At 40.0% G+C, this 144,179-nt stretch overlaps 4 protein-coding genes across 5 annotated transcripts; 3 read left to right on the top strand and 1 right to left on the bottom strand.

Annotated features, from left to right (window-relative positions):
* The first annotated feature begins 1,801 nt into the window (after positions 1–1,801).
* CXCR4 (C-X-C motif chemokine receptor 4) lies at positions 1,802–4,981 on the top strand. The gene is made up of 2 exons (XM_086615794.1): positions 1,802–1,897; positions 3,619–4,981. The coding sequence occupies exons 1-2, from the start codon at positions 1,859–1,861 to the stop codon at positions 4,678–4,680; spliced, it is 1,101 nt and encodes a 366-aa protein (XP_086471920.1). The 5' UTR covers positions 1,802–1,858; the 3' UTR covers positions 4,681–4,981.
* A 45,075-nt stretch (positions 4,982–50,056) lies between these two features.
* Positions 50,057–92,226, top strand: DARS1 (aspartyl-tRNA synthetase 1). The gene is given in 17 exon segments (XM_086615549.1): positions 50,057–50,128; positions 51,480–51,537; positions 57,650–57,742; positions 61,750–61,852; positions 70,562–70,664; positions 71,890–71,970; positions 72,436–72,495; positions 80,545–80,656; positions 82,882–83,000; positions 83,002–83,017; positions 84,196–84,343; positions 85,147–85,293; positions 86,337–86,379; positions 87,054–87,134; positions 87,630–87,741; positions 88,692–88,763; positions 90,494–92,226. Coding segments are annotated over 17 exon segments (1,512 nt in total). The 3' UTR covers positions 90,586–92,226.
* Positions 92,227–95,487: 3,261 nt separating this feature from the next.
* MCM6 (minichromosome maintenance complex component 6) lies at positions 95,488–109,732 on the top strand. The gene is made up of 17 exons (XM_086615733.1): positions 95,488–95,597; positions 96,345–96,491; positions 97,067–97,177; positions 97,674–97,923; positions 99,076–99,241; positions 99,327–99,472; positions 100,360–100,510; positions 101,164–101,305; positions 102,013–102,154; positions 102,293–102,400; positions 102,986–103,141; positions 104,207–104,335; positions 105,462–105,623; positions 106,899–107,034; positions 107,270–107,437; positions 108,765–108,904; positions 109,521–109,732. Exons 1-17 carry the CDS (start codon positions 95,488–95,490, stop codon positions 109,632–109,634), a joined length of 2,478 nt encoding a protein of 825 aa, XP_086471859.1. The 3' UTR covers positions 109,635–109,732.
* A 10,040-nt stretch (positions 109,733–119,772) lies between these two features.
* Positions 119,773–135,136, bottom strand: UBXN4 (UBX domain protein 4). 2 transcript variants are annotated; one of them, XM_086615679.1, is made up of 13 exons: positions 135,050–135,136; positions 129,306–129,408; positions 128,428–128,456; positions 127,479–127,597; positions 126,738–126,906; positions 126,178–126,280; positions 124,562–124,616; positions 124,253–124,417; positions 123,344–123,471; positions 122,200–122,302; positions 121,719–121,850; positions 121,172–121,380; positions 119,773–120,439 (listed from the first exon to the last, which is right to left on the bottom strand). In XM_086615679.1, the coding sequence occupies exons 1-13, from the start codon at positions 135,129–135,131 to the stop codon at positions 120,301–120,303; spliced, it is 1,536 nt and encodes a 511-aa protein (XP_086471805.1). In that variant the 5' UTR covers positions 135,132–135,136; the 3' UTR covers positions 119,773–120,300. The 2 variants fall into 2 exon arrangements, with proteins under 2 accessions (XP_086471805.1, XP_086471806.1); XM_086615680.1 differs by having other exon boundaries at positions 126,744–126,906.
* Between the last annotated feature and the right edge of the window lie 9,043 nt (positions 135,137–144,179).

Here is a 144,179-nt window from a genome sequence, read left to right as displayed (position 1 = left end):
AAGATTTTTTATTTCTATTGAATTCTAGCATGGTATCCTTCTCAAATTTTTCCAGATATAAAGTCAAAGTGGATATTGCATTTTCTGAAGGCTGCTAATTCCTGAGTTAGCTTTTAATGCAACTTGTATGTGATATTCCAGAATATGCTAATGAAATATGAATTACTATCAAATTACCATGTAGTTAAATTATGTAATCACATTATAGGTCATACCTTACTTACCATGTTTTTAACAAAAAGAAAGATAATCAGTGTTATTAATCATAACCAAACTCATACTGTAGTGCACAAGAAGAAGTTCTAGAGCTTCTAAGGGAAGAGTAAGAGAGTGACTCTTGTCAAATACCTGGAAATAACCTTTGCATCTCAAACTGGTGGCTAACTCAGAGCATGTAAACTGGTAATGGGGCACTTAGAACAAAAGTTTTGTCGAACCTTCATTTTATTCATCTCTCAAGGCTACCAGGGTAATTTGAGCCTATTGTTATCACACAAAAAATGCCCTTCTCCCTTCTTCGTTCCACTCCAAATTCCAACTGTAAAGAGTCAATCTATATAACTGAATCAATTATTCCCAATACAGGTACTCACTATGATGTGAGTTGCAAAATTGGGGGGAGACAACGACACACTATTCTAATCAAAATCTTTTCTGAAAATTGGTTTACCTGCATGAGTATCAACAGTACTCAGACTCCACAGACAACTGTAAAGGAAATCCATGATTCTGTTTCATTTTTCTTTATATATGGGTTGGTTTTCCCTTGCAAATCTATTTTATGTTTGCTGGTTTTATCCTATATATAAAATTTCAGGTTTGGTTTGTGTTTTTTTAGATTACCCAACTACTGGAAACAGATTACTAGAGATATTCACCCTTCATGTTTAAAAAAACCCTAATTTATCAAGCTTGAGATTAAGGAGAAAGACAAGCAGCATTCTTGGTATTAGTGGGCAAATAAAGAACTCACTGTTTGCTGTTTTTAGATGACAAGACACTGAGCATGTAAATCCATGTTTTTTAATGAAGTTGGCAGCACCATCATTTTAACAATGTTTTATTTTCTTCTTGATTTCTATTGTTTCCTTAACAGATTTCTTGTAACGTTCCAAAGCTTTTTGGAGAAATTAACCATCATCATATCTGGGACATGCTGACGAAGCACCTGCAGCTCCTCATCAGACTTCTCACCCAAAACCACAGGTGCCAGAGGAGTTCAGCAGGCAACCTGCAGCCCACTCACCTTGCAGCCCCTGAAAGGTCTGCAGAACCTCTCATCCCTCAGTGAGGACCATCTCCTTACTTCCTGCCTGTCCCAGTACACTCTCTCCTCAGCAGGGATGAGACACAACTCTGAGGACTGAGTTGACTGTATTTTGAAGGGTATGCAGGACCTCTCCTTTTCCTGCTTCGTCAAGATTCCTGGACCAGTGACTTCACCCGGAGCTCGCCTGGGGTACCCATGGCAACATGGGGCCCGACAACACACTTCAAAGAATCTTCTTGAGGGGAAATTCAAAAACCTGCTTGTGTGAACACATCAATCAGAGGGTGGCGAATGCCCCGGTGAGGAGCAACGCCCCCGCGGGCACCCGGGGCAAGTGCACTTCCCATGCCCGGCGCTGGAGACAAAGAGCGCTTCGAGGCGGCCGCCCGGAGCCCGGGGCGCGGTGACACCCGCCGGGGCGGAGCCAGACGCGGGCTGCCCCCGGGGGCGGGGGGGGTGGGGGCAGCAGGGGAACTTATAAGAGTCTCGTCCGGCCCGAGGAACCGGGGCGTGTGTTTGGTGCAGCTGCGGTGACGGCGCTCGGGGCGGCGCGGCAGCGGCGGCAATTCGAGAGCCCAGAACCGTTCCATGGCTCAGAGCATGGACAGCAGCCTCGACAGCCTGGGTGTAAGTGCCGGGAGCCGAGCCGGCCGGCGGGGCCGCGGCCATCCCCGCGGCGCGGGGCGGTGCTGGCCGCTTGCTCGACGCCGCTGCTCCGCGGTATAGCGGGGCGACAGCCCTCGCTCCCCGCCGCGATCGCCCATGTGCGCGCTGTTTGCAAACAAAGGTGCCCTCGGCGGAGAGGGCGAGCGGCGGCGGGCGGGGGTCGCCCCGAGCCGCGCGGGGAGCCGGGCCGGGGGCAAGGCGGGCGGCGGGGAACCGGGCGCCGGGCCGCCTCCTGCTCCCCAGCCCGCGGAACTGCGAGGGTCTGTGGGGCGCAGACGGGCAGGGCTCAGCCCTGGCCTTTTGCCGCTGCTGGCATCTGGCTGCAGCGCTTCGGACCTTGCTGCAGCCGCCGCTGGGCTCCCGCTTCTTCCCTCGGGCTCTGCTGCTTGGCCGTCACTTGCAGTGACATGTGGCGCCTTTGTGGGCTGGAAAACGGCGGTAGAGGAGTTAGAGCCACGGGAATGCTGAGGGGAGAGACAAGCGAGGAAGTTTGGAGTGCTCTGACTTCAGGGAATGGCACTCCGCGGGGCCGGGAGCGGTGGCAGCGCTCTGCCATCCCCCCCGGCCGATCCGCGGCGGCGTCCCGATCTTCCGGAGCCCGCTCTTGTGTCACGGGGTTTTGAGAGCAGTTAGGACCAAAGCGGAGATCTCTGGCAAGTTCCGACTTGAATCCGCGGTTAATGCCCGCGTAGAGCTGGTGCGTCCGTGCGTGAAGCGCTGCGGGATCCCCGGGGCGCGTCCTGCGCGGAGGTCAGGGGTTCGTGGTGTACAGGGCGTGAAAGCTAAAATCTGAAAACCTGAGGAATTGGACATAGCCAGGTGGCACTCGCCCGCCTGCGTTGCTTTTCTGCGCGGTCGCCAAAACCGTTGGTGGTTTCCTGATGTGCTTTCATGCCCTCACCAGAATTTCGCTTCCTTTTTCCACTGCTGTACTCGGTTCACCCGTCTGGCTGCAGCCCAGCCCCGCCGGCTTCACCCGCTGCCCCGCAGCCGCACAGGGTGGGGAACAAAGGGAGGGGAACATGATGACCCTCCATGGGGTTTGAGTTCCCCTGCTTAAGGTCACCTCTTCTTTTCTTTTCTTTTCTTTATGGGCTTTTTTTTTTTTTTTTTCCTTGTCTCTGTGTGTGGAGCTGTCATTGCTTCTCAGCAGGGAATTCTTGCTATTATTTATCCTTTATTACATCAGCCAAGGATACCTTCTCTATTTCTCCTTGACCCCATCCCCTTAATGAGAAGGGACTTTGGAGCAGCAGAATTACTGTCTTGAGTGTAATTTTTTTTACAGCTCTCTGTTGTAAGAGTGAAGTGTCATGGGTAATGCACTGTGCAGACTAACCTCTTGCATCCAGCGTTTCTGTGCTCTTCCATTTGTAGCATGTGTCTGATCTGAGCACTGAAGTGTCCAGAACCAACAATATTTCTGGGAGTAGCCATTATCTTTCTTTTCCTTTTCATCCCATCCTTAGTTACAAGATCTTACTCCCTAAAGAGAGCTGTAGTTTTTTAACTAGTTCTCATTTGCTGTATGTTTTATATATGTATTTCAAAATTTTATTTTTCCATCTGGTTTTCAAAAAGTTTGTCTGTTCTGTTCAGGCAGCTCTTAATGTGTTGTCATATAGGATGAGCTTTTGCAGAGGAGCTAACATCTAATGTCTGTCTTTATTTATTTATTCTAGCTGTCCTCCGGGTTGATAATTGAATTTGCTGATAATGGCACGGAGGAGATCGGTTCAGGTGACTATGGAGACTACGGAGAGCCATGCTTTCAGCACGAGAATGCCGATTTCAACCGGATCTTCTTGCCGACAATCTACTCCATCATCTTCCTCACAGGGATAATCGGCAATGGATTGGTTATTGTTGTGATGGGCTACCAGAAGAAACAAAGAAGCATGACTGATAAATACAGGCTGCACCTCTCTGTGGCTGACCTCCTTTTCGTCATCACCTTACCATTCTGGTCTGTGGATGCGGCCATAAGCTGGTACTTTGGGAATGTTCTGTGTAAGGCAGTTCATGTCATTTACACAGTCAACCTCTATAGCAGTGTCTTGATTTTGGCCTTTATAAGTTTAGATCGTTACCTGGCAATAGTCCATGCTACCAACAGCCAGCGACCACGAAAGCTGTTGGCTGAGAAGGTGGTGTACGTAGGCGTGTGGCTACCAGCTGTGCTTTTGACAGTGCCTGATATAATTTTTGCCAGTACTAGCGAAGTAGAAGGAAAGTATCTATGTGATCGTATGTACCCGCATGAAAACTGGCTGATTTCTTTCAGATTTCAGCATATCTTGGTAGGACTTGTCTTGCCTGGTCTAGTAATCCTGACGTGCTACTGTATTATAATATCTAAGCTGTCACATTCAAAAGGCCACCAGAAGCGCAAAGCGTTGAAGACAACAGTCATCCTTATCCTCGCCTTCTTTGCCTGCTGGCTGCCGTATTATATTGGCATCAGCATCGACATGTTCATCTTGCTGGGAGTCATCAGACATCGCTGCAGCTTGGAGACGATAGTGCATAAATGGATCTCCATTACCGAAGCCCTGGCATTCTTCCACTGCTGCCTGAATCCCATTCTGTATGCCTTCCTGGGTGCCAAATTCAAAACATCGGCACAAAATGCCTTGACGTCAGTTAGCAGAGGATCAAGCCTCAAGATTCTTTCAAAAAGCAAACGTGGGGGACATTCTTCTGTTTCTACGGAGTCCGAGTCTTCAAGTTTCCATTCCAGCTAACGCTGCTCCTTGCCATCATTTTATAAATAGACACTTTAAAGATGCGCAAGATTTCAGAAAACCAAGACTGACCATAATGTACAGATTTATTTACAGTTGGAATTTTATATTGTTTCTTTTAGTCTCTGTGAAGTTTAATTGACTTATTTATATAAAAAAACTTTCGTATTGATGACAAACTGTCTAGGCAGGTCCTGTGGACAAGTGGTTGGTTCACAAAAGTTTTAGTGCTTGTCTGTATGTATAGATATGTGAACTAAACACTTCTGGATTGTAGCAAGTGACTGTTAAAAGTTAGAAAATATCTTTCTGTTGTTTATATGTAAATGTTTTCAGTGTTGCTGTTAAATTCTTAAAAATGTTGGCGGGAGATTTTTACCTTACTACAAGATGTTTGGTTTACAATAGCTTAACTCTGCTGTAGAAATGGCACTTATAACCAAAGCCTCCTCTGTTATTGGTAGGGTTTTTTTCCCCATTCTCAGTTACTGATGGTTTGCAAAATTTTCTGTTCAAGGTAAATAAAAGTGTATGACAAAAAGTTATTTTGAGTGGTATTTTTATTTCTGGTTACATGTTTTTTTCAATGCTTTTATTTACAATTCTCAATGCACAATAATTTCTTCAAAAATTGCAGGGCTCTTGCATGAAAAGCAGGAAAATGAGTTTCAGTACATACTGATTATTCAGTTGACACCTGTGAGTTTTAAGTCCTTTGTGTTTTTTTTCACTAAAAACACATTTACTCCAGTTAACATTACTAAACCATCATTTTAAACAAAGAACTTCTGAGGGCAAAATATCTACAAATGAAAACTAATCTATTTAAGCAATAGCTAAAGTTACAACCTCTTAGGCGTCAAACTAAGAGTACTGCATGTGACTAACCTTTATGCCAGGAATATAAAATCAAGCCTACACTTCTGCCTTTTGCTGTTCTTCTAAATTTAGTTTCACACGTTAATAGTAGCCAAAATTAGTTGAATCAAAGCCATTTTGCTATTTGACATTGCATTTGGACTAGAAATAGTTATTTGTGTGTTTATCTCCTCTGTGGAAGATAAGTGTTTTTTCTCTATGGAGCTTTCCCTATCCTGTCTACATCCAGATTTTCTTAAAAATAATACATAATCTTCTTAACATTCTTTTTAAAAATCTAGAATGTGTACCAGTTCTTATTAAAAATATTTTTAGTAGGTTAAAAAAAAGTAAAAATTATTTTTTTATAGTATTCTAGACTATAAAATTTTCAATAATTAATGGTGAAATCTTATTTAGCTAAGTTAGCCAGATCTTCATGTTAATAGAGTGCATTCAAAAGTAATGAATACCCAAGAGGACAGAGGTATTGAGAATGTTTGTATGTTCCTACATTAAAAAAACAAACAACTGTTACTGATCTATAAATAATAAACAGTTTGGAAATAAATAAAAAAAAAAGCCAAAAAATAAACAATACCTACTAGTCACACAGAGCTGAAATAAGCAACACGGATATTTCAATGATATTGCCCAGAAAGAATGTGTTTTCACAAGCATGGCACCCTCGTCATTTTGTGGAGCATGTACCACTATGTTTAACTATGCATTAAATTGCGTGTTTTAGTTCAGATATTTTCATAAATACAAGAGCTTTCTGTTTTCAACTTCCCTCCTGCTCCCCAGTCAGGAGGCTGCAACCTTGGCTGCATCCTCCACACTTTTTCCCTTCTGATTCTATGTTGAGCAGTTTGCTGAATCAGCACAAAACTAACCTGGCAGAAAAAAAAAAACCACAACAACGTTTTCCAGCAATGTAGTGAATTGAATGAGCTCAATGAGGAATCCACTACAAAAGTGTGGGACCTTGTAACCTGGCGCCAGGCACAGGGAAATAAAAGAGATAAGGAAGAGGAAGCAACTAAACTCTTAGATCAGTCCAACTCTAAGTATAATCTTCACTCAACATAACACAAATTAACAATAGAAGATGCATCCTCGAGAAACAAAAGGTCTCACTTTCATCAAGTTGTTCCTCGTTAGCAGATTTGAGAAATGAGGAAAACGTGGTTTAGGAGCAAAACTTCTCAAATGGTTTGTTTTTGTTGCTCATTTGTGTGTTTTCTTAATTTAGTAAGGGTTTCCCTGTGAAGAATTTGTTGTTCTCAATGAGTCTGATTTCCACCCCTGCCCAATCAATCACTGTGATTTAATTGCACTTACAAAATACTTATTGGCTATAAACACACTGTTGCTTATTTGTTGAGGGAACGTTTAGAGCCCTCTAGCATTAACTTGGATTATTCCCATTACACTTCGCAGTCAGCCGTTACCTCAAGCAGAGAGTTAGCAGGAAAGAGGGTGCAAGATAGAATAAACTCAGCAGCCCACGTTACTGCCAAAGACCACTAAAAGGACACTTTAAACAAACAACAGAAAGCATTTGTGTAGCAAATAAATTAGCAAAATTAAAACATAACCCGTGCCCCAGAGGGATGAGACCTACGTTAGTTTTATAAAACTGCCATTGTTTTCAGTAGAATTAGTGAAACTGTGGCCAGAAGGACGTATTGAAAAGGAGTTGCAAGATCACTGGGCTTTTGCTCCAGCAAGAAAAATGAGTCAAAAGCCTCATGTGATTGTTTTTAAATAACTTTATATATCCATAAATATGAATATAACATATATTTGTACTGTATACAGAGCAAATATCTGAAAATTGAACTAAGTTGTCATGAGGAAACATTAAGAAATTATCAATCCAGTTCTGTCCTTATACCTCTGATTAAGTCAGAGCAAATCAAGCACATTTGTCTCAAAGCCACTGAGCTTTTCCAGATATACCATGTTGGTAAAAAATATGAATTTATTCCCCTTTAAAACAAAATCACCTTTAAGCTGATTTTTGTTCAGGCTCTGACCTTTCCGCAGCTTTGTGAATGAAAAGTAGTCCCAGTAAATACATTTCTCAAAGTGTAAACTCAGTGACAAAGCTGACTAGACCTAATTTTGTAATTTATACATTGACAATTCCACATACATCAAGAACTTTCCAAAGCATTTGAAGAGACTTTCCAAGTCTTTTTCTAAATTATTCTTCTCTAGTATACAGAATAATCATAATGACATTCTTCAAGACATACTCAGTGCATAGTCTCAGCATTTTCTCGATGTCATAAAATAATAGCTGTGCCCAAGTAATTTTAAATATGCAACTCCAGATACAGAACAGAAAACGAATGTGAGTACCCTTGAGTATTGGTTACAAACCAGTTAAAAATGTTACATGGTAATTTAAAAGACTTTAATGTGTTTACAAAGACGTTAAATACATTATAATGTATTTACAAATACTCTTTCCACAGAATTTGGGCACTTAAGTATTTTGCCATGGTTGCTACAATGTGCTAACAGCAATGCTGGACTAAAACACGGATATTCACCCAATACTATAATGCACACATTCTGAGTGCTTAAGATTAGTTAGAAATCCTTTGGGTCATGCAAGGCTAAACCAAGAACAGAACATGTACATGAACTTACTTTTGCTTTCCCTGAAAGGCTGTTGGCAAATAAAGTTAGAATACTTAAAGCACTGGGATGAAATTACAGCATAATCCATTATTTGTACAGTATATTTTTACTCTGTCTAATCAGGTTGAACAGAGTCCACGTTAGAGGAGCACATGGAAAGATGAGGGGTGGAATGAGGGTGTCAGAGCTAATGTATGCAGGCTAGAGAGGGCAGTGAGAGAGGTGGAGTTTCTTGGTTTTTCTTGCCTAGTCTTACGACACAATCACTATACAGAGAGTTCAACTTCTATGCATATACATAAATCAAAATAAAATCACCATGAAAATCAAAAGGAAGTGGCAGTAATAACATGGAGCCATTCATACAAATGAATGGTTTATCTTGCGATGGTTGAGCTCTAGTTGGACAATGTACAAAGTGACCACCTCTAGATGTTTGGTTAAAAAGGCCATTTTTTATATTGTTTGGGAAAGGAAACAGCATGACGAGGAAGTACTTCCTTGATCCAGGCATGCTTCCAAAACCCCCTAACAATGGAGTATTCTCATATTCTCATAGTGCTGAAACTTAGGAAACACTTAAGCAGATAGGGCACCAGGGTTTTTGCTCAAAGGATGCCACTCCCTCACTTTATGTTTTGAAAGAGCTATACAGACTCTTTCACAGGCATAAATCACGTGTCAATTGAAATCACATGAGCACTGGGATTACTTCTTATAAATAAAGCACAGATCTATCAAAATCTTTTCTCTTTATGCAACAAATTTTCTGTCACTGTTTTAAATTTCTTTTTTTAAAAATCTTAGATCTTTAATAGGATGAAGTTTAAAGATCATGTGTTTTAACATCAACTCTGTTACTATCTTCCCATCATACCCGTTCTAACAGGACATAGAATAAAACAATGCTATGCTTATTGTTTTGGAAAGCATATTTTAATACCAGTTCATTACAAGCATATTAGTGTTTGTTTATGCATATTTTTAATATAAATATATCTACATACATATACCAATGTAGATTATAAGCATCATTGTCAGTTGTCAATAAAAGTGATCCAGGCTCCAGGACAGCTGCTACTGACTTCAGAGGAGTCAGGATTCATTACAGATGTAGCAGGTATTGATTATAATTACTATTTTCTCAAAAGGACAGGCTGCTTCAGTGACAAACTCCTACTGAATTCAGAGAGAGCAGGGTACCTAAAGAATCATGCTTCCTAAAGTGTATATAACCTTATAGACCAAATCACTTATAAACAAAGATTATGAGTTCCTCTGATTTCAGCTGCAGTCAGAGATCTACCAGAAATTAAATCTTTCTGCAAGGAGCAGGTGGAATCGTTCTGCTGAGCATAATAGAAAGACATTTTCAGCAAAATCGTTTTCTGAAGGCAGCCAAGCTTTGCATGCCCAGCTATCAACAGTCTGACAGTCATTTTTCTTCAGTGGCATAGAATTTGAAAGAAATAGGTCAACATTTAAAATATCCTTATCTTTTGAAATTCACACCAGGAACAGATTCTCACCACGCAAACATGTCAAACTAAGTAGAAATGATGAGGGATTTTTTAAAGGGTTACATTGTGAAGAGCTCTTTGTCTTCTGTTTTGGTTTGGTTTAGGTTTGGGGTTTTTTTGCTGTTGATTCTGCCTTTTGTTTCTACTACCCTCTTCTCACAGCTTCTATTCTACTTGACTTTTCCTTTAAAAATATGCTTTTACAGAATTTTTAATGGCTCTGTTCTGTTAAGACTACACACAATATCCTGGGATGACTAAGAAAAAGTAAAGACAGACTACTGAAAGAAAAATACAGCCTTTGCAATAGTTTCTAAGTCTTCTTATGTGCATTTCCCTTCCAACATCTGTTGTTCTTTAGCCAAAAGATAAATTACTTCTATATCGTATGAAAAGTTTAAACTCAAAGGTTGGTTTTATTCTCAAGTTTCTTAAAATGCAAACGCAACACACATTTATTTACTTTCTTGGTTCCTATTCAGCACTCCATAACCAGGCAGATCTCCTTGGGAGGTCTGAATACGACAGGCTGAGGTGGCCCTCACCTGCTTGCCAGTGTCATCACTGATGCCAACACAGCTCCAAGAATATGGGCTGTTCATAAATTTGCTCTCACTACTGACGCGCTCTGCAAGGCTACAATAAGACCAGACAGCAATAATTATCACTGGTAATGCTCCTAATGTATCACCTTGCCAAAGGTTAGCATGTCACTCCTCAACAGACATAATACAAAATAAATCTGGAAAGTTTCAATAGAACATCTTTCCTTAACTCTCCTTTTGCACCTACTCAACTTTTTATTGGAGATCCCACTTGTCACCTTTCTTAGGTTACTCCTTTTCAATACTGCCCCCTCTTAGGCTAATATTTGCTTTCTTTTTCTTGGGGAAAATATCTAATCTTTGAAACATCTTTAAAAAACACTCATTCTGCCGACTCATCTACATGAGTTCACTGAAGAGAGAAATGTTGGTATGCTTGATACTAGAAAATGAAACTGAGACTTCAGTTTCCACAGATGAACTCTGTTTCTAAAATCTGTGGAAAGTAAGAGAAGAATTCTGGGTTTTCAGACATGTTTGAACGTGACAGCAGTAGAAGTGTCTTGTCAATATTAGGTTCTCTACAAGCCTGAAAGTTCTTACTCCTGCTCTTATACAAGTTTTAAGTGCACTGTTGGAACTCAGTACAGGAATGCGTTGGTAAGAGAAGCTAGAGTCTCTAAGATGAAAAAAAGGGAAGAAGGGATTATGGTACAAGGGAATGGTTTCATGTTAGATTTAACTTGACAGAAAAATAGATTTATCAAGTTCTTGCCCTCCTTTAACACTTAGTATTTACTACCTTCCTTTCCATGGCCTTTCAGGTCACGCCCCCCACCCTGTTTGATTCCTCCCTTTCTCCCCAACCCCATTGCGGTGATTCTTTAACAGTGCTATCCTGCATGGAACTGGGCACTAATAACGCACTGGCACAAGGAAACTGAGCTGATCTACTAATCAGCAGGACCAGAAAGAATAGTCTCACACCTCACAGTCTCCTTCCTTCTCTTCTTTACCCTTAACTATGCATACCCTTCAACCTCTGCTGCTCATGTGACTCCTTGGCAAGCCAGTTCAGCTCTTGAAGATTAGAGTTTCACAGGAGTTTGAAGCAATTTAACTTCCTCTGCTGGGAAGGTCTGCAGCCTCCTTCCCTCTCTTCCTCTTCTAATCCTTTCATTTGATATCTTCAATACTCTCTGATTCTTAGTCCTGTGGACCTCTCTCCTGCTGTGCATTATCTAATGAATCGGTCACACTTTCTTTTGAACAGACTTAATTGAATAAATAGATAGACAGTATCTATTTTTTTCTAATTTATTTTATACCTTTTTAATTAAAGTCAGTCAGCTCAGAAAGAGGGCTGACTACATCCAAGATAAAAAAAAGAAACAGTCAAGCACATGGCTCAGCAAAGAAAGAAAAGTTATAACACAGACTTTTTTGCGTTTTTTCTTTCAGCAGAAATGAGCTCTTAAATTGACTTCCTGTATTTGTGAAGTCCATCAGCCACAGAAAATGAACCAAAAAAATGAAGTTAATAGACTTCGGTCAGCATAGTGAACTGAATTGGCTCACTAAGAAGTCAAAAGCCAGAGTGATTGCAAGAGTGAAGGTGGAATCACACACCTGGGAGCTGTGGGGGACGAAAAGAAGTGGGACCCTGTCTTTTGGGAGTAGCAAGCCGTTAGACTGGTTTAGCTAGCTTGTAAAAATTTCCTTAAGTAAACAGTCAAACTGTTAAACAAACATAAACGAGTTCTCAAGTAGAGGGTAAGAGTTTGAAAAGGTATGGAGAGAATAGATGCCCCTATTTAAGGGAAGTGAGCCCTGCTTCCTCCATAACCAAAATATGATTACCTGTTGACTACATGACCATGGTCCCGCAGAGGAGTTTTCCCTGAAACAAGGCTCAAGAAAGAGGTCTTGAATAGCAGTATTTTAAACTAAGGAGATCTGTAATAGTGTGATCAATCATCTTCTTGACTATATTGCTAACCAGATTTAATGTTGCTATTCGTTAGGATACACTGTAAATCTACATTCTTATATATAGTCCACAGGGCTTTTCAAATGTGATGGTTTTTAAAAGCCGAATGGTTTTTAAAAGCCGAATCCTTGATAAGTAGAGAGCAGGTTTTCTCCTATCTAGCAGTCACTAAATTTAAAAAAGGGCTTCCTATTAAAAAAAAACCACAAACAAACCCCAAAGCACTTAGTTTAAGTATTATGCCATGACTGTCTCCTTCTTATAATTAACCTATCACCCAAGGAAAGAAGAAATTGCTGCTTGGTATGAAATCTGCTTAGGAAAAAACATTAGATTCTTGCCTCAAATGTAAACTTAGTTGCACTGAAGAAATGTAGCCCGCCCAGTTATGTTGAAGCCAGACTGAATATGCTCAGATTGTACAGTCTGAATGTGTGGAGCTATACGGCTCTTCTGATACACTGCAATGAAGTGGAGAGAGAGAATCTGGCAACTACACGATTATTCAGTGTAGTGTACACCAATCCAACAGTCTAACCATACTCCAGTCCAGAGAATAAACAGTCAACAGAGCCATGAATCCTTGAATCTACTCATTCTTGCTTCTTCCTACAAGCTAATATGGAGGGAGTATTAAGAAACTGCCCTCTCATCAAGCACTTTGTCGAGACTGTAATAAAAACTGTGACAGATGAAGGACACAAGATCCTTTGTCTGTGATATTTAAGAACCACTCTGCTACCCAGGTGTTTGAAAGAGATCCTGGTCATTCATTCACCAGTTTCAGTAATGGTTAAAAATCAGAACAAAAATTTTTGTACCTCTTCAGAATACTTTCAGTTTCTAAAGGTAATTCATTTTAAAATCCTCTGGTTTTAGTAGCACACACTTTACATGTACTCTTTCAAGTTGCTGGCCAAACTTGGGCCCTTATGCCCCCTCTAAACCGTGCCCTGCGAGGAAAATGAAGGTCCATCTACGTGAACTGGAACACGGTATTGAAATGGCTGAGGTTGCACTGGCCGAGCTGACAGTGGTAGGGTTCGGTGATATTAACCGAGTTCAGAAACCAATGCAGCCAGAGCAGCAGCTGCGATTACCTGTCCCTTTATCCAGCCTGACTGTCCTGGCCATTGGGCTATAGAATCAGCCTCTCTCAGACTCAGTGAATATTTATTTATGCAAAGTCAAACATTTCCAAAAGGACTCACAAGACAAGAGCACCCACCAAATACAATAGCGTGGCGATTAAGCACCTCCCAGGAGAGAAGGAGCTCTCTCAGACTGTAAGGAAACCCAAGCTTTTGCACCGATGTCCCCTGACAAGGGACATCATTGTTTCTGCCAGAGGGCTCCTCCTCCTGCTCTGCAATGTTTTGTATAGGATTAAGTATACGTTTAAACAAGCATCTATAGCAGTAAGCATCATCCTTTGAAAAAACCTGAGAACTGCTCTGTTTATGACTTCTGCTGGAGGTTAGGCAGATGTACTTTGTCATTTGGCACTATCAAGTCTGAAACGGTTCTGTACCTTAGCAGCAGTACTGGGTACTTAGGTACTCAGATTTGCTAGAAATTGACAAAAGCTTTTCAAGATTTGTGTTTCGATTTAAGTGTCCACATCAATTGTAGAAATGTAAATTTGTCTTGTACATCTAGCTGTCGGTAAGTGGAATCTGTAACGCTACAGAACTCTGTCTCACATTAACAAAATAGAGCTGTAGATGATACTCATACACCAGTAATTCAAGCTCTAGACCAGAAATAACACAGCTACAACATGGTTTCCTCCTTATTCTTTTCACAAACTCCATAAATGAATGGACATCTCATCCTAATGAGCTTTTCAGCCACTGAGGTACGCTTAATCCTGAATCAGCAAAACCTGATAATCACTCTCAGCTGCTTGAAATGGAATTATTTTTTGATGACTGGACTTAATCCAACCAAAGGTCAGTGGAAATAAAAAATGCTGTCAGCTCAGGACTTAATGATATATTCTTACCTCCGTAGACCTATAATTTCTTTAGATACCTAAGAGGTCATGTCAATCCTAATGTCTCCCAGTTTTATGAATGCAACCATAAGCCCCTTTTAAATCAGATTACAAATGATTATTATAACTTTAAATCAGGGGAAAGGCCCACCATTTTCTCTAATTGGAAAGACTAATTTAATTATAATTCTTCTCCTTCCAGACGCTTTGTGTTTGTTCCATTACATTACAATAGATAGTCAGGATTTATGGACAAGAAACAGTTAATAGTTTACAATTTGGAAAGAATGAGAAATTAGTTCCTATATGCTGGCATAGTCACACTTCACCCACACTTCTATTGTTCTTGAATTGCAGGTATCTTCATATACCATGCATGATATGGCTTTATTTCTAATTTAAAGTAGCTGAGAAGACTGCGTAACCGGATAGCTTACACTGTTCTAATATTTTTTAAAGATCTTCCTCCATCTAAAATAGGCAATTGATAAAACGATCAGAAGTAAAAAGCTAATAATTCAAAATTTACAAGTCGGTGGGCACAAAGTGGAAAATGGTTAATGGATTCAATATCCCAGTGTGATTTTGCACTAAATTAGCATAAATTGACATAGCCTCTACATAAGTCTTGTCAACAAACAAGACTTGCCTTATTGAAATTATTGTTGTATCTAAATTACTTCTGTTTGTCAAAAACAAGCAGCTTTCCAAATATTAAATAGACCAAATCTATATTCTGTGCAGCTTTGCTGAATCCAATGTTTAATTATTTATTAGGTATCAACTGTATAACATCTGTGTAAGAAGGCTGACATATGTTAGGACCTTTGACTTTGATATACAAAAACTGTCTGCTGAGTTAGGAATCTCTCTATAAATTAATTAGATAAACATGGATATAGCATGTATATTCTTCTAAGTCTTTGCTTCCCTAGAGAGGAGGATAATGCTTATACAAAGAACACAAGACTGAATGTATGAATGGATCCCTTTTGTCTTTGAATTAACAAGGCTACACTTTATGCCTTCTTAACTTTTTAGCGGATGGCTTTCACAGTTTAAGGATTTCACCGTCTAAAGGTTCATTCTTCTCACTTCTCTTAAGCTGTTTCTGAGACTCTGCCAATATTACAGAAAATTACATCAATATAACTATCTACATTTCGTTTCATTGGTATAAATTTCATAGGCAAGGACTCAAGTAAGAACATTCTTCTGGAAAGAGATATTGTTTGTCTTCTTCATTCATACACACAAGCACACAGGCATATACACACAAATCCAACAGACTATGCGTTGGGTCATAATCTTGTATTTTGATAGAATCATAGAATCATAGAATGGTTAGGGTTGGAAAGGACCTCAAAGATCATCTAGTTCCAAACCCCCTGCCATGGGCAGGGAAACCCTCCACTACAGCAGGTTGCCCAAAGCCTCATCCAACCTGGCCTTGAACACTTCCAGGGATGGGGCATCTACAACTTCTCTGGGCAACCTGTTCCAGTACCTCCCCACCCTCTGAGTGAAAAATTTCTTCCTTATATCTAATCGAAATCTGCCCTCTTTCAGTTTAAAGCCATTGCCCCTTGTCCTATCACTACACACCCTTGTAAAAAGTCCCTCTCCAGCTTTCCTGTAGGCCCCTTTTAAGTGCTGGAAGGCTGCAATAAGATCACCCCGGAGCCTTCTCTTCTCCAGGCTGAACAGCCCCAACTCTCTCAGCCTGTCTTCATAGCAGAGGTGTTCCAGCCCTCGGATCATCTTCATGGCCCTCCTCTGGACCCGCTCCAGCAGCTCCATGTCCTTCTTGTGTTGGGGACTCCATAGGAAAACTTCAATTTCATTTATCTCCATAGTTGTACTTGCAAGTTGGAACGCTTCTAAAACTTGCTTCTCCAGCTGCTTGTCATTTCACTATATAATAAAAAATCATTTTGCCTAACATTCCCTAGAAAAGCATAGCCTACTGCCTATACGAAGGTATTTCCTTTTCCTCAGCCAGATACGAAATGTAGTATTTTATCAAGATAAGGGAAGGGTCACAGTTGATCTTCTAGTGAAAGCGCAGAGCCTTCTCTCCACAAAATTATTTTTTTCTCTAGACATCCCTCAGTAGAGATCCAGTTTTGATTTATGATTTAAGTTACAACTTTGCAATAGAAAAGGAGTAGTTTATAGGCAGGTATGCAAGGTCATAAATTGTGCCCGTTCTCACTACTGAAAAGGTATACTCTTCTTCCAAATAAGACTACATATAGCAGTATATCCAAGGAACTAGCGAAGCAGACATGTGCCAAGTGCATCAAATAGCGCTCTTTGCCTGAGTAGGGCCCATAGTGACATGCATGCAAAAGAACTCTTGCTTTTTCAAAAAGCAATCCTGAATAAAAACTCTTCTCATTCAAGATAGAGGCCTTAAGGAACATCCTGCATGTTAACAAACATCTTCAGATAATGCCTAGTTTGATGCTCATTTCCTAGTTATTCACAGACTCTCTTAAATGGAGTTCTTTCACTTCTGTAGCGTAGCCTAAGGAAATCCTGCAGGGACAATGTGTGACTGAAATACACACAGGTTTCCCAAATGGTAGCAAGACCCATTGATGCTGCTTCAGATAGCACCAAGACAGCAAGTTATAATACAAGCTAAACAAGAAAGGATCTTGTTTGTATAGGACTGATTTGGGTTCAAGCTTTTTTCCTTTCAATTTGTAGTATATTACATAGAGTGTCCTTCAGTGAAGAAAATATTTAGCTACCAAACTACATTACCTTTCCTCAAGTATTTCAGTAGATAAAATTTTAAAACCATCTAGGCAATTGCTTACTCCCTAAACAAGCACTCCCATTTACTCTTCTTAGTAAAGTAGCCTGGAATCTCCTTGTAGATGCTGAAGGTCTGGTAGTAGAAACAGAAGCCTTAAATACTCTATTTCTAAAATTAGATACCATGGCAATGACACAGTTTTATTAATTAAGGTTGATTTATTGCTGTAGAAGATGCCTGGTTTGATCTTCCTGGAGCCTGTACAACCTGTACACATTTACAGAAAAAGTGCAGCACTGAGGACATTACAACTTTCCTGGGACTACCTCTGCAAACAAGGGAAAATCCTTAGGACGCCTAGATTAACCAGCTTTCCTGCTGAGGCTATCAACAGGGTATAACTGATTCCAGTATATGGCCATCTTTCAATTGTACAAATGATTTAGACTGTTATTTCAAGACAGTTAACACTTGGAGGACGGCTTCCAATTATTTCCAAGACACATTACTTTTCTCAAAGAGAAATAAGTCTTTATGCCATTACAAAATTTCTGAGCCAAACAATCTTCCTCCTCCTTCTTCTTAATTTCTATGGCATTATTTAGTGTCTTCTCCAGTCACAGTCTGGTTAAAACTGTTCCTAGTACTTTTTCTAGTCAGAGCATCCTTAATGAGTCTTTACACTATTGCTTTTCTTGTTTTCTTATTGCCTTTACTGCACAGTTTCCTCAACAAAGAGGGAACACAATATTTTTGCATTCACAGCAGGTATTATGCATCACACTACTACATATGTGTTAGTGGATATACCTGATTATCTGTCCTCCCCAGAAGATCATATTGATCAGCCAAGCAACTCCTAAAATATCCTAAAGTCTAGATTATTTTTCCCATTTTATTGTAAAACCCATTATTTCTCTGGTGAGATGCTTCAATTACATGGTTCTAGGAAAGCTGTATTTTGACTGAAAGAAAGACAGGAAGCAGAGCAAGCCTAATACGTACAATAAATAGACATAAAATATATTAAATTAAAAAAAAATAAATTAAAGGATTTATGACAGTAGCCACAAAGAATTGAAAAATAGTAGTCCATCCAATAAGTGATTTCAGGGGGTTTATATACAGGCAAATATGATTATAAATTCAGATATGATATATGATTTAGAAGTAAAGGCAAGGTATGGTGAAGATCATATGCATAAAATGGATCCTATTATAACTTTTTTCACTAATATAATTAATAATCAAGCTTTTTAGACAGAACAGAACAGTTCAACAAAAGTATCCCTTTTCAGCAATATTAAAAAAGAAAAGGCAGAACTAAGGTACAATGCATCTCTCTAGTAAATAACACCCGGTCATCCCAGTTACCATACCTTCACTCATCCTCTTAAACAGAAATGAAGAACACTAGACTAGAACTTTATTCAAACACCTGCTAAAATCAGTGGAGACTCTCACTGGACTGATACGCTTTGGATCAGGACACTAATGCAGAGTTTCTTGCAATCTGACTTTCTCCATTCTTTTCTACTGCCATCACAGCTACCTAAGTAATTCTGATTAATTTTGTGTCAGATGATAGTTCGGTCTTTTAAGAAGAGTCATTACAATGGGTCTTGTGTGGTTAACTGATGTGCTGAGCTAGAGTGATATATTGCAAAGTCAAGTATCAGGCTAGAAAGCTAAAACAATGAGTTACTCAGAAAACAGTTGGAATAAACCATGCTTGTTCTTTGCCTTTTTATACACAAAAATGCTTTTGAGCGCATTTGTTAAACATTAAAATGTATCCAACTATAAACTTGACTTCAAAATCTCACATCTCCAGTTATAAGCCAGCTGTATTTACAAAAAGCAACGCTCGTTTACCCATCAGGCACTTCTAAGCACATCTTCGGATGTTGTTGCTGTTGGTTTTTTATATAGTCGAGCTATTTGTCTTAAGCAAAAAAAGTGGCATCTGTATGTAATTTCCATGCTCACTTGGCACCACTACCTCCTTTTGATGACAGTCTGCACTGTTTCCCTTTCTTCTTCTAGTTACTCCAGCTGCAGGGCCCAGATGTCAAACTCAGGAATGTATTTTTTTCCCAGCAGTGATATCTGATTCTGCTGTTGGCACCTCTGCTGGTGGCTGTTCTGAAGCTGCCTGTGTGCAGCTTCGTAAGTTTAAACTGCAGACAGCGTTTATTCATTTATATGTGAAAACCTTTTCGGTTGCCTTAATTACGGGAACCGAATATTATATATTCATCAAATATACAAACATACAGATTCCATTATTTACTATACTGTAAATTCATGACAACTGTCGTGCTTCTGTAACCAGAGGGAGTTTACAGAACTAACTGGGAGGCAAGAAGAAAGCATCCAAAAGTGCTAATGAGACATCAAAAGTAGTTGTTTTGAATAACTGATTCAAACAAAGAAAAGGTAAATGTAAAGCAATCAAAGGCTTAATGACAAGAGCAAAGAGTAAGATAGAAAGGCAAATGTGAAAAAAGAAATGTATTAAAAAAGAATAAACATTAAAGAGGTGAGGAGAGAATAAAATAAGTTAGAATTGTCTAAAAACATTCTGCCATGTCTCTAAAAAGTGAATTTCCTTTAAAGAGAACCAAGGGAAAAACTTCTTTCCAATTAATATCTTTCTGTAATTTTCTCTTTTTCTTTCTCCTAGCTCCATGTTTTCCTCTTGGAAACCTTTTGCTGCAGTATTTGATTCTCCATCACATAGACAAAGTATTTGTCTCCAAGAGGCTCTGCTGTACTTACTCACACACAATGACTGGTCTGGAGTACTGAATGAGTCAAGCAGCTTGCATCCTCCCACACGCACCGGATAGCACCTGTGTGCTTACTCCGCTGCAGTCTACGTGACAAATTAATTTTCCTGTCTACAGATCCCTTAAAGAAAGCGCATTCCGCTCCCTCTCCATTAATTCTCTCATGTAATAAGCATAATTTTGAGACAGCTTCTATCTTACATAAATAAATATTACCAGTTGCTTTACATTGATGCACATATAGTCACAAGAACAACTTATGAAGACAAAAGAATGGCATATTAACAAACTGCTTAGCCAAGAAACTACGCAGTGTTAGGCTCAAAGAGCTAACTCGTGGGCTAAGCGAAGGGAGGGTAATGGCTGAATCCATTAATGAGATAAAGGAATGGTAAGTGGTGAGTAACTCCAGTCAGGTAGATAGACTGGAAAGTTCAGAGATAAGAAAACAATAATACCAAGCATCATTTGTATTATCTTGAGAGCCCACCTGATTTCTATCAATGTATCTGTTAGATGTTGAACACCGAAGTGATAAACTGCATGTAATTCACATTTTACAAACTAAAGAACTATGACCAAAAGTGTAAAAATTCAAATTAAAAGAGAAAATTAGCTTGAAATCCAGGAATATAAACTGTTTACCAGGATTCAGTCATTTAATGAATTAACAAATTATTTTGCTGTTCAGTCTAGCAAGATGCCAACACTGTGATTCCTATTCATCATTTACATATGTTTATCTGCACCACAGGTATGGGATGGATTTTATATGAGGAAAAAAAAACATATACAGGAGTCTACAGCACCTACATAGACAGACAGATAGACCAATCAGTTTTTGCAGTATGAAGAATATAAATAGATGGGAGAGTATACAATCAGGCTGACAAAAATACTAGGGGGCATCAGGTTCAAGACTAACACAAGGAGGTATTGCTTCATACTATATAGTTAATCTGTAGAACTAAAAGATGCTAAAAGTTTATAGGGATACAAGAAGTGGTATCACAAAATTAATGAAAGAAAATCCAGCATGGACAATTAAATGCAAAGAGGCTATATTTTGTTTAAGAAGTTCCTTCTCTGAAAACCACTGGAGGCTGGGACAGAATTTGGGGGAAATATCATTATATACTTACTGTATTCTTAAACTCTTTCCTGTACTCTGACGCTGGTCAGTGCCAAGATGACAAATCACTGATTCAGACAAACCTTCGGTCTGACCCAGTGAAGTTGTTCTTATGTTCAGTTTTTGGAATTTGGAAAGTCCTACCGAAATCAGCAGGATGTCTAGATTCTTATACACTACAGGCCAGAACACCCAGCATTTTGTAGGAACAATCAAGAGAAAAAGTAACTTACTAGAAGACAGAAAGGTATTGAAAGTGGATTGTGCAATATTGTAACTCCAGAAACAGAGAGCTTCATTAAGCCAGAGAGGTAGGTTTTTTTTTTTTTTTTTTCCAAATTTAGCAATGTAGAGACTGGGTTTATGAGTTCCGTGAGAAAGGATGAAGCAATTTCATGAGAAAGCACAGAAAGCAGGAAGACAGTTCTGCTTCAGATTTGGCACTAGATAGCTAATGAAGCTGAGACTGATGGCAGAACCGCATTCCTGCAGTGAGACTGGGGCATGATTGCTGTCCTCCTACTTTGGACAACAGGAGTCAGGTGTTTTTTCTTTATTTCCACTGTTTAGATTCAGCAACTGTGTCTCACTTTCAGCATCAATAATTTCAGCACCTGTAAAGTAAATGTCCAGATATGCACCCTCAACATCAACCATTTCTAAAAATATATTCTCAACTATTTAGGAACATGCAAAAGCCTCAATTACAACAGTTATCACAGCTGAGACTAAAACGTAGCTACGGACTGTGGGAGCACACAGTGTCCATAGCTAACAGTATAGGGATGACGACAGGCAAACTATTCAACAAGAAGGGGAACCTAGCATGAAAAGACTGATGTGAGAAGACAAATTCCAATATTTTGGTCCTGAAGGTGAAAACAAGGAACAACACTAAGAGTATTGGCAAGACCAGAGACACAGAGGCAGAAGACATTTTACCCCAGGAGATAATGTACAGCAGACTTCAGTCATGACAAGTAACGTTATATTTACTTCAAAAATATTTTACTTCAGCAGCATGAAAATTTCTGATGATATAGTTCTTCCTACAAACAAACATATGGAGATTAGGTGCTGTTTGGAGTTTATGATCAAAGGGTTAGAAACAATCAGTTACACTTGTAAGTGTGAAAACTGAAAATGTTGGCATACAAATGGAAAAAGGAAAGCATGTCTTCAATTAGCTATTTTGCATATAAAAGTCAAAACTATGACACCAATCACAAGTAAGATTAGAGATAACATACAAAGACAATGCATTTAGAAGGGCTAAGGACATTATGACATTCTTCCATTTACTACCATTTTTAATACAGCAAGATTTTATAGAAATGGGAGAAAGTAAAACAAGCTGGCCCATATATAAGCAAGCAAGCCAACTCATCTGTGAACTTGGCCTCAAGCACCTCTGCCCCTAGTAAGTGGAATTTGTTTCCCTCTACATCTGCTGTCCAACTACTTCTTCAAATTCTTTGTGCAAACACCAGGTGTTCAAAACAGTGGAGGCCTTTTTTGTCTCCATAATACCAGGAGAACATGCTTGACCTAATGATAGCTTTCTGCGCACACACGGGCACAAAAGCATAAACTGTACTCTCCATCCTTCAGTTCTTTCAGCTCCAACGTTTTAAAGGGGCTCCAAGAGATGACAATTTTTATCTGTTTAAATGAAAAGATGGCATTTGAATTCTACAGGAGGAAGCAGTCCCTCAGCTTTTCAAAACTACTTTCGGAAGAAACTCAGGCAAAATAATCTTTTGAATTAACTGGAAATAATTATCTATCTTGAACAAAGAAGGAATTTTGAGAGATTTTGCCAGGGTAAAAGGTTAAGTAGGAAGGCATAGAAGTAAAAGGCATAATTAACATTGTTGTTCTTAAAAAGAAGAAGTAGTCAACAAGTTGCAGCTCAAACAACTCTCTCAATGAAGGACGTAAATGCATTTTAGTTTCACATTGGGAATCCACAACCAGAATATTAGGAACTTTGGGATTGCAGGATGGAAGAACACAGACTATTCATCTTTAGTAAGATGCATGGCAGAAAAAGCTGGCTAGCTAACCAATTAATGCAGATGCCTCATATTTTTCAAATTCAGAAAATCATCCATAAATATGTGGACCAGAATCCTTGACTGAGACTGCGACCTGGCTAAACTCCATACTGAGAATACAGCCCTCTAGGAATATCTATGTCCATCAGATGGCCTTTATAACAGGTGAAGGGAGTCTAGGTCCTACCAGAGAAGAACCAGCATGTACTAAATCTAAGAGCAATTGGCATACAGATTTCAGGTGCAGGTAGAGATGATGCAAAAGCAAATCTGGAAATGAAGACAAGGTTTTCCATGCCTCCTCAACAAACTCAGGAAGAGAACAGCTTTGGCCAACCCTGACTTATTGTAATTACTTTGTTTGTATTGTGTTCTATCTTCCAGATGACTATTCAGGCAGAGCTGAAGACATAAAAAACTTTCCCCCTCAGCAGCGGGAATACGCGTAACAAGAACCCAGAAGACAGTCTGAGTCTGCCACAGAAAAAGTGGCTTTTCTTTTAGGTCCAAAGGGAAGGAGATCATTTTCAAGGTACCCACAAATCCTGGAAGAGGGCTCTCAGCATTGCTCCACAGCTCTCACTTGTAATTCATCAGACTTCAGAAGCGCACATTGTACAGTAATGTGTCTAGGATTCTTGAAAAGTAGAGAATAGTCAAGGCAACCTGATATCGAACAAGCCAGTTTCATTATCAGAACATTTACAGGCAGAGAAGAGGGGATCCCACGCTATTTTTGTACGTTGATGCAAAATGCGTCAGTGGTATGGTCTGTTGTTACTATTATAACCTCTGGTAAAAAGGAGAAAAGTATTACAAATTTCATAAACCTGTACGCAGACTGCTATCCTCAGGAGAGACCGTGTGTCATAGACTGTCCAAATGCCAGATCCAAGAGAAGTGTACACAACTGATGACCTAGAGAGGGACTGAAGATAACAGAACATTCTCTTGCTAACACTGTGTGGGTTTTTCCACTCCCTAACGAAAAATTTGACTCCTAGAGACTTTGTCTCATGTCCACTGGAGGTGCACAGTTCAAACACATATTTATATACTTGGAATGAAAACTTTAAAGGGAAGGGAATGATTCCTAAAGCTAAGTATGTCTTCTGTGACATGACCAAACAAGCCTCCACCTTTTGAAGGACAGATCCTGACATTTGGAATTGATTCCAGGCACATAAAATCTGATACAAATAAAATCAAGATGGGTTGTCACATATACATCATGGTCTGCACTTCAGAGGGGACTGTTACATATTGACCATGAGTCTTAAAGAGTTAAGAAATGTAAAATAGACTGTGGAGTTCGTAAAAGATTTCACCTGCCAGCTACCAAGATAAGGATAGAAAATAACAGTATGAGCAACTGCCACCGCAAGAACCTTTGATATTGGCCCTCAAGGTAAAAGAAAAATTGAACTACACAATCCTGTCCAAACAGTGACACTGGGCTGCAACAAAGTGAAGACATTTCCTATGAAATGGATTAGATCGTGGAAATAAATTAAGATCAAGAGAGAAAAGTGAGTTTGCCCTTTGAAATAATGGTATTATTACCACCATCATCATCTCGAGCTTGAACTTGACAATAAAAGCATTTAACCAAAGTCTGAAATTGCTCCCTAGCCAATTTTTTTCTTTTGATACTAGCAAACAAATATTGTAAAGCTCCTTTTGTCTTATGTAAAAAATAAGACAATCTGCAGCTCCTAGATTATATAAGCAGCTACTTTATTTGGAAGGTCTATAGCAACAGCTGTAGAGCATACAGGTTCAAGTAAATATAGTGGAAAAGTGGGCTGTATTTTAAGTGCCTTACATGAGACAGTGAAAGAAGCCACAACATTTCAGGATCAGACTATAAATGTATCCTTTCAAAATTTCATAAAGGTATTTTTTAGAATTTGAACTGTCATAGGTTTGTCCTAAAAAAAGCTGTTTTGCATGGAAAACTCTGAGTGAGTAGAGCAAAATGGAGAAGATCGAAAATGAAGCATTTTAGCACAAAGCTACAATTTAAAAAAATTGAAATAACCGGAAGTGCCTAAAAGGGAAACATCACTATCACAGCAAACAGAATAAGGACAAAAAAAAACCCCACCAGTATTACTGTTTTTATCTTTACTTTTTTATTATGCTCTTGGAAAAGATTACCCAAGCACTTTTTCTGCTGACAGTCAAGCAAGATATAATTAGACATAGTCAAGTAAATTTGAAATGTGAAAATACAATGAGATTTTCTTCCTCTTTCAGCAACTTCTTCCAGCCAATTGAATACCCACGCTGAGGAAGGAATACTACATGTTGTTAATACGCACAGATTTCAGGTCTGAGCGTCTATTTCAGTCACTAATTTTAAACTGTGAAGAGGCTTACATTTCTCTAACTCCAAAACTGGACTCATAACGCCATGTAATTCATAACATGTTATTTGATTTTTTGAAGTAGATAGTAAAAGGAATAATTTTAAATAAAAGCAGAACCAATAAGCTGATAATTTGTTTTACACAGCTTTCAAATTAATCAGTATACTAGCATTCTACAGAATGGAAACACAAAATTATTATATAAGTAATCATTGGCTGGTCAGTATCCAGCAAATGAAGGAATATTCTTTATTATCAGTATTCAGAATTGAAGTCTTCTTGCAACATCTTTGTGACCATGGCCTTTTGCCAATGTTAGAGAAACAGTTCTTGTTGTTTCACAGCATCTTTAGGACACTATGACCTAGCGATGAGTTGCCCTTGGCAAAATATACAATGGATAGAGAATTAAGAAAAATGAGTGCTTCTTAGCTTGAGAGAAATCTTAGTGAACATGACACAATTTATAGTTTTAGCTAAATTAGCAGGTCAAATATAACAAGCTAAAAACATTATGGAAACCACAAACTGATTTATGTTCCCTAAGATTTTGTCTAAAGCCTGTTCTCTAGCTGAGACTAACTCATGTTTTCTAGACTTTTTTGGCAATGAAAACAATGTCTGTATGTTATCTGGCAGATGTCTGCTGGAAACAGAGACAAAAACAATGTGATAGAAGTAACCATGCCAGATGTCCAGAGCAAGCAATTATTCAAAGTAAAATTAATTGATAGGAGGTCCAGATCTTAAGGCACGGGTTACCCTTAGCCACTTACACCCTAGCAGTACTGACATGGGCGAGACTAGCGTCTTTTTACAATTTAAAAAGTAAAACCTACTAATGTAGGTCATTAGCTTTCCTCCCATAACATGTCTTTTACAGCAATCACTCAAAAGGTTGCTATTATTCAGTGGCAGCTGACCAAAAAACATTTCTGCACAGAAATTTTCAGATTTTTCCTCAAAAGGTCAAACTCTTCTATATAAGGAAAATAACTTTATATTCAAAATCCAATATTATATATGTAAGATAGTGTAGAGAAAGAAATTAATCTTTCTTTACTGAAAACGCAGTGTTTAGGACTGCCAATTGGTTTAGTGCTTAGTTTCTTGATGAGATCAAACGGAAATACAGGAAATTCCATCTAACCATAAGAAAATCTCATATTTCACTGTGGAAGTGGTAACAAAATGGAACAGCCTACACAGGGAAGTTGTGGAGGCTCCATCCTCGGAGATATTCAAAATCCAAATGGACACATCGCTGGGGAACCTGCTTCAGTTGACCCTGTTTTGAGCAGAGACTTTGTACTAGACAATCTCCAGAGGCCCCTTCCAGCGTCAACCATTCTGTGATTCTGTGAATGTGGAAAATACCACTGTTCAGGAGTTTTCTTTACTTTCCATTTATTATCAGTTCTTTTTCAACAGCACTGAATGTCTAAGTGTCACCTCCATGTCTCGTTTGAAATTGTCTTGATTTCCAAAGTTTTCTGTTTACTAGTTATGAAGCCATGCCGTAATTTTGATCTTACTATCCTCTAATCTGATTTACTTATACTCTCACTATCCTACTATTTCTTGCTTTCCCTCCTTAAGTTTCCAGAGCACAGAAGTATTCTAATTTATAATGTCTTTAATCTGGAATGCTCCCTTCCCTTTCAAATTGCTAAGATATTTTTTTTTTCACCTATCTTTTTGTAAAACTTTGCTGCATATTTTATCATAAGCACTTCTCTATGTTCTCCTTTAAAAAACGCAGTTGTTTACAGAAGTGTATGTTTCACTGTTTAGAATCACAGACGATTACTTTAGTGTATTTTATACCTTTTATAAAACTGCTATTGTTAAGGAACTGGTAGTTCATGTATCACCTGATCCAAAAGAATCCAATCTGTTCAGAAGAAATTATGCACACTAAAATCTTAGCTTTCCATCCTTGAATGTCTATTGTAAATCAAGTACATTCAGTATGCAATTTTATGAGTCAATTAAATATATGACCCTTTTATTTTCACAGAAACACTTTTCAAAGAAATGCTTAATGAATTAACACTACACAATTCTTACTGTCCTCACCTCCTGCTGATATTAGAAGTACTGAGCTACATAAGGAATTGTCCTTTCCAATTATCTACTTGCATATTTATGTATTAAACCTCTTTTGCAAGTACAGGTATGAGAAGAACACATAAATTTCTGGGTTTGCATATGCAAGTATGCTGTGTGCAAATGCTAGCATTCACAAACGATCGTAAGTGCCACTTTGACAACTAGATTAGGTATTTGGTTCTTTGTTATGATATATATAGGCAAATCAGACCAATATTTGTAATTCTATCAGTTTCATAATAAAAACGTTTGGTATTAGTATTGTGAGATACATAATTTCTTAGAAGTAGATTTTCAGTGGGATTTTTGCATTAACAAGTGAATGATGCTAATGGTAAGTCTTGTCCTCTGCTTCACAGCAGAGCTGTATTCCATTTAGGTAGGACACTTCACAAGCAAAAAGAGAAGCTTTGTAAACATCTACATTCATCATTACTAAAAATAAAATGTATACACTGACAAAGGCATTTAATAATTAACACTTGTTTGAGGATCGTATTGTTACAAGAAACGCTTCAGTAGGACTCCAACCATGTCATCTTTTGAAATTTTGGAAGATATCTTCCTTTGAAAGTATTTCAGACAAATTTGTTATGGAAGAAGAAGTATTGATAATACCAAACAACAAACTTTCTACAAAGTTCACATAACTGAGTCTTTAAAAAAATAGAGCATGTACCTTCCACATGATATGAGAGTCACTGAATTTTTTGGATGATGTTGTAAATGCAATCAAAGCATGTTTAGTTTCATTTTGGTTTATTAGAACTACAAAAGAAGAAGGAAGAAACAGCAATTTGCAAGGAGATGGAAAACAAGGCAATATAAATAGAAAAAATAGTTACACTTAATGAGATTTGTTTTCATTGGAACTACTGCTGGGTTTCGCTTTCAAACTACAGAGTTATCTACTTTCATTTGATTAGAGACAATGCTATGCAATCTGTCTGACTTGCTTTGATTCTCTCACCAAATAAAAGAGCAAGTGTGTCACACTTAAAGAGAGAAGATATTCAATTTAAGGAAATGAAAGAACAAAGAAAGAACCTAGTTACTTTAAATACAAACATGAAGACAATTACATTAAAGATAGTAAATCACAGTCTGGCAAGGATGCTGGTGGAGAAATTCTGTTCTGATACAAACCCACAAGGAATTACTAAAATTCACAGGATTACTTTGGAAGAATATAGTTGTGGTTTTGTTTATACTAAAAACTTTATTTCAATAGATTATTTTGTTTTTTTTTTTTTCCTTTTAGTAGTTGCTTCTAAACTTTCTCTTTATAGTAGTTTTCCATCATCATCCTTCAGTCTCCCAGTAACTAATGACTTTTCCATCTCTCCCTGTGCCACAGCAGTGCTTGCCACCTTTTTTCCTTCAAACTGTTTTAACATAATTAAGTAATTTAAATTATCAGAGCAATTATTCCCAAATGGAATACAGTTTGACATTTGTTGCTTCTCCTTCGTGTCTCTTTCTGTCTTGCATTCTCAAAAGCTTTTCGATTTCTCCTGCTGAAAACTGATATAATAAGATTTTGCCTTTTCCTAGAAGCTTTGCCTTGCGTGTACTTCTATACTCTCACATCATCATAGCTACAGCACTACTACTCACTATGGATGTGCTTGTACCATCCATATGTTGCATCTCGTTATTACACACTTACATGTGCATTCCTTCACCACCTAATTATTATCTATGTCTTAGAAAACCTTTCATGCCCAATTCAGAAGTCGTGCATACTACTTGTTATAAAATAATAACTGTATTTATATTTTAAGTATCTTAGTAAGCAATGACAAAACCTAAAGTACCCCTAGACAGTTAGCCAGAATGCAAAAACTATATTGACAGCATGTTCTCACTAGACTTCATGATTCAACACAACTGCTCATTCAGTTTAAAGAAGGAAGTCAACTCTCTATCTGAAAAGATTGCCAGGGTACACCATTAATCCTACCACAAATCTTAGATATGTACAGAAATAAAACTTCAGAACTCACTAAGGACTTCAGGGTTCAAAATACCAAACATTAATTACAATCGGTGTTTTCCCTGTGTGAAGACTACAAATAATGACTTAAAACTGTATCAAGTTATCAAGGGTTCAGCTTTGGAGGATAAATGTTCAGCTGTAGACTACAGAAGCAGAGTCTTCAGGAACAGTCTCTAGTAAACACTGGGCCCACAAATTTGGAACATATCTAATGGAATCTGATGGTAATTCCAGGCAACCTGCAACTAAGGATCTCTATCTCAAAGTATACCACTTCTAACTGGGATCGCATGGTATGTGGCACTGCTGTTGACTCTGCACTTTTTGCATATCTGAGTTCTCTCCCAGAAAGCATAGGAAGCACTGTGTGAGGTGGAATGGAGGGTAACTAGGAAAAAAAATTCTTTTTGCAAATGTATTATGTTTCTAGTAGCAATGATGCTGCAACTATGACAGTCTGTGCATACAAATTATTTAAGCTGTATCGGGATAGTTAATATTTTTACTAGACAAAAGAATATATTAGGTAGTTGCTTTACTTCAAGCCTCAATAAGAGCTTATACCCCAGAAAGTCCAGCTGTTATTTCACATAAGTCATTTGTCTAGTAAAAGATATTACTTCTTCATGCAAGCCTTGACTTTGCGTTCTTTTATTTGCTGTTTCCAATTGTTGTGAATTAACAGAGTTCACATGTTAAGAGTGCAGTTACTTTCAATGCACGAAAAGACAGGCTGTTGACTTAATCTTTTATTTCACTTTTGAATACATTATTTTGTACTGTACATTTTGCTTTGTTAATGCTTCTAATACTTGAATATTTCAAGCTCTTTCCTTCGCTAACAAAGTAAGCTACTGTCAGTGGTAACATGTTAATTCAAGTACAAGTTTTAATAGGATTCCCAGGCCCTAATAACCATTACTTCCTGCATTCATAATAAAAACAGTGTGAGATGGCTAGGTTCTCACATATCAAACAAAACTTCAGGACAGTCCAGTTAAACGGCTTGCCAACATTCAATTTGATATAGCACTAGCAATTTTCTAAGTCTTTCTCAATCATCCTGTTTAAGACATACCCCGTTAAATGCCCATCAGTACTACTAAAGTGTTTGATTTAAATCACTTGTTCCATGTTTTGAGATTACTTTGGTAAGCTTAAAACACGAGGTTGAATGAAGCAAAGTATTTTTTTAAACAGTTTGCCAAAAGTTAATGTGTTTCTTTACAACAACATATGGTATAGTCATTATTTAAAGGCAGGTTGTCGGCAGTGCACATCTTTCACTACAGGGATTGAAACTGGGGACCCATCTGCTCATATCTATTAAATTCTCAGTACGACTTCAAACTTTTGCTGAACTGATGACACTTTCAAATATGGTAGGATTTTTATAACATCAGTGAATAACAGGAACATGATTTCACTACAACCAAAATCGTCTTAAATTGTTGTCAGAGAAAAGAAAAAAGGGAATAAACAGCTACAGTACTGAATCACGTTAAACACAATGACAGAGCTGTGTAATACAGGCTCCATGTTCTAAAGCTTTCTCTTTTCCTTTAAACTAAGGAATGTGCAAATGGTAATCACACTAGCTCAACAGAAAAGCACTTTACAGCACACCCAAAAATGTGGAGGTGATCTCTTTTATTGGGGCAACTGAAAATATAAAGAAGTCTTTGAGAAATTTTATTTTGATTTGTTTTATCAGAGCTTGTGAGCAATAAAAAAGAAAATCAAAGGGTTGCCCCGTGTGGTGCCTCTTGGTAAAATAATCAGCTTTGAAGTTATTCTTTGGATAACACAAGACACTGGGTTAAGTAAGGGGCACCTCCTTAGGATTTACTCCCATTTGACATGGCACTGGCAAACATATGTAAATTTTATACCAAACTAAATGTGAAAACATGTCTTACACTAAACAACCCTATAAACATCATGATTGATCCCTAAATAACCACACGGCTGAGAAAAAGAGAGAGGAAAACATAGGAGAGTAAAATCAAGGAAAATCTAGGGGGAAAAAATTACAAAATGACAGAAAAACTGAATCATTGATCCATCAATATTCTTACATTCGCCACTCCCCAGCTATAGTAAAACATCGCAGTTCAACAAGTCATCAGCTATGACAACTTAGACAACAAAGGATCTGTACCTATATGTGGAATAAATGAAATAAGATTTGTACTTAATCTGATAGCCATCATATTTTGACAGTTAATTATGTTCACCTAAAGAAACACATCCCAATTCACGATAACTAAAATGCTAACCATGACTGAAAATCTGTTCATCTTTTACCTTGTATTTTTTCTGTTATTTCACTAATTTTATTATCTAACGTAAGGAAGAAAAAATTAAAAATAGAGAAGGAAACAGCAAGAAACAGAAACAAAGAGGAAAAAGGATAAACAGTAAAATGAGAAAAAATACAGAGCTCCCTACAGCAGCAGTACAGGATTACAAACATACAACCTCAGATTTTTCTACAGAATTTTTAAACTGAATATATTCTGCCTTACACCATAGCTTTTCATAGCAACTTGCAATAAAAACCTGCATATACTGGAACGGCATCTTGATAAAAGCTAAGGCCTTGCCTAAACCTGCTCATACAAATAAGATATATGTTTCAAGTAGAACAATTACTTCAAAAATTCAAAAAATCCAAGCCCTCTAGTATAGACATTCTTATTCCAGAATAAAACCATCCAACAGTGACAATAGCAAGAAAATCCTCGGAAACTGTTTTAATAGAGTTAATAGTTTGTCTTCTGTACGTATGAACCTTCTGAAAAAAAAGACCACAGCTCCTCCTACACTGTTCAGATGGCTCAGTGAACACTACATATTTTTGTTCATTTGAAGGCATAGAACATTTGCAAAAAGTGTGAGTTTTTGATGCTGGTATGGTCGTTATAGTTTCCTTCTGGTACTTCCATGCAACCTCATTATTGGAATTAGCAAACTATAGCTTTTCCTTGACATATGTTTATTATCACTTGATTCTATTTTCTCATCACAACATACTTACTGGCCAATTATACTAAATTAATTGAAAAATTCTATCTCTTGATAGCAAATACCAGAAGAAAAAAAATATACTGAAAATTATGATTTACACTTCTGATAATATTTTGCCACTCGAATATGGCACAGTAGTTCAAATACACTGTGGCTTTCCAGTAAAGTAACCTCAGACAAGACAGCAAGAAATTCCTCAAATTAATCTAGGTGATTTTTAAATGCTACGTAGGAATGATGTCGAAATGAAGGCAAGTGTAAGAAGGAGTCAATAAAGAAAAAAATCTAGGCGTCAAATCATATTTGTGGAATTTACAGAAACCTCATCAAAGTGAATAAGATTTGATCAAAGGCTTTTTTTTTTTGATGCCCAAGTGAAATTGAGTAAATGTGCTTGGAAATCTATGTCTGGACAAAACTAAATAGCTCAAAGTGAGTCTGTAAAAGTTAGACTAACAACAGTGCAGTCTTCAATTCAGTTACTCCAGCTGGCACTTCAGAACTTAAAACACATAACGGGGTGACCAGAGGAGGTTTGTAAAAGGTGGAGAACTTCAGAATTGAACATAGGCTTTCAGCTTCAAACGTTGTCTCTAGACACCAAAGAAAAAAACTACTGATTCTTAAAAATATACAGCAGTAAGTATTGCAACTAATCTACTGCAATAACTTTTCATTCATTTTCACAGTGGATGGGATTATCAAGCTGGTGCAGATCACCGAAGAATCATTTTGTACAATAAAGATCACATCACAGTAGTGAAAATTTTAGGATACTTTCAGTCCTCAGCCACAGACCCTTCATCTTTCGACAACATTCTCCTTGTTGAATGAAGATTTTCATGAAAACAGTATTTCAGAACTTCCTTCCTTTGTGAGCATATGTCCTCACCTTAACCTTATTTTAACATTGTTTTCTGTGTGGGCGTTTATTGTATTGTAGAGTATGGCAAATCTGATAAGAGAAAAGCAAAGACTGAGCCCAGTCTTATTGTATCAGAATGGCTGAAATAATCACATATCCTGGAAAACCTGGGAATTTCTGATCCTACTTTCAGGCATAGAATGGATACACAGTTTTTGATTACAGAAAATTCTCTTGCAGTCAAACACAAAGCTAAACTTCAGTTGTATTCTCTGATGAACAATCCACATGGCTCATTTCCTGGGCTTTGCGAGAAAAACTGTTTCTTGCACAACTCAGTGAACCGAGAATAATAGGAATGATATGCTTGATGACAGCAGCAACACAGAATCTAAAAAATACCCCAGAAGACTGCACTTTTCAATTGAAGTATGAATGTCATAGGGACAGCATATAGGATGTTTGATCCCAAAAGATTTGCTTCTTTCAGTGCCCTATAAGTTACAGCTGTAACTGTCATAGCCACCCATTACCTGGATAGTTAATTCTCCCCAAACGTTTTAACTTGTTTCTAAAAAGATCACAACAGTTATTAAAAGATAACAGAAAACCAGTAATTTACATTCGGGTTTCCAAAGGAAACAAAATTATTTTCTTTATCTACATTTTATTTTATTATAGACTCTTTTCATGCCTCATGATGCAAAAAAGCGTAATTGTCGGGGTTTGCTACCTTGTAGGGCAGAATTTTTCAGATATAATGGGAACGTCATTGCCAGTTCTTCGGGTACTTTTTGCAAAGAGTTTCCTGATCTCTGCTCTCACCAGAAAACATCAACCAATTATGTAAATGAGAAAAGAGCCATGCTGCTTCCACCTGAGTCTGTTAGTATCAGTCCTGAAATTCAGAAGTGGCTGGCTGCTGCAGAACAGTGGCCTTCACACAACAGGACAGTATGACAGCATATCTGAATTCTCGGCAGTATATTCAGTCTCCAATATCTCAACAGTCTCATGTACGATAATGACTGCCTAATTAATTTGAATATCTAAAGCACATTCACAATACTAGCTGGATTCCCATAGATACCTAGAGGAAAAACAAAGAAGATTGAACAACTTAGTGTGAGCAGAGGTCCTGGCAGCATGCTCCACAGAAATTGCTCACCATAGAAAAATAATTCAACTTCTAATAGATGCATGTGTCTGTAGGGACTTACAGCTCTTCTACAGTTCTTACAATGACCAATCATATTGACGTATATTTTCTTTAACCTTTATATTTAAAAAAATAATCCCACTATCAATAGATCACAGTTTGAAAGAGATTCCCTTTACAGGTAATCCTTTTCAAAATTATTCATAATATACTTTCCTGTGCTTCTGGTAACTGTCAAAAATTGGCTTCATCTCAGATAGAACATTGGTCTGATTTAATGCAGCATTTCCTGGTTGGATTTTTAACTAATTTCAGTATTTTCTCCAGGGCTTGAGTTTTCACTAAGGCGGCATACTGCAACAGCCTCCAGTGAAGGCTGTTTTCCCTGCTCATTTCCTGAATCTGATCTTGACTTCTGAGAGAATTAACTGTTTAGTTCTGTGACCTCCTAACTCTTAAAGTGGTCAAGACATCCATCTTCACAACTATTTACCTCTCAATTCTGTCAATAGAATTTAGCTGGAATCATTTGAAAGCTTGTTCCATAAGAGCACGGACTCCAAATTTCCAAACAGGTAATAACTGAAATTACTGATAAATACTTCTGCATGTAAAAAAGAATACTCCATGTCTGTAAATGAGGGGAAAAGGAGACTTGGATAACAAACAATAAATTTTAGCTCCTTTGGAAACAGCAAGGCTTCTAAGGACTCAACTCATTAATTTTCCCTGGGAGATATGCAATTGAAATTCAGTGACAGATAAACACTTGACTCCCTTAGGTTCTTTAAAATCCCAGATGAAGTGATATTTAACTAATTCCCACACTAATAGAAATTAGTCATTTGGCACAACGACGCAATCTAATTGTCGGTCACTATAATAGAGTCAGTCCCCAGTAAAGCATTTAATGACGTCATTACAGGAGCTTGCGTGTCCTGTCCCGCTGGGCTAACAGCAGCTGAGTTTACTGGCCCGAAAGCCCAGGCACCTGCAGCGTGATACAAGGGAAGTAGCTGCATTGGAAGGTGCCTCTTGTTCCCTGCAAGAAGGCTGGGTACGTGCACGCAGTGTTCCACAACCACTTTTTGCTTTTCAGAAGCATGCACATTCTACACATTAGGAGTAACGTATTCTTTGAGTGGGACCATCCTCACATGTTCTATAAAATCAGTGAAATCAGATCCCTCTCTGATACGTAAGAAATGAAAGTCGACATCTCTAGAGAGATTTACCCTTGAATGGCAATACTTTTTCTCCCCTTTCCTAGTTCGCCTTCCCTCTTTCACTCTTAGTGTCCTTGCTTTGCTGCCAGAAATTTCTAAAGCGGTGAGCTCACTCTCCCCCCGCCCTCCTTCCTTTATTCCTTTCTCTGCCTCCCTTTGCCCGCCGGTGGGTTTCCAAGGGCTCCCGCAGCCACTCAGGCGGACAGCATTCCGTTGCCAGGCAACTCCCTGAAAAGAAGCACATGGTGCTGCTGCACAGACAGAGCGTGCCCGTCTGCTCCAGCGATGCTGTGGCCTAATTTCTACCTCTGTTGTGTGGATACAAAAGGGAACATCTCCAGAGCAGAGGGTTAGGGAGTACGGAATTATCTGCACTTTTTGCTGTCTGTTTTTTCTCCGCTCTCCGATCGGGTGCATCCCCTTCCATCTCGGGGCCCCCAGAAGTCATGCATGTCTAATCCGCGTGCCTGCGTTTGGGACCGTTCGCTGGGCTTTGTAGAACACCGACAATTTTCTGTTGGCTTTTGGCTGAGTTAATAGCACTTATGGAGATCTGTTACGCTTTCCTGTAGCTTTCCCATAAGGGCAGTTTTGCATGTAAATTCTCAAGGCCATTCATCTTTTCCTACCTGACTCTTTATTGCCTGGGTGCTGTTTTTTTTTTTTAAAGGCCTCTTTAGGAATGCAAGCACAGCCTTTTTCATTTTGCCTCCTTTCACTGTGCTTTCCTGAGAACAAAGACCAGCAAACTAAGAAATTCCTCTGCTTTTTCCACAGCCTGAAGAAAGATCACTGCTTTATCTATGGATTTAGTTTTGGACTGCCTAATCTTCTCAATAGGCAGGCCCATACAGATTCAGATTTTGTGGTTTGAACTCAGCTCTGGAATCACAATCCTTCACTGCCTATGACAGACAGTATTATCATTAGGTAAAAAGCAGCAGTCAGAATAAGAAGCAAGTTTCCTTTTATTTATTGCTACCTTCTTTAAATTTATCATTAATATGTTTTTAATATGGAGGTTGCTTATGTTAGTTGCCTTTTGTTCGTTCTGGTACCAACTCAGCAGCTCACTTAACCCGCAAGCACACACAAGCCTCAGAGAGAAGCTGCACTGTATTCAGCCTGACAGAGCCTAATATTGCTCTGGTGCTCTGGGTATTCCACCCATCCTCCTCGCACTTCTGGACCAAGTCTGAAGTCCCAGTCCTAATATACAAATCCCTAATTTGGTTAGTGCGCATCTACTTTAAGGGCAGCCAAGAATCTTCATCCACTGATCCCTAGAGTCAGCGAAACATACAAATTTCTGCCAGCATAGCTACGTCAACACAAACCGTGAAAAACATATGACCTCCAGCTGACAGTGCTGTACCAGTAAATGCCCAGTTCAGTCTCGTTTATGCCACCAGGGCAGCACATTTGTCAGCTTAGATTGTGCCTTCAGAAATGTGCTGTAATTAAACAGGCAAAAAATGTAGTGGCATGGAAAAACATGGAAATCACAGACGCCCTGTAACAGGTAAGATCAGGGCCAGTGTCTGTGGACATATTACAAGAAAAGCCCTGCAAGACACAGAGATCCAACAGCTCTGTAGAAGAAAGGTCCCAGCCCAAATGTTCCAATTCTTCCTATGGAACAGTACTTAGGAAATTGCAGCCACTTTTTGTTCCAGCGTACTTTATGTGTAGAGTGCTGTGGATAAGATTCTGCCTATCTTTTCCCTGTCTTTTGCTTATCTCTTACATTAAGGATCAGAACCTGTGTGGTAGCCATAGTTCTGCAACACTAGATGCAAATGAAGTGGCAAAGTCTCATCCTTTTGGAGCAACAGGATATTTCAGTCCCTGAGAGTTTCATGTGCTAGGCAATCACCATACTATTTACAAAATGTTTTGAGACCTCCTGGAAAGAAAGGTGCTACATACAGGCAGAACAATAGTTAGTACTTCCATGAGTCACACATACACAACTTTCAGTATTACACAACTCCTCAAACATCCTTCCTCCCCAAACACATTCTGTATAAGACAAAATGTGGGGGAATTTTCTCCCTCAAACCCACAACTTAACAGTCCTAAATAAACAAGAAAATGTCTTAACATCACATTAAAAATTCACACTCCCCATTTGAAGTCAATCTAAAAGGGAAAATAAGGCCCTAGAACTGCTTACGGCCATGGCAAAGCTAATGAAAAAAAAAATTAGGTGATCCCTTGCCAAACAGGTAAAGAACTGAAGAATAACAACACAAGCCAATTCGCCATATGGATACCAACTTCTTGCGCACTGTCCAAAGGCAGTCTGTGTGTTTCTCTACGTATTTTTGGATCTTACATCGATTCAAGATGATACTACAGTTTGGCCCACAGCCAGAGAGTGGCAAGTGAAATAATGTTCCAGTACTTGCACTGTGAACACACAGCTGGCTTCAAAGGGAAATGGACTAATCCTACTTCATTTCCCTTCTTCAGTATGTGTTTAAAGAGCTTTGGTGCGCTGAAGGAAATCGACCAGAATTCATTAGTTCCCTTCTGATTCAGCTCATTGCTGTTGGAAAGGGAAACAAGTCAGGATTGCAGGATCCTATTCAATTTCCTTTTGAAGCAGACTTTAAGCGCATTCTGCTCTCAGTTGTACACACCCAGATCTTCACTAATGATGCATATATTTAAATGCAATACCTCTCCAAGCTGGCTAAAACATATAAAAACTATGGAAGGAAAGAAAGAAATATTAAATAATAATTTTTAAAAAAGATAATCGATTTGACTTTGTACCATTGAGAACTTTTGCCTGAGAAGATTCCCAAGAAACGAACTCAGAAAATCAAGAGGGGAACTTCTAGAAAGAGACACAGGAGAAAAGAGTGGAGAAAAAAACAACTGAGACTATGAAAAGATCACAATGAAGGAAAAAAGAAGAATAACTTTATAAATATATCATATATATTTTTTTGCTATTCAGTGGAAAATTACAGCAAACTAAAACACTGATCGTAATAGCTAAAGAAAATCCTAGGGATTATTTTAGTCTTGTTTGGAGGTGGTTTTGGAAATGGAGACATGAAGCTTAATCACTTCCTCCGGCCAGAATGTTTTTCTTCCCGTTCATAATCAGATCTCTCCATTCCTCTATTCAGAGCTCATGTCATATTTTTATGAGCCTTCTCAAGGTTACTGGAAGCAATAGGATTTCAAATTATTCCAGGCTATATCCTGTTCAGTTTAAGGCCGCTGCTTCTGAGACAATAAGCCAGAACCAACACTCTTCCAAAGCAACACCTAAGCAGAAAGTGGCTTGTGAAAAAGCAGAATAGAAGTAAACTCTAGGGTTCATGATGGTGCCATGGCTTCATTTGAATCAAATAAGCACAACATGTAAAAATCACTTTTTGTAACTGTAGCAAAGACAATGAAGTATTTTTGCTGTAATGAACTGTCTCTTAAGCTTCAACTGCGATACTTTGAATGGTGAACAGCCTTATAAATTTGGTTCCCCTACTAATTACAAATCCATGAGCTTGAAGCAGTGTATTGCACAGAAAAGGTATGCTGGCATTGGAATCAATGAAAAAGCCTTTAAAATAGCAACACTGCATCTGAGAAGAGATGGGTGATTCCAAAAACCTGAAGTATTAGAAGGTTTTATTGTCTGAAGTTGTAGAGGTGTCTGAGGAGTTCTATGCAATCATTTGGAAACTTGATTCCTTACCAGTTAGCTGCAGAAATATAGCACAGACACAATTTATATCCTGTGCTAATAGCTTCTCGGCACAGGAGAATGGACAACTGAAAGCGAGTAAAGGCTCAGTGATTCCGTAGAACATTGTACCACCTACAGAGCAAGTTAAAACGAGATTATTTTCCTTTGCTATTCTACGTCAATCTCAGTTTACAGCTTCAACTTTTATCACTAGACCATAATTTAAAATGTTATTCAACATACTCTAGAAAATGTTGTATAACATTCATAACTTATAAAGGGTGAAAGCTTCGTATAGAAGCGCTGGGATAGACACAGCAATAACATAGACGATCTGTTCTCTTGCATGTACGACTTATTTTCTCACTCCAAAGACAAAAGCTGAATGTCTCATCCCTCTTTAGTTGTAGTGAATGGATATTGTACAGGAAGAAATCAGTCACCACTTGTAGATAACATCACAAACAAATAAATACATGAAACAAAGGCATTTCACAGCTCAAACATTCAAAGTCAAAACTAGTTTATTAGGCATTTTTCTCATTTTTGTTGTTTAACGTACTTCAGTTTCGAAGTACAAGACAGTAGATGATACAAAGGCAATTCTAGCTCAACCAGTTCAGCGAGTATAACTAACTACATATTTTTAATCCTTTCTTGTTTGCTGCATTTGTCTCTCATTATTATTGTTTGCTACACTGCTTACACAAAAGGCTTTTCTTTTGTATTCCCTTTGCGAAATCTGCATTTTCCTTCTTCCTACCTGCTCAGTTTTGCTGTCTCTCATAAAGAACCATTTCCTTTTGTTCATGCTGTGTATGCATATGACTTAAACTTCACTTGATGTCACCTCAGAAATCAAACTTCCCTCCAATTTGAGATTAATTATTCTGGATAAAACTATATTCTACATGTATCCAAGCCCTTAACAGAGATGAGAATTTTGTTTCTTCTGTCAGAAACATTTCAGCTTGCATAACACATTTCAGCAAAACCTTCCCTTGATTCCTAATGTAAAGAGCCATAGGCTGCTTTTCTGAAAATAAAAGTGAAGTGCAGAATGAGAAATGTAGTTCAATAACCTAACCAACCATGGAGACAGAGTTACTATTTACAAATGAGTGTTTGTATGTAAGGAGAACTGGGCTCTTGAAGACATAACCGGAAAAGAAAACATCCTTTGATTTACATCAGAGATATCTCTGAGACTTCAAATGGGCAGCGAAATACTGAGGGAGAGAAATTAAATACTGTGGCAAGAGGTACAACACAGTGACGGAGGAACACCTGCCTCTACTGCCGTTCTTTGACAGATACCAAATGACCATGTTTTTCTGCAAGCAAGATTTAATACGCAGTGGAGATCGACACAGGCTGCCCAGTGGAGAAACGAAAGGGAAAGGAAAGCAATCAGAGAGCCAGGAAATATCAAGTCCTCCCACTATGCACTGCACATAGTGCAAACCCTTGTGCAGACCACTCTGGACAACAAAGGCACTGCACGTTGTTTGAGCACCTCATCCTTCTACTTATGCACAATTAGGAAAGGAGAGACAGGGATCATGGATGCCACATAACCCTACAGTGACCCTGGCAGTAGGTATTCTGAAAATACATGATGGTTACTTCAAATTACAGGCACAGATATACCACCTGCATTCATCAACTGTACCTCCTAGTCCCAACACCTGTTTTAGACATCACAAACTAAGAAGAGTTAGATTTGATATCTACAAACCTATTCTCACTAAAAGGTTTAATCTATGACTGGTCAATATTATCCCATCTCCTTGATTCTTCAAATATAAAATATCACAAACCACTAGCAATTCAACATTCCCTCTAAACAATACAGCCTCCTTAGCATGAGGGTCAGAATTTTGACATTACATTAAAACCCCACATATTTCTCAATTATTTGACAAATGCACTTGTTCTAGTAATTGTGCACAAACCAAGAAAAATGAGAGGGTCTCCTTTAGCAGAAAGCCCAGTAGCTAAACTCTATGTGAAAAAAGGATGTATTAAAATCTTTCTCTTTTGTTCAACCTTGGATTAAGCAGCTGTCTATTTGCCAGTGATTTAGGAAGACTACAAATAGAACCCAGCCTATTATTATGCATTAAAAAGTGAGTTTTCTGTATGAGAATGCCCTCACTTGCTTCACTGTACCAGTTCAAAATATGTGATCTGTAGCTACTGAGAAATGTGGAGAAATCAATCCACTACAACTATCAGAAAATGTTGTGTTTAACACTAACCGGTCCAGCTGGCTTCTTCGCTTTCCCAACAGCCTTCATAGCTTCCTTGAGTTGTTTTCTAAGGTCTTCCTTTGGCTAGTCATGTTTACAGCACTAGGACAGGAAGAAACAAAGCAATTGTAAAGCTTGTTAAGAAGTAGTTCATGTGCTATTAAAGGTGACCTTCCCACTTCCAGTTCTATTTGTTCTTTTTTCTCTCCAAAGTGGGTCAAATCTTTCAATTTAAAATCTGAGCACCCTTCAGCAGTCAGGTCTCTCAGAAAAGCACTCAGAGCTAAGTCCTGAGACTTCCTGACCTGAAAAGCTTAGAGCCACATTCTAAGAAAGTGACAAAGGATCACTCCACGGCAGGTTTATATCTACTGATACATTAGAATACAACGCAGCTCCGAGCAGTCTTCATACTGGATAAGGAAACTGTTAGTCACAGCAGTGCGGTAAGCATAGTGGTAGTCTCCAAATGCAGAAAACCCAAGATGCACATCTTCTCAGAATGATTCACACAACAGACAAACATGCCTTTGCAAACAGCTGCACAAGCTACTGCCCACTGGCTCTTTCTCAATTGTTCACCAAGCTACACTTCAGTGAAATCGCTAACCCTTTTCTATGCTGTTCATGAGAGCGTTTCCCATTGTGTTTCAAGGAAGGTCAGGCAGGTTAGATTAAATAAATGGCAGAACTTTGCTTACGTGGATGACTTTGTCTGAAATGGACAGGGGTGCATTTTAGGAGTAGTTCAGACTGAGGGTGAGGCTTCACATTGACCTTCATTTGGTGTAAATGCAGGGTACCACAGAAGCTAATCTTTAAGACAGTACTGTGGACAGCCAGTCTCTACTAGCTTATTGGACTATTGTCCCTGGCTTGCTGTCAGATATTCCTCAGGGAAAATTTGCAAATCCTCAGACTCTTCCTCCACATGATCTTCTCAATTTTTTTTTTTTCCATAACTTGATACTTCAAGTTAAAAAACCTTGCACCCAGTTCTTGAACAAAATGCTCAGCTTTGCTAACTCTTCCTCCTCAAGTAAGGCAGCTGAGGTTTTGGCTTTGTGCTAGTGTCTGTCTTAAGTAGATTACCAAAAAAAGGGCACCTCAGTCTTTATTTGCTGAATAACTACCACAAAAGCAAAACCACTGCAAACCTAGAAAACTGATACAGCAAACTGAAAGATGTACATTTAAAGTATATTCCACAAGGTGTAACTTATTATCTTTCATATCTTATTTTCCAGTTAAGATGGCTTCAAGTCTACAGATCATGGAATCTGGAATGTAACTGCAAAAATACAAAAAATTAACAAACAGACCTTGACGTTCACATAGTTAAATCGTATATAGTACCCAAGCAAAATTAACAGGAATGGCCTCAACAAATCAATCCAAAAAAGGGAGTAATCTATCAAGGTCTGAGAAACGAAATCTTCAGAAAAAAAAAACAACCAAACACCCTGTGTCAGGTAATATATTTAGTCATTCTGAATGAGGGACAGTTAAAACAAAAACCTGTTATCATGTCGATTTGCATTTTCATTTGTAAAAAGGAGATGGGATATGCCAGGTTAATCACCCTGTTTATCTGTTCCTCTGGTATGGGCTGTGAACCATACACTCATCATTTTATGTCTTAAAAAAACAGCAAAATGCAGAGAGGAACCCCTCCAGTAGGACAAAGAACTAAACTAGCAGTTCTGTATGCACTCCCAACAATCTTGAACACCATAAGATTTATAAATGCCTACAGGTTTTGCTCAGCAGACAAGAGGAGAGAGAAAGTACAGCGGTGAAAAGCAGCTGCAGTTTGCCCAGTGTGCAGGTCATACCGGTGTTCCCAGAACAGAACTAGGCTGTACGTATGCATATAATTTGATCATACTAGTAGCTCAGAGTTGAAAATCAGCATGACATTCTTCCTGCTCCCTCTAGAAGAAACTAACAAAACACATTTCTAGAACTGAGGATCACATCACGTAAAAACATGACATGTTAGGTTTGCAAATGAGGTGTTCAAAACGAAGGCCCAGATCTTACAGAGATGTGATAAACTTGGCACAGTATGTAATCCCACTACCTGAAAATTAGAGGAACTTGAATTTCTAGGTATTTAGACCATTCTGAAAATGTCACTTCAATTCTGTAGAAACTAAGTAACTTCTTGTTACTGTATAACCCAAAATGCTACATTTATAAATCTGTTCTGATCAAACTTCAGATTTATACTGTTTCTTACTGACATGTAGTAGCTATCCATAAAGAACCATCAATACCAGACATTTAAATGATAAAAGCATGTTTTCTCTTTTTTCCCCAGCATGAAAATGACCATCCTTCTTTTGTCCAAAACTCAGGAAAAATTCCTATAAACTGAGAACAAATATAAGCAAAGAAAAAACCTCCTCAAATGAAATGTTAGCAATTAAAAAAAATTTAGAAAAAAGAGTACAATCTTTGTAACAGAATTTGCTGAATGTCTTTTTCACAATCCCCTATCAACTAAAATTTGATTTTTGTTATGACAGTGAAGGCAAAGGCTGAAGTCATACCTAATTCAGATTGCACCACTCTAGTGAGATGGAATTATCTCTGTTTACAGAAGGAGAGGTTTGATCCTAACAGTGTTTGCCTGAAGCTCTCTGGGAGAGAAAAGCCTGAGCTGTAATGACAGAGTGTGCAGAATGACCCATATTACCTTTTGGCTAAGTACTGCTTTTAGAAAGCCTTAGTAGTTTATCATCACTATATGGTAATGACGACTTTTCTCAGACACAAAGAATGATGGTTTTTATCAATGGTTCATGCCAAATCCAAGTCCTTAAAAGAAATCAGCCCAAAGCAGGTGCACAGAGCTGTCAGACCTTGAAATTTGTTTTGAAACCAACCACCTGTTAGTGTAATTGTGTAGCTGTTTTTCCTGGCTTATGGGATTTTAGTTCAGCTGTTGTTCTCATGCTAACGCTTATTTCCTCTAGGAATCAGTCTGTCCGTTTACACGAACCTACAAATTTCTGTGTGACTGTCTTCACAGCCTGTTTCAGTGTATACATGCAGAATGTCTGGTGCAGCACCCTTAATCAATAACACACTTTGTTTACAAAATAGCTCATGATTGCTGTAGGAAAATGTCTGAAAAATAGTATTTAACATCCTCTGTGTCACATTTAATCATTTAGATGACTCGTCTCTGTTTCTTGTTTGTTTCAGACAGCAACAAAGAACATTTACTCTTAATGGATGACCTCAAAGATCAGATTTACTGTTGGTGCCTGACTCACGTTCTACTGATAAGAGAGCACTGTTCCTGCCACTGAAATAAAGTCTGAGTCAGGATTGCCATTGAAACCTTCTGTTTCTAAAAGTTCATAACTTCACCAGAAGTTGACTCTGGGTTAGAGGTTAAAGATACTCTCAGTTCACAGCAAAAATTTACTCGGAAAAAGCTGAAAGAACAAATCTGCCTATATGTGAGCTAAAAGTGTAAAAATTATCATCAGAAGGATGATGGCTTAAGATGCTTTTTGTAAAGGAGAAGTGGCGTGTAAGAAACAACAATGCGCTTGCACTTAAGGGGCCAGTCAGCACTGCAGTTCCTTTATTCTCCAGATTGCCGTTTTCAGCATCCTTTGGACATCAGCCACCCCAGAAAAAGAACTGGACACTTGGGTGAGAACAACAGCTGAGCTGTTCTTGAAGTGCCTCCTGCAAGCGTCAGTCCCAGCCATCCCGCAGCTCCACGCTGCCCTCCAGGGAGGGCCGTCAGCAAAGTTGCGACATTTCCCTCAGTTTACCTCTGTCAGGAAATAATTCCTCGTGAGTAAACACATAAAGCGAGTAAGAAAAATGCAGCTGACATAAACATGTAAATATTCATAAGATATTTCATGCCATAAACCCAGCAAAAGATAAATTATAAAGATTAAATATTCCATGTGTTCTTATTCATGCCCAGATAACTGCTATCCAAACGCCTTTCCCAAGCATCATCTAAAGGAAAGAATAAAGAATTTATGGGCGATAGTTCATAAATATATGCAGTACTGTATGTCCAACAGGCACAGATATTTCATTGTGTAAGACACGATTACTAGGTTTAGGCATGATATGAATTGAGAGTTGTTTGCAGCTATTTAAAATCATTTTGGGACACAATAAACTGTTGACAAGATATATCCTATTTAAATGTATTGCCCATCTCTGACCGTAGTGTGTGTTCTTTTGTGTTTATCAGAAGGAACACTTTTAAAATGTGCAGAGAAACTCAATTGTTATCATTGTCTTAACTTAAAAAGACTACACCTTTGTGTAGAGTTCTGTTAAAAGAAATCCTGCTGCTTATCATAGGCACGTACTTCCCCAAAGTTCCTGTTTTTTTAGAAGTTTTATTAATTGCAAACGTTGTTTACTAGAGGAAAACAGTGATTGAAGCTCTAAAACAAAGAGAATAGCTGTAACTTTAATCCTTTCAATAAGCCTTTGTTTCCCATTGACTAAAAACTTCCTAAAGGAAGTAGAGCTGCGAAAATCCAGGAAGGAATTAGATTTGCCAAATTCTGTTCCTACTTGGATTTAGATGCAAAGGCTTTGTTACTCATTGTACAAATGTTTGAGGAAAAAAAAAAAAAGAATGATCAATTACAGAAATGTATTTTTGCCAAGGTTGAAAATTATTAATAGAAGAGCTTTCCCTATCACAGAATGCACACTATGAACTTACATGACTTACAAAAAAAAAGAATATATTCATTTTTTATCTGCTGCTACATTTTTTTCAGTTGTGGATTTTTTTTCCTTTTTGTTACCTAAGGGGAACTTGGATACCAGCCTGACAATCATACGAGAATCTAGCTAAGTAAACAAATATGGAAAGGAAAAATCAAATGCAACCTCTTCCTTAAATTAAACATCCAAAATAAGAGAAATCTTCAAAATCTCTTTCCATGACAACAAGTAATTGCATGCTGGAAAGTGTGCTATTGTGGCAATAAAGCTGAATTCCCCAAAGACCTTTCAGAGACACTACCAATTTGGTTTGTATTTTTTCCACATGCTCCTTTTAACTCTGTACCACTTCATGCTCTTCAGGTTTTAACCAGCCAAACACGTAGCGACTAGGTAAATATCTTCTCGCTTACTCCATAGGCCCTTTTAATTTCTTATTCTAAAATAACTTCTCGGCAATTCCTATCTCCTTCCCACCAACACAGTGTACATTTTAACAGTTCATTTCTTGATAAATAGTACACTGGAAGACTAAAGAATATTGGAGCAAATATTTTTGTGAAGTGCTACAAAAGGTTAGATTATGGGAGGTGCTGACTACTTCCAACTTTTCGTGGTTTTGGGGAAGTATTGTCCAGAATATTGTGGCACCTGGCTCTTCAGTAAGAACAGCACCGTATTTTAACAAAGGCATGTCAAAGGTTTGGCCAAGCTTAGCTGGACCACTGAAATGGAAAGGCCACACTGCGAATTCCAGCAGTCAACAATGGAATGCTGTGGTTAACATCATCTGCAGCCTCTGCGCAATGCCAGCTCAAACTATCCGGTAGAGAGGCTTACTGGCAGGATCTTCAGCCTAAGCAGAAGCAAATGCCTCTGGATTCCTGCCGTATTTACAACTCTGCTATGGAAACATCCATATAACATTTGTAACATGAATATACATATGACCAAAGTTTGGAATAGCTTCAGTTTCGGATATTACAGGAGCTAACACCTAAGTTTCAAAGATGTATTGGATATCATTAGTCATAGTGACTTACAACTTGCTCCAAGATTTTCCTTCATGTTAATAACGTGGAGCACATCCTCTAAATCACTAAAAAGTGTTTTGATTAGATCAAATTATAACAGGGAAGGGGAAGGGGAAGGGGAAGGGGAAGGGGAAGGGGAAGGGGAAGGGGAAGGGAAGGGGAAGGGGAAGGGGAAGGGGAAGGGGAAGGGCAAGGGGAAGGGGAAGGGGAAGGGAATTTCTGCATTCTACTTTCGATCACAACGGTTGACAAGCCCCTCCCTCCCTTTAGGATGGAAAAGCCAGTTTTAATTTAAACTACAAACTGTTGACCAGGGCTCAGCTTGGCTTTGCAATTCACTATATGCCTGAGGGATAAATTATTTAGCATTAGCACATGGTATGTCATGTCTTGTTACTTAAGTGGAATATGGCTTCCATCCAGCTGTACTCCCGGGACCCCCCAATTGGCTGCTGGTGATGTCATTTTCATTTGGTAATCCTCAGGAAGGCCCAGGGGACAGCACTGGCCGCTCCGCCATTCCCCCAGCCCCTCCACCTCCCACCCGCGCCCAGCGACGCCTTCGCTCCTACTTATCACTCTAAGGTTCACTGCAGGTACTGCCCCAATTACGTGATTTTCAATAACAGTGCAATGAGACAGAAGGTGCAGCAGATGAGCTACATCATCTGCACACAGCATTTTGTTTTCTTAACAGAAGGTTTGCAATAAATTTGGTGAGATGGATATGGAAAAATAAATTTTCGCCACAGACCCAAATTAAACAGAGAGTTTTGAATGGTTTGTTTAACCAAATACGAAATAATTATTGTCAGTAATTCATCCTAAAATTAATCAGTTTTTCTGTTTTTAATGTATTGTAGAATTTTGTTTCCGTGCTGCAAAATAAAGGGATTCTGGACAAATTACCTGAGAGCATGAACTCTGGAAAATGCTTCTTCTGAAAGTTTGGCGATGGAATAATTAGCTACAGTGCCCTTTAAATGGCCATGTTTTGTTTTCAGTTAACACCCTCATTATATCAAAAGGGTTTTTCCTTCAGAACCAACTTCAGGTTATTTGCCCCAGAGGAAATATTCACTACGCTATTCGCTATTGGAATGCTCCCAGCATAAAAATAAGGGTTGTTTTAACTGAATTTCGCAGCAAAGTCAGGGAAACGTCAAGAATTACAGAGCACTCTGTCATACAGATGGTACTGTCTGCTCTGCGGTGATGAGGCACAAGATTTGCATCTGTCTGTCAGTTAAGGTTCAGCAGTGGCTCTGCTCGGCCTCGCGTTCTAAGTGACAGGTAACAGAAAAGACACAACTGACGCGCTGTAAGAAATCCACGTGTTTTGTTACTGTTACATTAGCATTTAAGTACGCTACGCGATACCGTACTTTGTTCCTTGTGGTGAGGAGGTATGAAAACTGACTGCGATTTGCTTTCTCTATTACTGGACCTTAATTTTTTGCAACAGCGTTTTTGCACGAGAAGAAAGGATTTTGTGAAAGCTATGCGGTCTTATGGTGAAGTGCATAATTCTCTGAGACAGAGGCAGAAGGGGAACTTTGCAAGGGGGTTCCCACGAGAAGACATGCTGAACCAACGCGGCACAACGTGCTCTAAAATAAACAACTGTAGGACAGGAAATGAAGAACTCTAATCGATACCGCAAGAGGGGTTAGTCAAATGTGAAAACTCAAACCTGCAATTTAAATCAGGGCCGCTAACTCCTTCTCCTCGTCCTGCACAAAACAAAAAACCTACGGCCACAGGATTCCACAGCTGCTTGTGACTTTGATTTATGCCATTTGAAAGCTGGCACCTGCAACGAGCCTCAGTACCGCAGCATTGATTTCAGCACCCAGCTGGAGGGAAACACCTGGATTCGCACTGGTGTGCGTTCTCCCTTAACTACCAGGCCTACTTTGGGCTTTAGCTACCGAATAATAAACAGCGGGATGAGCGGGGGGAGAGGCGACTGAACCGCTCTCAGGGCAAGCCCTGGCGAGCCAAGTTTGCGGGCGAGACACAACAAAAGCGCGCTCGGGTCCGGCTGCCGCGCTGAGCCGCGCACAGCAGCCACTCGCCCCGTAACGCGCCAGGCTGGGGAGCGGGGCGAGCGGGGACCGGGACCAGCCCCACCCGCTGCCCGGCCCTCGCAGCCGCGGGCCAGCCCGACGCACCTCCGCCGCGGCACGGCGGCTTTCGCCTCGGCGTCAGAGCAGGGCCGGAGGCGCCGAGCCTCATGGGGACGGTCGCGGTTTCGCGGAAACGACCGTTTCGGCTGAGGAGAGGAGGAGGAGACGGCGGCTGCGCGGAGGGAGGCGGCACCTCCCTCAGCGCTAAGGCGGGAGCCTCGCGCGGAGGGCGCCCCGCCCCGCGGCGCGAGCCCTCCGCAGGGCGCAGCCCCGAGGCGGCGGCGCCGCTCTCGCGATAGGCCGGGCGTCGCGCGTGGCAGGCCGCGGCGCTCTCGCGCTGCCGCCGCCGCTCTCGCGGGAGGTGGGCGCGCGGAAGCGGCGTGGCGCGCAGGGCCGGGCCGAGCCGAGCCGAGCCGTGCTGGGCTGTGAGGGGTCGCGCCCGCCGCAGCAGGATGCCGAGCGCCGCCAGCCGCGGCCAGGGCCAGGACCGCCGCCCGGAGAGCGAAGAGTCGTCGGCGGCCGATGTGGGTCTCCGCAGGGAGGAGGCGGGCGCGGCGCGGAGGCTGCCTGTCCCCAGAGGGGGAAGGGGGCAGGGTCCGGCCTAGCGAGGAGCCGGAGCCGCCCGAGGGGCCGGCGCTGAGGGGGCCGGCGCTGAGGGGGCCGGCGCTGAGGGGGCCGGCGCTGAGGGGGCCGGCGCTGAGGGGGCTGGCGCCGGCGTCCTCGGCGGGGTGGGGAGGCCAGGCCCGAGGTGGGGGGGTTGGCCGGGCCCGAGGGCAGAGCTGCCTTTCGCTCTCGCCCTGCCTGTCTACCTTCCCCTTCGCCCGGCCCGGTCAGTTCGTGGTTCTCCGAAGAGCTCCGCGCCTCTCCGGTCACACAGCGTCTCTCGGGCCCCACTGGGGTCCCACCTCCGCGTGTGCGGGTGGAGGAGGCCCTGCGTGAGCGATGAGGAACAGCGCAGCCCTGCCCGTGGCTGTGCCCTGTGCCCGTTGCAGGGCCCTGCAGAAACACCGGGGCTGCCGCTCCATAGCAGGCCACTTCTGCAGGAGCACCCGTGGTTCCTGCTGGCCTGGCCTGTGGGTCTGTCTCGTGTTTGAAGATCACAGATCAATGCTGAAAAATTGGAGGCTAGTATTTCTTCAAGAAGGGGGAAAAAAAAGTATTAATAACGAGCATCGGTTCATTTTGTTATAAAATCAATTTTGCTTGCTGTCGAAAGGCCAAAAATGCGTCAGCGCTAAGGAACTCTTGAGTATAGGTGGCTTCTGTAAAATTATGCATGGACTAGGATTCATCAAGAGCAGAGAAACAAAGACCCCCTAAATAAAGTAGTTGGAATGAACTTAAGTTCCTATATTGAATAGAATAAAATAAATAAACCAAGGCACTTTTATTTGGAAATGCGTGGATGTAGTTGGGAAACTAGAATTGTGATCTTTTTGATGAAAACACCCACCTCCTGTGTCTAACCTAACAGATTTTGTTAGTAGTTGGTCAAGCTTGCTTCGACTGTCCTAATGACGTGTGATCAGCTGGTTTTCTTAGTGTACCTGAATGCAGGAAGGAAATGCTCAGCAATAGATCTACTTCTGTAGGGCTCAAGTATTTTTTCTGGAGTAGGCTCTTCATAGAGGTATTCATACTAATGTCTGTGTAGCAGATAATGATCCCAATGTGTGTTTTCTGTTGTTTTTTTTTTTTTTTTGTACAGGGCACAATTATCTTCTCTCACTTGTGTATCTCTAAGAGTCTAAAACACAATTTCTTGACTTTCATATTATAGCTAATTATTTTGTATTACCTCAGTTAACTCTGTAATGATTCTTTTAGTCTCTTTGTGTATGCTTCTTTCATATATGTTTCTCACCTCCATTTTAGGATTATGCTAAAGAAAGATATGGAGTGTCATCAATGATACAGTCCCAAGAGAAACCAGGTCAGTTAAAAAATGAAAAAAGGTTTTTAAAAAGTGGAGAGTAAAAAAAAAAAAAAGGAAAAAAAGTTACATTTGATATCTTCAGCACTTGTTTGAGAAATCATATACTAAACCTTTTCATTCCAGTTCTGCTGCCATTCTTTCCCTTTATTTGAATACGTTTGGCACTTGTGAGGCTTCTTTTGGAGTACTCTGTCCAGTTTTGAGCTCTCCAGTGCAAGGAACACATTAATGTTTTGGAGCCAGTCCAATGGAGTGCTACCAGATTGCTGAGGGGACTGGAGCACAGGAGGGGCTGAGGGAGCTGGGCTTGCTCAGTCAGGAGAAGAGGAAGCTGTGGGGTGATCTCAATACTGTTAAAGCTACTTAATGGGAGGGTGTAGAGAAGACAAAGCCAGATTCTTGAACGTGTGTGGTAATTGGACATTATGTCATGGGCACAAGTGGGAACACAGGAAATTCTGCTTAGATAGACGGAAGAAAAATCATGAGTGTGGTTGGATATTGGAGCTGGGTCCAGAGAGGTTATGGAATCTCAATCTTTGCCCTTACGTGGACCATGCCCTACACAGTTTGTCTGGTTTTGTCTGTGCCCATCACTGCGGGCTTGCCTTTTTTTAGATTAAATTATAATTATTATTTACTGAGTCCTGGGATGTCAGTTCTTTTTTTTGGAGTAATTTCTGCTGTGGCTTGCTGCAACAGTGCTCTCTGAGTAGGATATCTGTGTTTATGTAGCCTTCATTACTCCTGCATATGAGCACCAAATCAATTAATAATATGTATTAATATTTATGGGTTTTATCATTATTCATACCACTGTGAATTCAGGAAATCCTAATTTTCTACTGATGGGGAGTTGGGATTCAGAAAGACTTGTCAGCTAGAGAACAACCTTCCAGACCAACATCCCAAGAAATATTAATCTTCATATTATTCAATGGATGAAACAGGAATGAGGGATGGTAATAGACTGCCTTTTTGTAACTTCTTCAAACCTAAATATAAGAAAGGAACTTCATCTGTGATTAGGTGATTTTTTTCTCCTCTGAATGGTTGTTTTGGTTGACCTCCCTTAGGAAGGGAAATGGAGAATGTAGGGAAGAGGAGTAGCCACAAAAGCAGTCAAAGGTTGAAACTAACTGAAGGGGAACACTATATCAAGAATGTAATGAGACAAGAAAATCACTAGAAACTGTATTAACAGTCATTATTGAATAAAATACATACTAGCTGTGAAAGAAAGAGAACTAAAGCTGAAATTACTTCGTAAACCAGCCCAACTGCTGGCTGCTGTGGTCTTCCTCTTCTTGATGCTGGGTCTTCTGCTGATCTGTTTCAGCACAGTAAAGATAAGTTATTTAGCTATCGTAGAGTGGAAGAAGTTGGCTAGGGGTGTGATGACTGCTGGAAGGGGCAGGAACACAGCCATCCGTAGTTATGTGTAACCACATAACTATCCATAAATTGGTGTGCAGTTGTGCAACCTAAAAGGTATAAAATTAAGAAAAAGGTAACTTCTCCAAGTTAGTATTGACTTGCCCTGTGGGATCTCCTCTCCCCGCACTCTTCTGCAATGGCATTTGGCTCATTCAGAGTTTCTGCAAGTTGTGTTTCCTCTGTGAGTTTCACGCCCCATAGCAAACAACTGCGTGGGAGACCCACGCTGGCAGATTGTGGTGGTGGATCAAATCCTGCTCTAATGGAGAAAGTGCCCTGTCAACTATCTCATATTGTTCAAAAGAAACACTCAAAAATACTGTGGAGAAGGAAAGCATGTTGAGAAGGAAATGACAAAAGCTACAGGAAATTATATGAAAAAGGTTGAGTGCTGTATTTAAATCTGTTGTCCCCTTGATCCTTGTTTAAATGAAAAAACTCTGAGCCAATGTATGGACAAGATTGAATAGGTTTTCCATTGGGCTTAAAATACAACCTGCAATGCTCCTGCTGTTCTGTTTTTTAGGCAATAGTTATCCAGAACACCAAAATTAGGTAACAGTTAAAACCAAAATTCCTATAATAAAGAAGTTCAAGATAGCCTAGTCTCTTCCTTGAAACTAATGCCTTCTTATTTAAAGATTCAGTAGTTGCTGCCAGGGAGAGCTCTTATCAAAGGACTCCTGAGATGGTGAATTCGTCATTCAGCATCAGGAGTAGATATATGCCTTTCCCCAAAGTATTCTACTTGCATTGAGTGTCTTGGAGGAACTTCTGCTTGGGGCAGGGGGTGGCGGGGAAGCACAAAAGCGGGCATTCCCATCTGTCTGTACTGTGTTAATTTTGTTTGTTTCTGGAGTCTGTGGGTACATGCCATTTCTAAGTCAGAATAATGAACTGGGGTATGACATGTGCAGATCCGCATACCGTCTGGTAACTGGAGCCAGCAGACAATACAGGTGGCAGGGACCTAGGTAGGAGCTCAGCTGGACATCTGCAGCGCTGTTGCTTTTAGGCTTGCTGAAGTAGCTGCACTGTCCTGAGGACACCAGATGGACACGGGAAGTTAAAAAGCTTAGAGTGATCCGAGCAAATTATTCTCCCTTTCCAAGGTCTAGGCTTACTGGCCTTTTGCTGTACTCGTAGGTTCTTGTTCCTCTGCAGGCAAATGAAAAGTCGTCTCACATGTTCACAAAGTGGTTACATAGATATTCCACCCTGCTTTACTGGTCTCACACACACCTGTGCCTCCATTCTTGGCCCACTTCGGTCTTCTGCTCATGTTGGCTGCCCTGGCCATCTGATGTTCTCACTTGCTGTTACATCATGTCTTTAAGTCCTTCCTGCCTGCTTGAGGCTGTGATTGCTGGTAAAACTCCAATTGCCATTCCCATTTCTCCCTTCAACCCCATTATTTTCCCCTCCCTGGAAGCTGCTTTCATCTTAATACTACTTTTGGCTTTCATTTTTTTTTGTTAAACTTACCTTCTTTTTTTCAAATTCATCCAACTTTTAAAGACGCTGGCACTTCACAGAGACAACAGAAATATTGATCATACTGTTCAAAACTCCATGATGCAAGATAAATGAACTTGGCAAACAGACTGATATGACAGGCAGGGAATGGGAATCTGGAGTGGAAAAGTGATTTTGACTTGTATAACCCACACAGCTTTTCAGAGTTTTATCCTCTCCTCCCATATTTAAAAGAGGTTAGAGGTGGGAGAAAAAGATAAGGATATTTAGTATGTTGAAAATAAGAGATGGTGCTATACATGAGGGACATGTAAAATTATAGAGTCAGTTTCCCCTTAAACATGCTTCAGAATGGCAGTGAAGGTGAGCTAGCATGAGTTGGGCCCCCCTTGAATTGGGGCTGGAAGTGTAATTGCAGACTTAGGGAGTGTTTTGGTCGAACTTCGTTTGAAGTCTTTGTTCCCTTGTCTTCACTGCAACTGTAGCACAGTTTAAAATATGTTTTATTTTTGCATTATTTAATTGTCTGTAAGTGTTTATGTGACAAGAACGCAGGAAAATGTAAGTATAGCTTGCATTTGTGAAAGAACAAGTAGGTGGTAGTCTGAAGAGTATGGTGGGAGGACCTTAAAGGTGAGAACAAGAAGCTTCATTTTTATCATGGGAGAGAGAGAAATGAGCTGAAAGGAATTCCGAGTGAAATGGTATATGAGAGTACAGAGGGAAGATTCGAGCTACCGGTATACTGGCTGGACAAGAGAAAATGAGCGACAAATGATTGCTTACACTAACAAGTGTAGACATTATTTTGACCTACTGGCATTTTAGAAGTGAGAGGGGAAAAAAAAGACAAGATTTGGGAACTGTTGAAGGAGGGAAACAAAGTGATATAACAGTTTCTACACCTGGCGCTTTTCAGTGGTGCCCAGTGTCAGGACTAGAGGCAACGGGCACCAAGAGAAACACAGGAGGTTCCCTCTGAGCATCAGGAAACACTTTTTTACTGTGAGGGTGATCGAGCACTGGCACAGGTTGCCCAAGGAGATGGCGGAGTGTCCCTCTGTGGAGATGTTAAAAAATCAGAATGCAGTCTTTGGACAACTGGCTTTAGGTGGCCCTGCCTGAGCACGAGGTTGAACCAGATGACCTCCGGAGGTCCCTTCCAACCTCAACCGTTCTAGGATTCTGGGATCTGCTGTTGGAAAATATCACTCTATGATGTCTCTTTTTGGATATTGTTTTTACCACCCTTTTTATGAAAGGTTAAATAGTTCTTAATAATTCATACCATATAAATTTTTTTGTGTTAAAGGTGCTTTGTTTAGTCTTGATGAAACATGAACCGTTATGTATCCAAAAGACTTTTAAAAATATTTCTCTATGCAGATGGTTCCTGAAACACTAAGGATCCATAAAAAGGGTTACACCTCATTCTGTCTTTATTCTTGTGCCTGGAAAATATTCTAACAATACAGTTTTAAGTTGACTGAGGTAATTTTAACTGAATATCAATCTCTTAGAAATAGTAAAGCTTATGGGTTGTGCTGGTTGCCTGTTTCTTATAGTACTGATAAAGTTTGAACATCAGAAGTTGCTGGCAAGTGATAACATCTTTATTCCCCTCTCTCCCTTTCCCAGTGCACGTGTGTGCGCACACACACAATTAATATATTTGAGTCAATTTCCTGTCACATTTCTCTATGCACTTTCATTCTGTTCTGGATTTGATGTGTGTCTCTGAAGAAAAGGCTACATTGCCCTAAGCATAAGCTAATAAACATTTTAAGCCCCCTAAAATTCCCAGTGCAGAATAATTGGCTTGCAGGGCAAGCTGTGACTGGTATTCAGAGACAGATGGAAGGAGTCCAGAGCAGCAGATGGTAACCTGGGGTCGGCAAACTTTGGAAAAGTTTTGGCGGGAAAGGTCTAGAGTGGTGCTGTCTTAGTAAATTTAATGTTATTTTGAAACAAAGCAGAAGTCTGTGATGGAAAACAGAGAGTGAATTTGCTTGTGTTATGTGTCATAGAATTATAGAATAGAGTCATAGAGTATCTTGGGTTGGAAGAGACCCATAAGGATCGGTATCTCCCTTGAAGATTTTTTTTAACCACATATGAAGCGTAAATGAGTAAGTGTAGCTGTTGGAACTGTTGAGGTTCTCTGCAATGCTATGTATATCCTCTAACTGGTTTGTAGATACTATAAGGAATAAATGTTTGAGACCATGCAAAAATACATTTGTCCAAAAATCTATGGAAAATCACAATTAAACAAGTACATTTCAAGGAATAGCGGCATGCAGCCAGCATGTTGGCAGTTTATAATCATTGTATGCAATTCTTAAAGTCCTAATTTATTTAAAAATGTTTTCCTTCATAATTTTTATATTTAACTCTGCTATCCAAAATCTGTCCTTTCCAAACCGTGCATTGTTATTGTTATTTAGCTTTCTTGGGTACATAGAATTTGAAGGGTTCTTTCTGATGAATGCTGGCTCATAGAGTGATAGTAGTGCTTGATCAAGTTGTCAAACAGATTCTCTCTTAAAATAAACTTGGCTGATTTTACACAGTAATACTTTTTTTGTTCCAAAATACTATTGTTTTTCTTTTAATTTCTAATGCACATTTATTTGTGGTTCCCTTCTCCTCTTTATTTTAAATAATTATTTTAGGATGATATTCACCCTGCTTACGTAGATACAGAGAATAGTCATGTCACCTCTGAGCCTTTTTTTCGGTATGTTCAACATACCAACTTTCACGTTGCACAGTGGAGCAGGACAGACATCCTTTAGCTAGTAGAAATCCAGACTAATGAGTGCACGTAGTACAGTGCACCACAGTTGAAGTCTTATCAAAAATAGTGTAGTCATGCTGGGTTCTGCCATCCGTGGACTACAGTAAGTCTTGCTTTTGTTTTAGTGCAGTTCGACCCTGCTGTAGAAGTCAAACAATAAGCTTGAACCATTTTAAAACTACTTGATCAAGTACAATTCACTGAGAAAGGAAATGGGATCTGGTGTGTTTTCAGTACATCCATTATGCTGTAGATAAAAAAAAATAATGTTTTGGATTTATTATAAATTTTAGCAATGATAGAAAATGTATTTAGAGTTTAAAGTGAAAAATGTTTTTCTTCAAAAAAAAACAAAACCATTTTAAAATGTGCTTTTTTTTTTTTTTTGTAATTCAGATAGAGTTTTGATTCGAATAAAAGACTTGACAGTGGAGAAGGCTGATGAAGTGGTTTGGGTGCGTGGCAGAATTCATACAAGCAGAGCTAAAGGTGAGATGCCTCCAGGGTTTTTATTTTTATTTCTTCATGTCGTTAATATAACCTGAATGTTTATTTTGGCTTCATGATCTGTTATGTCTTGCATAGAAGAAAACTTTGCCACTTGGTTACTACTCAGTGTTCACTTTGACTGTGTGTGGGTTTTTTTTCCCCACTTCTCTTTTCCCAAGAGGAGAAAAGGAAATTTTGTTTTCAGCTATGTGTAAATCGGATATTACTATTACATTATAGTAAAAGTGAATTTTGGTTTTATCATATTACTAAATAACGTGTGGACAATTGTAAATAATAGGAATTTAAAAATATTACAGTCATTCTGCTTTGAGTGTTAACAGTTGTGAGATAAAACAGTTACAAGCTTCTACTGTAAAATGTGCTTTTATTATAAATGTATCAGTTGTCAGATATGCAGCAGAATAAATATGGCCTATGAATATTTTCACTATACCTTTTCTTCAACAGGAATCAAAATCTGTGTTAAAATTTCAAAATTTTTGCTTTCAGTGACCATTACCTGATTATATCAATCTGAACTTAAAGAAAGAAACATTATCCTTCTTTAACAAGACAAAGGGAAGATCCTTTTATAGGTTCTCAGCAGTGTGGGCTGTCGTACTTGGCTGTCTGACAGCCATACTGCTTCCTTGGAAGCAGAAGTTCCCTCTGGAGATCAGTTTGCCATATGCAAACTTAAGTAGGCTTTGGCCTTTTCAGTTGACATCAGGTGCTGACAACTGTTGTACTGGTTTCAGTTATGTTTGGCAGCTCTGTAGTGAGATATAAATACCTTGTCTTCCCACGAGTTGAAAGAAAAGAGCAGAAAGAAATTACCTTCACAAATGAAACTCAACAGTAGTCTTAGAATTTGGAGTAATGCAGATTAGAGGCAAGAATCCAGTAGTGGATGCACATCGTGGTGCTATTCCTACCACTATGGAAAGCAAAGTCTTGCAGGAAACAGAGAAATCTTACACACAAGTAGTTTTAGTTTTTCTCAGAAGTTCAAATTTGGCTCCTAAATAACCAACGTGTCCTTTATTTAACCCTGTCTAGTTGTGACCAGTAAACCAAAAAAAACGAATATGAAAAACTGCAGAATCCAGCTGTCTTGAATAGCATGCCACTCATGAAGTCTGATGGAAATTAACTGAAGGATGTGTAAAGAATGGAGTGTTGGGAATTTCTGTGGGTTGTACTAAAATTAAAGTGCTTGGGGCCTTGTGGTTTTTATCGTAGATTGAATAAATGTTGTTTCTGGCCTTATTTTAAAGCCAGCCTAAGCTACTGATCACGTTTAGCCTTGAAAAACAGTTGGGAAATCATTCTGGGTTCTGCCATTCAGCTGGGACTTGAGCAGTGTGTTAGACTTGAACTTTTTTTTTGGTTTATGAATGCAAGGGTTTATAAAACATCAAAATAATGTGTCTGAAAACAAGAGTACCACAAAGAGCACATTAAATACTGGACCAAATTTTATAACAAACCATATAAAGTTTTCTCTTTGCTAGCAGGTGCCTGTAACTAGCAATGTATTAATTTATATGAGCAAACATTTTTTTATTCTTTATGCAATATCCTTATATTGTTTTCTCTCTTAAGGTCTTGTGTCATTTGGTGCTTCCATCCAAGAAAGGAAATGGATTCCTGTTTGGTCTTATGTGCTTACTTTTGACAGGATTCTCTGTGTAGTGTCTTCTCTTATTTGCTCAGTGACTAAAAGTTCCATGCATTAGACTTCATCAGACCTTTTTAACCAAATTTCTTTTGAAGCTTTAAATCTTTTTAGGCGTTCTTGTGGGACGCAGTATTGGTTTGTTTTATAGAACAAAATGAACTAGATTTGATTTTATCTTGTCTTTTTGATACTTTATTTTGCACGCCTTTGGCTCTTGTGGGAAAAGTTCTGTTTCCTCCTACCGTCTTTGTAACTGTGATATTTAAACTATTCCTATCAGTAAGGTTTATTTGATCATTTATCTTCTGTGTGATTAGAAATGGTTGTATTTTACAAAACATCCTCTTTCCTCATGGAAACAACTACTCTTACTCATGACGAAAGGATTTGAATCCTTTCATAATGCAGATACTGATCAGACTTACAGTGTTTGGGATTAAGTACAACTGCCAAACTTTTGCTTCTGATTAATATGATAGCAAGTCCTTCCATTTATTTCACTGTCTCCTTCTTAAATATTTATTAGTTGAGTGACATCATAGCTGTCTTCAACTGTGTATTTTTTGTTTGAACACCTAATACTTTGTTGCTGAAACTTTGATCGTATTTTGCTAGATTATTTGTGACTGAAATCATGGAGACAAATACTGTTTTGTAGGAAATACTGTATCAAACCACATTTTAAGTGAGAAATACTGAGATGTCAAAGATGTGAGATACACCTGACTTATCCAGAGAAACTCAGCATATTGTGTCCTATGGAAAAATTGTACGTTGTTGGTTGACTTGCTGGATCTGAAACACAGGCATGTATGCCACTGAAGGCTCCATTTAATTTCTGAAGCCTGTACTTTTCTAATTTAAATCTGTGGGTTACTGTTTGCCTGCAAGAAATACGTACAACCATACTATATGAGCTTCTTTACTTAGATATTGCAGCCTCCACAATACAGAAGTAGTTGTACTCTGCTTTCTGAAAATACGGAATTAATTTTGTTGCATTTCTGAAATTACAATCATAGGACAAGGTTAGTTATTTCCAATTATTATAATGTTAATGTTTAGTAATATTTTGTAATAGTTTTATATGTTTTGTTTCCATCTGATCGTGTGTCAAATGTTCTGCGTTTATCTTCTGATACTGTTTAAATTATCTGCAGCTATGTGTCAGGAATGGTGATCTACATAATTACAAATGAAAACTGCAACTGGCTTTTTAGTGTCAGTGTTCAAGTTAGATATATGTTGATTTTAATGTTTTACAGTCTTAAGTCAACAATAACTGGGAAATAGCTATCTATAACAAAGCTGTTGGCTTTTTCTTACTCTCACTATCTTAATGGAAACGTTATAATGTTACAAGTCAGAACTTGGGATTAAAATTATATTGATGCGTTTTATCAGATACTGGTACAACAATGAAGTATTTCTTGTTAATTCCTCTCTCTGAGTAAGAAGCATTTAAAAATCACCGTATTTCCTTAAGTCTAAGTTAAGGAGTAAATGATTATTAGAGATGTGAGGAGAAATAAAAAATTATTCTAACTGTGAGCTAAACAAATTAGAGCTTTGTTGACTTGGAAATACCCATTTTAAAAGTCAACAAAGTGCATTATGTTCGTTGTAAATTAGTATTAATTCCTATTAACTTCTTTTTCCCTAAGCTGTTAATGAATAAATTGTTCTTACAGGAATTTTTACTTGGGTCTTTCAGGTTCTTGTCATTCACCAGAATCAATACTCCTTTTGTTCCCCTTCATTCTGAATGTGTGGTGTATTATAGAACAAACATTGTTGGTTTGGTCCCTGTGGTGCAAAATCAAGCCTGTTTCTCTCAGAGCAGCTTTGTAAAGTGAACTCTACAGCTTTAACTTGAGAAGATGAGAAAAAACTTCTTTTAAAATAATGTAGACTTGAAGTAGTTGTGAGCAAAGCAACAAGGAAAAGTACGATTTGATTCTTGCAGTTGAAGAACAACAGATAATAAAAAAGTTATGATTTCTATTTTGTGTTTGGTCTAGATATTTGTCTTGGAAGGCTTATAGTTATTTTAAGAAAGTGTCCATTCACATGTTTATAGATGCAAGGCAGAATTACTTGATTCATCTCAATGTTTGGGGGGGGGGTGTGTGTGTACATGCAGAGCCTTCTAGTTTGATGTAGCTGTTGGGGGGGGGCGGAGGGGTTGGTGATGAGGGAGAAAGACGCACGCACCCACCCTTAAAAGCTCAGCTTAATATTAAAGTAGTAAAGCATTTCTCATTCACAAAGACCTCGAGTAACTTGTCCTTAATACACCTGCGTTGTTTTTCTTTGTATTCAGGGAAGCAGTGTTTCTTAGTCCTGCGTCAGCAGCAGTTTAATGTCCAGGCTCTTGTGGCTGTGGGACAGCATGCAAGCAAGCAGATGGTAAAGTTTGCTGCCAAGTAAGTAAGCAATTATATCCTGTTGTCAGAGTAAACAATGGTGGGAACCAGGACTCCCAGGGGTTGGGACCATTTTCACACATTAACATCAATGCTTCGTTTGTTTTAAAATGTAGTTATTTAAATTGTCAGCTCACTATTGGGTTGAATACATTACACTGACAAAAGATAAAACAGAGAACAGGCTTGAAATTCATTCTGAACTGCTGAAGCAGCATTCTCTCGCCATAGACAACCTACATTTACTTTCAAGCTGGCTAACAAAAAGTCTGGCAAGCTGAGCTTAGTGGGACACTTCATTTTGTGTCTGGTGTTTGTATGTGTCTGCATATGTTCAGGGTTTTTATTCTACAAGATACGCAGCGTAGTAACACATTTTATAGCTAGAACTGATGTGAAGATGTTCCATATTGCAAGTAGTTTACTGAGGTTTAGAAATTAAGACTAGCTTCTGTGCACGGAATTAATCTTATTTACACCTTATTTTTGACACTGAAATGTTTAATGAAAGATTTAAGTTATTTTTAAAAATATTTTTGAGAGGGCTAATAGTTAGATTTGCCAATTAAACATTTGTTGCAGCAATTTAAATACCGTTATTTGGTTTGTTTTGTTCTTAAAGATAAAAAATGACCTTCCCCTGCTACTTGGGTCAGATTGTCCAGTACTAAATATGCTTGCATGACAAAGGTGTTTTTATGGCAGAGCTTTTAATTTTGTACATCTACTTGGTCACAAATAGAAATGTGGATCAGTTTGGTGCAATAATATGCTTAACATGTGGCACTTGAGTTGCTTCTGTGCAGTTCTTGGCACTAGTCTCATGCCTGGGAAAGGAGCCCCCACTAATTAGCTGCAAAAGTGCTACAGCCTTCAACATTCAATATGTCAGGAAGAGGAGGGATTCATTATAGTATAGACTTCCAGAAGCCAAGTTAAGAAGGTTAGGATAATGCTTCTGCTGATGAGTTCAAGGCAACGGGAAAACAGAACCAGCAGTGTTTGTTGTCTGGCCGTGCTTAGTGTTGGCAGTGCCAGTGTGAAGCATGCTGTTTACAGGTGTTTATGAGCCAAAGTGAAATGTTCTGTTTCTTCGTGAAATAGTTTGTTCTCTCCAGCACTTAGCATCTTTGAAAAGAATTAAGTGTATAGTCTGCTCATTCCTCAATTCGTCTCCCTCTAACCTGCCAACAGTCTGCCTGCAGTCTCTTGATGAACTTGTGCTACAGAACAGTGAAGCAACTCTTACCGTTGTGATGCTCGCTCTCCTCTTCTCCGATTCTCTCCAGCATCTCTCTTCCTCTGTTTTCTTCATGGTTCTTTCCTCCACAACTGAATTTCTTACATTTCATGAGCGGCAGAGCTCAGTGGTTAGGAGCTCATGAGAGGGAAGTTGGTCCTTACTTTTTTCTTCCATGTGCTGACTCTGCCACTTGTAACCCTTATGTGACTTTTTTTTTATGCACTGATCTTTTTTTTTACTTGGTTAGTTTTCTGTCAGGTTAGTGATTTAAACTAGGTTATGGAGGTCCAGAGCTAACAAAGAGTGGTAAATGGTGGAAAAGGATATCTGGAAAGAGTAAAGGGCAAAGCTGCTTTCTCTTCTGGCAGCAGTGAGCTGTTAAATCAGATGGAACCTCATCCTGAGGTTCTTTCCAACTCCCTGTCATCTCCCCACTTTTCTTGATGTGACAGACCTGATTTCCTCTGAGTAGCCAGACTCATGATGTTTGTATCGTGCTTTGACTTTTCATTCTGCTCCTTTTTGTGATAGCATTTGCTAGCTAAATCCTGATGCGTCAGGCTCTCTGACTTATAGCGTGCATGTTTTACTCATTATTTGTGCTTCTGAAATGCTTATGTGCTTGTCATCATGTTCTTTGAGTGACAGAACTTTCTCTGCTACAGCCTTCTGGGTTTTCTTTTGGGGATTTGATTTTAGTTTTGCAACACCATTAGGGCAATCATCTCTTCGCGATTCCTTTCCATCAACAAACTGATTTTATTAATATCCTGCCATGTTCTCAATTTTTCCAACGTTTTATCTTCTTCTGCAATTTTGTCTGGTATTGCTGTTGCAGCTGTCTCCTGTCCTTCAGAGGCTGCCGCTGTTCCCTGGCTTCAAAGTGCACTTGTGGTCACTGTGTCCGTAACACCTGAAGTACAGCAACAGCACCTGCTTGTCTTCAGTCACTTCCCTGCTAGTTTTTACCTGCTGTGGAATCATAGAATCATAGAATGGTTTGGGTTGGAAGGGGCCTCAAAGATCACCTAGTTCCAACTCCTTGCCATGGGCAGGGAATCATGCCATTAGCACTAGCAGATGAGGCTGGACTTCAATGTCTAAAAATAACTATACTGTTTCTCTGCCTTTCTCAGTGTTTTTTTTCATCATCTCTTGTTTCCTACACATGAAATGAGGAAATACACATTTATTGAAGAAAACATTGAATTTAAATGCCTGACATTTCAGTTAAATTCTTAAACAAAACTTTTTTACTGGTAGTACCCGAACTTTATTTTTCATGTGCTACTTTCTCATTTTTGATACTGAGTCCAGAACTTTCTTTAAAATAGTTTGTGAGATTCTGCATCTTGAATTTTTAATGAGAACTGATTAAATCATGAGCATTTTTTGTAGAAACGTTCATAAATAATAAACAAACTGGTTCCTCTTTTAGATATTGGCACATGGAAACCAAGAACTTTCATAACCTTCTGTGGTCTAGCAACATTCATATACTAATCATCTCCATTATCATAACAATGTGAGTTCTTTTTAGTGAAAGATACTTAATACTGATTTAACTCAGTTTTACAAAGAAATTTCTGTGAGTTTAACTTTGAAAAGGTTCTAGTTGAACTTTCAAAAAATACATAGCAAACAACATAGAGCCAGTAGACATACTGGATTGACAGCTGTGGACTACTTCTTATGACTTTCATCAGAAAAAAAAATTGATCTTAGTCCTGCAAAGGATGTTGTGTAAGAGGAAGAGTTAATTGTCTCTTTCAGCCAGCAGAGGTGCCAAGTGGTGCAATTAGTAATTTTCAACCTGCTTTTTTTTCCATGAAGTATTGGGTGTGGTTGGTTTTGGTTTTCTTTCTTTCTTTTTTTTTTTTAAATAGCAGCATGGAGGTGCCCCCCACCCCGGCTGCTACCATAGCCACGTCATATGATGTAGCAGTTGGGAGAGGTGGCTAACAGGTTCTAATTTAGCTGCCCAAACAATGTGCCCTTGCTAATGCAGTAACTCGATGGTTCTCTATAGTAGGCTGGAGAATGAAAATCCAGAAAAGAGATTAAAAAATGGGGGGAAAAAAAAAGAAAGGAAAAGGTGGGTAAACATATATGAAAATAGTTCACAGTGTAGAAAAAGATACATAAGTTCATCAGCTAGATGAGTTGGTATTACCAGTGAAACTGCTGGATGTTGCAGAAATGCTTTCTTGATCCATTTCTGTTTAATTTTTATATCAGTGATCTGGAAGAAAATGTCAAATCACAACTGTTACTTTTGCTGGTGAGACAAAAATTGGAATGGTAAACTAGGGGATCGTGTAGTAACCAGGGTTCGTTCAGAATGATCACTTTGATGCTCTGTGGTGTGAACATCACCTTTGTGATCATTAGTTCAGATTTTGTGTATGTTCAGGATTAATATGTAGCAAAGTAATTGATGAGAAATGTGAGAGCATTATAGATTACTGCCTTAACAGGAGTTCCTGCACTTCTCTTACCTACTATGCTAGGAGTTCTCTCGAGTTTTGAAAAAGAGAAATAAAATGCCATTAATATAATGTATGCCAGTCATTAGACTGTTTCTGGAATATTTTGTCTGCTTCTGTTATCTTTGTGTCGGAGTATATGTCAAATTGGAAAAGGTTGATGAGGAAGTCGCAAGACGAAATGATATGTGGTCAGGCAAATCTGCTTTCCTGTGAGAGTAAAAAAACCTGTCTATTCTATCAAAGAGAAATTAGTAAGTAATTTAAATCCCAGCTGATGGTACCTGTGCAAGATTTTCTGCCAATGGAGCATTCTTTACTTTGCAGATATAAAGGTATGACAAGGTGCAACGAACAGATGGTGAAGCTAGGTAAATTCGGAAGGGAAATAAAGTGGAATTTTTTCAGTGAAACTGATCAAAAATGTGCAGTGGATTTTGTTACTTAGAATCTTTAAAAGAAGATAGGCACTTTTTTTTTTCCCCAGAAGATATGCAGATTCATCCAGGTGCTAGAGTGTTGGTACAGAAAACAGATTATTATACATTTAGAATGAAAATAATAAGAATAGGTGTTTACCTGACCATCATGTATAGAATGTCAGTTAACTCTCCTTTCTGAGGGCTTAATGAATACTTAATGAATTTGTGCAGACAGTATTACAGTTGCTTTAACTGAGTTGAGTGAAACATGTTTATACTTTCAACTATTTACAAAGTGAACTCATTTTTTCAAAATAAACCCCATTGCCTTCAGCTTTCACTGATGTTCAGATAAAGGATCATTGATTATTATATATTATGATGATTATTTAATATTTTTAGGTTTAATAATGTATTAATATAATAATTTGTGCAGTCTGCTTACAGAAAACAGTGTTGAAGAAAAAAATAAAAGTCTGAAGGAGTATAGATGCTTCCCTTAAGTAAAACATTTTCTATTTAGAGTGTATAAATAACCCAGTTTCTTCCAATTCTTCAGACTTTTGATCGAGAAAATGTTGATTGTGATTCACGTAGGGAGGCCCACAAGGGGTTCAGCTTGCGACATGAAGCTGTTGATGAAAGATGTTGTCATACAGATTGCAATAATGCAATCCTGTGGTTAAAAGAGAAAGTCTTGGCTAATAGACATGCAGATAATTAAGAGGGACATAAGGCATCTAGTGGATATTTTAATAACTATAGTCTTGATTTTTTGGGAGGAATGGTACATATAAAGAAGCAGTTTGCTATACAGAGGAATTTTTTAGTATTGGGCTTTGTGAATCTGTTACTTAAATAGCTTCTTTAAGGATTAAACAATATAAAGATGTCGTCTGTCTTTTCTTAATGCCTCATGCGTCCTAATTTAGTTTCTAGTCCTTTGTGATATTAATTACAGGTAGAAATATTGTTGTCTTTAATGGAAATGGTGATAGCTTTGGCATGCTTTTCTGCTACTTGTCCACTCTTTTTAGTTTGTTTGGTGTTTTTTTGTTACCCAGGAGAATTTTATCAGAAAATCACCTAGATAACTCGGTGCTGCTGCTGTGGAGAACACTTTGCTGTAGTTACCAGCATTTAGTTAAAACATCTTTTTTCTTGATGTAACTTGAACTGAAATTACCATTTCAGTAACATTCTCCATATTAGCTGTTGGGATCAAAGCAGCACCTTCTAGATCTATGTAGTTAACATTTTGTGCACTATATTACAGACACCAGATTTTTCCAGCGCTAGATCTTGCTGAGTATGGTTCAAACAGAACTCAAAACACGAGCTTTTACTTCCACACCTGATTAGATATGTAGTCTGAATGAGCAAAAGCGTATTTTCTCATTATCAAGTGAAAGTTTAGAGTAGGTGATGAACGTTTGTAAATTCACAGATAATCATATGGAGCAGAAAACTTGGTAGTGCTTTTGTGTGCCTGGGCAATTATATGCGTGTTTGGATACACGGGTCTACATAGGTAGGAACTGAGTGGAAATACATCTTAAAATTATGGCAAATTTAATGACTAGGGGATGTTGAAGTTTTAAAGTGTGCTCCAGACCAAGAAACAGACCATTTTAATTTCAACTCCAGTTTAGACAGAGAGAAGAGAAGAGAAAAAGCACATTTAATCACAAGTGCAAAGTTTTAAAGTTCTGTTATGCAAGTTTGCAAAGCAGTATTTCAGTTACAATGATGTAAAAGTCAGTTTCTTCCTGTGTTTTTAAACTGGTACCATTTTGCGTGTCTTGAATTCTGTGCATGTTCTGATCAAAGCTCTGTAATGACTTTACTAACGCCAGTTCTCAGCTATGGGATCAGTAATCTGATTATGAATCTGTCATACAACATATTTACATTGAATCATTATTTTCTTTTTCACAGTGCAGAGAATTTGCTTCAACAAGTTTAAAACACTGGTTTTATTTGCAATTATTAGTGAGAGGGCTTTTATTCAGCAGATTATAAACTTGTATTTTCAATAAAGACACTGCTATTCATGTCATTAGTACTGCTTTCTGTGGATTTGCCAAAATGTTACATGGAAAAGGAAGTGGGAAAATAGAGGAGAACTGTTTAGGGAAAAAAAAGTTAGCACAAGAGTAAAACGTTTATTCTTTTAAACGTTCACTGATTTGGAAAGCAAAGGGAACTTATAGTTACGCCTAATACTGCTTTAGCATGATATATTCTCTCTGCGTTTCTTATCACATTCTCTTGCCTCCAAAGCACTGCATTGCTGCCTCAGTCTTTTTAAGGAGTTTTAAACAGAATCATTTGTAAGAGTGTATTTCTAAGCACTTAGTGTCATTTCTCCTTGTCTTTCTTGCATTTGTTGCCTCTGCTTAAATAATTGAGATGAATGGAGGCTCACCCTTAACTAAATGAATTCTGATTTAAAGCCCACTGTCAACCTCTGCTTTGTACAAATTTAGTCATTTGTTCATTATACTGATTGGAGCAACTGTAGCTCTTTTGAAATGTAAATGTACCTGGAAAACATACTGTTCACAAATTTTATGCAGTATGTGGAATTACTATTGATTAAGCAAGTCAGTCATTTGCAGCACCATGGTCTGTGTAACTTTTAGTGGAGCTACCAGTGAGTTCTACCACCTGAAAGCATTACTATCAAAGAAATACTGTAATCAACTAAAATGCTCAAATTTGGCTTTTTTCAGTTAGTTGTAATTTACTTATAGTGATGCTGTTAGGTTTTGAGAATTTTGATGCTCGAATTTTCCACTGTTACTTTAATATCATCAGATTTTTCAAAACTTTAATAATTTTTATTCAAAAATTCTGTTGGATAACTTAAATTTGAACTCAACTTTATAACATTAAAAAGTTTGTCCCAGGTTAGACCAAAAATCCATCTAGCTTTTCTTAGGGCTGGTATGGATGCGTCAGTAGAAAGCAGGGCAAGCGAGCAGCCATAGTTGCCAGCACTTGGTGATTTGTATCTCAGCTGCTTCCAGCTCACGCCACTTGGGCTTTGGCAGAGAAGAAAACTTGAGTTTCCCTCATCAACTAAAAAGATAAATTTAATTGTTTGGCCTGGTAAATCCTACTTTAAAAATGCGAGAGAATGACTAATTCGAGACATAGGTATTTCTAAAGAGAAACTTCTCAATCCACGTAAGTTTCTCATGTGGTTTTACTGTAGCTGTACAAAAAGGCTGTAGGGCTAGGATACCTAGATTTTGTTCACGACTCTTCAGCTGACTTACTCCAGGCAGTGCTAGATAAACCGATGCAGATGCAAGTGATTGGGACTATAGTTACCATCAGCAGTAGCTGGTACCTGCTTATACTCTGTCCTTACCTCCTTTAACTGGGGGTTACTGCCCCTCGGTAACACCTCCTGTGCATATAAATATTTATCTCACCACCCTCCAACTTAGCTGCATGGGTTTTGTGGGTCGGGTTTTTTGGGGCATGGAGAGGGATCTTGCTAAAAAAAAAAGCCAACCTTGTAAACTTGAAGATTGTCAGTTGCTCTTTGCTTTACTGAGATCAGTAGCGGCCACCTTGTCCGATGACATCCTTGCTCTCACCTCTTATGATTTGCGGTTAAATTGCGGGCCTGCTGCTTTCCTGCTTTCTAAGGGCTTATGTGATCAGTGATGTACGTAAAGTGCTTTCCAGTCTTCTCAAGAAGGCCTGAGAAGTGAAAAATAAAGTTAATTGTAACAGTTATTTTTCATAAGAAGGAAAGAAATATTTCCTGATATTTGGCCGTTTGTAAGCAGACTAGCAAAGAGACAGAGTGAAAATACATTTCCAGTGAGGGTGAGATTATCTGTAGGAAATTACTAGTGTAAGGTCCAGTACCTTAAATACCTAAATAAAAACTACTCTTACAAATTATTTTCTCATCTGTGACTCTTGAGGCTTTTGTTATTGTTTGCTTATAACACACATACTTTAATATTTTGAAGACTTTCAAGATGTTATATGGTGTTTTCATGTACTATTAGTGACCATTAGTGGAGAGCAATTAAGATGTGCTCTGTCCTAGAGAAATGACAAGCATCTTGCATCTTTCAGTAACAAGTCATGTAGTTTAAACAAGCTCTATCAGTTTTGATTTTCCCTTCCAGATCTAGGACTTGCTTTCAGTTTGTTGTTCTGCTGGTTAAGACACATCTTTCAGATAATTGCATCAGCTGACACATACAAGAGTGTATGTGGCCTAGAAAAAGAACTATATGTGACTTGTCAGTTTATGTATACACACACAAAGAATGAGCAAGCACTAAGCTTAATCATAATTCTTTCCCTCCCAAGTCTTCCATCCCAGTTGGTATTTATTGTGGCTGGGAATATTTTAACAAAGTTCTTCATTACTTAGTTTATATATAAAAAAAGTAACTTTACCTAAATCTTTAGCTCTGTTATGTTGTCCTAGTGGGCTGTACACTGCATGAACATCCTACTGCTCAGTACTGAGTCTGATGCAACGTGCAATAAAATTTAGTAAGCTTACTATCTTTATTGACAGCATCAACAAAGAGAGCATTGTGGATGTGGAAGGCGTTGTGAGGAAAGCACATCAGAAAATCGGAGGTTGTACTCAGCAAGATGTTGAGCTTCACGTTCAAAGGGTAAATTTTTGAGCAAATGGAGCACTGGTTATCTGTCTGTCTATCTACATATATAAACTGTGTCAGTAAGCAGTCCCATACGAGAGAAATAAACTGCTTTAAACTACAAATTTCAGTGTGTCATACATAAACATGAAACATTTCTGGGTTTAAGAGATTTGATTTTTAGAATTTCCTATTTTTATCTGCCGTTTGAATTACCATACCAAGTAAAACAAATATCTCACCGGAATAATTTGGCTAGGAATGCTTGTAATTCTAGTTTTTGATGCTTAACTGCAGCAGATACTGTAATAAAAAGTCTACTTTTTTTTAAGTGCAAGTCAGAAGTTTCTTCTTTATCAGAAAGTTACAATCTTCCCCTTAGTAAAATGGAATGGAATTCATAACTCTCAACAAAAGTAAAGCACTAGCTTAACAGTGTGGAAGCTCTTGAAATCTCAGATTCCAGTAGCTTGTGCTGTAGGGCTGGAGGAAGTGCAACTTTATAATTTGTTTAAATAGAAAGCGTATTTAAACCTTTATGTAATATCCTTTCCTTCTAAAGATTTTTCAGCCAAACTGTGTGCCTACAATACGGCTGAAACAGCCACCTCAGGAGTAGAGTACAATAGCTATTATAGCAGTAAGGTAAATTTTAGCTAACAATGTTGGGGAAAATTCGCAGATTTTGAAGAAACATATTTTAATATATGTGGAGATTGTCATATACTTGATTTTTCTGAGAGGATTTCTGCACCTATGACTAGATTGTAAGGCAAAGCATTCATTCTCTGATTGTATTTTAGATATCTCATAAATTTTCAATCTGAAATTACTCTTTCAGACATAATCAGATGATAAGTAAAATACTGCATTAACAGTGAAAAGAACAGGGTGATCTTGCTAGAACCAGAACCTAAAACTGTGTGAAATCTAGTTGTTTCAGACCTGGCATTCATGCCAGTAGGCTTGTCCCTCAGGCAGTTTGTACTTACTGAGCTCAATGCTTCCCAGAAGAAAAAAAGATATTTTTAATATTTCAAAAGGAAAATAAGAACTAAGCACTTCCGGTATTGTCATGAGAATGCACTCATGTATTGCAAATATTTGAGTAAAATCACAGCCTTACAGCTAACAGCCTATGCAAACACTGTTTCAAGTCTCTGCCAGAAATATCCTTTCGTAAATCACACCTCCTTTTGAGCTGAGTCTCATGCTATTTCTGTTCCTGTCTCAATTTCAGATCTATGTGATCAGTTTAGCTGAACCCCGACTGCCCTTACAGCTGGATGATGCTGTTCGGCCAGAAGTGGAAGGAGAGGAGGTGAAAACTTTGCATCCTCAAATAGTTTTTATTGTCTTTGTAACTGAACAAAAGCATAAAAGCTAGGCAATGTCCTTAATGCAGTAGTTTTGGGGGTTTGTTTGGCTTGCATTTTACATCGTTTATGTTGTCCAGGCTTATGTTAGAAATCTCTATAGCTTTGATGTCTGCTGAACTGCAGTAGAAGGTCAAAACCAGAGGGTTCACCGCCTGGTGTCCGTGCCTTCTGGATCCTCATAGTTGGGTTCTGCCTGTGACCTCTGGGAGAAGTTCCACCTTAAGTTTTGCTACGCTGCCAGTTTACTGTATGTTCTTTCTAGAATGATCTAGAAATTCTACTGAACTTAGTAGCCCTTGGCTTTTAGCCAAAGGATGTTTTTCTCCATTGATTTTGTTTTGTTGTTTGATTTTGGTTTTTTTTTTGAGGTGTATGTATTCATTAGGTTTTTTTGCACAACTGTTTAGGATGGAAGAGCTACTGTAAACCAAGATACAAGACTGGACAACAGAGTCATTGATCTGAGGGTAAGGAACATGCTGTGTTGCATGCTTTCCTGCAAGTGTTTATTCTTCACATTTCTAATCCATAAAGCGATAAAAGTCATGGATTTGATGGAAGTATATTGTTGGCCAGAGGAAAAATAAACAACGTATTTTTCTATTTGTGAGTGGCATGGTGAAAACATAGGGGGTTTTAATCCTAAACATTCACCTTTCCTGACAATCAAAAAACACGTCTTAGTAGTTTAAAGGTGAACTTTTAGATTTTGGCATGTGGCCATGTACATCTGGGCTGGACTGAATAGGGACAATTCAGAGACAACATTTTGTCTCAAATTTAGTCTTTGATACCCAAAAACTGTAGTAACAGCTCAGTTTTGAAGTATAAGATGGAAGTTTTGAATTTAGTGTGTAATTGAGGTGCTGTAATGCATGTCTCGCAAGTGAAATTGTACCAGGCCGTGATACCAATCTCATTCTCTTAGTTTCTTCCACAGCATTCATATCTTTTTTCTTTTTTTTTTTTTCTGAAACACCTTTCTTCATCCAGGTCATAGATACATAGGCTTCTGTGAATTCATACACCTCCCAGATATTTACTCTTTCTGATGAGCAGCAAAAAACTATGTACTAAATCACTTACAGAACTTTTCTTCTTTTTTAATGAATCGGCAACTAACACTAACCGTGTAAGTAACTAACTGTTAATATTTACACGAGGCTTTCTGATCTTTTCCTATATTTGGCTCTGCACAATAAAATTTTAATTAACTTTTCATTGAATTAAGAGTGTGCTTAGCTCATTTTTATGGTGTGTCTAGTACTGCCTTCAAAGTTCTGATAATGGCAGGTTCTCAATAAATCAATCTATGGACCTGGGAAATAAAGCAAAAAAGTCAGTTTGTTATTGGAAAATTTGGAAAAGTTCTGGCACTGAGATGCTTAAAGCATTTGAACATCTGATCTCCCTATTTCAGCAACTGAAACTACTTGTGCAAATTGTTTTACTTGTACCAAAGTTAATTGCTTTTTACTTGACCTTATGTATAATACTGAGCAACTTCAATTTGTGATTACTTTTCAGGATACTCAGTATCTCATCATACTGATCTCTTCATCTGTGTCTTAAATTAAGCCTTTGATGAAAAGAATTCTAAACTAATTGTTGAAAGTGAAAATCATCTAAAGGATCATCAGCTTTTGGTAGTGGTAAGGCAGTGTATTAAATTGAAGGGAGAACTCTGGGATGCTCAAAGTGCAAGTTTTGCTTGAACTTCTGGTGATGAAGAAAACTACTCAACAGCACTCCAGAGAAACTTAAGAAAATCCATTGAATTAATGAAATACCTGTATAATAAACTGGAAAGAGCCATGAACCCCCAAAGAGAACAGAGAAACAATACAAAAGGAAATAACAGTTAAAAACAGTAGCTGAAAATAATGGCATGAAAGTATCCTTGGCTGTAATTCGGATGAGGGCATCTGCAGAGTAAAACCTGAGAAGGTATATAGTAATGGGAAAAGAAGGAAGACTGTAATGCCAGAATAAACACAAGAGATGGAACAGAAAGCAGTCGGTTAAAATTCTTCCATCCCTGTACACATTCAGTAGTCCAGCAGGATTCTCCCAGTACTTCTTATATATATCTGCCAGTATAGTAATAGAACATGAGTTGTCAGTGTTCTGCCTGGAGGGTACAGCTGGTGAGCTAAGTGGATGCTGCTATAACCTTTTCTAACTTACATGTCCCAACCATTGTTGGTACACCATTTATTCAGCAATGTTTGGCACCTTATTTTGAGATCCAAACCTTAACTCTGCCTTCTACAGGAGCTATTTTTCTGCTTAGCTTGAACAGCTGCCACGATGTGATGCTGAACAGCTATTTCATGCTAAACAGGAATTCAGGTTAACTTTTTACTAAATTGATGGAGGGATGAAATGTCAATTCTCAATACTTCAGTGTCTTATACCTCATCCTCTGCATGCACCCATGACTGGATGTAGCCTGGCCACAGCTTTCCCTTGATTAGGCTTAGATATCTGTCTTGCTTTGCTCCTATGTACAGGAAAAGTTTCTGTCTCTGACTGTGTCACATTTGTGTGTGTCTCTTCTGTTCCACTTTTCATTATTTGTTTCAGAACAAAAGCAGATTATTTTAGAACAATAGGCTCCTGCCTGTTCGTAAGTTTGCTTTGTGTGTTCTGCAGGAGCTTTGCTTGTGCAAAAGAAGATTCTAAATAGTTATGTGTTACTGTGACCTGTTTTTTTTTTTTTTAAAGAGAGAGCTGAATAAGCACAAAAGGTATTTATTTAATGGAGAAAGGGGAAATCCCAGTGGCAATACATGCACATATGTACGTGCACATCTTAAGCGCTCTATGCAGTGGAATCACAAGAGCAGGACACGAAGGCAGTTTGTCCTTAAAAATAACTAAAAAAAAAACCACTAAAAAGTAGTAATTGATTTTCAGTGATTTGGTTGTGTAGATTGGAGCAAATAGTGGATTAGTACAAATGAGACTTCAGAGAGTCCCTAGTGTTTCCAATACACTGCATAAGTAGGTATGTTCTGAGGAGGATTAGAAGACATGATGTGTTGAAAGCTCAGAGAGATACCTGAAACCATTGTTAGCCACTGCTCTCCCATACCTCTTCCTTCTAGGAAAACCATATCATGGTTGGCAGGGAAGAAATGTTAACAGAGTAGTTTTTACAGAGATGCTGTGATGATCTGTTCCTACAAGTGTGGGAGGAAGTCCAACCACAGACATATGTACCACTTAGTTCTGGTTTCCTCAGTGCCCCAGTTTTTTTATGGAAGAAAGAGGTCATCTAACATCAAAAAGAAAGATACTGTTTCTTGGAGAAAGATGTAGCAAACTAAATGCATTGATCTTGGCTAGACTCAGACTAAAAAAAGTCCTTAGTATGGAATTAAAATTATTTTTGTCCATTTAAGTACAGTCTTTAAAGTAGTTAAATAGTTTAACTAATTTTAAGTAGTGATTAATCAGTGAGTTCATTGGATAGGGCCAAATCGTGATAAAGTGGAGCTGTGAAACTCAGTTATTGCATGAATGAAAGGGTCTGGTTTTCCAAAAATGGCGTCACTCCATCCAGCTAGGATGTCTACCAAGGAGAGTTTGTGATGCAACAGAAGGAGTGCAATTAATAATAAGGAAATTACATTAGTAGAGATGTAATATGCAAAGTATTCTACAGAGAATACAAATCTTCCGTTCTTGTGTACTTGTGAAAATAGACGTGAGTAGTGCACTGTTTTTAACAGTCTTGCATTTTGGTTGCTGACAAAGATCTTCCAGAGGTTTCTGGTAGTTTTTTTGAGGTTAAGGATGGGAAGTACTTAAATGCCAAGATCCCAAGCTGTTGCTGTAGTTGTTATTTCAATTTATGAAGGGAAAATGGTGATTATTTAGGGTGGAGGGGCTTTAAAAATCCTTTCCAAGGAATGATGACTGAGAAAGAATTAATCTGTTGTGACGGCTTAACTCATAAAATATGGATCAAATCCTTGTGGAGTAGAAAAATTGTGGCTGTAGAGACAAGAGATCTGGTAAGAAGAAAGAAGAGTCCTTGTATAGACCAGGTTTTCTTTCACGTGTCCACGAGGAAACTGCTGTTGACCTCAGCATCTATTTTTCATGATAGCTTAATGAAAGTCAAACCAATTGATTCTGGATATATTTGATTTGCTGTTCCTTTATTGGAACAATTGAAAAAGACATACTGGAGTACTGATTGTGTTTTTAAATCTTTACTTTTCTGCTGCTCTTAACTGAAGTATTCAGTGATTTGTAGACCTCCCATGTCTGTAAAACACCTACAGAAACCATATTTCATGAAGATCTGTGATAGATGAAAAACAATGAAGAAAAGACAAGTGAAACACTGATTTTTGGGTTTTGCTTCTTAGTATATCTTCCTCTGAAGAAAAAATCAATTCAGGCTCATCAGGTTTTGACAATGGACCTGACTGATGTCCGTGGTCTGGCTTATTTTTGATGTCCAGCAGAGTTTTTATCTTAACAGTATCTGTCCAAATTTGACTAGAATTACATGCGTTTTGCAGTCCTGATGCTATAATTGTGCCTGCTAATGTACAGCTCGTTGAGACCAAAGCATAGTCTTTTTAGGATCAGTATTATCCTGTTTAAACTGCTCAGGGTAGAGCATAAACATTAAACTGTATCTCTCATAGTTTATGGATGTCAGACTATGTTATATGCTGATCCAACTGCAAACTGATCTTAATGTGTTTTGTTTTCAAAATACTTGATTACTTCAAGCTTGATTTCATTGTGTTGAATTCAATTTACTCATTGCAAAAGCTGTGTTTTTCCTGACTGAGTTCAAGTTGTAATGAACAAGCAGATGTACAGTTTATTTTATTGTGGGTAGTGATTTGATGGTGAAGACATAACACAGTCCCAGTCGTTCAGACAACGAACTTCATGTTCATATCTGCTTGTGCTATAAGCAGTATTGAAATTTGAATAAAAGTTGACTTCAATCACATAGGAGTTAAAAAATTGTTATTTAACGTAAAACCTATTTCCTAGGAAAACTTCATGGCTAATTTATATAGTAGAGGAGTTACAAAACTATTTACATTATTTAAAGTAATGTATATTACTTAAAAGAATATAGATTGCATTATTTTCCTTTTTTATTTAGCCTACTTTATGTGTTTAGTGATTGTTCATGATGGAAGAGAGGTGGTTACAGCAGGCAAACAGAAAAGCAAAACCGAGGTGAGAACAGAACAAATTGTACAGCTGATGTGAGAGTAAAAAGAAAAGTTCACAACGTTGCACGTCTGTGCCTCAGTCGTACCTCCTTGAGATACGATCACGTAAGGTGTTAATTCTGTCCTCAATTCTACTGAAACACATTTGTTGGTCTCTGGCAACTTACGTGGCTGTGATTATTCTAACACTGCAGCTTGTGCTGAATAAAAGATGGTAACTGTTTTTACAATCTTGCTTATAGTGTTAAATTATGCTCTGTTCTATTATGAATATTTTCCTTTGTGGCATTTAAAGAATAAACACACAAGTGAAATTAGGAGTGAGTTTATGACCAAAGCTTATATTTCAGCATTGTTAGCTAAACATGTTGTGGGGGGGTTTTTTGTTTGTTTTGGTTTTGGTTTTTGTTGTTGCTTTTTGGTTGGTTGGTTAGGTTTTTTTTTTCTGCTATCTGTAACAAAGATGATTTTTAAAAATAATGAATCTTCCTGTAAAATCTAATCTGCAGACCAAGTTAAAACATTAACACTGTTAACTGCAACAGTTAATTAACATTAACAGTTAACTGTTAATGTTAACAGCATTTAAGTGGCCTAAGTTTATTTCTGTTTCTGCTTAACTCTCAAAGGAATATTTACCCTTTCCTATAGTCTCAGATAAGATAGTTTGTCAATATGTGTGTGGAAGAATTCATATTAGAGTAAACACTACAGGAAAAGAATGCCATGGCAAAATATTTTTAAGACAAAGGTAAAAATAAATTCATTTTGACAGCTGTGTCTGTCTTTAGTTTGCTGTGGTAGCTCAAATGGCAACTGCGTCACCTAACGCTGTATCAAACATGGTAATATACATACCAGCATCTCCTTTAAAGACAGGATAACAGCTGGAATTACTTTCTTCCCATAAATTCACTCTCTTTTTGTCCTAAATATTACTCCAGTGCAAAGGATGTAATTAAATCTGAAAAGTTTTGCTCCATGTTTAGATACAGAATCATCTTTTAAAATCTTTGGAAAGTTCTTGTAGCACATAAAACTTTTGAGGTGATCCATTTGACTCCACTGCACGTTGACAGTTGCAGATCTTTAGGAGCTTTTCTCAAATGTCTTGCTGGTCAGTTTAATTCTTGTGAGGAGACTGCAGTATCACAAATTCTCAACTGTTATCCTTGTTGGCAGTCTCTGAATGAATGGGCAGTGAAACTCAGCTACCTTTAGTAGAAAGAAGAGGGGTCTTGTCATAGCGAATTTGAGGTAGGGAGAATTGCTGCTTGTTCTTTCCTTGGTGTGTAGTTAAATAAAAGCTTCAGTGTCTGGATCTGTGAATTTGGCTGCTTTCATGTTGGCTTTTAAGCGTAATTTATCATTATAGATGAGATTAGGAAGACAGAGTACTCTGCATCCTTACTAAAGCCAGGAGGAATTACTACCTGATGAACTATTGTTAGTGGAGCACTGTGTTAGTTATTGACTGGCTGTGGTTTTGTGCACACTGTTAGGTGAGAACAAGTGACTGCTTTCAGATTGGGTTGAGCAACCATTTTTCTTTTTCTTAGGACTATATGACTTAGGACTGCCTTCTTACGTGCTCCAGCATGAAACTGGTGTTGGTTCATCGGAAGGGTAGAGGAGGCATTGTTACTGTCCTACTTTAAATAAATCTTACGCATTTTGCCTCTTAGCATTTTTAGAAATTCATCTAGTTTATCAAAAACTGTATTGGTTAAGCCAAATGCAACTGTTTAAGTTGTCATCTCTTGGAAATGTTGTTCACCTTCTAAGTAGGAGATGGTTAAGAAAAAAAAAAAATCCCTTTGAATCATCCCAGTTCTTTGAAGTAACATAGCCAAATTATGCCCAGAACTCAGGCAAAGTCTTAGCATATATCTGCTTCTGGGAGACCTGTGTGAAAAAGGTGAAAGAGTTTGAAGGTACTTTTGTAACTGTTGCTCAAAACCTCATTTCCTTCATTTTGAAAGTAGTGGGAGTAGCGGCTGTGGTTAGTGCTATCAGACAGTGAGAGCTGCTAGCTATTATTTACTAGTCTCAACCACTCACACTCCTGAGATACTTTATCGGTCGGCTAAAATTGCAAATAACTCCAAATTACTACAGATGTGCAGTATTATTACAGTTTTCTCTTTTGGTTTTTCTGTGAAGCGATATCTTTGTCTTGCAGAGATGATGGTTATTTCAACATGTATACTGACTGACTGTCTAAATTTGAGTGCTTATATAATTTGTTTTGGTTGGGGGTTTTTTGTTTTGTGGTTTGGTAGGAGTCATGTGAAAAAGCCCACAAGGCTCTTCCTACCCTAACTGAAAAGTTGAGTACCTTTCAGAAAGGAGAAGTAAACAGTGCTATGACGCAGTTTGTCATGAAGAACTGTTCTTTTAGTTGTTTGCAAGAATTCGTTAGGTTCTATACGTGCTTCTGGGTTACTAACTGTCAGGTCTGAAACGCTGCGAGCACAAAATCAGATATGGGTTCAGTGTTGACGTATTGCAGTGTTTTCAGTGTTCGCTAAGGGCTTTTTTTTCTTCATGCTAAAGCCCAAGAGTGTGACAGGAACATTTAGTGTAGGTATTTGCTAGCCAGATAAGTAGCTTAAGTGTGGCACGTACATAAACAAAAAGATGATAATAATTCAGCTAAATCTACTTTTGTTTTCAGCTAAATGTACTTTTGAGGTAAATTTTGAAAAGACAGGACTGCAGTTCATATGATCGGGTGTTATGTGGACTGGTTTAGATGCTCGGAGTTTAGACCTTGGTTTTGGGATGTTTTTGTGGCAGTGTTGTACGTGGTGAACATGTGGCTGTGTTTTTACATGACAAATGTTGTATTTGGTAGCCTTCAATAGATACGAACATTTCTACCTTACGTAAGTTATTGAGGGTTTTGCTTTTATCATGCACTTTATATTCCTGCAACTGTTCTAGTTCAGTGTGCTGAAAGCTTTTTAATAGGTTTAGTGTTTTTATTGAATTTCTTCTTGAAAAACCTTTACTTGCAGGAGCACATCTCATAAATCAGTGATCTTAAAATGCAGAATTGACCGTAGTGCCTCCTTTATAACTGAATATGCCATAAATTGAAATGAGGAGTTTCTCTTGTTTCCTTTGCTGTTTCTTTTTGTGTAATAACCAATTACCGATTTGCACTTTTCTCTATTTAGGCAAATACAATAATCAAGTGTTCCTAAGATAAGAGATTCATCCTTCCAGCCATCCGCAAAAAGTAACAGAGTCAGGGAAAACTAACTTAGGATTCATTATTTTATCTTCTTCTCATAGACGTCCACTAGTCAGGCGATCTTCTGCCTTCAGTCTGGTATTTGTCAGCTTTTCCGAGAAACCCTTATTCGCAAGGGATTTGTGGAAATTCAGACTCCCAAAATCATTTCAGGTATTGTATATGTGATCCAGCAACTACAGGTCTGCTTCTTTTACAGTCACTCAGCGTACCTATCTGCCAAAAATTTAGTAACTTTTTATTTAGAAAAGATCAAGTTCTGTGTCTAATTTAGATGCAACATAGCAAAGTTCTTCTAGCAGGTATCAAAGTTGTTCTATTTTTCTCCTGACTTTGGATGTTAAAAAAGTGATCAGTATTATTTATACCCGACCTAAGTACTCTGCAGTGCTTTTAAAGTTTTAATTTGGTTACATACAGATGTCTGATCATACGCATCGTCCTTCAAATCAGTGTTCTCAATGTTAAGCACTGCCGGTTCCATTCCCAGTATCAAAAAACCCCCACTCTAATTTAGATTAAAAGCAGCTTCCATCATAAAGAAGTCACAAGAAACATATCATGGTATAAAAGGTTATGCCATTACATACAATATGTCACTTCTTTAGCAATAAGCATATGGCTGAATGGAAGGTGGGGACTTTTTTCTGAAAGTGTGGCATAACAGCTTCAGCCCAACTAAAAGTGGAAATGTAGATTTTGCTTCTAGTTCTGTTGTTGATCTGCTGTATTGTTTTCAAAAGTCAAATTACTTGATTTACTGATGGATGTTTTTCTTCCATCTTCTTGGTGTTCTTTGAGGCCTTGTTGATGTCGCTAAGACATATGTCATGGAAAATGTAGGGCAGATTATTTGTATTATTATCACAGAATCATAGAATCATCTGGTTGGAAGAGACCTTCAAGATCATCGAGTCCAAGCATTCACCCTGCACTGTCAGGGTCCCTAAACCATGTTGCTCAACATCAAATCCACATGGTTTTTAAACATCTCCAGGGATGGGGACTCCACCACCTCCCTGGGCAGCCTGTTCCAATACTTCACAACCCTCTCTGGAAAGAAATTTTTCCTGATATCTAACCTAAATTTCCCCTGGTGCAACTTGAGGCCATTCCCTCTCGTTCTGTCATTCATAAAGTGGGAGAAGAGACCGACCCCCATCTCCCTACAACTTCCTTTCAGGTAATTGTAGAGAGCGATAAGGTCCCCCCTGAGCCTCTTCTCCAGACTAAACAGTCCCAGCTCCCTCAGCCGCTCCTCATAGGACAAGTTCTCTAAACCCTTCACTAGTTTCATTGCCCTTCTCTGAACCTGCTCCAGCATCTCAACGTCCTTCTAAATGATACGAATTATAATTTTTGAATTATGTGTGCATTCATTACATGCATACATTTTGCCTACTGAATTTTATACTTCTGTATTTATATTTTTGAAGACAGCTCTTGACTGAGATAAAAAAGGGCTTTTTAACAAAACACATGTAAGCGACTATTCTTTCAACACGGAAAGTATTGTTGAACTGTAAGATTAGGTAACTTTTTTCCTACAGAGACAGTTGAAACAGCATGAAGTACTAAAGACTCCCAAGTAGTTTATTTACGTAGGACCTTTGAGGAAGTGTGCTATTCTTGCTGTGCAGTGTACCATTGAAAGCAAGCAAGCAAGCATCCTATTGTTTGAATGAGATCATATTTTGTAAAAATAACTGTTAAGTTGGCGCTATCCTTACAAAATTTCAAATTTAAATATCATAGCCGTTCTGAGGTTTGAGATTTTAAGTTACCTGTATATTAAAAAGTAACTGTAAATATTCTCTGAAACCATTTCAATGGGCGTAGTGGTAACGAGAGAAAATAAACATTCATTTCCGTGGAATGGTTAGTAATAATAATAATTAGTACTTTGCCTAGAGTTACCTTAACATTAGAACTTTCGAAAATTATTAACTGATCTTTCACTCCGGATGGTCCTGGCAAAACAGGACATGCACTTTCATCTCGGCCTCTGCAGTTAACCTCTGGAAGCCTGCGTCATTGATAAAGATTGGTTTCCACAGAAATGCTGGGCTGCAAGTAAATGTGGTGGCACAAGCATGCATTCTCTGCTGTTCTCACTCTAAGGTGGGGGACTGCTGGGAATAGTAACATTTTAAACTACCCCAGCTAAATTTGCACATTTGCAAGACAATGTGTAACAATCCTGAGCTGCAAAACTTCCCTTAGCATTAATGGATACAATTATATCTTTTTCCTCTGAGATGCTTTGAAGAAAAATCTCCTTCTGATCTCTAAATATAAGACCAATAGTCTATCATTCTATGTCTGATTTATTTTTTATGTTTTTATTTTAATAATTACTGCAACTGTTTGCTTTTCAGCTGCCAGTGAAGGAGGAGCCAACGTGTTTACTGTGTCATACTTCAAAAGCAGTGCCTACCTGGCTCAGTCCCCACAGCTGTACAAGCAGATGTGTATATGTGCTGACTTTGAAAAGGTTTTTTTGCGTTGGGCCAGGTAAGAAATGCGTTGGTTTATCTGAAGTGTGATGTGTGCAATGATGGCTTTTGGCAGCTGTGGTACAAATAAGATAACGCAAACACAGAAAGCTTTGGATGGTTTCACTTAATATAGTTTCACTTACCAAACACAAATTTCAGTTGGGGCGACTAATGAGAGTAAAGTTGACAGAGAAGTTGCTGGAACAAAACTAAAATGCTGAAGTAAGGGAGGGGTGCTCTTCTCCAGTGCCTGCTGTTCTGTGAGGAGAAAGAATAGAGTTGCGTTGGAAATTGGTAATATGATGAAGTTAGTAAAACATGGAACAACACAAATTACTGAAGCTCTGGTTTCCTATCAGCCATGCCCAGTAGTGGCCTAATTGCCTTTAGTGGCACAGTAGTAAGCAGTTAAAATAGGCAAGCTAGGTTTTGTGTACTTCAGAATGCATATTAACATATATTTATCCTTTGCTTTTGTGTATGTACCAAACAACTTCATTTAGAAAATGCATACTTTTAACTGGGCTGTAATTAACTAATAAAAAATTAATAATTTCCACTTTCATGCTCTCTCTTTCTCAAAAGCTGGTAGGACTTGGCCTCTTTAGCTGGCAATCTGGCATTTTTTTTCTAAGACCTCAAAGAGGTTTAAAGATACATGAGCTGGAAATGCTGGAAAACAGGTCAATAACAGCTTATAAAATTAAAAAAAGGTGCAAGTAATTCAGAAGATCTTAAATTTCTTGTTAATTACTAACAAATGACTCATGGTTTATAGGAAGACATGTTTATAATAGACTCGTATATCTGAAGAAAAACCCCCAGAAAACATACACGTGCACAAGTCCATTTCCTCTGAAAAAGGCAGTTTTCAAATCTGAAAGTTCCTGTGTGCTTGAAAGCTTGTCTGTTTTTTTTCACTTCTGTCTGTTGGTCTAACAAGGTACTGCCTCTCTATGACTCTTGTCTGTCTTTTATCCTTTGCGCACCACAGCTACAACAATGCTGTCACTGTTGTATAAATGATGCTCTGAGGCAGCTAGTTTTCTTTTTGTTTTTCAGTGAGAATTGTCATGTCTAAATACAGCATTGTCTGCCTGATCCAAATGCTGATGTGATTGATTGTCACTGTTATTTTTCAAAATTGAATGATAGTTTCAGGTTAGTTAGAACTTCTCTTGTTTAATTTTACAGTTTTTCGAGCTGAGGACTCCAATACGCACAGACACCTGACCGAGTTTGTTGGTCTGGATATTGAAATGGCTTTTAACTATCACTATCATGAAGTGGTAGATGAGATTGCAGATACCTTGGTGCAGATATTCAAGGGACTTCAGGAAAGGTAATGAGAGCATCTTCCATTTCACGAGCAACTTCATTTGTTTGAGATCTCTTGCACTGTGGTATGAAATGAGTATTTTATCCTCAGCTTGTTGGGTAATCATTAGTAATCTGATTTACAGCAAAACTTCAAACATTTTTGATTCACTCAACTATTTCTTTGTGCTTGACTTTTAAAGTTCACTCAAGCTATAGGCCAGCGAACTATTTTTAGCCTGAGTTGCACCTCCTAGAGTATGCTAGCTTCCACTAGGAAAACTTGTTTACAAAGTTTATTTTGTAAACAAAGATTTATTTTCCATTATGCACAGTCTAACTCATTAAAAAGCCAGGCCAGAAGTTTAGGAAGTGGTTTTCTTTTGCTTTCAGATTAGACTACCTTGCCAGCAAAAATGCAAATCTTTTCAGCTGTCTAGAAGGAAATTTCTCTTTTATATTTGAAATAAAATATTACTCAAATCAAAGAAGAACGCAGGTAAATACTGCAAGCCAAAGGGATGATTTTTCGATGTCTTTACTGCGAAAATTTGACCTAGTCAGTTGTTTCTTACAAAAGGAATAAACCAGAAGTTAACAGTAAAATATTAACATGTATATCACTGAAGTAGATGCATTAACTTACGTGAAACATTTCATTAGGATTGTACAGAATTTCTCCAGAAGTGTCTTTAAAACAGTTTTTTATGTTGTAAGAGGGACCTCTTGTGGCAACATTATGTTGCCATTGCAAAATCATTATTGGATCCAAGAAGAGCACATTTCTTGATTGGTTTTTTGGTTCTGTTCTTGTTTCCTCATATATAGATTCCAAACTGAAATTCAGACAGTGAACAAACAGTTCCCGTGTGAGCCATTTAAGTTTTTGGAGCCAACTCTGAGGCTGGAATACTGTGAAGCTGTGGCCATGCTTAGAGAGGCTGGTGTTGAGATGGGTGATGAAGAAGATCTGAGGTACATTGGCAGTACACAAATGTGTCAGAATCTTGTGAAAGTGGTAGTAAAGTGTCGGGTTTGTGCTGTGCAACTTACAGCCCTCAAGACCTCAAGAAGGAACCACAAGAGGAATTATTTTAGAGGAATAAGTAATACTCATATTCAGATCTTTTGACAAATAAATGAGTAGATATGAAAATAGTTCTTTCTTTTAAAGTAGACTATGCATACAAACTCTGAAATCCAAACGCAAATAATTTACCACATTAAGTTAGAGTACCTTGGACCTTCTAAGGATAAGCAGCATTTTTTTTTTCTAACAATTGCAGTCCTTCATGTGAATTGTCACGTGTCTTCGAATAGGATTAAACAAAAAGATTCTTCAGTCTTAAGGTCATTCTTTTCAATAACACCTTCCATTTCTTCTTTCCACCTTTCAGGAAAATGATTAAACAATCATTATTACATTCCTATTGACTTACTGAAAGATGGGTTTAATTACTGATTAAATATAAACTTTTCTAGAGATACTTAATAAATTAAAACATTTCTGTTCTTTCCCATAATATATCCAGTACCCTTAGGATAACGTGTGATTTTACAGTTAAATAATCTGTGTGTCAAAGAAGTTTCAATCATAAGAGTTTGATAGAGCAAAATAATTTCCTCAGCAACTGCTTACGATGTTTCTCACTTTTAACTGTGCCTCAGAAGAAAGGGCTGCACAAGGTAAACGCCAATAGAGTACACAATTCTTCAGTAAGCAGAATATGGTGACTAAGAAGTAGTTATATTAAAAATATGTAAAGTTCTATAAAGAATATCTTTAGATAATAGTTAATTTAAGGGATTTCTAGGACCAATACGAAATACTTAGAACCAAAATATACTTTATTTCTGAAATTTCTGTCTGCACAATCCTAAATATTCAAAAACTACTACTAGATTTTCTAAAGGGCAGGGTGCAGCAGATCTGTAGCTTTAAAACTTTTTAGCTTTATGAAGTATAGAAACAGTACAAGTTCAAATCACTTAATTTTAATGGTGATAATCTTTTTCAGCACACCTAATGAAAAGCTCCTGGGACGCCTGGTAAAGGAAAAGGTAACTTATTTTAGAATAAATAAATTTGTCATTGAATCTGACACCTGATGCCATGGAGTCATTAGGTTAGTATAAATGCCTGCTTCATGTAAAAGAACTTTTTACATGCTCATTGAGAATACAGTATCTCAGAAAATGCAGAAGTTGTGAAGTTTGTGATTAGCATAACCATTTTTCAATTGTCTGACTGCATTCCTGTTTTGCTGCTGCCTATTTAATCTACTGACAGTTTTGTGTTTATCATTAATGAGCTATTTCAAACCATTTTCAATCTTTTATATTCATTTCTATCGTGTTATACTGAGTACACCGAACAGCATACATTCCAAAACCAGTTCTTACAATAATTAAAAAAAAAAAAACAACAAACTGGATTCTAACTAAATCTATGGGGGAAGATGAGATCTTTGGGAAAAAAATAAGTACCTATTACTACAGTAAGAAATTTTACTGCTAAACATTTGTAAGTTTACACTAGTATTGGAAAACTGAAAAGTAATACACCGCTTTCATTGATAACTATTATTTTTTAGGACGATACTGTCAAATTTGTGAAAAGTTATTGGGAGATTTTTTATTTTATTTCAAAGATTCACTGGTTGTGTCTTCCTCTTGTAATTTGTTCTTCACGTCATTTTCTCTCATACTAAGTGTTTTTAATTACCTTCTTTCAGTATGACACAGACTTCTATATTCTTGACAAATACCCTCTTGCTGTGAGGCCTTTTTATACAATGCCAGACCCAGTAAACCCTGTAAGTAAAATTCTTTGTGGTTGTCAATGAATTTTTTTTTAGTTTAAATTATTCTGTGTAGGCATAACGTGATGAAATAGATGAAGTGTATGTATAGGACCTGCTGTTATAGTTACAGTTACAATTCTGATAATAAGATCGGGTCAGTGTTACATGACTTGTAAAATGCCTCAGAAAATATGCTTTTTTATGTTGTTAGAAATTCCCCAGTTTATTCCTAAATCCAGGTAAACATCTTTAGAGCATCTTTTGCTGGGCTAACTACATGCAAGTGTAATGGTTACAAAGGGCATGTGGATGAACTTCAGTTTTTTAAATCAGCTCCAGTCTAATGAGAGGAGCAAAAGGGCTGTAATTCCCAGGCAGACTCCAAATACATTATGCTCTTACTGCACAGCTTTGGATATCATAAGTGAAGTTATTGAGAGGTGGATATTTGCCACCTAACAATGAAGCAACTGTAGGTAGGAAATAAACTCATCTTTGTTTTTCCAGAAAAACTCTAACTCTTATGATATGTTCATGAGAGGGGAAGAGATCTTGTCTGGAGCTCAGAGAATTCACGATCCTCAGCTGCTGACGGAGAGAGCCCAGCATCATGGCATCGGTAACAAGTTCAAACAGCATGAAGCTGAATTTGAAATAATATAAATTGTGGTTGGATTTGTTTCCTGCAGAGGAAGAATTTGGGGCAGAATTTGTTATATGGCAGTAGTGCTAAAATCACAGTACTGTTTCATTCCTAATGTTAAATCCATCTGATTCTGGTTAGCCATTTTAATCCAGAGTGGTGGTATTAAGAATCTAGGTAGTTTCCCAGCAACACCTTGATGAAAAGGAATTGTTTCTGAGGGCTTTAGAGAGAATGTAATGCAGGAAATACCTTCAACAGAATGAGGGTAGACAAACAAGTCTCACGCAGTTGTACCTCTCTGTTCTCTTACAAACTTTTTACAGAGTACTCTAGCAGAGTCTTGGTCGGCTGTCCTTTTTAAATCTTGAACTGAGAGCAAATAAGCGAAGTGTTTGTTGGTGAAATTTAAAAGAACGAAAAAAAGACTCAGGAGGGACAAGGCCAGCTAATAGTAGAAGGATAAAAGAGTAAATCAGGTGGAGATCACGAGAGTAAAATGTAGATTGAAATTATGTTTTCAGTGAATGGCAAAGTGGAGTGGCAGGTAGGCAGTAGCAAAAAAGGAGTCTCTGCCAATGTAACAAGAATGAAATGTAGTTGCTAAATCCTCAGTTTCTCACTGCAGCTTATTCAAGAAGTCACCATTTTCCCTAAGTTACAATGAACAGCTGGGCTTAGCTCTTACTCGATTCTAGAATTTCTTCCTTGATTAAGTTATTAACAAAGTTATAAACCAAAACAGTTACAGTCATAATTTCTAGATAGTCCTGGATAATTTACATGTTTAATGAATAAAAAACCTCACTGTTAGTTTGTAAGTTAAACTGGTAAATTTTTTTGTTGTGTTTGCAGTTCTCTAGTCACTTGTATGTTTGGCTTTGGGTTCATTAAGCAGGTGAGAAACATATCTTTTTCCTCTCTAGATTTGGAGAAGATAAAGGCTTATATCGATTCCTTTCGTTTTGGTGCACCTCCACATGCAGGTGGTGGAATAGGTAAGTATCTGTATTTTATTTTGTCTTGTGTTAGTCTGAGCTTAATTTAAACTGCTCAGTTTCAAGCAGAGTTCAATATAAAATTCAGAATAGTTGCCTTGTTAGGTAAATGTCTGGGGCTGTTTATCCTGGAGAATTTAAGGAGAGAAGCTAAAATGAAAGAGTCATCTCAAAATATTAATGGCACGGTCTGGCAAGTTTAAAAAGTAGGTGATCACAAGAAAAAATGCTGATTTATTAGGCAGATACATCACTTTCAAATTAGACCAATGAGCAATATTTAAGGTAGCAAGAAAATACTGTATTATGTATGGAGATGTCCTAGACTACTGATACCATAAAGCACCAGCCTCTTAGCGCATTTGATAAAGCTGTTCTGCAATGAGGGGAAATAAGTGATTGCTTCTGTCTTATTCAGTGATGTGACTGAATGTCACTGATCAGTTTGGCTGGTGCTAATTGTTTCAGCAAAGGTATTGAGGCTTCGTGTCTTGAATGTGAGTATTTTACATATTAAAATGAAGAAAAAGATAGGTTTTAGGCATCTTAATGATAACAATTTACAGTTACGCACATTGCTTTCATTAGCAGGATGAAATCTGTTCACGCATATGAAAATGGGACACTTTGTAGGTCCTGATAGATAAAGAAAATAATTTCTTTGATTCAGTCCTTCTGCATTTGCCGTACTTTTATAAAGTATATTCTGTACATTCTCAGCATGTTCTCAGAACAGCTTCCTAAGTATGCCTCCAGTAAATGCATTAGATCTGCGATGCACTATTGAGACAACTGGTTTGAAATACCTACAAGATGTAAGTGTCCATTATCGTGCAGTGATTGCGAGCAGAGGAGATGCAGCATTTGTAGGTGATCCAAAATCATTTAGGCCAGTCAGAATTGATATCAAAGAAGCCGAAGCTACATCTCTTCTCCAGAGTAAATGCTCCACGTGGCACATCCCAGAGATCAGGCCAGGTGCCAGCCAAACAGGAGATGCTGTGAGAATTAACACTGGTTTCTAGCTGTTTCAGATGGAAACCTTAACATAGGAGGGCAGTGGGTGAAAGCTGGTATGCATCTGGGTTTTGTCTTAGCAACGCTGGGGTGTGTATGTAGCCCTGTGGATTAGGAAGTCCTTCCATGTTCCAGAGTGCACACATAACCTTTGAGATTTCAGGAAGAAAGAACACAGTGACCAGTGAAATAATTATTATCGTAAAGATATCTGCAGATAGTTGTACAGGTACATATGGCTGAATCTACATTTTTCTACTGTAGAGGGTTTGGAAAAAACTTCCCCAACTGAGTTTTTACTGTAGTTGCTTGTGGCACGTAACGTCTCTTACTCTGACGCTGTTAAGACCGGTTTGGAGCATACTTGTGTTACTGTAGTCAAGATCCAGTTCTCCTGATTACGCACCTCCTGTTTTGATTTTCTACACTGTCTTTCTTGAAAGCCCAAAGTGATTCAGAGCTGGGTTGAGTCTCTGGTACCATTGCTTATTGATATGTGTTCCAAACCAAGTCTGTGTCATGGCAGAAGGCACTGTATGTAAAATCCCTCATTTTTGGCTCTAGCACCTTTCTGTAGTAGGACGTGCTAACACGTACATCTCAGTCTTTGCTCACGCTACTGCGTGAGGCTGGCTGGAGATGTAAAGTACCTTTAGCTTCTTAAGAGATTCAAACAAAATGACTGTACTGATGGCTTTTTGCATTTGTTTTAGGGCTGGAAAGAGTAACCATGCTGTACCTAGGGCTGCATAATGTTCGTCAGACTTCGATGTTCCCACGGGATCCCAAACGACTGACACCCTAACATGAGCTGCTTTTGGAAGTTTGAGATGATTTGCCCTGCGAATACGATACGATTACAAGCATATCCCCTTCTACTGATGAACCTGTATTGATTGGAGCATTATAATATGCAATAAAAAAGAGAACATCTCATTTACTAAGGTGCCACAATATTTTTTTTTTATCTTCAGCTGTTTATTTAAAAGAAAATATTTTAACAGATCAAGACTCTTTGTATTGGCAACTGCACACATTTTTACTGAAAATGTGATATTTTGAGTTAATATTCTAGTGTCATATTAACTCGTATCATGTTTCTAAACATTTTAATAAATTATGCAATAAAAATGCTGCATTTTTAACTTATGTCAGCAAGGTTGAATATTCTGAAGTACAGAATTGGCTCAAAGCTAAAATAACTGGATGCTTGCAAATTAAAAATCAGAAGGAAACCAGCCAATTGTTAGTTTACATGAGCATCAGGTAGAGAAGTAGGTGAGCACAAGAACGTTCTTAGAAAGTCTTCATATGAAATTGTGAAAATAGGTTGCAATAAATCTCTCAAAGTAAATTGGATACAATATCTGTCTTTCTGGGTTTTGCTTTGTATCCTCACAAGATAATCATGCATCGGTAAGAGTGGTTTTTGGATTTTTTTAATGATGCAGTAATTGCCTAAAGTTTAAATTTATTTTCTTTCTATCTTCTCCCCTTTTTTTGAAAGTTTTATACAAGCCATAGGCCTGTTCTTTATTTTGTGTTACTATTCGAGAATGGATAGAAGGTTACACACACTCACGGAATACACAAGGGATGTGTAATACTCTCAGAAAACAAATGGACAGTGAGTTTGAGACCAGGTCGTGTGTTTTCCTGCCTGACCCATCCTCTGGCATAACAAAACAAATCAGCAAGGATTTCGTGTATCTATTGCCAATGAAAGAAAAGCAAATTATGTAAGCCAACCTATGTCAGAGGTTTTTTTTTTTCATTTATAAATGCTGTGAACAGCACAAGTGGTGTACATTTAGAGAAATTGGGTGTTTCTGTAAGGCAGAGTACTTCTAAAATTGTTTCTAGACATCCTTTTTTCTCAAATGAATCATTTGCTTGAACCTCCTCAATTTGCAGTGATGTGCAAAGCTACTTCTCTTCCTCCTCTTCCGAGCCCAAAGGATGTGCCTTGCGTTTGGAGAGGAACCAGTGTATTTGAAACTTCCTTTTATGAACTGCATCTGATAATTGCTTTTCAAATTTAAAACATTTTTGTAAGTGCGGATGCCAAAGAACAAAGGATTAAATTCCTTCCTTAGGCACTGCAGTAGAGTTACTCTAATATTCATACATGTTTGTGATTCCTGACTTAATTTTTGCTTAACATTTTACATGATAAAGCTTTCAGTAGGAGGTACGGTTTAGACAGTCTGTGTTACTGTTGCTACCTTGATTTTTAAATGTCAGAGAAGTCACAGATTGGTTATTCTACAGAAAGGTCAGTGAGACTGCATATAAATTGTGTAGAATTTCACAAAAGGGCAAATCATCTTTTGCAGCTGCCATTGAACAAGACTTAATTTTAATGTTTTGTGACAAGAGTTCTCCATTAGAAAACAATCATACTAAAGGTCAGTTAGGTAAAGTACTGGAAATGTAGAAGTTAAACTTTGTTTGGAAGTCACACAATTAAAGGAATAACATACTTTGCAGCTTTGCTTACGAGTCTGTTGTAATTAATTTACCACAGAATCCTCCCCACATTATTAACTTTAAAATCTTGCATTGTACCCGGTTGTACTTTACGAAGCGAAGTGGATTATAAACACAGCTTATCATCACAGACTTATTACTGATGAATCCATGTTTCAAAACAGTTGTTTATTCAGCTAAGCCAACTGGAATGAATTCAATTTGATTACTTTTGTTCATACACAACTGGTAACGTATTCCACATCGGAAGCACATCCTTCTAATAAGGAGCAAAATTAGTGACTTACATTTCATGTCAACAAAAAAAATATGCTGAGAACTACGTTTCTTGCTCTAGATTTGGTGGCAGGTTTTGTGCATGCATTCCTGTAACGACTGTGCTTATCCCAATTCTGTTAAGAGTTATTTGAGCTCACCTTGTTCTGTGATTTATTCACAGTAGCTGCATAAGAACAAGAATACAGATGGAGACCCTGATTCGTTTGTATACAAAACCCTTTCATGCAGTTTTTCTTAGCTAACTGAAAATAATTATGATCATAAATCAAAATGCATTTGTCCTGAATGTAATCTTAACAAGATACTTTAGTGGGAGCTGTGCATTGTTAGGACTTAGTTTGAAACCTTGCAAACAGTAATTTCTGAACTTTATGTTGCTTTGATAGGTAGCAACTCTGGTTTGGTAGTTCTGGAAAAGTCAAACTTGTCTACTTTTTTATTTCCAGTAACTTGCAGGAAGTTTAGCATTTTACATGCAGTCAACATTGCTGCTGCTTCTCCACCAGTTAAAATGTGCTCTTTTTTTTTTTCTTTCATGATATACAGATGGTAGTTACAATCATGCAGTTTTTTAAACTAGAGAACTAAAAAGGATATTGGTAAGGAATAGCCAGGGAGTCATCTGCTCAAAACAAACACAAAACTTGAGTTTGCTTCTGAAGTTTTCCTGTGGAAACCCATCTGTGTTCACTGAGCTGCCTGAATCTGCCCAGCAGGAAAGAAGACTGACTGTTCTTCTGGAAGCGAAGTGCAGGACCAGTTCCCCATAGCTGCGCACACCTGTTGGGGGTTAACCCCGGTGGGCAGCTAAGCACCACGCAAGCCTGCCCAGTGGGCCAAGGGCAGAGGAACTGAAGAGTAAAAGCAGGAAAACTTTGTGTTTCCACCCCGAGCCAGTCAGTTCCAGGTGTATTGGACACCTCTTCACGTGAAAGCAAACTGTGGCCTGTGCTTTGCTGCCAAGGGGATGGAGGAGAATGCATTGGCACTATCCATTGTGGCACACCGCTCAGCTGCCTGGGATTCCAGCGTGTCCTGTATGGTGGCATGATTTCATTCAGGCCACGGGAGTCCACTGTTAACCTCCAGCCCACGCACCTGCACCACTTCCCCCATACACCCTGCAGCCATGGGTCCCCTTTGAGCATGTTCCTGTGTGCCAAGAAGAGCCTGGAAAAATCAGAAAGCCTGGAAAAACCACACGTTTTCTTGACAGCCATCTCTAGAGTATACAACTTGCCCAAACAGATTTTTGTTTGGGTATTACCATTATCCACATGCAGGTTGGGGGATTTTTTGTGTGTGTGTGTGGAGAGAAAATTAGCAAAAACCAGCAGAAATTATCTAGGACAAATTATTATTTATTTTAAATTAAACAAGCGTCACAACTAGCTTCCACTTGTGCACGTTTTTTCTAGTATGATCTCACAAAACACAATTTATTCGCTGCAAGTTACTAAGTTCTATGATTTTCCTCTTTTCTTTAGATTTAAAACAGCATGTGAGCACACAATAGATTGTAAACAGTTGCCCAGTTTTTCCTCTACTTTGCCACCTCTTTAACCCTTAGCCATCTTCAAAAAGCAACAAAACCCACACAACTCACAAAGCTGTAATTATGTACCGAAGCATAACGATCCGCATTAATGTAACACCAACTTTCAAAAAAAGACTAACCCGACCAGAACCTCCACTCCGACCTCTGCATTGGAAAGTGAGCGAGCCGTACAGAGCTGAATCTTACCGCACCCAAAAAACCCCAAATCACCAGGCAGATGTTACCATCTTGAGAACACTTTCCATTCGGTGTATGGCACGTGCACCGTCGCATGAAATGACATCAGTGCGGAAGCTCGCGCTGTTATCGCTTTTTAAAGGGCTTCGGAACGGAAGGGGTCAGCCCTTCGCTGCTTTAATTACAGCGAAATTCACAGTTTAGGCGGAGATTAATGACTTCGCAGGTGGCAGAGCAATTCTAAGCAATTTTTCATAGATACCGAAACGGTTCCTGCTGGCAGGTGCCGTGTGCCACCAGCTGCCGTTCAGCAGTGGCTGTCAGCCATGGCATCACTTGGAAAACGCTACCTTGGACCATCCTACCCATAAATCCAGGGTTACAAACCTGGAGCCCGACCCTCGCTTGGTTTAATTTACACTCTTTTCAGCCCAGTCCTTCAGAAGCCAGAGGTGCAGCCTGCCTAGTGGGTCTTGTCAGCGAGAAGCTGCCCGAGGTGCCTCCTGCACACAGTGTAGGGGTTTCCAGGGCTCCGTGCTTCCTTAGGAGCACCCTGGCTGTCCCGGTGGAGTTTTAACTCCAGTTTCTGTAGCTGGTCTGATTCTCTGGGAAACCAGTGACCTGCAGAAGCTCACTGGGGCTGGAGGCTGCTGAAGCGACCCACCGTGGGCACCTACACGCTCGTGAGACGCGTTCCTCCACCGCGGGTTTAAGTCCTCCACAGCGCTTACAAGTTCACCGACAAAACCAACCAGCCGAGCCCCTCAGCACCTGGAGAAAGCCCAGCACGAGGCTGAGGAGCGCTGTGCTGACGCACCCGATGCTCCCCGGCTGCCTGTAAGGTAAGTGGCCCCCCCCACAGAGCCCTGCCGCCGCCGGAATCAACATTCTCTACACCTTCTTCTCGCCGGGGCAGGATGCAGGATCCAGGATCCCGCCCTCTGCCCCGCCCCGGACACGGTCAGCGGCAGCCCCGGCGCGCCCCGCGCCTTTGGCGCGAAACCGCCGGTGAGCGGAGGAGGAGGAGGGGCGGCGGGGCGGGGTTCCGCGAGCCGGCGGCCGCCGATTGGCCGGCGCGGCGCAGCGGCGGGGCGGGGCTCTGCGGGCCGGCGGCCGCCGATTGGCCGGAGCGGCGGCGCGCGCGAGGTGCGCTGTGGCGCGAACCGCTGTGGGGCCGGGCCGGGGGCAGCGGCAGCGGCCGGGATGGATCTGGCGGTGGCGACGGGGAACGCGGGCGCGGCGCAGCAGCACCAGCACCTCCGCGATGAGGTGGCCGAGAAGTGCCAGAAGTTGTTCCAGGACTTCTTAGAGGAGTGAGTGAGAGGGGCCGGGCCTGGCGGCGGGCGGGCAGGGCTGTCAGGAGGCGGCGGGCCGCGAGCGCCTCATAGAGCGGGCCGCCATTTGGCGAGAGTGAGATCCTGTCAGGGCCTGTCGCCCCGATCCCTCGCGTTTCGGTCAGAAAAGCTCTCCTACCGTCTGGGCCCGCCGCTGAGGCTCTGCCCTGCCGTCAGGTGCCTGCCTCCCGAGGGGCGCAGGAGGGAGCGCGGTGCTCCCTTGGTTGGCAAAATCCTTCCCGAGCAGCTTTCCATGGGACTTTGTGAGGTGCGTGTGGCCCTTTTAAGAAAGTTTCGTGACAGCCAGGTCGAAAATCCCTTTTGCGGCTTGGTTGTTACACCGTAATACGTCTGGCTCCCTGCGTTTTGTACCCTGAGGGACCCACCAGCAGCAAACAAGGAAACTGTTAACGTCACCCAGAGCGACACGAAAACGAACCTGTTTCGCTGGTGCAGAATCATTGTTAAACCATAAATAAAGTTCTGCGTGGCAAACCAGCTGTACGGAACGCAGATCAGTGCGTCTGTGCTGAGGTGTTCTTAGAGCGGATGTAGCAAGGAGGGTGGAAGGAGAAATATTGTTGGAAAAGGCGTTTGCAAGGGATTGTGGGATCCCATCGTTCTCTTGCACAAATCCTTAAGATGTGTGATCCTTTTCTTCACCTTCTGTCCCGAATTCAGAAGTAGTCAATTGCAGCTTGACGTGTAGCTGTGAATCACTTTCAGGTTCCAGAACAGCGATGGGGAGGTGAAATACTTGCATGATGCTGAAGAACTGATTCGACCAGAGAGGAACACGATGATCGTAAGCTTTGCGGATTTGGAGCAGTTCAATCAGCAGCTCTCTACCACTATTCAGGAGGAATTTTACAGGTAAAGTGTAGAGATTACCTGAGAGAAGAGCAATTCTGCAGTCTCAGACTCATAACATCTTATGTGTTACATAAAAAATGAGAGGTTTATCTGCTTTCTGTACCCTGAAAACGCTTACATTTAAATTTTGTGGGTTTTTTACCGGATCAAAACTTATTTCTGAATGGAGTCCTCTCTGGAAACCATTAGTTAACTGGACAATTGCATTTATTCTGGTAAAGAAGTAGATGGTTAGTATGGGAATACAGAATGAACTCTAGAACTTCTTGCTCTGAAAATACTTTATTGAGCCAGTGGCTTAATCTGAATATAAGGATAAAATGTAAGTGTCATAAAAGGAGACTTAAAGCAGTCAGTTTTCAGACGATAAAGCAAATGGCATTATTATGCAGTAATCTTATATTTAGCATATTTAGATTAGCTTTTGTGTGTCCTCACATAATTATAATGTAATTATATTCTGGCAGTAAAAGCCAGAACCTGGAAATGTATGATACAAGCATTTGCTGTAGTCTAAAACAAAGAAGGTGTTTTGATAGCTTCTATAAAATTTGAACTCGTTTTCTGTATTTTAGAGTTTACCCTTACCTCTGCCGAGCAGTAAAGACTTTTGCCAGAGACCATGGAAATGTTCCTTCAAACAAGGACTTTTATGTTGCATTCCAAGATCTTCCTACCAGACACAAGTAAGATGATTATTAATTCCAGAAACTTGTGCATTTTTACTACTGGAAACAAGTGTCACAGCATACTGAAGTTGTTTTGGTTATATAGCATGAAATGTACAGTTGACCAGTAGAATTGTGAAGAGTTTCCTGATGTTGTGCAGGGTATTTTTTGGAACAGCTTTTCATTTATGAATCATACTCACATACTTACGTTCATCACGTTCCACAAACAAATGTAACTTCTCTAATTTGAAAAAATTATTTAGAGTATCTTGCTTTTGAAGTACCAGTGAAGTAACTTTTGCATTGGTTTGACCTTTAGTGTTAATCTAAAAGCTTACATAAAATTATAAAATCAGACTATAGTAACTTGTTTCTTTTGTCTGTTACAACTGTTCTTTAGTCACAGACCGAATGCAACTATGTTGCATCTTAGTGCTGGGGTTGTACCCTGGGCCTGAAAATGCCAACTCAACTGTAGAATTCAATCCTTATGAATTTCTGTTTTAAACAGAATTCGAGAACTGACATCAGCAAAAATTGGCTCACTGATGCGTATCAGCGGACAGGTGGTACGTACCCACCCAGTCCACCCGGAGCTTGTAAGTGGAACCTTCCTGTGCCTTGACTGCCAGACAGTGATTAAAGATGTGGAACAGCAATTTAAATACACGCAGCCAAACATCTGCAGAAACCCAGTCTGTGCCAACAGAAGGAGATTCCTACTCGACACAAACAAATCAAGATTCGTTGATTTCCAAAAGGTACAGTGATCAGGTTGGGGGATGGCAACAAGCAATAATGTCCCTGTGGTAGTTGAAAGGTGTTGTTTGTACTGCTACACATTGAAGACAATTTCAAGTAAAGGCCTCAAGAAAAGGCACTGGAATTTCTGAAAATAGTTTCTTCCTGTCTATGGAAGGCTTATGTTTAAGCATGGGAAATTATGGATAATATCAAAGCAGTTTTGTTGCATGACATTTATTGTCTAAGTAAGCCACTAAAAACTCACATATTTGAGCCATTCCTAGTGTCATATTGAAGGTTCATCGTGTGTAGTTGTTTTATACGAGTATGAAAAGAGATGTCTCTTAGTATCTGCAGTGTTTTGCTCTTCCAGACTGATCTACTCTGCCAAATCCTCAGAACTTCGCATTCTGCTGTAATGTTTTGCATCGGTCACATTAACTGTGCTCTTCAAGTTGCTTTTCTTAGCTCTCAGAATTGTCATTGTGGCCTGTGTGTACCCTCTTAAGGTTCTCCAAGACTCCCTAGACACTGATTAGTGAAGGGATTTTTGATTGTTTGACTCATTGGAAGAGCAATTTCACGACTGACATGGATGGCAGCAATCAAATGCTATGTGCTACGTTTGTTAGCAGCTTCGCTTTTGAAGCGGTTTTGATTTTGGACCTGCTAAGTTCTTAACATTTGAAGCAGGTCCAGAGGAGGGCCACGAAGATGATCCGAGGGCTGGAGCACCTCTGCTATGAAGAAAGGCTGAGAGAGTTGGGGCCGTTCAGCCTGGAGAAGAGAAGGCTCCGGGGTGACCTTATCACAGCCTTCCCGTACTTAAAGGGGGCCTACAGGAAAGCTGGAGAAGGACTTTTTACAAGGGCGTGTAGTGATAGGACAAGGGGCAATGGATTTAAACTGAAAGAGGGGAGATTTAGATTAGATATAAGGAAGAAATTTTTCACTCAGAGGGTAGTGAGGCACTGGAACAGGTCGCCCAGAGAAGTTGTGGCTGCCCCATCCCTGGAATTGTTCAAAGCCAGGTTGGGTGAGGCTTTGGGCAACCTGGTGTAGTGGAGGGTTTCCCTGCCCATGGCAGGGGGTTGGAACTAGATGATCTTTGAGGTCCCTTCCAACCCAAACCATTCTATGGTTCTGTGATGCTATGATTCCTCCCCCAGGTTCGCATCCAGGAGACGCAGGCCGAGCTGCCACGTGGTAGCATTCCTCGCAGTGTGGAAGTAATCCTGCGTGCAGAAGCAGTGGAGTCTGCTCAGGCAGGCGACAAATGCGACTTCACAGGGTCACTGATTGTCGTGCCTGATGTCTCCCAGCTCTCAACACCAGGTTTGTTGCTGCTGCTCGTGACCTCAACGACGGGTGCCTCATGCTTGTTCTGGGAACCGCTGTTCTGACATCTCTCTAATGGCAGGGGTGCGCGCGGAAACTGGCTCCCGGGTGAGCGGGACGGAGGGCTATGAAACCGAAGGCATTCGAGGACTCCGTGCCCTTGGAGTCAGAGAGCTGTCGTATAAGCTAGTCTTTCTGGCTTGTTATGTTGCACCAACAAATCCACGGGTGAGTCTGGAAAGAAAATACATTTAAATATTGGCGATTTCTGCTCTGTATGGTTTTACCTCAAATTAGAGAGTGGGTAAAGCTCTAAATACGTATGTGTACGACCTTCCTGTGCATTTGACTGTCTTTATATTCTGATTGGATTTATATAGCAATTTTTATTTCTTGTTTTTATTGTTCATAGCAGTTTTCACACATGTGATTATTTGCCAATGTTATCTATTTATTCTAAAGAACTAGCTGGTTCATTTATTTCCATTCAGTTTTCACCCATTTCTGCAGCATTCCCTTTTCCTCCAGGGAATCCTATTGCTTCATTTTGTCACCGGGAAAACGGTGATCCTCTTGTTCCCTCTGGTTTGTCATGTAACAGCTTGGCATGTTACTACGACATAACAAGGAATACTGACTGTGCCTGGGTTTTAGTGTTATATGATACTCTGATCTATAATTCTGCTTCACCATCACACAGGATAAAAATAGCAACTGTTATTTTCTGGGTGTAGAAGTTTCCTGCCTCATTCCAGAGTATTGAAAGGCATTGTAAATTCCAGTTAACAAAGAATCCTTCCAAAGGCAAATTTTAGCCAAAGTGTGCTGTACTGGTTTACTCTCTTCTTAATCTCTGGACAAGAGTCTCTCCTGAGTTTTTCTCACTGACTGAAGTTACACTCTGTTGATTTTGCCCTCTAGGAAATTGTCTATTGATTTTTAAAGGTATAAGGTGATGAGCTTCATTAGCCTAAGGTCAGCTTTTCTGAATGTGTTCCTCCCGTTGAGCTTACAGAGCAAGTTTTTATAACCTCCTGTCTGCAGTACTCATATTCGGTAGTGACCATGTTATTACTTTTATTACTTTTTTTTTAAAATTTATTTCCTTTGTTTAGTTTGGTGGAAAAGAGCTCCGAGATGAAGAACAGACTGCAGAAAGCATAAAAAACCAAATGTCTGTGAAAGAGTGGGAAAAGGTTTTTGAAATGAGCCAAGATAAGAACCTTTACCATAATCTGTGCACCAGCCTCTTCCCCACTATCCATGGTAAGAGTCCAGTTGTTGCTTCAGAGAGGGAAGATTTCATTTCTGTAAATATTAATTCTTTTTGCTGTCTGTGTAGTGCCATTTTGGGAAACCTTGAGAGCCCTATGCCAACTACCTCAAACTCCCCTCCAGCACAGCTTATGCTAGAAAAGGAGGGGGCTATGCTTAATCATTAAGGTCTGCAAGATTAGTCAAAAGGGTTGGTTTTGCTATGGAGTGATACACTACTAATCCCTATAGCTGACCGTTGGATATAAGCTCTATTTCATATGGGCTTCCGTCAAAAGATTTAAGGGTTCCAAATATTTTTATGCTATTGTGCATGCACGTGAATATGTATGTTTGCAGTTGTTGTCTGGCTCTGAGCTAGTTTGAGGACTTAGGTTGGTTATGCCTGAAAAGTTAGGTCAGCTGAATTTGGTCTATATTCTGAACCACTGTAACATAAAGGAATTCAGCCACTTTCTGAGTCATTCTTCCCTGAAACCGTGTCAAGCACATAAATGCAGCATTACTGGATGTTTAGCAAATAGGTAGATTCTAAGCAGATGTGCCCAAATGCTCTAAAATTCTAATGGGCTGAAGGTTTTTTTTAAACAGGAAAAATACGGTGTTTTCTTTGGATTTTTAGTCAAGTGTCTTTTCTGGGACAGGTAATGATGAAGTGAAACGCGGAGTCTTGCTGATGCTTTTTGGAGGAGTTCCTAAGACCACTTCAGAAGGCACTTCATTGCGTGGGGACATCAATGTTTGTGTTGTTGGTGATCCAAGTACAGCCAAGAGTCAATTTCTAAAGTAAGCATATCATTAAAACTCAGTATTCAAATATTGTCCAATGTGACTAGAGCTATAATGTGTGCTGTGCCTTTTCTGTATTAAACAGAGGAAAAGGAAGTAAAATATTTAAGAATATTTTCCAGGAATTGTTTGGATGTGGTTGGAAAATAATTATTAAATAATTATGGTTTATGCTGCATCTTAGATAATGCTTTTTTACTGGAAAGGGTTTAATATGGTTTTGTTTTATCCGCATTGTTCTCCATGAAGCTGAGATCCTTGCAGCACACACTACAACTCAGAAATCTAGGGCACAAAAGCTGCCTTAGGCTGCCTGTGGTCAGTCTCACTGCTTCCTGCTACGAAGCCATTTGTTCCCTTGTGCTGCCATTTGCCGGACCCGTAAGGACTTGTGTTAGCTTGTGAAGTCAGCTGAAAACGTGTGGGAGGAGCTCTGGATTATTTTTCCTGCTGGTGTAACCACAGGTGAATAACACACCTGTGACAGATTGCAGTTGGATAAGGGTTAGTTTCTTAGTTTCCAAGGCTTGCTCAAACATCTTTAGAGGTGGGAGATCCTACCTGAATATTAATTGCTTCCTGAAGGAAGGAACGAGTCCTGGCCTGAGAGGTTGAAAACAGCACTGCAGTACAGTTATCTTGTTTCTGCAGGTTTTAATCGGACTTTTTTAAAGTTTGTTCCTCACTGTTATTTCTCTCTATAGGCATGTGGATGAGTTCAGTCCTCGTGCTGTATACACCAGTGGAAAAGCCTCCAGTGCTGCTGGTCTAACAGCAGCTGTTGTAAAAGATGAAGAGTCTCATGAATTTGTCATTGAAGCTGGAGCACTGATGCTGGCTGATAATGTGAGTCCAGGAACTAGAGAGGTTCCTGCATCCCTGGGATGGTTTTGATTAATGAACCCCAAATTGTCTTAATGATGCTTTTTTTCCAAAAGTGATTGAATTTGGGAGACTTAACATTTTTTTTGTTCTTCTCTGCAGGGGGTTTGTTGCATTGATGAATTTGACAAAATGGATGTGCGGGATCAAGTAGCCATTCATGAAGCAATGGAGCAGCAGACTATATCCATTACTAAAGCAGGAGTGAAGGTAGCTTGTGCTATTCCTCCGATTATGTAGTCTATATGATTGCCTGACTGTTTGTTACATGGACTGATCTAATCTGTCAGATTTTCGTGTCAGCTCTGTGGCTGCCTCACTGTGGCAGGACAGAGATCACTTGCTTGCAAAGGTTTTGTGCCAAGTACCCAAAAAAGATCAGAAATGCTACTGAAAGGAAAAAAGGTATAGTAGCAGACAGGCAAGAGAAAATAGGAAAATCCTAACCTTCAAGTAACCCCGAAAATGGATATAGATTTGTGTGTGTTTGTAGAAGTAAAGTGTATATTTGCACTGTTAAAAACAGGGTGTTGTGAAAAGCAGTTTTAAGGGCTTGTTTCAGTATTGTCGGCAAGAGTTTGACAATGTTTGACTATTGATTCATCAAACTGTGTCTTGGGGCAGAGACCTGGTTAGAAAAGGCTGGTTTGGGCTCTTGTGAGGAGTGATTGTTGTCATACCTCCATTGAAACTCCATCTAAAAGATGTCATGCTGACCCATTCCAATTGCAATGAGTTGGTTTAGCAAATGGTCACAGATATCATTCTTCTATTTTTTTCATTTTTCATTGTCAGGCTACCCTGAATGCCAGGACCTCCATTTTGGCTGCAGCAAACCCAGTTGGTGGGCGCTATGACAGATCCAAGTCACTGAAACAGAATATAAACCTGTCAGCTCCCATCATGTCTCGATTTGATCTCTTCTTTATCCTTGTGGATGAATGTAATGAGGTAATTTTAAAGAACTGTAGAATAATTTATGTCAGAAAAGACCTCTGGAGGCTTCTAGTCTAACTTCACACTCAAAGCAGATCTTTGAGAACAGGTTGCCAAGACCTTGACCTGGTGAGTTTTGAGTATCTCCAAGGATGGAGATTCTGCAGCCTCTCTAGGCCCCCATTGCAATGTTTGACAACTCTCATGTGTTTGAAAAATAATATCAGCTTTTATATCTAATCAGAATTTCTCATAGTTCAGTTTGTGTCGTTCACCTCTGGTCGAGCTTCTAAGTACAATCTGGCTCCGTCACATCTATACTTGCCAATGAGGCAGTTGCTTTATTTTCAAGCTGAACAGACCCAGCTCTTTCAGCCTCTCCTCATACATCATGTGCTTCTGACCATCTTGGTGGCCTTCTGCAATTTCAGGTGAAGCTGATCTCATGAGAGTGTGTTGCTTCTGCTTTTCTCCTCTGCCTGTGAAGTTAAAAGCTGACAGTACAAATTTGAACATGCTCTGCTGAATACGAGGACACTGCCTTTTCATCTTGTAGGGATCTGACCTGTAAACTTAACACCATTAGTCATTTTTACAAATCGCTGGTCGCTAAGGCTGCTGCCACCTGTCTCTGTGGTGTTTGCCTTGGGAACGCGCGAGATGCAGAGATTGATGTCGGTTCGGCGCTATTCTCTCCGCTGGTTTGCGCAGAGTGGCTGGCTAATTGAGAAGCGACTGATGAAAGAGACAGAGTAGGCTGAAAAGGAAGAAAGCAGTTCCCACGCTGCAAAGTGGTGCTTTCTGCCTGTTCTGTGGCTGACTTGTAACCCAGGAGAGTTCCAAGAGGTTATAAATCCTAAAACTGCCTTCTGTCCCTTCTCTGCTATGTTTCCTTGTATTAAAAATCTCCAGGGCATTCTCCTGGGTCTTCTGGCAGAGAGTCTGGCTTCTGGAAAGACTAGCTGTGCCGTGAGGAGTCCAAGTGAGGGAGGGGAATGGGAAGAAAGAAAGAATATCATTGTTGTTTTGATATTTGGCTGATGCTGTGAAAGTGATTCTGACAGAGCAATAATATCCCAGGTTACAGACTATGCCATTGCCAGACGCATCGTGGATCTGCATTCCAGAGTAGAAGAATCTGTTGATCGTGTCTATTCTTTAGACGATATCAGAAGATATCTACTTTTTGCAAGACAGTTTAAACCAAAGGTAATTCTGCTTTACTGTATAAGTTTTTCTGTATGAGGAGGTCCAAAGGAACGGTCACTCTGTAGCACGCTTTTTTTTTTTTTTTACAAATACAAAGACACTTACTTAGTGCAGTGTTCTCTCAAGAAAGGAGCCGTGAAGTCCGTTATCATCTAGAAACATAACATATTTTGAAGCCATGTACTCTTTTATTTGAACTCTGGAAACCCAGCCAGCCCAGCTGAAACTGTTATAAATAAATGTTATAATCATGTTATAAATAAATGTTATGATCAGTAGTCTTAACTGCTTTGGTGGCAGTTCTTAACCTCTGTCTAGAATAATTGAGAGGTCATTTCATAGCTTTCTCATACCTCAAGGACATGGATTATTCTACACGGCTGCTGCAGATATTTGTGTATTTTGTTGACTTACTGCTTAATCGAGCAGTTTGTTTGCCTTTGTTTTAAAAAGGTATTGTTCCTCAATATTTCTTTGCTTTCTTTGTGGTAAAGTACAGAACATGAGAAACTGCTTGAAGTACAAATTTTTGTGGTCTATCCAAATAGCAGCTTGGCTGGGCTGTGTGTTCGATTTTTCAAAAGTTCTTCTAATGGACTTCTCAGGTGGAAGGAGAGGACACCCTCCCTTACAGAGTTTTGAAAATTTCATGTGGTGGGGAGTTTGTTTTCCAGCTGGATCTGCGTATGTGCAGATAGACTTAGGTTAAAAAGCATGTGCATGAAGCTGTAGTCAGTGTTGGTATGTGGAGTGTATGCTTGTGTGTGTGTTTGCATGCAGAATGAAAAGGAAATAAACACAGAACAATCTAGTAGAGACAGACATGAGTTATGCCTGGAAGCAAGTCAGTGGAACAGAAAAATAGAAATGATCAAAAATCTGCCGTAAAATAATTGTGTCTCCGTTTGCTTATTGTAATATCATTGTTACTGTAATTATTACAATATAATTATAACATAATATGATTGTCTTTACATTTATGTATCGTATGTGTGACAGCGTAGAATATTCCAGAGAAAAGCAGTAGCTAGTAGAGGAATGTCTTGGAACTGCCGATCTCGTGCAAGAAGCATAAACTTTAGTACTTTTGACATGGCTAACTGTCGTACTGTCTTATGTCACAAAGATATCTAAGGAGTCTGAGGATTTTATAGTGGAGCAGTATAAACGGCTACGGCAGCGAGATGGCTCTGGAGTGACAAAGTCATCCTGGAGAATCACAGTGCGACAGCTGGAAAGCATGATTCGGCTGTCTGAAGCTATGGCCCGTATGCACTGCTGTGATGAGGTATCAGGTTTTTGATGACAGTTTGTATAAATGTGTATATAAATATTGTAGGAGTTCTGGCTTTGCTATTCTACTATGGTATTGTACATATTCAAATCCTGTGAGTGAGGAGGGAAGCTTGGGTCACGTTTTCACTTGTGACGTGGTCGTACTTGGTCTGAATTTGTATGCCAGAAATACTGTTTTTAAGGTATTTATTGTAAAACTGAGATCAGCTGGTCCAAACTGAGAACATGCATGTGTTTGCATTACAGTTGTATCAGCAGTCTCAGCCTGTCACCTGTCAAATCATAGCAAACAGGAAGAACAATCATCTGTTAGTATCAGCCAGGGCTGTTGGCAGTGTCTTTCCTAATCTTGCGTAGTCTGTAATCTCACAGCTCTCTTCCATCTGCAATCCAAAAAGCCAAAGTCCATAAAGTCCATCAAAGTATCTGAACTTCCCTAGGAGTACCTGTATTTGTGATCTGAGCTCCTCCTCACGTCAACCAATGCTGAAATGTATATCGTGTGGTGGCTGTTAACTGTAGTATGACTATTTTCCATCTAGTCCTTGCTTTAAAGCTCAGCAGGCTTTTTGAAATGTTGATTAGAGGTTATGTGACATATGCAGAGATAGAAACTTGCTCACTAGTTGTGTAAGAAGGACACCTATTGGGTTCTTTTTAATTAAATTCTGCTTATAAACAAACAGATAGCTTTTATCTATGGCTCAGCTAGAGATGTTTTTTCCAGTTTTTGCTTTTCAATTTCAGAGGAGAGTCTGATTAATTTTTTTTTCATATTGTTTCTGTTTAGACCCATTTCTTTAATGTTTCTTACTCCACTGATCTTTCTTCAAAACATCCCTGGCTTAAGTAAAAATTTTATTGACTCCACGTGATCACTAAAGCCTGAAAGATTGATCAGACTGCTTATTCCCTCCAGAATCTTGTGTGAACTCAGAGAACTTGTAGTGGGATATAGTTTGACTTGCACTTGACTTAAGTCTTTACTGCTTAGGATTACTCAGGTGAGATGGGTAGAAAGACCCGTTGTCAGAGTCAGGGGTGAGTTTCTGGAGCTATTGGGGAAAAAAACCTTTTAACACTGGAAGAGCCACCATGTCTATTTAATCATAGAATCATAGAATGGTTAGGGTTGGAAGGGACCTCAATGATCATCTAGTTCCAACCCCCCTGCCATGGGCAGGGAAATCCTCCACTACACCAGGTTGCCCAAAGCCTCATCCAACCTGGCCTTGATTTAACACATCTTTTTTCAAATCTTGCCCAGGTTCACCCAAAACATGTGAAGGAAGCTTTCAGGCTTTTAAATAAGTCCATCATTAGAGTTGAGACTCCTGACATCAATTTAGACCAAGATGATGAACAGCAAATGGAGGATCAAGAGGACCAAGATGGAGTCAATGGTAAATTACTTGTAGAGAGTTTTTTCAAGCGAGAAATTACTTAAGCCTTTAGAGCTCACCTTGTTTGGGTATATCCTTCTCTTCAGTTGCTCATCTGATAAGGTCTAGGAATCTTGACTCCTGTTCTTAACTCTCTTGCTCCTTGTGGGTCCACTCACCTGGTTGGTCACCTTTTCAGTGGTTTAGATGGTTAAATAGATGTTGCAGATTTAAACCTGGGCCTGTGTCCAAACAGGTGAGGCAGAGGCTGCAGCTGGGGTTAACGGGCTTGTGAATGGGATCAATGGCCCTTCTGAGGACATGAACAAGGATCCTGCACCCAAAGCTTCTCTTAGACTGGGCTTCTCTGAGTATCGACGAATTTCTAATCTCCTGGTGCTGCATCTCAGGAAAGCAGAGGAAGGTAAGAATTTGTGTATTAAGAAAATGGCAGACCCTGAGTTGTGTCGCTGTGTGTGCCTTGGCTCTGGACTGAAACGAATTCACTTTGCAAGGGAATTTTTCAGCTGTGAAGAAAGATGTAATCTTTCAGCCACTTTAGAGAAAAAGGGCTTGAGCACGTCTGGTATTAAAAAGTTAGGATAGAAGGTTGTGATCCCAGGTCCTTGAACAGTGGCTGCCACTTCTTCCTGTACATTTCTTAGTGTAATTTGGTAAACGTAACTGTGTGAGTAAAATCTTTGCTGCTTAGCACCCTGTAGTACTTTAGACTGAGTAACCTCCTCAGGGGGTCACAAACTTGCTGTTCTGAGTTAACTAATCCCCCTGTGCTGAGGTTCAGCACAGGTAGCTGCATCAGTTTGGGGAGCAACTGTTAACTACATCTCATGCTGTTGCACTTTGGTGTTTCAGCAGGAGTTAAAATTGCGGCTTACTAGTTCAGATGTGACCCTGTACACATGTGGCTGTACTACATCTGATGATATGAATATGCCTTCTTGGACTTTTTAGCTCTGATATCTTAGTCGTTTGTCAAAATCCGCTAAGTCAAGGAGCATGTCAACAGAACAAATCCAGAAAAGGATTTGTAGCATAAACTGGTTTTACCTAGCTAGAATAGTCAGGAGCAATGAAAACATTGGAGGAAGAGCTTTAACCTGTGCCAGCAACCACAGCCTGAAGTTTGTACTTAAGCAGTATGTGCCAAGTGGCTGCATCCTTTCTTGGGAGGATGAAATGTTTCTGTTGCAATGAGGCTACTGCTGTCATGAAATGAAGCAGTTAATTGACAGCATAAACCAATTGGTAGCAAAGAAGTTTTTGGATGTCGTGGAGACTACTATATCTGTTCAAAATGCTGAGTACTTGTAGAAGGATGATTTCTTTGGCGTTGTGTGACAGTGATTTTCTTCTGGCCTTGTTTAGAGGAAAGTTCTAGAAGTACTTACAAATGTCTCTTGAAGCTGAAGGCTGATGTTCTTGTTAGGCTGCTCATTTAATTTGTGAATCACATGGATGCACAGAACCAAAAGCTGCAATTCTCCACCTAAATGTCTCCAATTAAAGCATGAAACAACAGCCTTCTGTACAAGACGTGCTGATTTAAGAAACAGAAGTCTGTCTGATGGGCTATTGCACGTTTCTTTCTTCAGCACCGTAAACGTTAACGTAGAAATCTTTTTATCTTATGTTTTGAATGGTGTCTTACTGCTGGTGTGTTTATGCAAATTATGTGGAATGGTACTGTATATTAGAGTGGGGTGTGTTGATGCTTGTTATTTTATTTGCAGAAGAGGATGATTCGTCGTTAAAGAAGAGTGAACTTATTAATTGGTATCTAAAGGAAATTGAATCTGAAATTGAATCTGAAGAAGAACTAATAAATAAAAAGAAGATCATAGAGAGAGTCATTCACCGACTTACACATTATGTATGTATAGAGATATGTGGATAGTGAAAAAAGATTTTTAACTTACATAGTGCAGTGTGTGAAGGAATACATTCCTAATTTGGAAAATGTGTTTTGTGATTCTGTGTTACTGACTGATGCTGTATAAATGCCTTCTTTGTTTAACATTTGTTAAAAATTATTAGAGAGAAAGCACTGAAAAAAATCAGAGGTGGGTATGACTCAAAGTTCAAAGCATCATATTATGTCCCCGTACAAGTGTAAGTGGTATTTTCTGTATTTCTATGGTATTTGTTATACATAAGGATACAGAAAAACAAACAACACTTTATTCGATGGATAGCTTTAAGTCATAGGGCAGTCTAGAGGAAAAAGTATGAAAATATAAAATACTTCTCATTTTTAAAAGTACAAAACCACTAGATTGAAGTATTCCCAGAAAGCATACTACATATGAGACATTTCCACTGAAGGTAATTGTTAAGATTAGGAACCCGTCAAAGAGGGAGTTTGCAATTAAGAGGGTGAAATAATTCATCAATAACAGGTGGTACCAGTACAAAAAAGAAGATGCCTTTCAAAAAGTGCAAGCAATCCTTTCTGTTCTTGTTGAAAAACTAATTTCTGTCTGTTGCAGGACCACATCCTGATAGAACTGTCCCAGTCAGGACTGAGAGGATCCAGAGAAGAGGAGACTTTTGATGAAGATCCGTACCTGGTTGTCAACCCAAACTATCTGCTGGAGGACTAAGGGCTGAGAACTGGATTGTAGACCTGACTAGTTACATGTTGGAAAATGCATTCTCTTCCGTGTTCTTGCACTGGTTGCTGTGTAGCTAACATCTTAAATTCCTGTGAATGCTTTACCGTGGAATTGCACCAGGGTGCGGTTAGTAATATAAGATTGCTCGTTTACACAGAGTATACCTGGAAAGTTTTAAAAGAAATTACACCCTTACATATTAGTTTTGTTATTAATTCTGAATTTCACTGCCATCGCCCAGATGCAGAGGAGAATCATTCAGTAGCTCTTCTCAGCTTCAAGCTATGTAGATGCTTCTGTCTATAATGAGAGGAATTTTGCATTGTTCTGTTGTATTTAGTAGACTTTTTATGCTATAGGTTTTTACTGTTTTTTCTTATTAACATAAATAAAAGGTCATTAAATGTCTGGAGATGTCTGGGGGTGGATTTGTTGTCACTCATATGTGGGATTGCTGTTTTCTATGCCTGTGCTTTGTGGCTGAAACAATAGTGATCTAAATGTTTAAAGTCTTAAGAAAGATTAAATTTCCTGGATGACAGATGCTATTTTTTAATAAGTGGTTTTTTTTTTAACTTCCAGTAATGAATAATGAGAAACTCTGATTGCTTCTCTTTCTTTTTAGATGGACTAAAGACGTATGTGCTCCTCTTGCATATGTAAAATAGAAAATTGAAAATAGCCAAGCACAAAGCCAGGCTCTAGGTCAGGAGGTCAGAAACCCTCATCTTGATGAATGTCTTGACTTGTAAGTGAATTGAAAACTGCCATCGTTTGTGAGGGATTTGTAAACTTGTTTGTAGACTTTTCTATACAAAAAATCTTACTTAAATTCTGTTGTTCTCAATTATTTGCTGTATGCTATGGGATTATTAAATAATCTATTGAGAACTAAAAATACCTGAATATTTGTCATGTCAACCTGATACCAGCACCTAAGAAATAGTATGAAAGATAACAATGCTATGTATTTTAAGCATAAATAATGTGAAATAACTGTTTCTGAGGCAGGCCCAGAAATAGAGCTGGTTTGTAAGACAGTCGTATTTTTCCTGTCAGTCTCCCCCAGCTTTGGGAAGACATGCCTTAGTCTAATGAAGCATAGCATTAAAGATAACAGTTATGTTTATGGAATGGAAGGAATCATAAATATTTGTCAGCAACAACATTACCCCATCACTGGGCACCAACTGTAGCTGGAGTAACTTCTCTCCACTCATTTTTTTCATAAACTGCATCTGGCAAATTCTACATTTCATTAAAAATTGCCACCCACCTACAACAACAGTTTCATTTTATTCTATATTGTTCATAATTTACTTTCAAAATAAGGACAGGAAGATACTTGTACTTCTTTCTGTTTTTCCTTCTCCTCCTTCCCCCAATCTTTGATAATAAATATTTTTCACATGGAGAAAGCAAGTAGTTTTTCTGCTTCTCCTTCCCAGTTCTATATGCTTCAGAGGGTAGGAGGGGTGTTCTCTTTCTGAGATGACACTGGACTACTGAAAAATAAGCCCCAGGTGGTGCTGTAAAGTTGCTACTCAAACTTGTTATTCAAACGTTGGGGGGAGGAAAAAAAACAGAGTACTTACTTAGTGGTTCAGAACAGCAAGCGCAAAGTTTCAGCAAGCTTTTCAATCTTCCTAAAAAAAAAGTAGTCACTTGGGAATCAAACAGGGTCAAAGTACACAAATTACAATCCTGTATAAGCTGTAAGATTGGCTAGTTGAGTAACAGAAAACGTTGAGAGACGTTTTCTACTGAAAATTAAAGATAATATTGCTTGACAGAGCAGTGAGTTGCCCAGGTACACTTTAGACAAAAAGCTGGTTAATAAAGGAAATAAACTGGGAGATGGAACTGACTTTTCAATATAGTTATGTAGGATTTTGTGTTTAGTTGATTTAAACACATTCTGTATTTAGGCAGGACAGGCAGCAGTTTCAGCTAAATGTTCTCAGCTCTTCAGTTTTGCTGTATTTGAACGTAGGAAAGTCAAGTTACCTCTCCGCTGCAGCAGTTCAGGCAGGTGATCTGTGTGTGTCCACCTTGCTGAGAGAGCACATGTTCTCAAGGCTGAAGGAAGAAGCATTTTGGAAAGCAATAAAATGATACTGTTCAAATTCCATGATGTTATTGGGCATGAGGACGCACACTGTTACTGCTGCCTGGATTCACCTAAAGACCACTTTTCCAAGCGGGTAAGATGCCACATCTTGGGTTTCCTTTATGCACCCAAGAATTATAGCACAAATGTGCCTCTTGCTGGCCTGCCCACCCTGAGCTGTGGTGGCAACCAGCCCCAGCAACGCAGATATCTCTGCTGTTGTTATGTTCTGCATCTAGAGCTGTGCTGGCATTCCTCTTCAGCCAAAAAAGGCCAAGAGGAGATGAAAAGCATTGTCTACTTACTTTATCTTCCTCTGAAATGGAGGCAGCATCAGCAAATGTCAGTTGATGTTCGAGCATAAAAGGGAACCTGAGCATCTCAGAAAATGTTTCCACATGACCTTTCTCCAACTAATTGTTTGACAGTGTTTTTTGTATTCGTCCATTTCTTTGTTCATCTATTGATTGAAAGTCCTGATTTGTTACCATTCTAGTGTCAGCTGGTTCTGGGAACATTTATCTGTGTAATAGACAACTTCAGTTAAATATTACTTCTACTGTAATATAAGTAGTGTGGAATAACTGTTTCTGAAGCAGGTCCAGAAATTGAGCTGATTTATAAGACAGTTGTCTTCTTTCTGTTATCTATCCCAGACTTGGGATATATAGGGAGTTTGCTCAGAATTTTATTGCCATTCCTGGACTTCTACCCAGCAGTTAGTAAATAAGTTGCACCTGCAGAACCAAGTCCTACCCAAGGAAGATCAGAGCCTTGCCGTGGCTGAAGCCCATGACTACCTGTGCCAACAAGATCTCGTGGCTCCTGAGCTGCCCCAGTACTTCTCCCACCTTTGGGAGATTGGGGCGATGCATTACAAAGTCTTCCTGCCATGGGCACACGTTTTTCTGAATGGGGATGCCAGGAAGCCAGTTGAAGCTCAAGTGCAGTGCCACCAGGAGCTGCTCGAGACCCCGGCTGCTGCAGACCTCAGGCTGGTGATAGTTCTGCGTCACCAGCGTGTTCCTGGTGCTGTGGTTGTGCAGGCCATAGGTAGGAAAACCAATGCTTTTGCTGACCTTTTTGTGGAATACGCAGAGTTCAGCTTCCATGTTTTTGGGGACCTGGTCCATGTGTGGCTCACCTTCAGTGACCTGCCAGAGGTCCTTAAAAGTCTGCCTTACGATGACCCCCAGTACGGAGCCCATGCCCTGGCTGCCGCTCATGAAAGATCTCACACTGTCTATGACAAGAAATACTCACCAGCAGGTAAGGAGAATGGGGGGAGGGATTTTTTTAATAAGACTTTTTCCCAAATATATTGTGATGGGATTAAATGGCAACTGCTACGTGCAATCTCTGTTTGAATACGCTATTGGTGCTCTCAGAATTACATAGAAATCCTTGAGTAACAGGTTCCTCCAAATCTCTTATTTTGAGAATTGCTTTATAATCTGGTAATTGCAATTTACTTGAAATGATTGCCAGGATAGCTGAGGATAATATATATATGTGTATGTGCATATTTATATTTAATCTTTTAAGCATCAGGGAAGTATTAAATAGCCTCCAGTTAATTGAGCAGCAGAAACTAGTACTGCAAAACCAAATATTACAATGCTTTCAAATGCTTTTTCTCTAAGGGCTGTTGTCCATGTGCTTTTAATTTGAAGACCAGCAGGCGCTCCCGATGAACTATAGTCTCATACTTTTCATATATCAAACCTTAAATGTGTAGTATAATAAAAGTGGGGCTGAGATGTAGGAAGAATCTTTGGTTCTGTCATGGTTTGATGTGGAGGGGGGGGTGGTTCTGGTGGCAGGAGAGGGGTTTTGGTCCCTGTGACCTCCCCGGTCTTGGAACCGGGTTAGGCTTAGTTCTGGCCACCAGATCAGACTGCCCAGTCATCTCATTTTTAAAGCCTTATTCCTTATTTCAATGTCATTGGAAACTGGGATTTGCAATTGCTGCCATTTCAGCTAAGAGAGGAAGATCATGCCATCAGTCAGGGGCTGTGCTGGTCTCTTATGTATGATGGGTGCAGGCTTTTTCATTAAGGCATAATGTATTCTCAAGGAATACAGCTTTGGAGTCCAGATCTAGCTGAAGCATCAGATCAAATTCCACTATCAGCCTTCTACTAAAAGGTGGAAATCTTTGCAAATATATTGACAAAATCCACTTAAAACTGATTGTGGTTTAAAATGACATTTCTCATTCAATCAAAGGGAAATTATTTTATTTAACTTTAAAAAGCTAATTTAAAAAGTTAAATAAAGCAGTATGAAACAACGTATTTACTTTTTAGTGTAAAATGAAAATTATCTCTATCAGTTACAAATTACCATTAGTCAAATCCAGTCTTATTCTATTTTTTCTGTATACAATGGCAAAGTTGTAATAATCAAGCTATTTTGTAAATAATAATGTATTTTTGTGTACCTCTTCCTGACCCACAGAAGAAAGACTAAAAACTTCCTGAAATGTACCTCAAACCATGAAGAAACAAGGCACAAGAATTCTCCTGTGAGATAACAACAGTGTGAGGAAAATTGCAATGTCCTTTTTCTGACTTTCCTCATTGCAGACACTGGGGTTTTAAAGTCGTTAAATCTTAACTCTACCTGTGTTACTTACACAGGGCAAGAGAATTTCACCTCTTCTCTGATGAGGATTTTCTAAGCAGCTGTCCTCTTGGGTCTGCCACCTTTGGGCTTTCTGTCCCAGGCAGACAATCAGTAGAGCTGGCTGAGTCATTGTTTTTTCAAATTTTTAATAAATTTATTTATTTTTAATTCCTGCATTTGTCAAGAATACTTTGCAGTACAGTTCACACTTTTTGGTGATAGCCCTTAGAAGTTGCCCATCTTCCCTCCCACATCGCCTGTCCCCTCAAGTTCCTGGCATCCCCACATCTCAGCAGCATCCAGCACAGAATGGATTTTTAAAAATAACCACTGTAGAACCACCACAAAGGCATGAAAATTAAAGATATTACTTATAATTATCCAGGGAGTAGAAGGGCACCTACTGGACAGCTGTGTTCAGATCCACCTTTATGGATATATCACCCGACTGGCTTGTATTGGTAATGATCTAATTAAGGTTTAGACCCTGCCTACAAAAGGTGGGCCATTTTCTCCTGGCTGTGGGAGATGCAATGACATCCTTGGAGCTGCAGCCTAGGCTGGTGAGCAACAACTGGTGACCCCGATGTGATAGTCTCACGAGAGACCCTGAAGACCACAACCCCGACGCCCTTAACAGAGCCAGAAGAGCCTGAGCCCGAGTAAGAGTCCTTCGATAAAAAAGATAAAGCCGCTACCCCGAAAGAGGGAAGTGTGCTGGAGTCGGAATGAATGAACTGGGTCTCTGCTCACTGTAGAGCCTTCCTGAAAACCAAAAAGAAAAACCTGTAAAACAAAAAGGGGGAATTATGGATATATCACCCAGCTGGCTTGAATTGGTAATTATCTAATTAAGGTTTAGACCCTGCCTACAAAAGGTGGGCCATTTCCTCCTGGCTGTGGGAGATGCAATGACATTCTTGGAGCTGCAGCCTAGGCTGGTGAGCAACACACCTTCCTGTGAGTAACAGTGCTAAGTTGTTTATGAGCAGTCATGGCAAGGCAAGGTTTATCGACAAAGACTCCTTGAACTCTGTCTTTGAACTTCCACCTTCTTCAACTCTCCATTGAAACCATAGTGGGTATTCCGTGAAATCAGCTACCTAGGACACAGTCTGATGTTCCACATCTTCAAAAATTTCCAGCTGATTTTAAAATAACTGAGTGAACTGAAATTTTTTGTCTTTAACATAGTACCAATAGACTGCCTCTTTTTTTCAAGGTGGAAAGCTGTCCATTGCTTTAGGAATGTGCCAGGTCTTGGACAGTGCTTCATCTGAATTGCTTTCAGTTTCTCTTCAGGTAAAAACTTAATAGAATTTTTTTCCAAAAATATACAAATTTGATTTGATTTAACTTTATTTTTATGTAAGGGATCAAGCGTTGCAAGTTAAACACAAGTTTAGCAAGTTGAGCAATTGACCAATTTGGTAAATTCTACTTATTTGATTAGTCTGATCATGTGAAGCTCACTGATTTTAAAAATGACTTCAGCATCTTTTCTTGGCTAGTAAGCACTGACTAAGATATATGGAGACATATTTGCTCTCATAATTGGCAATTTTAGCAACACACATGCTTAAATGACAAAGTGTCTGCAAAAAGCATACCCATTGTCATTTCCTTTGCAAGTCTGCTTAATGCACCCCCAAAGAAATAGATACTTTATTTTAAATAACTGCTATTCAAAAAATCTGCTTATTATGTTAAAACACAGACTGAGATGTGCCAAAAGTGATCTAGTTGCACGGCACAATATGAGCAGAACATAATCTCTACAAAGACGTTGACATCTTTTCTGCAAAGACAAAACTCTCTGATAGTAGTTGTCTTCACCTAGAGGGTGTTCATGTAGGGTACAGTGAACAAACAAAGCATGTTTTTTGCTTGTATTCACAATCCTTCAAAATTTAGTAATGAGGTAAGCAATGTTGTAGGCATGACATCTCAAGCTAAGTGTGGTTTGTAGGGAGAGGAAAGATGTTGTATTAGATGAGCCCACTGAACTAGAAGAAAACCTTGGACTGAAAATAAACTGAAAGCTTATCCATTTTCTTCCAACTTCACCAGCTGGTTTAATAAAAAAGAATACAATCTATTCCCTTGAACTGCATGACTTCTAGGGGGATAACATGGATGAAGTTTAGAATGATTAAAGCTTTTCAAAGTGGACCTTCCCCCAAGGATTGTTGATAAGGCCTACCTGAACCACACAGTTACAAAGGTTTCTCTGTCTGATTAATCACCGACTTCTTTGGCCTTGCTAATTAAAAAATCAACTGTAAATCAGTAATATTAAATTCCTAAAATACTCCTAGAATTTCATTTAGCTGTTTAAATTTTACTTTGTTTAGGAGGAGAGATATAAAATGCATCTTCCCATACAGTATCCAGTTTGTATTCATTATATTGTCCCAGGGTCCCATATAGCTGTAAGTCTTCTTACTCCAGCAATGTATCTTTATCAAACATTTCACCATTTTACATATTTTTAATGCAATACCTGCAAAAAATACATTTTAGTCCAGGATGATTCTTTTCTTTTTCTTGTTTCCAGGGTTCAGTGGACTTTTTGTCTCTCAGCCTTCAGTACCGTTGTAGAAATGAAACAGATTTCTACAAGAAATGAATTCCAGGTAACATTACGCACAGTGTTAAAATTATAGCAGCAGACAACCGACCGTAAATAGAAGGGGAATTTCATGTTTCTTGATGCATGTCTAACCAGTTCCGATTTGCTGTGAGAGCTCAGACAACAGCTACACTAGGAAACAGCTGCATACTGCTCCCTCACTCCTCTGTTGTTATTCTGACCTAAAACCAGGTGTTCGAAAGTGCTGGAAAGGATCATCTCAGCCCATGCTCGTTACTGATGTATTAACAACTGGATGGCATCATTCTTTTGTCCAGGACTGAAAAACCTTTTCTTTCACATCTTAAGTCTTTGAGAAGCTGATACCTTTACACAAAAAGACACTAGCATTTATTCTAGCATAGGTTCTGCAATGGTGCTACCAACCTTGGCAACTCCTCATCAGTAGAGGCAGTGCTAGGCATGCTAATGAGGATGAGTTTGCGAAAGGATCAGATCACGTGGCAGCAACAATGTCAGTGATGCCACAGGGTAGTACCTGATGTTAAAACTTGGGTAGTTAATTGCATTCTTGAAATATGTAAAAGATGAGAGTCATCCAGCAAATGCGTAGCAGAATAAGGACAGATTTTCTACACTGGGGGTGTTTGACCTACCTGTGCTGTCAAAGCTGCCAAATTTACCAGCATCAGAAGTTTCCTCCCAGGCAAAGATGGTCTGGAAGAAATTTTCATCTCAAACAGACTTGGAAAGGGACACATACTTTTATGGGATGTTCCAGAGGACTTTACGTGGGGTGTGTCTTCTTCTGCCTACCAGAGATTGGGATGCTGATGGCAAAGGACCCAGTGTTCAGGATAACTTCACCCATATCCCAGGGAATATGAAGAATAATGACACTGGAGATATCGCTTGTGATAGCTGCAACAAGGTGGAGGAAGCTATTTACCTGCTGAGATCCGTAGGGGTAAAGAACTATTGTTTCTCCCCATCTTAGCCCCGCATTTTCCTCAGCAGAAGGAACAACTCAATAAACAGCCATGGAGTTGACGACTGTAGCCGTCTCACTGATGGACTGGTTGCAAACAACATCACTCCAGTTGTTGCTCTCTACCCCTGGGACCTGCCACACGCTCTCCAGGACATTGGCAGCTGGGAGAGCAGCGTGCCAGTTGACCCGTTTGATAGTTTTACGGACTTGTTTCCAGACAGGGGACAGGGTGAAGTTCTGGATTACGCTCAATGAACCCCAAGTCACTGCCTGGGTTGGCTGTGGCCTTGGGACATTTCCACCTGCTGTCAGTGACCCTGGCAGTGCTCCCCACAGGGCTGCTCACGCCAAGATCTACCGCACATAGGATGACAAATACAGAGTGAGTCCGGGAGGGGTCCGCATCCCTGTCTGGAACTGGGGCCTGAAGGTAAGCGATGCAGCAGAAATCCTGCTTGTGTGCATCCCATTCTAACCCTAAAAGATTTACATAATATACAGTCTTTAAAGACACCACCGTTTCTGCAGTCTCCTTTTAAAGTCAGTCTGGTCTGGTCATCAGTTATGGCTGGAGACATTCCTGTGGAGTGATGTCACTTCCACATGCAAAACTCGCACAATGACTGAGTCTCATGCGACAGCACCCTGATACATGCCTGTGTCTAAAATGCAGCAAGCGTTATTCCATCCTGCTTTTCTCTGATGAGCAGAACTGCCCAAGATGTTTTCCAAACCACACACATTAGGTATTCCCACATCATTTTTTCAAGGCAATCTTGAATAGTTTATGTGAATCCGTGTTTTGGGTAAGCCTTTGGAAACAGTCATTAATTTGTCATTTACCTTCTCTGACCTAGAGGAGTACACTGAACAGCAACCACTGTCAGCGTGGCGTTTTTATCAGCTTTTTGCCATGACTGCAGCTGCCAGAGCATACTCACCTCTCCTGGAGCCTCAGGAGTTACACTTCGAGCCTCAGTTGTGCCTTTACTCTGCGCTAGAACTGTGACCACCACTGATCTCAAAGAATCACCGCTACTGCCAGAGTACAGAATAGCAACACCGAAAGCCTTGTAGAGGCAGGAAGCGGCAACACACGCACAAGCAATGAAGGAGTCCACCCAGACCAGGCACTAACGCTTTCGTATTGCTTTTGCACAGACAGCAACACCAGCAGACATCACACCAGGACTGGCTGACAGCCTGCGCTTTCTGGGAGTAGGTGTAACATCACAAAGGGCAGAAACAGCCCTGTATGTGCTTTTTGCTCGTCTGCAGTCAGAGCATTGGGTTTGGCTCTTCTTGAATTTACATTTGGAAAATTATCCAAAAGATCCCAAAAACAATCACACATGGAACTCAGTAAAGTTTCCACTTGCTGAAGTGTGTGTTTGGTTTGGTGTTTTATACAAAAAGCCTATAGCACCAGGAAAAGAAACCTACTGTGTCCTGCCTTAGAGATGACTCCCCCTCAACTTTAAAATATGAAGGAAATTTTTTTTCTGTGTCAACTGTCTCTTTTCTCCCCAGGCATTATTGATTTGATATCTTGAAGACAAAAGTGAAGTGACTTGTTCCTATCTGCATAAGGATTCTGAACCTGGGACTTTCATCTGTTTTCACTTCGTCATCTCCCCTTGGATGAGACCCATCTTTTTCCTTTCCTTTCCTTCCTGGGCCTGGACCCCAAACACTATTTCATATGTATTTTACTACAAATGACTCCCAGGCAAGATCATTTAAACTGGAATAAAAAGTTTGCCTGCTGTATTTCAAGTTTCAGTGTATGATCCTAACTGTTTGCTTCCTTGTGACACAAGTACTTTAGAGGAACATCACAATAGAAGACAGTTTTTTCTGGAAAATAGTTTATTGAGTACTTGGGTAATTAAAAACTACAAGGTTTTGCTTGCAGTTGCAGAAGCAAGAAAAAAAATTAAACATAAATTAGTTACCTGATTTGCTACGTGTAGTGCTTCTGAAACCCCCATTTTAATCAGTCATTGCCTACCATGACCTTTGTATTAATATCTGGCCCTTAAATTTATGTAGCAGAATATTTATAGATTAAAAAGTGCCTTTCCATGGCAGTAGGGTACTGATTATGAAAGCTGATGGAGATTTTCAGTCTTTTTAACTCTTTGCTTCTAGGCCTCAGCTACACACAGTTGACTTTTCTGACTTAGGTGACTTCATCCCATGATCCTCTGCAGGAATAAGGACTAATTCATTCAGTGTAAAATAAGCCCCACTTGTCCAGAAGCTTTAGTTGACTCAGATCAAATAAGGAGAAAAAAAAAAAAGCCACAGTGATTACTGCATTTACTCAAAACTACATTTGTTGTGTAGAATTTCCATTCCAAGTATTGTTTTCATCTTCTCCATCGTCCTGAGTCCTCAGTCTGTATATTTTGCCTTCTTTTTTGAAGTCTTCCCCCCGCTTTTCCACTACTCGTTTCCTGACTGTTTGCCTAGGGCACAAACAACAGTGAGGTTTGACAGTTTCCCCTGGTAATAATCGTATTTATTGCATTCACTTCTTGCGTAAACCACTCATCCTTCCTTCTCTTATCCCCAGTAACAGTTTTCTTCAGCCCTTTGCTTCCTTGGGAAGCAATAGCCAGCTGAAAATTTGTCGTTTAGCAGTCAGACAAACTGACAGAATCCCGTCTCCCATGGAAAGCATCCGTCACATGGCCACTTCCCAGGAAATGGCCTGGCTGCTCTGCTGGTACAGGCGCGCTCTTGTTCTCTAGGTAATTCACAACCTTAACTGTCACAATCAGACTTCACTTGCTTGAGTTTCTTGTATGACCACACTGTAACAATTTGACATCTAATTTTCAAAATTTTTATCTTCCAAACAGTATCAGCACAAGTGAAGCCACATTTGGGGTTACAGCTGAAATCCCTGTTCATAAATGACTGCAAGGCAATGTTTTTTCCACTCTAATTGGAAACTGAAGTGAACAGTAAGGATCTTGCTTAATCACACATGTGAAAACCCAGAAATCCCAGTCAGAGCTGCCCACCAGGTTTATCAGCCACCAGATCAGCCCTTTGAAGCAGACAAGGGCAGTGGCCAGAAACTGCAAGGCGAGGGCAGCAGTTACGAGACGGATACAGTTCAGTTTGCCACTAGGAGATGAAAACAATTCCAACAAGCAGCTTGAGCACTAGCTGTCCTGAATAGTTTTGCTTACCTGCTTGGCTCCATGCTGCTAGATGCCGAAGGATTTGGGTGGTCTTGCTGATGAGCTGATCTCACAGCAGACTGTGAGGGGGGTGGACTCGTAAACAGGAAGTTGCTAATAAATCTCCAAACCGCTAAGAGCGGATAAAGTATTGTGCCCAAGAACTTCCAGAGGTCACTGCCCGAAGCCTGAACAACAGAAGTAGCAGGTCTTCCCGCCTGGGCATGAAAACACAAAGCGAACTTGTGAGGTGCTTCAAGTCATGCACCTGTAGACAGAGCATTCAGTCCATAACTCAGAAGCTGCTCAGCAGGCACGAGAGAACTCCTTTCGTTACACATTAGACAAATGTCTATGCCATCATTTATCTGCTGCAGAAAAAATCCTCCTCCAAATCAGTCCTGACAAAAATTGAAGTCATTTTGCAATGTCTTAGACACAGAAAAGGCCAAAATTCAAGCCAAATATTATCATGGCCGACCAATAGCAAATATACAGCTACAGTACTGCTGTTTGCAAGAAAATGCAAAGCAAAAACCCAAAACCCAGCACCTACCGGCAGCAACACTACTGAAGCACTGGGTGCTAACTCTAGCTCCAGTAATTTCTTTCCATAATCTTCTTTGGTAAACTCCCTTCTGGGAAACATTGTCGCCAGTGAAAAATTGCCATAAGCATTACCAACCGTCTGTGAAAATATAAAGAAAACACTTTATTTACAACTGTTCACTTTCAAATAACTGCAGTTTTGCCAGTTGAGCATACCTTGCCATACTGACCCAAGAGTTCAATATCAAACTATCCATCACCTTCATCTAGAAAAATGAAGGATTTTTCATATCCTACCATCTCTTACTAACAATACGCTGCAGTAATACAAAGGCAGTTGGTGGCACTGGAGAAGGCTGCTACCAAAACTCTCTTTAAATAATCAAAAAGGAAAGCAGTCGATGACAATTCCACCAGGATCAACAATCAGTTGAGGCTACACCAAGCTGTAATCAGCACGTAGCTGAGAAAATGAAACACCAATTTACCTGTGCAGCAAACTGCCTTGCTTCTTCCAGCCGTGCTTCAGATGGGAACTGGTTAGTAAAGGAAGATCCATCTGGGAGGCGGAACTGAATCCTGGCTATTGCACTGCAGGACATGTATCGGGGTCAGTCAGCATATGAACAGTTAGACAAACACTCCTGGGGTTTTAGCTTGGCAGTATTCAAGTGTGGAAGAGAGGGACAGTCATCCTGCTTATGGCAGTGCAGATGGTTATCAACTGTGGATCCAAACTTATAACCCATCCGCTCACATGCCACAGTGCACCTCCTCTGGTTTTTATCAAGAGTCCAGGACTCATCACCATTTAAGTAAGATATTTACATTAATCATGCAAAAAAATAAACAAATGAGTAAAACATAAACCATATTTCTTTCATGTAGCCTGTACTACTTTTCTTCTTTTTTTCACGAAGCTGTACTATGAGGGCAGAAACACTTCAGCTGGCTTGGCAAGTAATTCTGCATTCAGCTAGACATGGCCCAGCAGCACTGTTCGAGAGGTAACACCACCACAGGCCGCTACTCCTGCACTTGCCCTCTGTCAGGGGCAGCACTGCATGCCCGGTGGCTCCACAGCTCCAGGTAAGGTCTCTACAGGTTAGAATATTTCTCAAAACAGCAGCGTTGGGCAAAGCAGGAAACAGCTCTGACCCATGGAGCTGGTGAGCCCAACCAAGCCTTGCTGAATCCAAGCCCATCGCGCACACGGCCAAACAGCTGGGCCAGCACTGTGCTCCCCAGCCCACTTCTGACATTATCTAGTCATTATCTACCACATTCTCCTCACCTTACCTAGTTCCCCACCTAGCCCCTTTATATGTGGTAGTTAAATCCAAGATCAGACTGAAAAAGCTCTTCTCTAACTAAAATAACACAAGGAAAGGTGGTTAGTGTTTCATTACCTGGAATGTCTGAAGGCTGAAAGTTATTAGAGAACATAACACTGACATAAACTGCTACGAATAAATAACAGAAAAGACAGCTGACTTTTTATGTCACCATTTAAACAGTTCAACACGGCAGCAATCAATAGATTGGGATGTGTATCAGCTCCCTTAAGAGTTTATGTAAAGTTTCTTCACCTCTCTGCCCCAAACATATGCCTCTCTCTCTACAGGAACTCACCTTCGCTCCTTTTGAGATGCTTCTTTTCTGGCCTCTATTTCAGCCTGTTTAGCCTGAACAGCCGCAGCTTTTGCAGCTTCTGCCTCTTCCTTCGATTTTGCAAAGCGAGCTGCTCTCTCGGCACGATCCTGTAAAAGGATCAAACAGAAATCTTAATTTTTTACCATCAGTTGTAGCTTAATAGTCATTAAAACAGAGAGCTACACTCTGGACTCAGAATCCCACTAGGAGAAACGACAGTACTGCTGCAAAGAATTATTCACTGCCAAACTGCACAATCTCACGTCATGAGCCAAGGTGATGCGCTTTTCAGTGAGCCAATCCATGCAAACAGTTGTTAACAGATGATCTTCCCATGCAAGTTTAACATTCCAGTGAAAATAAAGGGAAAAACCTTATGACAAGTTACACGACCACAGCTCTAAGTGTTCTAGGCTCGAACCTAATAATGAGGAGGAATTTCAGTTGTTATGAATTGTTTATATCCATGTATGTACACACATATATACAAACATAGAAAATAATTCTCCCCACCATTTGGAGATCAGTGTTCTTCTGCATGTTCCACAACTAAATATCCCCTTGCTCCTCCTCCAGAACTATGCTTAAATCTCAATTATTTTTATGTTTAAATGATAATTTTCCATTGGGCTCAAGCAATATGACAGAAAGGTTGGTATGCTCGTTCGGACAGAAAAGATGATCATGGATACGAAAGCAGAAGCTTCGTTTTATACACAGGAAATGCCACACAAACCCCCAGACAAATGAGCTGTTACAATATAAAGCCAAACAGAAAAATGGACGATATTTTGAAGTTTCACCGAATGAGAAAACTGATCCTGTTAGTACACCAGTGGCCCTTGTGAGAGAGAAGCAGCAAGCCATCTTCCAAAATGAAAAATTTACCATTGCAATCTGCTGTCTTATACGCTCTCTCGCAGCCTTCTCTTCTGCCTTCTCTCTGTTCCTTTCCTCTAACATACGTTTTGTCAATTCTTCTTCCTGTCGTCTTTTGTACTCCAACATTTCTTTGCCAGTTTTTCTCCGTTCAATTTCTTTCTTAATTTCTTTCTGAATAAACAACAGAGACATACAAATTGGACCTCAAAATTGCCTTGGAAAAGAGTAAGACAAGACTGAAGTACATTTGTTCAAAAAGGAATTAAGCATTTATTCAAGTAAGGGCATAAAAAAACTACAAGCATTTTGTGTTACCTGTTCTTCTTCTTTCCTCCTCTCTTCTCGTCTTTCTTCAAGCTTTTTTGTTATTCTAAATTTAAGAATAAAGTGAAAAGTCTTAAAATAGCAGTATATGTTATTAACATTTTAAAGTTTTAATGAAGCATTTGCAAACACTTGCAGAAGAATGGAACACATGAAAACGAACACAAACTGTAACACAGTGCTAACATCTAGTGTAGCAGTAACGACTCATTCCCGTGCGGGTGTACCATCCATAAAGAGATGAGGTGGTGATTCACCACCTAGCTTCCAACTTCTAATGGACTTCTAACGCATTCCTTCTGTCCTTTTCCACCCAGTACATGAAGAACCTTACATCATCTTACTGTTGAACCAACTTGTAAGACATACAACAAGCAAATACTATTTATGATCTGTGGTAACAGAAACACTAAATCTCAATCTCTTCTTAGCTACTTAAACCATCTGGTTTCTTCTGCACATCGCTCCCTGAAATGGAACACAGATAATACACAGATGCACATGCATCTGTCTCATCTATCCAGAGAGATGCCTTAGAGTAAGGATTCACTTAAAAAGAACAGAGTAATTTACAACATATTTTAAGTCTGGGGAGAGGGCAGGCCTGAGCGAACAACATGAGAAGTCAGATAATGAGAAAAATTTTGTTTGTAGGGTAGCTGTTTTGGTTTTTTTAAAAAAAAACGTAATTATCACAGTGCTTTGCCTCTTTTTTCCCCTGAAAGAAATGCTGCAGATATATGCACATACACCATAATTTAAGACTAATGCACACTTTAGAATGGAACTTTGTTATTTGTATTAAAATATAGACTCCATTTTCTTATCAGTGGTAAGTAAAAATTATACCTATTGTCCAACAACTTTGGAAGAAAACTGACATTAGACATGAAAAAGTTTTAAAATATATTTGAGCAGTATAAATAATCCTAAGTATGTATTACCGGTTTTAGATAGGATGTTACAAATAGTATCAGTCTTACAGATGCTAAAAGACAGGTTTATACACAAAATGTTGTATTTAAAAACAATCAATTTCATGAACGAACCATGTATTGAACAGATGTTTCTGGTCACCACAGTTTAAAATAGCATTGCTCATCGGACTCCACTACGGTTTACTGATCAAAACAAAAGAAGAGTCTCAGAATAGGATTCCTCTGGCTTTTTCAGCACGCCTAGACTACAAACAGTCATCGAACAGGAAAGAAAAAAAGATGACATTTCTGTACAAAATCTAGGTTAGTGCTTTATTACCCCAGTTTCAAGTTCTTTCAGTTCAATGTTTTAACTCCTCCAACTCTTTTGCAGCAAACACATCTGTGTTCAAATCACGTAAGGGTAAGGAGAACATTTTTAGTTTTCCAGATTACTCTCTTCTTTCAGAGTATTTGAAAAACGAGATCAATTTAAAAGCTGGTCTTGTACCAACTCTAGTATTGCCACAGACATCTAAACAAAAATAAGACCACACAAACGTTTGCCAAATCATAACAGAGCAAGCACCAAAACCCCTGTAATTAAGCCTGTTTGTTAAAAAACCACAACAAAACTGCCTCCTGAGAAACAAACACAATACATTAGGAAGGCTGCCAAAGATGACTTACCTCTCTACTTTGAGTGTAAGATCATTCACAGGCTGAGCATCACTCGCTTGCTCATCTGAAGAATTAGTTGCTTCTTGGCTTGCTTGACCTGAATTTGCTCCATCTTCAAGTGATTTATGAGAAAGCAATGCAGAAGAGAAAAATAAAAGGTATATTTCTTACCATAAAAAATTACTATGCTCACTGTTAGCCATAATTGCAGCAACTAGGATATCTCAAGGAGATACAAGGTTCTGCTAGTCAGTCTTCCCCCCCTCCCCTGCCCCACAACAATGTGGTTTCAGGTTTACTAACCCAAAGAAACTTTTTTTAAATTGAATCCTATTTCAAGGAAGCATACCCAATTTTTATTGCATTATAAACCATAGATTTCTCACTCATTAAAACTGAGCAGAATGACCAGTTCCCTCTGGACTTGCAAGAAGCATTCTGTGATACCCAAGTTCTTCCTCAACAAGTCCACTCAACATATTGCCTTTTACGTACCATCATATAACAACTTAGGGAAAGGAAAACTATTTCAACAGAAAATGAGCTAGCATTTGTGCAAAAGTACTGACCATTACCAGCAGAAGGGCTTGTTGTCTCAGTCTTAACAGATTCGGAAGAATCACAAAACTCTGCTGCTCTGGATTGTGTATTTTCTGGAGCACCGTCAGATTGAGAGGAGGGACACGGAGCAGATGACTGACTGACATTTTCCAAAGGCTGCCCTTTTACTGTGTGCATCTGAAAAAGTGAGGGGGGAAAAAAACACTAGACTATGAAACCTCAAATCTTTTCCACAGGTTCAAAAGTCAAGACTAAACAGTTTTTGGAAAATAAGTCCTATTTAAAATACAAAACTAAAATTATCACATATTGTTGGGTGTGATGCAATCATATGTTTCATATATTTTCCTAATTTTAGTCCTACACTTGAAATCAAAGCGACAAAACTATCTACATTTATATGATGTTCCATAGAATAATTTATAAACCCACATTACAAACCCACATACGAACCGAAGGAGTAATTGATACGTCATTCCAGTTTAGAGCTCTCGACATATTTCTTTGGTACTGTAGGTGTTACACAGATGATCTAAACCATTCTGTGAAACAAAAAAATAACACACTTCTGCACAGTGCTTTCCAACCTGTTCAACTGAATTTAAGTTTGTGGATTTGGTCACTGGAAGGATACAGAACCAGTAAGTCATACTTCCCCAAGGCACGTGCTAAGGGCCTGGGACATCTGCCTTGAGCATGTGAGCACACCCAACTCAGTCTGAAAGATCCAGTCTGTCCCCAAGTGGTACCTGTTTCACTTTATGGATTCTGGTAACAAGCTCTTCAACAGAAACGCTGCCAGCAATTACTTCCAAAGGGATTCCATTGTCTCCTATAAAAAAACTGGATGGAACGCACACTACAGGATCTGCACAGCAACAGTTAAGGACAATGAATGACAAAAGTCTACAAAGTAACTTTAAAAGGAAAAGCAGAAGTCCTTCCTACAGAACCTTCCAGCCCAAAATTCTATCTCCACTTGCTTGCCAGTACTCAGTGCCAAGGGAGGAAGAAAAAAAAGATGCAAACAAAAGTGCTGGAAAACATTATATACAACTAATTAGTATTCCTTCTTTTCTCTGAAATGGTTTAAGCCAAAATATTTTGATCCGTATCCGACAACCGATTATGCTTTGACTTGAAAGATTTTTAGTGTTAGACGACATCTGATGTAGACAACAATGAATTCTTTACAGCATGAGGAAAATCCGAGTTAAGCTGCTGAACTCCCTTTCTCAGCACCATGCAGAATTCCCGAGCTATAAACAGTGGCCCACTTAAAGCAGGCAGACATCTACCCACTTCATACCTGTGTGTCAGGTAGAACCCAGCCCATGCCTCGTGCTTCCTCCTCTGTAACTCTGAGCTCCAGCTAGTAACGTAAAGCATTGCTTGTTTGTTTTCCAACGCTGATTAGTAATGCCAATGGGTTATTTTGTTTACATAAAGCTTTGGATAATTTTCTATTTGGAGAATTACATAGGATTAAAATTAAAAAACCAACTTGTTCACTTTCTGTAAGAAATGACAGTAAGTTGAATACATAGATAGTATCTTTTAACTACAGTTTATTGCTTGTTTTGTGCTGCAGGAAGTATTTTTAATAATGTTGCTTGTAAAGAACAGTTATCTGTTTAACCTGTAAAGAGCAATTATCTGTAATCATAATGTAGCACCTAAACTGATCTCAAAGGATACAAATTTGAGAAAACTGCAGGCATGCTTCACTGTTTGAAAGAAAAGATTTTGTTTAGGATGACCAACCACTTCGCAACAACTTTAGATTAAACCTTTCACCATAAAAATAACTATCCTACACACACAAAGCTATTTAAATACTTGAGAAAACACTAAAAGCAAATTTCCATTGCATCTTCTCATTAACATTATGCACAAGTGTTGACATGGTGACAATCCCTGGTTATCACAGTTGACCACGTAAGATTTGGGGAAACAATGCTAAGAAGCAATTCAGGAAAAAGACATTTAGTCTACTGAGTGCAAATAATTTAGTAAGTCTAATAAAACATCTACAGAGCATATCGAAATAATACCATTTTTGGAAATAACGCACTTTCTGCACACAGACTGCAACACTTGTAACAAAACCAGCTGAGTAATTTACCCAGGAACCTCAATGCTGCTTTATTCTACGTGTTACAATAGAGACACAAACGTTTTCTCTGGGGCTTTACAGATTTTTATCTTTCTGAATACCTGAGAGTTTTAAATTAGTTATGTAACTTGGCAAATCAAGAACTGCCTCAAGAGTACTTGCATTTTGATCCCAGCTTTTTTACATAACTTTTGTGGCTTTTCCTGTTGAAAAAAGGAACGCTCCCAAGCATTCTTTTACGCGTACTGAAATACAGTCTGAAATACACCATGAATATTCTGCAGAATACAACAGGAAATCTAGAGTTTTCTCAAGCTCTAGTGGCTTCAGGAGCACTGAATTCACTTATGCTCTGGAACCTCGCATTTAGACTACTTCTGAATCAGGGTGAGGATTTCAAAACCTCTCATCATCATCAAGGAAAGATTGTATAGAAGACAGAATTAGAATACGATCAAACCTTTTGGTGTCGATTTTGATGGCAACAAAACCATCTGCGGCAGCTTCAGTCACCTTCTCATCTTCCCACCTTGCAGTCATCTCAGTAGATTGCTCATCCTCACCTGCAAGATACAGCACACGTGTGAAACTAAACACACCACGAATTACTGTCCCTGGTCTGACTTTAGCTTTGCTTCCATTGCTTGAAGCCACCTTTGAAAGGCACTCTTGTGATTATTTTCAAGTTAGTTTATCCTTTTTTTATCTAATGTGGAGACAATTCATTCCAGTTGATTCACCTCACTAATACACCAAGAATCCTTCCAAGCCAGCAAGCATGTAGCTTTCGCAGTCACTCAACTGCACAGCGAGCTGGTCCAAGGGCGCAGAGGGACTGGACCACACGGACGGAAGACAGCTAGAGGAACTGGAGGGGACAGCGAGTCCAAAGATTGGTTTCATCACATCATCTAACTGCACAGCCACCGAGGGGGCCTCATTTCACAGTACAGGGAGTATGCTTGTGCTCCAGTGTTGTGCTTACACTCTCACAGCATGCAAACAGATCCCACAGCACAGTCAGAGCAAGCCACTGCTTCTCCCTGACATGGAGCTTGACCTGCTAACATGCTAAAACTATCCACTGCTTACCTCTCATTAGAAATTTAATTACATATTGGCACACCAGCTGCTAATAGGTAAAACGACATTTTGCACCCCTTGTAAATACAATTCAGCAGACAAGGTTTCCCAGTCTGGTGGTGTTAAACCTCCACAAACCAAAAAGCAGTTATTTGCAGGGTTATTTGTAATGTAGTTTTGTATTCCAGTTACTGACATGAACAGTAACCGTCGGAGGGGAGGAACAGGAGTGAGGAATACACAGGAACAAGAGTAACAGTAGAAGAGGAGCCACTTAATTAACAGAAACTGGCAAGGTGTTCTGGGGCCACAGATTCAGAAGTGTTATTTTAATCAGAGGAAACTACATCAATCATGCTTTTGTCTTACAAAGCACTGGTTTAGTCAGGATTTGGGTTAATAAATACATTCCAATGAATATTAACCATCTTTCAACGAGTAAACTGGCCTGCAACCATTTGTTTATCTTCAATCTCAATTACTTCCTAGCAGCCTGGAATCGACTACCTTGATGAAGAATTTGAGTCACAAGCAGAGTAGTCTATTTTTCGATAACAGCAGCAAACCATTTGTATGTTCCATCCCAGTTGCCATTTCATGCAGTATTTTTCACTTGTTAAAGATCAGGAGTTGCATGTGCTGTCCCCTGGTGAAGCACTGCTGCCTTAAGGCCATGACTATCTGGCCACAGTTCTCAGGAAAACACACATCAAAAATAAACTGATTTTGGAAAAGTGTTTTCCAACCATACGCATTGATTTTTCCCTGGAAGTACTGCAGCAACTAAGAAAGTATTCATCTCTCTATACTATTATTCTATATAAGCAAGTTAATATTTAGGATATTTTATGTAGAAACCTTTCCTCTTCTTTTAACTGCAGCGCTTCTAACTGTGGTCAATGGATGCAGCTGTTCTGCCAAAAGTGGTCAGTCTCCTCCCCAGTTTCCAAATGCTCAGGCAGACAGCTGCTTCACCACACACTTTTTCAAAGGACATGTGCTCATCCGATTAGGCTACTAAAAATATCTAAATACTTGCCTAACACAAACTTTTCCATGCAAACAACTGCTGTAGAAAAAGAACGCAATGGGAATTTTAACGTGCTCACACAACTGCATCACCAGAACATGCTGTGAAAGTTTTAAAAACTGAATTAAAAAATGTTAGGATTATAGCTGCAAACAGAAACATTGAAGAAAAAAAACCTGGTCGAACAACATGCAATGGCAGCCACAAACACCACCTCACTGTTAACATAAATAGCCACATTATTCCTTGCTTGACTGGAAAATATTCTAGAATCAGAAAGAATAATCCAGTCTTCATTTTCTAGCGCTTGTTTAGAGAAGTGCAGTGAAGAGGGAGAGAGGGACAGACAGATGGCAGCAGAAACCAAACAGAAGTGGACCTATCAGAATTCAGTAATTTTTGTCAAGGCTCTGTCTAATAGCTATCCTCCACAGTGGCCACCCTAAAATTACAGATAATTTGTATTTTTTGTTTCTCCAGTTTTCTCCTTTATTAGTTTTTTGTCCCCACATACATTTTTGGACGCAGTGTCCAAAACACAACAGAAACACTGAACGCTTCTGAAAGCATGTTTTCCTGCTCAGAAAGCTGCTTTCAGAGGCTTGTCTCCAGTGTCTACGGGCAAGCGCGCAGTGCGAAGATTCAAAGCCCCGTCACCACCAACTGCACGGTTTTAAACATGGATCTTCCCAGACAACAAACAGATCACTGCTAGCATAAAAATAGACGAGTCTTTCAGCACTCGGCATCCTTCAGACACACCTGCTTCCACACATGATGAGAAGGCATGTTCTTGGGCTTCCCAATTCCCTTCCCCAGCAGGCATGGCAGAACAGCTTCGCCAACAGCCCCATCATGGGTCAGCTACCCTGATCTCACTGTTCCGAGGTGAGGCCAGAACTCCGACACTTTCCTTTTGGAGACATGCCTGCCGTAAGTAACGCTCCCTTTTTTTTCAGGGCTCATAAGAACAAGCACAACAAATCAAATCCTTACAGCATACTACAGTGTCAAAACTGGGCTACATTCCTGTAATCAGAAATTTATCCCCGCTCTGTATATCTACATATTCCTACATCCAACTAGTCGACATTCACATCTAAAAGAAACGGCCAGTTTTGTGTACAATTTTAGTTTCATAAAAAACATAGTAAATAAGTTAAAAAGTGCACATCTCAACCCCTGAAACATAAGAATCATAGAATGGTTTGGGTTGGAAGGGACCTTAAAGATCATCTAGTTCCAACCCCCCTGCCATGGGCACAGAAATCCTCCACTACACCAGGTTGCCCAAAGCCTCATCCAACCTGGCCTTGAACACTTCCAGGGATGGGACATCCACAACTTCTCTGGGCAAACTGTTCCAGTGCCTCACCACCCTCAATGTAAAAAATTTCTTCCTTATATCCAATTGAAATCTCCCCTCTTTCAATTTAAAGCCGTTGTCCCTTGTCCTGTCACTACATGCCCTTGTAAAAAGTCCCTCTCCAGCTTTCCTATAACAAGTTCAAAACACTCACAAGTACTGAATTACTATTAAAAAACCCTTTGTGGTGGGTTAGTTGTAGCTGGATGCCAGGCACTCACCAAGCTGCTCTACCACTGTCCCTCCTCAACTGGACAGGGGAGACAAAACACAATGAAAGGCTCATGGGTCAAGATAAGGACCACTCATTTTTATGTAGAAAAACGTCTTTCAAGGGAGACCACTCATTAATTTCCATCATGGATAAATCAGACTCAACCTGGGAAAATTAACTTAATTTATTACCAATTAGAAGTCAGAGTAGGGAAACAAGAAATAAAAGCCAAGTCTTAAGACACCTTCCCCCCACGCCTCTCTTCTTCCAGGGCTCGGCTTTGCTTTTCATTTTCTCTACCTCCTCCTGCACAGCAGCACAGGGGGATCGGGAAGGGGGGTTGAGGTCAGTTCATCACACGTTGTTTCTGTCACTCCTTCCTCCTCAGGAGAGGACTCCTCACACCCTTCCTCTGCTCCAGTGTGGGGTCCCTCCCACGGGAGACAGTCCTCCATGAACTTCTCCAACGTCAGTCCTTCCCATGGGCTGCAGTTCTTCATGAACTGCTTCAGCATGGGTCCCCCACAGGGTCACAAGTCCTGACAGCAAACCTGCTCCAGCGTGGGCTCCTGTCTCCACAGGTCCTGTCAGGAGCCTGCTCCAGCAAAGGCTTCCCATGGGGTCACAGCCTCCTTTGGGCATCCACCTGCTCTGACGTGGGGCCCTCCACAGGCTGCAGGTGGATCTCTGCTCCACTGTTAACCTCCATGGGCTGTGGGGGGACAGACTGCCTCACCATGGTCTCTTCCACGGGCTGCAGGGGAATCTGAGCTCCGGTGCCTGGAGCACCTCTTCCCCCTCCTTCACTGACCTTGGTGCCGGCAGTTGTTTCTCTCACATGTTCTCACTCCTCTCTCCAGCTGCTGCTGCACAGCAGGTTTTTTTCTCCTTCTTAAACATGTTATCACAGAAGTGCTATCTCCATCGCTGATGGGCTTGGCCTTGGCCAGTGGCGAGTCCGCCTTGGAGCCAGCTGGCATGCTCTATGGGACATGTGGGAAGCTTCTGGCATCTTCTCACAGAAGCCACCCCTGTACCCCCCGCTACCAAAACCTTGTCACGCAAACCCAATACAGAGCATCTGAAACATCCAAGAAATTTAGTAGAAAACTTTTAACTCCGAGTTGGGGGGAAGATCAGCCTTTAACCAAGTCACAGCACATTATGTTTCACTGGTGAAGATGTGAAGTGTTGCAAAACACCTGGGTCTGGAAGTTTCCTGTGGTTTAGCACCTGGCTTTCCCTGTAGATTTATGCAATGCTCTATGATCATCTTGACTATGAAGGAGCTATCAGATAGGTACTACAGGTAAACACACTAAAGCATGTTCATAAAAATAAATAATCGAATGGTAAAAGGCTTTCACATCACAGCACCCACCTGCCATCATGATTTTATCATGGCTTTAAAACACCGCCTTAAAATCTGCATACACTCCCCCATCCCTTCCTTCAACACCAACACAGCATGTTGTGGGCTGAGAAGGTCTCGATTTCTAGCAGTATGTAGAACACAGTAGAAAACGCTGCTCTCCAAGTATAAGGGGAGTTGTGTCAACAAAGGAGCTTAACTGCACTTTATTTTTCTGTTGACGTCCCCTTTGGGAGTGAACTTCTTGAAGCTAAGCGAATCCCACGGTTCAGTAATTATCAAGAGAACACCACTAGCCACACGTTCAGCATGAGTGTTTCTTCATGAGGCATCTGAAAAAACTTCAAGCCACAAGCACTTCAGGCAATGGTAAAAAACAAAAGAAACACCACGTACGTAAAAACACAAGAAGAAAGTTAAAGAGCCTGTCTAATGTCCTCCTTTTCCTCTACCCATTTTCATTTTTCCAGACAGAAAAAAGGCAACGCATATAGAGACAACGCCAGTTTCTACAGGTTTCTTCAATTAGCACTCAGCTGCAGAACAAACGGCACAGGGAGCTCCAAAGAAACAGGGCACCGTACCCAGACAGCTGAGGAACGCACAGCAGTACGAGCTGCGCGCAGGCTTGTGCACAGGCAGAAGGAAGTGAAACCCGAAACGTCGGAACCATTACATGTCGCTGCCTAGAGCGGCGCGTAAAGCCACGGCACAGCGTAAGGGGGGCACGGCCGGGGGCGGGGGCAGCTCCACGGCGGGCCCCGCTGCCCGGCTCGCACTGACACAGCAGAAATCACGGCACGGCGGCAGCGGGAGGCGGGGGAGCGACAGCTGGCGAAGGCGCCGCGGAGCCTCCGGCGAGCTCCGCCCGGGGCCGAGCGGAGCCGCCGCGCCGGCTGACAGGGCCGCCGGCCCGATGGGGAAGGCAGCGGCGCCCCGCGGGGCAGCGGGCGGGGGAGCGGGCCGGCACCTGCGCTCGGCTCGGGCACCGCCGGAGCCTGGGGCCGCCCCCGCAGCCCAGCGGCCCGCCTGAGCGGCGGCTGCTCCCGGCGCCCGCCGGCCGCAGCGGCGGCTGTGTCAGCGCGGAGGCGGGCAGAGCCCGGCGCCGCCCGCCCCGTCCCGGCCGGGCCGTACCGTACCTGACACGAACACAACGAAGACCGAGCTCCGCTGCTTGGCGGCGGCGATGGCGGCCGGGATGGAGCCGCCGAACCACATCATGGCGCCGCCGGGCCCGGGCGCTGCGAGCGGCCGCCGCGCGCACGCGCCGTCGACACCGCACCGACGGCCGGTGCTGCGCGTGCGCCGGCGCCCGCGGCCGGACGTCGCCTCGTGATTGGCGCCTGCGCGCGGCGCGCGCCCGCCCCCGGCCACGCGCGAGGGGGCGGTGGGTTCGCCTCAGCCTGGCGCCATCTTGGCGCCTCCGTCCCTCGCGGTTTTCCTGCTATGACAGTGCCTCGCACCTGAGGTGTGTCCAGCTGCAAAATGAGCTCCCCCGGGCTCGGGGCAGCTGGGGGGAGAAAGGAGCCCACGGAGCTCGGGTGCGCCTTTTGCACCCCTGGGGCTGTGGGGAGGGGCTGGGAGGACAGGAAGGCCGCGGTTAGCCCTGGCCCCATCATCCTCCTGGGAAGGTCAGGGGTGTCTCAGAAGGGAAAAATGATGGAGGACGTACCTGTTTGGCAGAAATCTGTGCTAAATATGTCAAAAGCTAGAGACCATGGCATGCACAGCTCTTCTGTGAGTGGCAAGAGGTGAGGCCAAGATGTCCTCCATGCTCCCTGGTGATCCAAGAGGCGTGAGGGACCGGGACTGGGATGGCACAGTGTTTACAGCACAGCCATAGTGGGGATGCAGCCAGCAAAGGCAGATGGTGTCATAGAATCATAGAATTCATCTGGTTGGAAGAGACCTTCAAGATCATCTAGTCCAACCATTCACCTGGCACTGTCAGGGTCCCTAAACCATGTTGCTCAACACCAAATCTACATGTTTTTTAAACACCTTCAGGGATGGGGACTCCACCACATCCCTGGGCAGCCTGTTCCAATACTTCACAACCCTCTCTGTAAAGAAATTCTTCCTGATATCCAACCTAAATTTCCCCTGGCGCAACTTGAGGCCATTCCCTCTCGTTCTGTCATTCATAAAGTGGGAGAAGAGACCAACCCCCATCTCCCTACAACTACCTTTCAGGTAATTGTAGAGAGCAATAAGGTCCCCCCTGAGCCTCCTCCAGACTAAACAGTCCCAGCTCCCTCAGCCTCTCCTCACAGGACAAGTTCTCTAAACCCTTCACTAGTTTTGTTGCTCTACTCTGAACCCGCTTCAGCACCTCAACGTCATTCTTGAAGTGAGGAGTCCAAAACTGGACACAGTACTCCAGGTGTGGCCTCACCAGTGCTGAGTACAGGGGGACAATCACTTCCCTGCTCCTGCTGGCCACACTGTTTCTGATACATGCCAGGATTCCGTTGGCTTTCTTGGCTGCTTGGGCACACTGCTGGCTCATGTTCAATCGTGTGTCGACCAGCACCCCCAGGTCCTTCTCTGCTGTGCAGCCTTCCAGCCACACTTCCCCAAGCCTGTAACGCTGCAGGGGCTTCTTGTGGCCCAAGTGCAGGACCCGGCACTTGGTCTTGTTGAATTTCATACAGTTGGCCTCGGCTCATCGATCCAGTCTGTCCAGGTCCCTCTGTAGAGCCTCCCGACCCTCAGGCAGATCAGCACCACCTCCCAATTTAGTGTCATTTGCAAACTTGCTGAGGTTGCACTTGATCCCCTCATCCAGATCATTGATAAAGATGTTAAAGAGAACAGGCTCCAACACTGAGCCCTGCGGAACACCACTGGTGACCGGCCTCCAGTTGGATTTAACTCCATTCACCACCACTCTCTGGACCCGGCCATCCAGCCAGTTTTTGATCCAGCGAAGCGTACACCCGTCCAAGCCATAGGCAGCCAGCTTCTGCAGAAGAATGTTATGGGAAACAGTATCAGAGGCTTTGCTAAAATCGAGGTAAACAACATTCACAGTTCTTCCCGCATCCACTAAACAGGTCGTTTTATCATAGAAGGAGATCAGGTTGGTCAAACAAGACCTGTCCTTCATAAATCCATGTTGACTGGGCCTCATCGTCTGACTGTCCTGTACATGACGCATGATGACACTAAGGATGATCTGTTCCTGAGTTTACCTGGCACTGAGGTCAGACTGACAGGCCTGTAGTTCCCTGGGTCTTCCCTCTTACCTTTCTTGTAGATTGGCGTCACGTTTGTCAACCTCCAGTCAGCTGGTACCTCCCTTGTTAGCCAGGATTGTTGGTAAATGATGCAAAGTGGCTTGGTAAGCACTTCCGCCAGCTCCCTCAGAACTCTTGGGTGGATCTCATCCGGCCCCATAGACTTCTGCACATTTAAGCTGTGCAGCAGTTCGCTTACTGTTTCCTCTTGAAAGAAACCTTGATAAAGCTCTCCATCTCCACCATTTGGTTCTAAAGGCATATCACCCAGTGAGTTAGTCTGGCCATTAAAGACTGAAGCAAAGAAGGCATTGAGTACCTCAGCCTTTTCTTCATCCCCAGTCACTATTTCTCCCCTTGCATTTTGCAAGGGGGGGAGATTCTCCCTAACCCTTCTTTTACTGTTAAGGTATTTGTAGAACCCTTTCTTATTGTCTTTTATGTTAGCTGCCAGATGAAGCTCCAGCTGGGCTTTTGCCTTTCTAATTTTCTCCCTGCATCGTCTTGCAGAATCCTTGTAGTTTTCGTGAGTGACTAGCCCCTTCTTCCATAGGTCATAGTCTTTCCTTTTCTTCTTGAGCTCTAGCAAGAGGTCTCTATTCAGCCAGGCTGGTCTTCTGCCCTTCTGGCTCATCTTGCGGTTCACTGGGACAGCCTGCTCCTGGGCTCTGAAGATTTCCCTCTTGAGAATTGTCCAGGCTTCCTGGACCCCTTTGCCTTTCAGGACTAACTCCCAAGGGACCCTTCCAACCAGTCTCCTAACAAGGTTGAAGTCTGCCCTCCGGAAGTCCAAGGCAGCAGTTCTGCTGACCCCTCTCCCTACTGCTTCTGTGACTGAAAATTCTATTATTTCATGGTCACTATGTCCAAGACAGCCTCCAACCTTAACACCATCTATGAGTCCTTCTCTGTTGGTAAACAGCAGGTCCAGCAGGGAGCCTTCCCTGGTTGGTTCCCTCACCAGTTGTATCAGAAAGTTGTCTTCCAGACACTCTAGGAACCTCCTGGACTGTTTCCTCGCTGCTGTGTTCAAATTCCAGCAAATATCTGGTAGGTTGAAGTCACCCACAAAAACTAGTGGCTGTGACTGTGAGACTTCCCCTAATTGTAGAATATTTCATCTACCTCTTCTTCCTGAGCGGGTGGTCTATAGCACACTCCCACTGTGATGCCAGCCCTATTGGCCTTCCCCCTTATTTTGACCCACAGGCATTCTACCCTTTCATCACCATTGCTGATCTCCAGACATTCAAAACCCTCCCTAACGTACAGCGCCACTCCCCCTCCTCTCCTGCCTGGCCTCTCTCTCCTGAAGAGCTTGTAGCCATCCAACACAGCACTCCAGTTGTGTGTATCATCCCACCATGTCTCTGTGATGGCAATTATCTCATAGTTTTCCTTTTGCACAATGACTTCCAGCTCTTCCTGTTTGTTGCCCATGCAGCATGCATTGGTGTAGAAGCACTTTAACTGGGCTAGTGATTTCGCCTTTTCCCTGAAGGGAGAAGGCCTGACTCCTGTTTGACCTCTCCCTGTCACTGCCTCGACACCTGGCAGGCCAGCAACCATTGTGTCTGACCTGTCTCCGAACACAGTGCACTCAATCTCTGCTGGTGCAGCATACCCACGTAACTCTCTGGGACGTTGTCCAATTAACAGTGTTGTGCAGCTCTTAGGTTTAGTCCCAGCAAGCCAGACTGTATCCCCTTCCCCCTTCGAATCTAGTTTAAAGCCCTATCAATAAGCCCTGACAACTCCTGTGCAAGGATCCTCCTCCCCTTACGTGTCAGGTGTACCCCATCAGATGCCAGCAAACCTAGTGCAGTAAAAAGCAACCCATGATCAAAGAACCCGAAGCCCTGCTCAAGACACCAGGGTTGAAGCCAGGTGTTGACTAGTGGGTCTTTCTGTTTATTCCCTCTTCATTCCCTGCCATTAAAGCGATTGAGGAGAACACCACTTGTGCTCCTGATCCCTTAAGCAGTCTCCCAAGGGCCCTGAAATCTCTTTTGATTTTTCTCAGGCTTCTTGCTTGGGGAATTTCATCACTGCCTAGTTGGAATGTTAGTAGTGGATAGTAATCAGTAGGCTGCACAAGAGTTGGGAGCTTCCTCGCCACATCTCTAACTTGGACCCCGGGCAGGCAACAGACCTCCCTGTGCAGTGGGTCAGGTCTGCATATTGGGCCCTCAGCTCCCTTCAGAAGAGAGTCACCTATGACAATGACCCGACGTTTCTTCTTTGTTGCAGCAGTTTTTAAGTTAGGCTTGTTTTGCTTGATCCTAATTGAAGTTTCCCTTCTTAATGAGTTCTCTCTCTTGTGCTTGGTTGGCTCAACCTGCAGAGCCTCATATCTCTTACTTATGGGCACCTGGAAGGGTGGGGGACTTGCTAAGGCAACATGCCTGCAGCACAGCGCAGTGGGCATGCAGCCAGCAAAGGCAGACGGTGTCTTTGATGGGCATTTCGCGCTAACATGGGCATGATGATTTCTTTCAAGTGCTTTGATGGTAACATTTTGGAAAAATGCTGCACTTAAGTTTTACTGAAACACAGCGTGGTCTGGCCATGGAAAAGTTACAGGTTTAAGTAAAGGATTTGCTTGAATCTGCTAAGATTTAAGTTAGAGGCTTGCTTGCACGTACATAGTAGCCCATTGGCATGTACTTAGATAAAGCAAATCTGTACAAAATGTTTGAAACCAGGATGATCATCTTGAATTGTCAAGCTGGCCTTAAAAGAGGAACATCCTGGAAAAATATGTATTGATGCAAAAAAGTACTAGACTTTGTTTCCTTTAAGATAATAAGGGATAGTGGAGGAGCCTTAAAATATACACGGAGAGGAGGACATGTGTCCTTGTAAATCCAAAATATCTGGCAAGCGTTAATGGCTCTGCTGGCTGTTAATCACTAAAGGAGGACCCAAAGCAAGGACTTCAAAGACTGAGAAGGAAAACATCTTGTTACAAGGAAAGGTTAATGCGATTGGAAGAATACCACAAATTTTAAGTAAGCAAGAAACAGCAGTAACTGGGGGAAAGGTGATAACGAGCAGGGGGAGCTCACGACCACCAACTCACGGCCCACCTACCCATAACATACCCAGACCCAAAAGAAAGGGGTGGAGACAAAGGACTGAGCATGAGAGCTGATTTACATGCGAGGCAAGAGAAAACTAACCAGTTGTTTAAGAGAAGATCAATGAATATGTAAACACGCTGATACATACTGTATAAACGGTCACTGCGTTTCGGAAGGGGTGCGCTGACTTGGGACAGGCGCCCAAACTTGCACCACTTTTTAAGAAAGCAGTATCTGGGCTCGGCATGTGGACTGGCTTATTGCACACTGGGCAAACGAACCTCGTTTCGGGAAAACATTAGGATTGTGACTGTCTGTTCTGGGAAACTGTTGCTGGGGCAGATGCTGTCAAACATTTGAAGGTCAAAAAATATAGTCTCAGCCTGGAAAGCTTTTCACCGTTGTACTTATTGCACCTCATTTGAAACCCTAAGTTGGAAGCCGAGTTGCATGAGAAGGGTGAGTGAAGTGTTGAACACCATATTTTTCTGAAATTATTTTGGAAATATGATTTTCAAAAATTTCCACATCACTTCAAGCAAGGAAGAAATTTTGTTTAAATATAAAAGTGGAAAGGCTTACTAATGACTGGGTAGGTAACTTGTGAGGGCATACAATCTTTTACATCATCAGGAACTATTGATGTTACATTCTCAAATAATTACAGTTTTGAAAGTCTAATTCTCTAACTGTAGGGTCAGTGAGTTGCTGCTGTGGGACATGCCTCTGCTGCTGGAATTGATGACAGCCCCTAGAGCAGGCGTCCCTGGACAATGCAGAGGTCTTCCATTTGTAGGCCTAGAAAAAGGGAGGGGTAACTACTAAGTAGAAAGTTTTACTGGCAAATAAGAAAAAAAAAAATGGATAGCTGAAGCGTTACCCAGAATTTAGTTCCTTGGTGTGCTGCCAAGTCCCTGGCTGACTTAGGCAAATTTTGTGTCTGTGTGTGCATACATCTATTACTCTTGTGGAAATGCAGGCTAATTTGTTAGAATGAATACACAAAACCAAATTCAGCAAGCGGTGTGCGAAGCAATGCAAAACTGTCATTTACATTTTAAGAGATTGATTGTTTTGCCCCCAGAACAGCACAGATCTACTTGGACTAAAAAGTAAAATATTTTTATTAGTTAATTACTTTTCTTAATTGCACTGTTTCTTAACACTAATTAATGGTTCATTAACAAATCAAAGTATCAGTTTAAGCCAAGTAAAAAGGCAACAAATTTGAGTAAACATGGAGACAAACTCTGGTGCATTTCCTTATGTATAAATCAGCGTGGTAGGAAGCAGAGTGCCAGTGTCTCCCCTCTCAAGTTCCAACCTAGGTCCTCTGGAATTCAAATATGATGTGCAATATTGCTGCTTTTTTTTTTTTTTTTAATTTAGCTATCAAACCATTTTGTGAACTCAAATGTAACTATCACTTAGGGCTGAAGATAGTCCATATTGCAGCCAGCTTCTAGCACACCTTCCGCCTCTGTTGTACCTGCGTCGGAAAAATGTCACTACCGTCAGCACAGTGGGTTATCGTGAACCCTTAGTCTAGTTCAGATTCTCAGTTAACTGGGGCATGGGGACTGAATTAAGAATAAACCTCACTGTTAAGCATTATCCACAGCAGCACGGTTTATTTTTAGAATTTATACCAGTTTAAAAGCATACAACTATGAGCAACATACAGATTTTCCTATATAGCTCTTTGGTTTACAGGACTAATCTAATCTGACATCCAAGGTGTCCCAGATAAGACATTCAATGACGTTCAAGTTTCTCTTCAGAAGTGCAGAAACAGTTTGTTGCAGTTGCATGCATCCCATATAACGACTAGGTTTGTGTGCTTTACCAGTGAGATTGAAAAATGAAAAAAAAAGCAGCAAACACTGAAGTGTTTGTGCCCTGGATCAAATTTTAGTGCTTCTTAATCATCTCTTAAGCAAGATCCCCTTTCAACCTGACAAATTTTTGACAAATGGCAAACATGGCAAAACATGAAATAGTTACAAGCAGGATAAAAAATCAACCTTGCTAACAGAGGGCCGCCCAACAGAGTCAGCTCAGAACTCCAGCCCTGCAAGCCGAACTCCCAGGCAGACGTTGAACTAAAAGGAGGCTCATAAACGTGGTAAGAACACAATTGCACACGTGTTCAGCCAAGAGGCAATGTCATTTACACTGGACCTTGCTTGCATCTGATGTTTTCGGATGTGAATAGTGACTTTCGTCTCAGGTTCCAGAATAAGAGAACTTAAAGGAGCTTAATTTTCAGAATCTTTTGGAAATTAGGCCCTTTTAAGAGTTCTGGTCTGTACGTGAGAAGTAAGGCTTCCAAAATGAAGTCACATTGACATGGTGTACTTTAAGTTTATACTTGTTGATATTGATAGCCAAAAATACCCAAACCCAAAACATTTTAAATGTGAATAGGCGCAGGACATCGAATAGGGGCAACATATCAACCTTCATGAAGATTGAGCTGTAAAAACATTGAAGAGATTGAAATAAGTCCTTTCTCAGCTGGAAATATATAAAAATTCCAGCTGCAATAATTTTTCATGACCTGTAACATGAAAGTGGTTTGATCAATTTTCTGTACAACTTCATACAAACATTCTTTGCCTCAGGGCTAAGTACAGGAAATTACAGCCCACACCAGTTATCTAGGGAAAAAACACATCAGGGAGCTAAACCAAGATATTTATAAAAGTTGTTAGTTGCAATTTTAATTACGACTCCCTTTCAGACATCCAAACGAGTTAATACAAGATTAACTCAAAACAGCAAACATGTAAAATGTGGAGTACACCACAGTGCTAGATTTCTTTCTTTGTAGATGTTGCACTACTCTTCTTTCTACATCACCCAAGTGTATGCGTGTGAGTGAAAGAAAGGGATTTCAGATTATAACAGGTGACATTTGCCCAGGGAGGAGTCTCAGGTAAGATGTGAGATGCCTACTACCAACATTTCACTTTATACCAGTCCAGTCCTACTGAAACACGAGCCACGTGGGGCTGTAGTTTGGCAGCCGTGTGGAGGTGTGAGTAGATTCTCAGGTGTGCTGTTACGATCTACCCAAATCCAACCTCATGGCCGTGTGGTTTGGAGTGTTCCCAGAGTACGGGGCTTATGTTTGCTTTCTCAACTTTGAATTACCGTTTTCACTGTAATATCACAAATAGCACTGAATCTGCTCACAGCTCAGGGATGCATCTTACACAGTAATAGAACTGCATTAATTAAAACTTAATGCTGGCCTTTGGTGTAGGCAATAGCCAGATTTGTTTGGCTTCTATGGTTATTCTTCCAGTGATTTTTTCCTCAGCTTTGAAAGTGAAGACATGCTCCCAACCAAATGAGATGTATTAAATTACTGGAAAATAATTTAAATCCGTACTTCATTCATTTTGCCACTATTTTCTTTAAAAATGGCTTTAATATTAAATGACAGAAAGTTCAATAGAGTACTAGAATATTCATTGAGAACACTTGAGAATGCTAGTTTTATGTACAGTGTCTATTTCGTGCCATAAAGTGCATTTATTTGCTTTCCAGAACATGATCCAAATCTATGAAACAAATCCAGTGCCAGGGGTTTTGTGCACAGTCCCTAGGGTCATGGTTTTAAGGAACCAAAAGGGCAGAAACATAAAAGTCAGGAAGGTTCAAATGGTCTGGGTTAGATGAGTTTGCACCATGTTCACTTACTGAAGACAGTGTGAAATAGCGCAAAATCGGGAACAAACAAGACGGTAAAGCAGAAATATTTGTGTTCTGTGCCCACTGTAGACATCAGAGACCGCTGATGCTTCCAAAGTTCTGTTAATTGTATCTGTGTGGTTCCTATTGGCAAGTCCAGATGAAAGAACGTAACTGCCCTTGTTTAACACCAAGGAAAACATACTCGGAAAGGGTGACCTGCCTGTAGAAATCGTAGGCGAGTATCA

The sequence above is a fragment of the Tauraco erythrolophus genome, chromosome 8 (genome assembly GCF_009769465.1).
Source record: "Tauraco erythrolophus isolate bTauEry1 chromosome 8, bTauEry1.pri, whole genome shotgun sequence".
NCBI classification, from domain to species: Eukaryota; Metazoa; Chordata; class Aves; order Musophagiformes; family Musophagidae; genus Tauraco; species Tauraco erythrolophus.
The sequence above is the reverse complement of the archived record's forward strand: the minus strand, read 5'-3'. Positions and strand labels throughout refer to the sequence as shown.

What these genes read in the sequence shown, in the direction of transcription:
- CXCR4 (XM_086615794.1), top strand. Translation starts at nt 1,859, where the DNA reads ATGGCTCAGAGCATGGACAGCAGCCTCGACAGCCTGGGT. An exon ending in GCAGCCTCGACAGCCTGGGT is followed by an intron (nt 1,898 to 3,618) that starts GTAAGTGCCGGG and finishes TATTTATTCTAG; the next exon opens with CTGTCCTCCGGGTTGATAAT.
- MCM6 (XM_086615733.1), top strand. Translation starts at nt 95,488, where the DNA reads ATGGATCTGGCGGTGGCGACGGGGAACGCGGGCGCGGCGCAGCAGCAC. An exon ending in TTCCAGGACTTCTTAGAGGA is followed by an intron (nt 95,598 to 96,344) that starts GTGAGTGAGAGG and finishes AATCACTTTCAG; the next exon opens with GTTCCAGAACAGCGATGGGG. An exon ending in GATTCGTTGATTTCCAAAAG is followed by an intron (nt 97,924 to 99,075) that starts GTACAGTGATCA and finishes TTCCTCCCCCAG; the next exon opens with GTTCGCATCCAGGAGACGCA.
- UBXN4 (XM_086615679.1), bottom strand. Translation starts at nt 135,131, where the DNA reads ATGATGTGGTTCGGCGGCTCCATCCCGGCCGCCATCGCCGCCGCCAAG. An exon ending in CTTCGTTGTGTTCGTGTCAG is followed by an intron (nt 129,409 to 135,049) that starts GTACGGTACGGC and finishes TGTATCTTGCAG; the next exon opens with GTGAGGATGAGCAATCTACT. An exon ending in TAAGACAGCAGATTGCAATG is followed by an intron (nt 123,472 to 124,252) that starts GTAAATTTTTCA and finishes ATCCTTTTACAG; the next exon opens with GATCGTGCCGAGAGAGCAGC.